Source organism: Cricetulus griseus (genome assembly GCF_003668045.3).
Source record: "Cricetulus griseus strain 17A/GY chromosome 1 unlocalized genomic scaffold, alternate assembly CriGri-PICRH-1.0 chr1_1, whole genome shotgun sequence".
Classification (NCBI taxonomy): Eukaryota; Metazoa; Chordata; class Mammalia; order Rodentia; family Cricetidae; genus Cricetulus; species Cricetulus griseus.
This window is the reverse complement of record NW_023276807.1, coordinates 58180953-58324413: the sequence shown is the minus strand read 5'-3', so window position 1 is coordinate 58324413 and position 143461 is coordinate 58180953. Positions and strand designations below refer to the sequence as shown.

At 45.6% G+C, this 143461-nt stretch overlaps 2 protein-coding genes and 1 non-coding gene across 18 annotated transcripts; 1 reads left to right on the top strand and 2 right to left on the bottom strand.

Annotated features, from left to right (window-relative positions):
- Positions 1 to 48014: 48014 nt before the first annotated feature.
- LOC113833469 lies at positions 48015 to 48121 on the bottom strand. Its single transcript, XR_003481160.1, has one exon. It is a non-coding gene; the product is annotated as a U6 spliceosomal RNA (small nuclear RNA).
- A 17888-nt stretch (positions 48122 to 66009) lies between these two features.
- Positions 66010 to 121286, top strand: Fgfr1 (fibroblast growth factor receptor 1). 7 transcript variants are annotated; one of them, XM_027395333.2, is made up of 18 exons: positions 66010 to 66330; positions 78351 to 78528; positions 103383 to 103649; positions 105236 to 105319; positions 105575 to 105747; positions 108052 to 108175; positions 109427 to 109617; positions 111663 to 111807; positions 114143 to 114345; positions 115136 to 115281; positions 115527 to 115648; positions 116027 to 116137; positions 116556 to 116746; positions 117725 to 117847; positions 118094 to 118164; positions 118495 to 118632; positions 118923 to 119028; positions 119133 to 119309. In XM_027395333.2, the coding sequence occupies exons 2-18, from the start codon at positions 78438 to 78440 to the stop codon at positions 119307 to 119309; spliced, it is 2463 nt and encodes an 820-aa protein (XP_027251134.1). In that variant the 5' UTR covers positions 66010 to 66330; positions 78351 to 78437. The 7 variants fall into 7 exon arrangements, with proteins under 7 accessions (XP_027251134.1, XP_027251131.1, XP_027251133.1 ...); XM_027395330.2 differs by having other exon boundaries at positions 66198 to 66330; positions 105236 to 105325; positions 119133 to 121286; XM_027395332.2 differs by having other exon boundaries at positions 66198 to 66330; positions 114143 to 114339.
- A 2814-nt stretch (positions 121287 to 124100) lies between these two features.
- On the bottom strand, positions 124101 to 143235 carry Letm2 (leucine zipper and EF-hand containing transmembrane protein 2). Of its 10 annotated transcripts, none has more exons than XM_027395342.2 (11): positions 143150 to 143235; positions 141986 to 142382; positions 138632 to 139079; positions 137404 to 137547; positions 133763 to 133900; positions 133071 to 133271; positions 131428 to 131547; positions 127092 to 127205; positions 125870 to 125962; positions 125268 to 125342; positions 124101 to 124428 (listed from the first exon to the last, which is right to left on the bottom strand). In XM_027395342.2, the coding sequence occupies exons 2-11, from the start codon at positions 142030 to 142032 to the stop codon at positions 124366 to 124368; spliced, it is 1443 nt and encodes a 480-aa protein (XP_027251143.1). In that variant the 5' UTR covers positions 142033 to 142382; positions 143150 to 143235; the 3' UTR covers positions 124101 to 124365. The 10 variants fall into 10 exon arrangements, 9 of the variants coding, with proteins under 9 accessions (XP_027251143.1, XP_027251144.1, XP_027251140.1 ...); XM_027395343.2 differs by having other exon boundaries at positions 143207 to 143228; XM_027395339.2 differs by lacking the exon at positions 143150 to 143235 and adding an exon at positions 142770 to 142911.
- Positions 143236 to 143461: the final 226 nt, after the last annotated feature.

The window sequence follows — 143461 nt, the reverse complement described above, 5'->3', positions numbered from 1 at the left end:
AACAAATTCACATTTGATAAAATGGTAATCATCTGTAAGGATAGAGGTTTTTTTTTTTCAAGTACAAAATGTTTTATCTAAGTATTATCTCTAGGGAAGCTACTGAAGGGTGTGACATACAAAAATCAGGAAGGCAATGAAGAAAGAGGAAGCCATGAGATACATAAACCTGAATGCTAACCCTGAAATGTGGAGATACTGAAACAATGGCTGCATTGGAGAAGAAGGCACTAGATCAGAACGCTCCAGGAAGGATGGCTTCCGGAAGAAAAAACAGGTGCTCCCCAAATCAAAAGCAAAGGGAAGGGAAAGCCCTGGTCTACCGAGTAAATCCCAGACCAGCCCAGGCTACAAACTGAGACCCTGTCTCAATAACAACAAAAATAAAATAATAAACTAAGCCAGGCGTGATGGCTCACACCTTTAATCCCAGCACTCAGGAGGCAGCGGCAAGCAAATCTCTGTGAGTTTGACAAGGAGAATGTCCACCAAAATATGTCAAGGTAACAGCTCCATGAGCATGGGATATAAGGAAGAACACCTGAAGAGCCAGTTGATAGAGCTGGAAAAGGTTGAAAAGTTGCTTCTGAAAAAAGAAGTGAGAATAGGCTATTGGTCTTGTTGTATTGGGAAAGTCTTGCACCATTTAATCATTTTAATTATCTATGTGTGAACTGGAAATAAAGATAAAATTTAAGCCAGGCAAGCATTGCTCTATACACTCATAATTCCAATACTCATGAGCTGGAGGCAGGAAGACCACAAGTTTGAAGATAGCCTGGGCTACACAACAAAAATCGGTATCAAAAAAAAAAAAAAAAAAACAAATGCTGGGTCATTGAGATAGCTTAGCGGGTAATCCCACAGAGCTGTATGACCTGAGTTCAATCTGCAGGACCTGCATGGTACAAGGACAGAACAGACTTTCAAAAGTTTGTAGCTTCACATGAATGTACGTGAACGAGGGTGTTTTGAGAATGCACTCATGTGTGCACTCGCTCGTGAGCACACACTACATAAAGAAATAGCGGGGTTTGATGGCATATGCCTTTATTCCCAGCAGTTAGGAGGCAGAACTAGGCAGATCTCTGTGAGCTTAAGGCTGATCTAGTCTACATACAGCAGAGGTTCTCAAGCTGTGGGTCATAACCCCTTTGGGGGTCACCTAAGGCCATCGGAAGACACAGACATTTACATTACAATTCATAACACTGACAAAGTTACAGCATTATGAAGTAGCAACGAGAATTATTTCTTGGCTGTGGGTCCCCACAACATGAGAAACTAACTGTGTTTAAGGGTGGCAGCATTAGGAAGATTAAGGGTTACATAATGAGACCTTGTCTCAAACATTCATAAATAAATAAATAAATAAATGCCAGAAGAATGCTGGTCCTTTCAAAGAGGAAATTAACAAATCAGACAAATGTTCAGCAAGACACTAACCAATAAAAAAAGAAAGAATTCAAACAACATTAGGGGGCAAATCTGCAGCCTGTATTCACCCTAAGAGCTTAAGACACTGCCTTCAGTTTGTGCATTCAAGAGTTCAACAAAAATAGATAGCAACAAATTACCAAAACTGACAAAAAAAAAAAAGTCAAACTAAACCAATCGCTATTAAAATTCTGCATTGCTAATGGAGGTATCCGTTCCAGGTGGTTTCAAGTAAACTTTTCCCTAAACTTTCAAAGTATAAATAAACACGGTCTTAAACCAATGTTTTCAGTTCCTGTGTTGGGTGTTCTCCTAAATCCCTTTTCTGGTAAGATTTTCTGTGGGACACAGGAAGGCCCAGCCACACCCTACATTTTCCAGCTAAAACTCCCCCTCACACCCCCTCCCCACAACCCCCAGTGAGGGAATCTGCCCTGTGGCTTTGAGTGTCCAGGCACTCTTCTAGCATAGTGCTAGAAATCCAGCCTCTGTGTGTGACATTTTGCTTTTCATTGTGAGCAGAAGCTGTGTTCTGTGTCTCCATCATTCACCCTTTCCCAGGGCATAAACAGCAGAAGTTTATTCTCACCTTTTTGGAGTCCAGATGAAGGTGGCACAGGACTGGTTCCTCCTTACAGCTGTAGGGGAGACCTGTTCCAACTGCCTGCCTTTGCCAATGCAGCTCCTTGAACTCTATGGCATCCACTGAAGATTTCCCTACCCTCTTTATCCTTTTTCCTGTGTGTGTGTGTGTGTGTGTGTGTGTGTGTGTGTGTGTGTGTGTGTGTGTACATGTGTGTGAGCCACATGAGCCTAAAACTCTCCCTCATCCGGTATCTGTGAGCATGCACATGTGTACACACAATTGCGCGCGCGCGCGCGCACACACACACACACACACACACACACACACACACAGGCACAGGGAGGCCTAAGGTTAATGTCAGGAATCCTCTATATTGCTCTTCACATTATTCAGAGTCAGGATCTCCCAACCAAACCCACAACTCCGTGTCCCTCCCACATGTTCTCAAACATGGTCTCTTCGCCATACTGGGGGACTCGTATTCATTTTTTAGTGACTTTTTTATTTTTATTTTATGTGCATTGATGTTTTGCCTGCACGTATGTCTGTGTGAGGGTGCTGGATCTTGGGAGTTATGGACAGTTGTAAGCTGCCATGTGGGTGCCGGGAATTGAACCCTGGTCTTCTGGAAGAACAGCCAGTGTTCTTAACCACTGAGCCATCTCTCCAGTCCTGACCTTTTTACATGAGATTTTGTCAGAAAGAAAGGCAGGAGAGAGAGTGGGGAGGGGAAGAAAAGAAAAGAAGCGATTCAACAACATAGTAACTCGTTTGTCAAAAGGGAAGTCTTATCCAGATACGATGATTCCTTTAATAGCACTCTGGAGACCACAGCAAGTGGATCTCTGTGAATTCCAGGCCAGCCAAGACTCTCTCTCCCCTTCTCCCTCCTCCTTCTCCCCACCCCCACCCCATACACATACATTTTGATTTTTGGTTTTTCAAGACAGGGTTTCTTTGTGTCATAGCCCTGGCTGTCCTGGAACTAGCTCTATAGACCAGGCTGGCCTCAAACTCACAGAGATCTACTTGCCTAAGCTTGCCAGGAGCTGAGATTAAAGGTGTGCACCACTACACCCTGCACATACAAGTTTTTAAAGGGTCTGGAGAGATGACTCAGTAGTTAAGAGTACTTCTTGCCTCTCGAAGAGGACCCAGATTCAGTTTCCAGCACCCACATGGTGGCTCATAGCCATCCATACTCCAGTTCCACAGAGTCAAATGCCTTCTGCTCAGGCACCAGACACTCCTGAGACACCCATGCATACATGCAGGCAAAGCATACATGTGTGCAAAACAAAAGTAAAACTTTTTAGTTATTTTAAAAAAGAGAAGTCTTGGGGAGCAGAAAGGGTATGGGATACCTAGGGTGTTAGTGGGGGGCAGGACAGGAGGGGAGAGGGAGCTGGGATTGACATGTAAAACAATCTTGTTTCTAATTTAAATTAAAAAATGGAAAAAAAAAAGTCTTGGAGCTGGAGGCATAACTCGGTGGTAGAATATGGTTTTGACACACTAGACCCTAGGTTCAATTCCCAGCACCCCAAATTAGGAAGTACCTGAAACTATTAAAATCACAACACATCAAAAATTTTAAGTTATAGCTAAACCATGACTTAGAGGGAGATATGCTGTGAAGTGCTTATGTTTTAAAAAGAAGAAAGGTATCAAGTGACTATTTTAAAACTGCTACTTCAAGAGGTTAGAAAAGGCAAGATAAACCCAAAACAGACAGACAGACAGACAGAAAGACAGAAAGAAAGAAAGAAAGAAAGAAAGAAAGAAAGAAAGAAAGAAAGAAAGAAAGAAGATAGGAAACCAGAAGATTAAAGCCAAGAACAGCAGTGATTAATGAGACTAACGGCTTTTTTAAATTACAATGAAACCGATAAACCTTGGCTAACAAAGCTGGGAATGAGGAAAGAGGCAGGACACAAATTACCAACATCTAACTAGAGTGAGATAAAGAACATCACTACAGACCCCACAGATAGTTAAAAGTGTCTGTGACAGCACCTTTAGTCTCAACTATTCAGCTGAGATCGGAAGATCACACACACTCAGAAGGAGCCAAAGAACAGGGAGGGAGAAGAGGGCGGGGGCATATTATACACATTTATAGAAGTAAATCTAGTAGTTTTTGGTGAAATGAATATATTCCTTGAAATATATGAAAGTCATGAAACTTTACAGACAATTCAAATAGCTCCATATTTATTCAAGAAATATATTCATGGTTTAGCCTCTTGGGGCAAAAGAATTACTCTTCATCCTAAATGCTATTGTGGTTACGCAGCCTACCTATGCTGAAACTCTGGTCTGTACCCAAAGAAGTCAATTTTATTTCCTTTCCCTTTCTTTATATTCCTCTGTTTTTTGTTTGTTTGTTTGTTTGTTTGTTTTAAGAGACAGCATCTTGCTCAATAACCAAATTGTTATCAAACATAGCATCCTCCAGCTTCAGCCTCCCAAGTGAGATTACAGGCAGATGCAGCTTCACCTGGCTCTTTGCCAGATTTTTCAATTAAGCCTTCTATCATAAGAGATAATCAGGGGTAGGAGGAGAAGTTCATAAGTGTTTGGTGCACAAACATGAGTACCAGGGTTCACTTCTCAACACCCACATTAAAGACAGGCACAACAGCACAGGCCACAATCCCAGACCACTGAAAGAGGAGATGGGGGACCCCCAGGATTTGCTGTCATCTAGCCGAACCAGTGATCTCCAAGTTTTGGAGACTCTCAGTCTTAAAAATTCTAAGGTGAAGAGCAATTGAGGAAGAGACCCGACATCCAAACAAAAGGCCAAGCAGTAAGTGGGTGCCACAGTTGATAACTGAGTGTCCCCTAGATGCCCACGTTAATGGCTTGATCTCTATCACCCTCCATCTACTCCTTTGAGACAGGATCTCTCCTAAACTGGGGCTCACAGCTAGAGGAGAAGCCAGGAAGCCCCAGCAATCTTCATGTCTCTGCCTGCCTCAGAGATGAGTTCATAGCCATGTGTGGCACCACCACTGTGTTGTGTGGGTCTGAGGACCCCAAGTCTGATCCGAATGTCGGCTCTGCCAGTTCTCTTAAATGGGGAGTCAGGCCTCCTGTTCCAATACTGTAACCCTTGCTTGCTTCTTCTGTTTACTCCTCCCTGTTTACTCTCGTGTACTTTGTCAGCCTCACTGTACTGTAACAAATCCCTAAGATAAACTTAGAAAGCAGAAAGGCTTATTTGGGCCACAGCCTTGGGAGTCTCAGTCCATGTTAGGTGATCCTGATGCTTTTAGGTCTGTGGTGAGGTGTGGAGCAAAGCTGCTTACCTCACCAGCAGGTTCAGGAGAGCTGCTCACTGTGGTGACTACTTTGAGAGCCTCCCACCAGGCTCCCCCTCTTAGAAGTCTCTTTCAACTTCCACAGTCAAGAACATACAGTCCATAACCATTGGAAAGACACAGCAGTGGGTAGCTAAGCCATAGCAGGAACATGCAACCGAGACCCCTCACTTCCAGAGGGAACAAGAAACAGACAGAAAATGCTGGCACTTCTCATTTCCTTCAGCACAGGATCCTAGCCCATGGGAAGATGCAACTCACGTTGAGGACAGTTAGTACACTCACAGACACACCCCAAAGTATAGCTCACTTTCTCTCCCCCTTCCTCTTCCTTCCTTCCTTCATTCCTCCCTACCCTCCCTCCCTGCCCTTCTTCCCTCCCTTCCTTTCCTTCCCTTCCTCTTTTTGGATTGGAGGGTTTTCTAGACAGAGTTTCTCTGAGTGTAGCCCTGAATGTTCTGGAACTCACTCTGTAAGCCAGCCTGACCCCAAAATCAGAGATCTGCCTGCCTCTCCCTCCCAAGTGCTGCAATTAAAGGTATTGGCCACCGCTGCCAAGCTATTAAGTGTTTCTTTTTTTTTCTTCAACATTTTATTTATTATGTATACAACATTCTGCTTCCATGTACAGCTGCACACCAGAAGAGAGCACCAGATCTTATAAGGATGGCTGTGAGCCACCATGTGGTTGCTGGGAATTGAACTCAGGACCTCTGGAAGAACAGCCAGTGCTCTTAACCTCTGAGCCATCTCTCCAGCCCTACTAAGTGTTTCTTAATCCAATCAATTTGATAGTGAAAATTAACTCATGCGCCTGGGGAGATGACTGGCAGTAAAGTGCAAACACGAAGACCTGCATTTGATCCTACCATCCACACAAAGAAGATGGGCAGAGTGATATGTGCCTGAAATCCCAGGGAGACAAGAACACAAAGGGAGCTTCCTGGGCTTGTTGTCTAGGTGAATCTGTGAGCCCCAGGTTCAGTGAGAGACCCTGTCTAAATATTAATGTGGAGATGAAAGCTATCCAACATCTGACTCTGGCCTCTATACACAGACATACCATACATATTAATATGAACATATATGAACTGTCACAAGTCCATCTCTTGTTAACTTGACAACCAAACATTACTTTGAACCATAATACTCCACTCTGGTTCCCATAGGCTCACGGCCATCCGGTAATATAGAACACATTCATTTCAATTTTGAAAGTCACCAGTCTTGGGGCTGGAAAGATGGCTCAATGGGTAAGAGCACTGGCTGCTCTTCCAAAAGACCCAGGTTTGATCTCCAGAACCCAAAGAGAGGCTGACAATCATCTGGAACTCCAGTTCCAGGGAATCCAATGCCCCTTTCTAGCCTCTTGCAGGCACCAGGCTGTGTGCATACAGGACACAGAATATATGCAGGCAAAACATTCACACACATACAAATTTTTTAAAGTGTCAGTCTTGATTATCAACACTATTCAAAAATCCAAAGTCTATTCTGAGACTAAAGACAACCTAACTGAACCCCTAAAATAATTAAAAACAAGTTTGATACTTCAGCATACAATGACACAGAATAAACATTCCCATTCAAAAGGAGAGGAAAAGGACACAACAAGGAAAAATGGTACTAAGACAATCAAACACCAAAGCTCCAGGCCCTCGTTGGTGGCTCTTGGTGGCATCATCTGTGTTGAAACAGGCTTGGATAGCTCCATTCCTCCAGTTTGGCCATCTGCAGCACACATAGCCTCTCCTTGGGTGACTCAACTCTGTGCCTACAACTTTCTTTGATGGATATCTCACCGTCTGGCATTGCCAACACCCTGGGCTATCCATTGCAGCTTAGGTTTTTCCCTTCACAGCTTCATGGCCAGCTGAGGAGCTCCATTTGGGGAATTTTACATTGCCTGATGTCTTAGTTGGGTTTACTATTGCTGTGATGAAACACCATGACCAAAGCAACTCCAGGAGGAAAGGGTTTGTTTGGCTTATGCTTCTACATCATGTTCATCATCAAAGAAAGTCAAGACAGGAACTCCAGCAGGGCAGGAACCTGGAGGCAGGAGCTGATGCAAAGGCCATGGAAGAGTGCTGCTTACTGGCTTGCTGGGTCTGCTTTCCTAGGACCACGAGCCCAGAAATAGCACAGCCCACAGAGGTCTGTGCCCTCCCTCATCAACTACTAATTAAGAAAATACCTTGCACCTGTATCTTATGGAGGCCTCTTTCAATTGAGGTTCTCTCCTTTCAGATGACTCTAGCTTATGTCAAATTGACATAAAACTAACCAGGACCTCTTATCAACTTGACACACAAACATATCACTGTTAAGTCATAACCTTTCCTCTTTGGTTCATTCCCAAAATTACACATTAACATCACAATATAAAACATTTTACAAACTTAAAAAGACCCACAGTCAGCTGGATATTGGTGGCGCATGCTTTTAATCCCAGAACTCCGGAGGCAGAGGCGGGTGGATCTCTGTGAGTTTGGGACAAGCCTGGTCTACAAGAGTTAATTCCAAGACAGCCTCCAAAGCCACGGAGAAACCCTGTCTGGACAAAACAAAAACAACAAAACAAAACAAAACAAAAAACAAAAACAAACAAGAAACCACCCACAGTCTTTACAAATTCAAACACTTTAAAATTCAGTAGCTTTTAAAACCTAAAATCTTTTAAAACTTCAGTCTTTCAGGCTAAATAAATGATGCAGTGGTTAAGAGCAATGGCTGCTCTTCCAGAGGACGCAGGTTCAATTTCCAGCACCCACATGGCAGCTCACAACTGTCTCTAACTCCAGTTCCAGGGGATTTGACATCCTCAAACATGCATGAGGAGAAAACACCAATGCATATAAAATAAAAAATAAGTAAATTTTAAAAATTCAGACTCAACTGTGGGCTGCTGTAAAACCTAAAGTAAATACTTTCTTACTTCAAGAAGGAAGAACCAGGGCACAGTCACAATCTGAACAAAACAAAACCAAATTCCAAAAGTGTAAGTAACTCAATATCCAATCTGGGATTCACTCACGATTTCCTGGACTCCTCCAAAAGGCTTGGGTCCTTTCTCTGTCTCTGCCCTCTGCAGCACACAGATGGTCTCCTAGGCTCAGGCCAGCTCCACTCCACACCTATTGCCATGGCTCTTCTGGAACTAAGCTGTATTTTCACCAATAGCCTCTCCTAGGCTCTCTGCAGGAAGTCCAGCCCGGCCACACAGTGCCATGCCTCAGCTTCTCTCCATGACTCCTTCATGCCTTAAAACCAGTAGCACCTGGGAGACTCTCATACTACCAAGTTCAGCTTCCAAAGGAGGTACAACCTTGGTTGCCTCTGGAACACAGCTTCTGTGTACTGACCCTGAGGAAACACTTCCCAGAAGATTTCACCTCAGTGATGCTGGTTTCTTCTTATTCACAGCCAATTCTTCAAAAGCCACAGCTGACCAGCATTCATTATCCCAGCAAAGTAAAAGATTTCATGTTAGTGGTTCTAGTATCTTGTTAATCACAGCTAATTCTTCAGTCCCTAACTAACCAGAACCACAACTTCTGAACTCAAATGGCCTGCCTGGGGAGTCTTAGCTTCCCTCTGAAACTTCACAAGCCAGACTTCCATCATCTGTGTTGCTCTCAACATTCTTCCAAGCTCCCACAGAACAGCTCACTGAACTTTCAACACTCAATGGGTTTTTTTTTTTTTTAAGCCCAAAGTTCCCAAGTCCTTCCACAACCTTCCTCAAAGCAACATGGTCCGGTCTGTCACAGCAACACCCCCAATTATGGTGCAAATTTGTTAGGGTTACTATTGTTGTGATGAAACACCACGACCATAGCAACTTGGAGAGGAAAGGGTTTATTTGGTTTATACTTCAACATCATGTTCCTCATCAAAGGAAGTCAGGACAGAAACTCCAGCAGGGCAGGAACCTGGAGGCAGGAGCTGATGCAGAGGCCATGAAGGGGCACTGCTTACTGACTTGTTCCTCATGGGTTGCTTAACCTGCCTTCTTATAGAACCTTGGACTACCAGGCCAGAGATGGCACCACCCACAATGGGCAAGCGCCTCCCCCATCAATCACTAATTAAGAAAATGTCCTCATCTGGATCTTATGGAAGCATTTTTTCAGTTGAAGTTCCCTCCTCTCAGACTATTCTAGCTTGTATTAAGTTGACGCAAGATGAGCCAGGACACCTGGCCTCAGAATCTCTGAAATGTTGGTGAAAGCCACCATGACACCTTCATTCTGGGATCTAACATATCTGCAAAAACAGAAACACTTTGATGATGCCAAGTTCTGTTGACAGCTTTAAATATAGCCTGCTTCCCCACCCTTCCACCTTGGACCAGAAGCTGTAGCATCTCCAGGTACCTTTGAGGCTGAACCTAGAAAAACACTTCTCTAGGTATAGATATGGAGTAGGATACAACATCTCTGGTAGCAGGCACAGTTCAGCTCCTCCTTTCTTTCTTTTTATTTATTTATTTATTTGTTTATTTATTTTGTGTACAGTGTTCTGCCTGCATGGATCCCTGCAGGTCAGAAGAAGGTACCAGACTTCATTACAGATGGTTGTGAGCCACCATATGGTTGCTGGGAATTGAACTCAGGTCCTCTGGAAGAACAGGCAGTGCTTTTAACCCCTGAGCCATCTCTCCAGCTTTCTCCTTTCAATAAATTTAAATTTTAATAAGCTGGTGCCTTCATTGGATGGGGTCCCCTCAAGAGACCTTTCATTGTCCCAGCATAAAGCAAAGAGTTCTTTTTGATGACACCAACATAACAACTGCAGCCACCTTCATGCTAGTTCTGCCTACCTTGTCCAAAATTGTAACTGCATTTACATACCTTTCCCTGCTAAACTGCACATTTATCATATCTTCCTTTTATTTTCATTATAAATTTGAGTAAACATGGTAAGCATTAACTATGCCACCATCTGAATGCTATCCTGTCTTTTAAATTACCACCAGACAAATTAACCAATCGTTTCTGAACTCAGCCTCTCTCAAGTTCTCAGGATATGGGCAGAAGGGAACCAGAGTGTCTTAGTTGGGGTTTCCATTGCTGGGAATAAAACACCAACAACAACAACAACGTGAAGAGGAAAGGGTTTAATTCCGCTTAACTCTCAGGCCACACTCCATCACTGAGCGGAGTTGGGCAGGAACTGAAGCAGAGACCATGGAGGAGTGCTGTTTACTGACTTGCTCAGTCGGTTTTCTTATACAACAAAGGACTGCCCACCCATGGCACCCATGGGTACTCCCACACACAGCCAGCTGGGCCCTCCTCTATCAGTCATTAGTCAAGAAAATGTTGTATAGAATTACCCACAGGACACTCTTAGATATTTACTTTCTTTCTCATCCTTTTTTTTTTTTCTCTCTCTTAGATTTCTTTTCTTTTCTTTGTGTGAGTGTTTCGACTGCATGCAAGTTCATGCCTGTTCTCAGAGGCCAGGTCCCTCGGAACCAGGGTTACAAGAAAGTTGTGAGCCACCATGTGAGTGCTGAGAATTGAGCCTGGGTCCTCTGCAAGAGTTAACTGTGAGAGCCAAAGTTAAATTTTAAACTTTAATTACTAGGCCATTGAGATCCATGAAAGAAATATGCCTCTGATCTACAAGCCCTTGCCCAAGGACAGATAGTTCCTGAAATGCTGAAGGCTGTTGTTTATGGGGGATAACAGGACACATGTTTCTCATTCCCCTAAACAAGCTTGTTTGACCCATCTGTACTGGATGTGCTTAATCACATGTGGGTGGGCAGCTCACAGGCAGGAATTATGTCAGGACCTAAGCTATGCTTGCCCCTGATTGGGTATAGGCTGGAGGTAAGTCAGGATGTATGTTTGCTCCTGATTGGGCCTGAAGGGAAATACTTAAATGGCTATAAACCATAACTTGGGCCATTTTCTGGAAACCCAGAGATGGACCTGGCCAATACTTAATTAATGCTTGCTTCAAATGTGGCTTTAAACTGTGGTAATGGTCTTATTCTCAACCGGTGGGATTAACAAAGCAAGTACTCTAAACCACTGAGCCATCTCTCTAGTTCCTGGAGGCATTTTCTCAATTATGTCAAGCTGACATAAAAATAACCAACATGACTGTAAGCCTCATAGCTTCTAGCTCATTTCCCAACCAAGTCTTTAGTGTCCTTTGACATCTCATGAGCAAAGTCATACTGTCTGCAACAGAGGTCTAGTCCCTTACTTGGCCTCTCCCTCATCCTGAGGCTTAACTACCGAGATCCAGCTGTCAAAGTATTGAAGTCCAGCAATCAAAATCTCTCTTTGGCTCATCTAATTAACATGTCCAATCAAAATTAACCAACTATCATAGCGAGAGACCGCCCCAGGCTTCCCTCCTTCGGGTTCCCTCTGCACCTGAAGCCACACCCAAAGGAGTGTGGCCACTAACACAAATACACTGGCAAGGATAGATGCCACTACATCCCCCCCCCCTTTTTTTTTTCTATTTCTAAGAAAAAACAAATCAGTGGGCGGATGAGTAAAGAGCTGCTTGACAACCACACGGGCCTGAGTTCTGATCCAAACACGCACATAAAAACCAAGCAGTTCTTAGCGTGTCTAAAACTGCAGCTCTGGGGAGCAGAGACTGGGGATCCTGGGAGCTCACCAGCCATTCAGTTAATAGCTGAGACAAGGAGCTCCAGATTAACCAGTGAGTGCTCATCTCAAAAGTAAAATGGAATGAGATTAAGGAGGATACCCTGACATCAGCCTCTGGCCTCTGTGCACTCACATGAACAAGTGTGTGTACCTGTACATATACACACACAATTTTTTTAAGATTTATTTTCATTAGTGTGTATGTGTTTGTGTCTGTGAGTGGATATGTGCATATATGAATGTAGGTGCCCTTGAAGGCCATGTCATTTTGTTCAGAGTTCTGCAGGTTTTGGTACAGGTTCCAGCGACCTCACTGGTTTGTGCCTATGGTAGCAGAAGGGGCATCACACCAGGAGCCCATCATGGAGGACTATATGGCAAAGCAAGCTGGTACATGGTGAGCCAGGAAGCAAAGACAAGCAGTGGGTGAGGGTTCTGCACTCCCTATCAGGATCACATCCCCAGTGACCCCTCGAGGCCTAACCATTCTATTTTCCAGTAGTACCACCAAGCTGGGGACCAAGCCTTTGAGACATGGCCTTCAGAATACCACCCAACACCCAAACCATAACAAAATTCCTTATGGTTATTTTATTTTATTTTTTTCCAAGCAGGGTTTCTCTGTGTGGTCTTGGCTATCCTGAAACTAGCTCTGTAGATCAAGTTGGCCTCAAACTCACAGAGATCCACCTGCCTCTGCCTCCAGATTGCTGGGATTAAAGGTGAGCATCATCACTGCCCTTATGGTTATTTTTTATGAGGATTATATGAGTCAAAGTGTAAGATGCTAGCTAGCCTAATATGGTAGTTTAAGCCTGTAGCCTTAGTATTCAGAAGAGTGGAACAGGAGGCTTGTGAGTTGGAGTCCAGCTTGTGATTCATAGCAAGACCCTGCCAAGACTACCACCACCCACCCCTCTACCCCCCCCCACACACACAATGTAGATGCTTCAATGCCAGGAATGAAGCAAATGTGACATGTGCATTAGTTTATTATTATTGTTCCTCATCCTCTAAAACTCCATTGTGGTCTCTGCACAGTCCTACCCAAACTGTTCCAAGTCTCATGCATCTACCAAGCCCACACAGGGAGAACGGGCATCTAGCCTGGCTTTCAACCCCACTGAACTGTGTAGCTGACCTGTTTGTTGGTCACTTTTTAAAAACTATCCTGTTTTCTTATTTACTCATGTATCCCAAATGGCTAACAACCACAGAATGTTGGAATCAGTATAGATAGAAGGTGATCAAACAAAAGAATGAAGAACAACCCTTTTTGTCCCAGTAAACCCACTGGTGGTGGTGTCTCTCATTCTGTCTCCCTCCCCTCGACCCTGAACCCAACAGACTGACCTATGTTCCTCTAATCACAGAAGAAACACATGACAGAGCCAAGATTCAGAACAGAGAGTCTTCTTTGGTAATAGAAGATGCTCATCTGTAGGAGACAAGTTTACATCAGGATCTCTAATGGTGGATTTCACACACACACACACACACACACACACACACACACACACACACACACAGTGAGCTCAGGGAGGCCCCATCTAGTGAGAAGGCTGAGGCAAGGCTAGAGCAGTGAGTATTCTCAGGAAAAGTTGCACTTGAGGCGGTATTTGAAGAACACAAATCATATTCTGAATGAGTAAAAGAATGTTTTTAATTTACTAGAGAAGCTAGCTTGTTTAAATCCTATTGTGTCTTGTTTCTTAAGACTAGAGTAAGGAATCCTTTTGTTAAGTAAATATTCAGGCCCTTCCTTGCCAACAGCTTTTGAAATCTCTGTAATTATGCTGATGTTGTCTATGTTTATATGTTAAATGCCTAGAGCTTAATTGTTAATGAGTAAATAAGAAGCCACTAAGGCCTTGCCAAAAGAGGCCCAATAGTGGAGTTCAGAGAACAATGGCTCTGCAGGACCCCAGAGAGGGTGTCAGGCAGTGAAGAGGAACCGCAGCCAGTGTGGGCTTTGCTTCCAGTGGCCATTGCCCCTGGAAGGGCCAAGGAAGAGGCCTACCTGGGGTGGGGACAAAGGCAACATGTTAGTAGAAGCTGAAGCCGAGGCAGAACAAAGGTGCCAAGCATTTCATGGCTCAGTAGCTAATGGGTGACCACTTCCCGCTACTCTAGGAGGATGGGGACTGACAACTGGAGAAAAAGGCTCTGTGGGTACTTACCAGTGGGCCCAGGACTGGGTACAGGTCAAGGCTAACCACCCATGGCATACAGATACTCTACACTCACCACTGCGGGCTGTATGTGTCACCTTTGGTGTGTCGTCTGACCTTATTCCTCAGTTAACAGTGGTAGTTCACACCTTTAATCCCAGCCGAGACAGAGACAGGCAGATCTGAGTTGGAGGCCAGCCTGTTATACAGAGTGAGTTTCCAAACAGCCAGAGCTATACAGAGAAACCCTACCTTAACACACACACACACACACACACACACACACACACACACACACACACACACACACGAGTGCCTACTTTATAGGGGTTTTATGAAAATTAAGTGAAGCAATATTGTAGAAAAGTGCTTAGACAGTAAGTTAGAACAGAATTAAATAAGCATCATGTTACATTTTCATACATCAAATTTATCTGGAACAGAGGTATAAGTCACATCTTACACAGATTAGGGACAGTACCTGGGGCTCCATTACCAGCACTGCAAGAGGCAAGAGCAGAAAAACCACCTTAGAGTTGTGGATCTTGGCCAACTCTATACCTGGTATGTTTGAGCTGTGCATTGGCCTTCCCTCACATCCATGCATATTTAAACAGAGTAGCTTTTCTCATTGCTACATCCTCTGTGCAAAAGAACGCGCAGCACTGAGAAACTCCCGCTTGCTTCCACTGACAGCGCAACACTATCCATCTAGACCAGCCTTGTCTTTCAGCATCCAGCAAACAAGGAGCTCTTCCACCTCGGGGACTGGGAGCCCCAGGGTCTTGATGGAAGCAGGGTGGGGTTCACTGAGTCTGCCAGGCAATGTCCATTCTAGGCAAAGCAGTCTTGAACCCAAGTCAGCCACAGATCAGCTGCAGGAACCCTTGACTGGAAATCCAGGGTGTTGACTGAGGACATGGAAACTGCTAAAGCAAGATGGCTCCTTCTTGATTCTAGCTCTGCAGTATGGCTCAAAGGTAATCAAAGATAACGTTCTCCAAACAAGCAGAAGGAAGAAAAAAAAAAAGGCGGTGACCAAGATCCACCAAGCTCAAAATTTGAGTTGAAAGGGGCATTTCAATCCTGAGATAAGCAACTAGCATAAGATGCCTGTGTTTCTGGGCATAAAGCATCATAGGGGAGATGTAAGAGAGCATAGTCTCCCATGGAGCATTTCCTGGCCAGGATTCCTGTGTGGATAGCCCACTCCTGCTCCTGGGATAGCACTCAGCCTAGTGCCATCTGGGCTAGGGGGGGAGGTCAGTAGGACTTTGCAACTTGTTGCTGTATTCAAGAGAGACCTATAGGAAGCCACTCCTGCCTTCCCAAGCATAGGTGGCACATGTCTTTAGCATCTTTCCCTAGGTTTTTTGTTTGTTTGTTTGTTTGTTTGTTTGTTTGTGTGTGTGTGACTTTGTGTCCCAAGCCCTGGTCACAACACTGGTCTTACTTGCATAAGAACATAAATACATCTTCAAGAAAGGACAGAAAGGGCTCTGTGGGCATTTGATAACCAAAGGTGCAAGCTCAAATGGGGCTACAGAGCTACTAAGTTGAGATGAGCTAAAAATGTGGCTCAGAAGTGCAGCACTTACCAGTATGCTGCTGCTGCACACTCTAGTACTGGGGGGTGGGGGTAGGAAAATACAGAGAAATAGACAAAGGCTCAAGCACCTGGCCACACGGTCTATTCCCTTGCTCTTCTTTGTGGCCATCTTTCTTTTGGAACATCCTGTGGAAGAGAAGAAAAACAGGTCCTCCATAGCGTCAGGACTCTCTCTCACCTCTGCCTGGAGCCCACTCAAAGGTAGGTCTATGCAGGAGCTGAGGCCTGGTCCATTATACACAGACAAGTAACACCTTCCCTGCTCTGACCTTCAGAAAAAGCTGGTCTTGCTCAGTCTGGACCTCTGGGAAGAGAGGAGACGCTCAGGGATCTGGTGATCATCCTCGGCCCAGGTACCTACGCTGGTACCATCTGTGTGACTCACCCTCAGTCTCCCTCCCCTTTCAAAGGTACCACTCAAATGACTGGAATACTGGAGACTTTCCCAGCATGGGCCTTGGGAAGCCACGAAGAGGTATCCAGGTCAGGGAGGGATGGGTCTCATTCCCTGTGGGGAAAGGATCCCTCACTCAGGGCTAGAACTTTCTTGGAAACAAAAGCCGTTTTGGCTGTGGGATTGCTTGCTAAATTCCCAAACCAACCAGGGAGGGGAACAAGGTAAGGAAAGGGTTGAACCATAAACACAAGACAAAGAACAGGCAGTTCCAAGGAGCCAAGAATGCAAATCATTTGCAGGCCTCGGTGATATGCTCAACCAAGGACCCCGCGTGGGAGGGGGGAGTGCCTGCCACCACTGCAGAGGCAGTGTGCACATCAGCTGCAGTGAGTATGAGCCTGCCTGTGAGGGTCCCTGCTGAGTCACCCTGTGTGTGTACTGATGGATCAGCGGTGAGTCACAGAACCTGTGTCAGAGTCTGCTGGTGTTATGTGTAGGCTCCGGTGCAAAAGTGTCTAAGGTTTGCCTGGGGGAGAGTGACAGTATGCTGTGAATGAGAGCCAGCGAGCCAGGAAGAGAGGAGCACAGGGGGAGGCTGTGTTTAAAGGGCACCACACTTCATTCACGCTGTGTATCACACACCACGTTTCTGAACACGGTCCAGCAGGAGCCATCTGTCCCTTCTTCCTGCTGAACGCTTCCCCTCCCCCCACTGTGGAGCAGCAGTGAGGAATTTTTCAGGCAGCAGGAGGAGAGGACTCCTGGAATCCTACAATCCAACCCCCGCGCTCTGCATAAGGGATCATAGCAAATGCTACCGCTGTGGCCTAGGAGAGCGAGGTGCAAGCTGAAGACAGGGACGTGATGACGTCCCTTCTAAAATGCACTCAGATCAGCCCCATGCACGAAGGTCCTGTCTTAAAAGCTGGAATGGATGAACAACCTAGAAGGCAAAGCCGCGCCAGGCAGCCCTAAACCGCGATGTCTTTCCCTAGATCCCTGTTTTTCTTGCTTCACCCAGCTCAGAAGTCTCTCGTCGCATCAGCCCGGCCCTTTGGCAGCCTTGACCTGAGTGATTCAGATGTTGCTTCTAAGACATCATAGACGTCTCATCTCTCTCATCTCACGGGATTGCTGATGCGTCCGTCTTGGTGGCCATTTCACAGCTCAATTTCCGTGGAAATGAAACCAATGAAACAGGGGTTGACTTTAGCAGTTCCGGAAAAAAAGGGGGTAAAACGCCTGAACCTATTAGCTCTTAGGATCAGGCTTGAGATTTGGGTATGGGTTACAGTTACCTGGTCCGTTAGTTCTCAGATGGCTCAGAGTTGACCCACACTTCAGAGAGAGGCTTCTGGCAGGGCATTGACTATTCTCATTTAATATTAGCTAAGTAGTTACTACACACACAGCACTGCTGAGCCATTCAATAGTCCCACACTCTTCCCAGCGTCGCCAGCTAGCAGAGATTTATTGTCTCACGGAGTTCAAAAGCACTCCACCCAATAACGTCTTATCACTGATGATGGAGGTTGCTGAGATGCTCAGGGCATCATAGAAGAGGAAAGAGAAGGGCAGAACAATGGCTGTCTGTCGGATCAGTTCTGGAGCTAAGCTCCATTCAGTAAATTCTGTGTTCAGTAGAACTCTGTTAAAAACATGCCTTAGAGCTGGGAGGTGGTGGTGCATGCCTTTAATCCCAGCAGAGGCAGAGGCAGGTGAGTTCCAGGTCAGCTTGGTCTACAAAGCAAGTTCCAAAACAGTTTATTGAGACCCTGTCTTGAAAAAACAAAACAAACAAACAAAAATGCCCTAGAAAGGGAGTCAGGAAGATGTCTTGTGCAACTGGCAGACTCACACAGGAGATATTGACATAGGAACAGTCTTTCCGGTATAATATATGAACCAAGAGAGTAGAACTACTTCGAGCATAAACAGACATTGTAAGCCCCCCAGAAAGCTCAGGCCTCCAGGATCTTAGCTCAGAACCGTGGCCACCCGAATCACCATACAGAGTTGAAAGCTTGATGCAAACTGCACCAGGCTTTATTGTTGTTTAAGGAGCTAACCCCATGTTAGCTCGGGTCTTTCATCCATCCACCATGGCGGATGGCTAGAAAGACAGCTCGAAGAGTCTGCATAGAGATTTTATAGGGCAGAGTAAGGGGAGTGTCTAAGGGTACGCACAGGCTCAGGATTGATGTGCCTCCAGGCTTGGAGGGCTTGCCCTGTGTTGATTGGTTAACTGGTTGTTATGGCCCATAGGCCCTCCCAGGGTGGTTGCTATGCTCTGCAAGTCATTGCTGTGCACTTGTCCGTAAAGCACTCCCAGAGCCATAAAGCATAGCACCACCAGCTAACTTCTGATTGGTTCCTTGACATGAGGCAGGCATCTGACTTTCTAGTGACTAGGACAAGGTCAGATAAGCACATGTTCGGCTGTTATGGCTGCCAAAATGGGGAGCTGGTCCCTTCAATATATTTACAAAGTTATTTATTTTAGTATTACATGTAATAAGTATCAAAAAAAGCTATAAACCACAAATAGAAGACAGTATCTATAAACAGTGACCCAAAAATGATTAACTATTAGCTTTAAAAAAAATGCAAGCACCAGGTCTGGTGCACACACCTTTATTCCCAGCACTCTGGAGGCAGCGGCAAACAGATCTCTGTGAGTTTCAGGTTGGCTAGGATAGCTCTCTCTTGAAAAATAAAAATAAAAAATGATAGTTTTTTTTTTTTTTTACTGAAAATTAGCATTAATCCCAGCACCAGGGAGGCAGAGGCAAACAGGTCTCTGTGAGGTCCAGGACAGCCACGGATAGACAGAGAAACCCTGTCTCAAAAAAAAAAAAAAATTAAAAGGGGTAGCCTATATTTTAAAATCAGGGAAAATGTGTGCATGGAAAAGTATAGAAAAATACATGGATTTAGTTACATGGCTTACTGGAAAAACCAGGGTTGAACTAGGAAAAAGCAATTTTTTATTCATCTATATTGACTGATAAGAATGATTTTCTACAAATCCAATAAAGTTAAAATATATTACAAAAAGAAAGAGGAGGAAGAAAACAAAAAACAAGCTCAAAAATGCTCCCTGGCCACCCTCAACACAGGCACTTGCTCCCATGTGAAATGCCTGTTATGACATTTGGAGAGTTGGCAGCTATCACCAGAAAGAACATGGCACATTTGGCCTCTGCTGCAGCATCCGGAACAAAACAAGGACTAGGGCTGTCAGCTCAAAGACAAATAGTGATTTGCATAAACATGTGACATAAAGTTATTCAGTAAGTGAGATATCTCACTCTAGCAGATGAAGTCAATTAAAACTAGTGCAAATTTCTGGCAACTGTGCCCTCACCCTGTTACTTATCCAGGATGCTGGAAATTCAAAATACCCACACTCTTAAGTCACGCAGAGTCAAAGAGGGGAGAAAAGATACGGGGACAAGCTACACAGGGTAAGTAAGTGCCTGCACTAATCCTACCTGAGTTTTACAGCTACCTTGTAACCTAAGACAAAGAACACACAGACACATGCTCATGCACACAGACACATATACAAGCATGCATACACACATATACACATGCACACACACACACACACACATACAAACAAGACAACAAGACAAAACTGAATGAAACTAGGCAAGCTTTGGTAGACTAGCTAAAGCTCAGAAGATAAACAGCCAGGGCTCTCAGAGTGGTAGCCATGTCATAGTCTCCTTACACACTTGGCCATGAAGCTGGCTGCTGTTGCCCTGCCTGGGTGAACTATCTACTCCTTGAGGGTCTGAAGCTCTGGGATGTAGGTTTAATTAGGATCCTTCACTGCAAATAACTGAACCCTGAATCAAACCAGCAAAAAGAAAAATGGCTTATTTAGCTCTTCCAACTAAAATGTCCAGGAGTAAGGGGCTCTGGCTTAGTAAGATCAAGACTAAACTAATGTCAACCAAGACTGCCTGTCCTCTGTCTAGACTTCCCTTCTTCTGCCAGGATCATTGAGCAGGGCAACAAAACTCCCAGAAATTACATGTTACATGGTTCCCTGCAACTAGTAAGTCCAGTGAAAAGAAAATAATTCATTTTTCATTTCTCTCCTATTTTTTCCTATTTTCACCTCTCCGGTGCTGAGGTGACAGGCACATGTACACCACACGTGGTTTTTTCAGAACTGGGGTTCAAACCCAGGTCTCTAAACAAGCTGGGCAAACAGTCTACCAACTGAGCTATACCTTAGCCCAGGAAAACACTTTTCCCGAAAGCTTCAACATTGTGTTGAGTCTCAGAAGCCCAGCTTAGGTCATGTGCCTATTTCAGCATTATCCTGGTGATCTCTGTGGTCAGATTGGGCCAGTCCCTTTCTGATCACATGCTACATTATTCGGTTTTCCATATCTCTACAAAATACCTGAGATCATTACCTAATAAGGAAGACAGATTGATTTTGGCCCCATTTTGGAGGTTCCATTCCAAGATTAGCATCTGGGAGTGGGTGCCAGAGGGCAACACGAAGCTGCCATGCTGGAACACAATGGCTCATAACCATCAGTTATTGAGCAGAGAGAACTGAATGGACTAGGGCCCCAAAATCCTTTTCAGTGGCATCCTCCCTACCCAAGTCACCTGAGGGCTCCTAGTGGGCCCACCTTTCAAAGGTCCCACCTGGGGACCAAACCTACACATGGACTTTGAAGGACATACAACATTCCAACTTTGAAATAGGGGGTGGACAGTTCTTCCAAACTTGGAGGCAAAGTACCAAACGAAGAAGGGAAGTTTGCTAAGTAGACGACAAACAGCTGCCACAACACCACAGACAGATGGAGAGACCTACCACCTAATGGTTCACTATGAAAAACAGATCATGTATCTATCACTGTGTAGCAACCATGAGTCCCTTGGAAACTGCCCAACGATAGAAGTTCTAAAGAATACTAGGAGCCTTTTCTCCCATTGCTCAAGGCAAGGGCCCAAAGGAGATGTGTTAGAGCTCTCTGAGAATTCTGTAATTGAACACTGGGCACCATCCATTCCTGATTCCTGCATAAACTATGGGGAATACCAGTTGCTTAAAGTACTGTGATGACAGCAGGGCCTTGATGGACAGTTGGAAAAGGGTTTTATGTTTATTTGTTTGTTTTTGTTTTTGTTGTTTGTTTTATTTGGTTTTGGTTTTTGGTTTGAGACAGGGTCTTTCTCCGTAGTCTTGACTATCATGGAACTCCCACTGTAGACCAGGCTGGCCTCAAACTCACAGAGACCTGCCTGCCTCTGCCTCCTGAGTGTAGGGATTAAAGGAGTGCACCACCATGTTCAGCTTGGAAAAGTCTTGGAAAGAGCTCTGAACCAAGAGTTTGTTACCTGAGTACCAGGAAAAAAATGTATTGGTTGAATAAACTCTTGCCCCAATATAAATGAACAGGTGAATAAAGAGCAGGCTAAATAGTAATGCCACATCTAGCAGCCAAATCTGTGATATTTTAAAAAGTAAAGAATAATAGTAATGGGCTTTTTAAAATATAATTTAATTTGTTATAGCACTTTATTTTTTCCTTTTTTTATTTGAATTAGAAACAAGATTGTTTTACATGTCAATCCCAGTTCCCTCTCCCTCCCCTTCTCTCCTACACCCCCCCCAGCTAAAGCCCTACCTATCATATATCCTTTCTGCTCTCCCTGGAGGGTGAGGCCTTCCATAGGGTGTCATCAGAGTCTATCATGTCCTTTGGGATATGGCCTAGGCCCAGCCCGGTGTGTCTTGGCTCAGGGAGTCTCCCTCTGTATGGAATGGGCTCCCAAAGTCTACACTTATGCTAGGGATAAGTATTGATCTACTACAGGAGGTCCTGTAGATTTCCTCACTGAAACCCATGTTCCTGGGCTCTGGATCAGTCCCACGGTGGTTTTCCCAGCTATCAGCCTGGGGACCAAGAGTTCCCCAATGTTCAGGTCAGCTGTTTCTGTGGGTTTCACCAGCCTGGTCTGGACCCCTTTGCTCATCACTGGTCCTTCTCTGCAACTGAATTCCAGTTCAGTTCAGTGATAAGTTGTGGGTGTCTACTTCTACTTCCACCAGCTGCTGGATGAAGGCTATCGAGTGACATATAAGACAGTCATCAATCTCTTTATCAGGGGAAGGCATTTAAGGTAGCCTCTCCTTTGTTGCTTAGATTGTTAGCTGGTGTCATCTTTGTAGATCTCCAGACATTTCCCTAATGCCCACTTTCTCTGTAAAGTAATGGGCTTTAACACAGAATAAAATATCAGTTTATTAATTCATACTGATATCCAGCACCCACACATGCACACATGAAAAAGCAATGGCTCAGCAGGATAAGGTGCCAGCTGCTCAAATCTGCTACTTGAGTTTGATCCCATGATCCCAGGTAAAAGTGACAGGAGAAATTCTAACTCACGAATGTTGTCCTCTGACCTCCACATATGAATAGTGGTATACAAATATATAGATACTATACATAGACGCTCTGATGGTTATTCTTGGTTGTCAATTTGACAACACATCCAATTAACTTACCCCCCCCCAAAAAAAAATCCCTGTGAGGAATTTTTGCTTAATTTGAAGTGGGACTATCAACTTCTAATCCAGATCTTTGAGGTATGAAGACACACCTTTAATCCAGATCTTTTAAACTAAGAAAACCCATCTCTCATCTGGGCCACACCTTCTGCTGGAATTCTAGCTAAGGAAATAGAAGAAGGAAGCTTTTGCTCTTTGTTTACTTACCCTGGCCTTATTAGTAAGTCTGTTCCTTCACTGGCATTAAAGCCTACCCCTTTGCTACTCCTTTGGGGTTCTAGCGTGTACAGAAGGCCAGGTGAGACATCCAGCTTCATGGACTGAACAGCTACTGGATTCTTGGACTTTTTATTCATAGCCAGACATTGTTGGATTAGCTGGACCACAGCCTGTAAGTCATTCTATTAAAGCCCTTTTCTATGTATATAAAGAGATCCATTTTCTAAGTTCTGAAAATCCTAGCTAATACAGACACATTAATGATAATAAAATGAAAAGTGTTAAAGTAAATGCCTTTGTTAATTTTCAATTGCTGTGGTGTGACAGCAATTATGACCAACACAACTTATTCAAATTTAGAGGAAAAGGAAGGGAGAAATGATATATTACAATATCAAAACATAAAAGAAATAATTTTTTAAGAAAAGAAATAAAGCAAGAGGCATAGACTCTGTGATGTCTTGAGGTCTACTGAGAGCATGATAAATATGGTTGATAACAATATGCTATATTGTAAAAGTTGTGAGAATACTTTAAGTGTTCTTAAAACAAAAATGATGAATATGTGTGATATAACATGTTAATTGGTTTAATTTAGCCATGCCATTGTGAACATACTGTATTATGTATCATAATTGTGCATGACTTTATTTATGAGCTAAGTAAATGAATGGGAAAAAAAGAAAAGATATAAAGCATTTATTTGGGGCTTATAATTCCATTAACAACCATACATTACATTACATTACATTACATTACATTACATTACATTACATTATATTACACACATTAGCATCTATGACCATAGTAGCTGGATGGATAGCAACAGGCAAACAAGTATAGCACTGGAGCATTAGTTAAGAGCACAGTGGGCATCTTGATATATAATCACAAGACAGATGGAGACAACTGGCAGTGGCATGGGCTTTTGAAGCCCCCAAGCCCATTCACAGTGACACACCTAATCCAACAAGAACACACCTCCTAATCCTTCATAAAAAGCTTCACAAACTGGGGATCAGGGATTCAAAAATCTGAGTGATGGGGGATGTCCTTATGTATATGTTTCTCTTATTGATTGATGAATAAAAGACTGTTCAGCCAGTGAGGCAGAAAGATAGGCCAGACTAGGAGATGAGGAGCATTCTGGGAAAGGTAGGCAGGAGCCAGCCAGAGTCTCGATGCTGCTGAAGGAGTAACATCATGCCGGGCATTACCGGGTAAGCCACAGCCTTGTGGCAATACATAGATTGATAGAAATGGGTTAATGATTAAGACAGAGCTAGCCAACAAGAAGCCCGAGTTATTGGCAAACAGTTTCATAATTAATATAGCATCTGTGTATTTATTTGGGGCTCAAGGGCTGTGGGACCTGCCGGGCCAGAAACATTTAAGTTACACCTGAGCTTATAGGGGCCATTCTCATTCAAACTACCACATTCCACTCCCTGACCCTCATGGGCTTCTGGCTAAATCATAATGCAAAATGCATTTAATCCAACTTCAAAAGTCCAAAGTCTCTTCTGAGATTCAAGGCAGTCTCTCTCTCTCTCTCTCTATTTTTTTTTTTTTTTGAGGCTTTTCCTGGAACTAGCTCTTGTAGACCAGACTGCTCTTGAACTCACAGAGATCCGCTGGCCTCTGCCTCCTGAGTGCTGGGATTAAAGGCGTGTGCCACCACTGCCCGACTCAAGGCAGTCTCTTAATGGAACCTGAAGGGACCAGCTCCCCATTTTGGCAGCCCAATATGTGTTTGCCTGACCTTGCCTTGGTCACTAGGAGGTCAGATGCCTGCCTCATGGCAAGGAACCAATCAGAAGTTAGCTGGTGGTGCTATGCTTTACGACCCTGGGTGTGCTTTACGGACAAGTGCACAGCAATGACGCACAAAGCATAGCAACCACCCTGGGAGGGCCTATGGGCCATAACAACCAGTTGGCCAATCAACACAGGGCAAGCCCTCCAAACTTGGAGGCACACCAATCCTGAGCCTGTGCATACCCCTAGATACTCCCTTTACACTGTCCTATTAGATCTCTATCCTGTGGCTTCTTGAAGTCTTTCCCCAGCCATCCGCCATGGTGGATGGATAAAAGGCCCGAGCTAACTTGGGGTTAGCTCGTTAAACAACTGCAATAAAACCTCTTGCTGTTTGTATCAAGTTTTCGCCTTCACCTGGTGATTGGGGTCACCACAGTCCTGGGCCGCAATCCTGGGGGCCTGAGCCACCAGGGTCTTTCAAACCTTCTGTAAGATCAAAAAGCAAATTATATACCTCTAACATACAATATCACAGGATATGCATTACTGTTCCAAAAGGAAGGAATGTTAGCATAATGAAGAAATATTGGACAAAAACAAGACCAAAACCCAACAGGGGAAACTCCAATTCTTGTTACTCCATGTCTGATGTCAAAAGGCTTAAATGGCTGTAGCCTTCCAGCTTTGTTGACTGCAACATATTTCTCTCTTGGGTAGGTTCCACTCCCTATATGCAGCTCCCTGGCAGACTCCAACATTCAAGCTCTGGCATCTCCAACATTCTGGGGTCTCCAATACAATCCAGGCTTCACTTTCACAGCTTCTCTAAATGGCCTCTCAAGGGCCTTCAAGCAGGAAGGACTCCCCTGCCACACATTGCCTGGCCTCATCAGCTCTCTTTAATCATTGAGAAAAACTCCACAGCCCTTTTACTCCTGTATCCTACGTGACTCCAAAACCTGAACCATGTGTCTGAAACTGCCTTTCCATCTTGGAATAGGACTTGGCCTCCTCTTTGAGTTATATTTGTCTAAGCTTTTCTTTGTTGAAATTTTAGGAGTAGAAAATTCCTTAGTCATTTCATTTGTTGCAAGTTAGAGGCTAAGCCACGCAGTGGTGGAGCAGCCTTTAATCCCAGCACATGGGAGACAGAGGCCTCTGTGAGTTCAAGGCCAGCATGGTCTACAGAGTGAGTTCCAGGGCAGCTAGGGCTATTACACAAAGAAACCCTGTCTCGAAAAAACCACCACCACCACCAACAACAACAACAAAAATCAAGTTAGATGCTAAGGTGGGTAGTGCCTCGAAGGTACCTCTACCTTTCAAATCACACCTCTCTTTACTTCTTTTAACAAAAGCCTTAGCACAAATATGTAATTTTATAGTGATCTATTTCTGCTTCAAATTGTACATTTTGTATTTCTTTTACCTATTTGTTCTTTTGCATTGTAGATCTGAGTGAGAGTTACTACTAATAACCATGTGACAGAGTCATTGTTAGGCTGTCTTGATTTTTTAAAATAATATTTTTATAACCATTTATTTTGTGTTTGAGACCAGGAATGAATATATGTGCCACAGAAGCACACAGCTGGAGTCAGAGAACAAATTTTTAAAAACACATTAATTATTGAAAATAATCTTTTTCTCCTGGATACTGTGATGCACACCTCTAATTTCAGCACTTGGGAGGCAGAGGCAGGCAGGTCTCTGAGTTCAAGGCCAGCCTGATCTACAGAATGAGTTCCATGACAGCCAGGGCTACACAGAGAACCCTTGTCCTGAAAATTAAAAATTAAAATAAAGAATTTTTCCCCTATTCTGACCAAAGTTTCTCCTCCACCAGTTCCTTCTAGTTCCTCCTCACCTCCCTATTTTCCCAACCCCATTCTCTCTCTCCCTCCCTCTCCCTCTCTCTCTCTCTCTTTCTCTCTCTCTCTCTCTCTCTCCCTCTCTCTAGAAAGCAAACAAACAAAAGAACCAGAATTTGAAAGGAAAAAAACAAATGAACCATACACACACAAAAAAACCATAAAAATAAAAAAATCTGAAACAATAATATACAAGCAAGAGACAAATAAAACAAAAAATGCCCAAAGTAATATGAGACAAAAGTCTATCAAAATACTATTGAGTTAATTTTATGTTGGCCATCTACAGCTGTACATGGGGCCTACTTCCCACTCTCAATGCTGTGGGAAGTGGACACCAGCTCCCATTCCTAACCAAAAAACTGTCTCCAATTTACATACAATTGAAAGAAAAAAAAAATAGTTTTCTCCAGTGCAGTCTCCCAGGGTATACAAACCACATTTAAGGGGAAATAAAAGCTGTGTGATAACCTTTCTATATGCAGTGAATATATGTTGCTCTCGTTGGTTGATAATAAAAGCTGTTTTGATCTGTAGCAAAGCAGAATAAAGCTAGGCAAGAAAGACAAGGGAGAAGAAAGGCAGAGTAGGGAGAGACTAGAGCCAGCCACCCAAGAAGCAAGATGCCAGCAGACAGGTAAAAGCCATGGCCATATGACAATATACAGATTAATAGAAATGGGCTAATTTAAATGTAACAGCCTGAGCTATAGGCCAAACATTCTATAATTAATATTAACCCTCTGAGTGATTACTTAAAAGTGGCTGTGGATGGGGCAGGATAGAAAAACCTCCATTTACTAGTAAACAATGATGTTGGAAAATTATTGGTAATAAAGTGAGTGTGTCTAAACCCCAGAATAGCAGGTATTTTATGACTATCTGGAAGTGAGGGGTTCGAGGTTTCCCTACCTAAAACCAGCATAGAGATGTCACAGGGTTTGTCCTGTTTTAATCAGTACACACTGGGCAAGTGGACCACCTTCCCCACTTTAAAAATATGTACAATGATTGCATGTTAATAAAAATTAAAGTAACAGGCAGGGTGTGGTGGTACATGCCTTTAATTCCAGCACTCATTGGGCAGAGGCCTCTTTGAGGCCAGCCTGGTCTACATAGTGAGGTCATCTCAAAAAAATTTTAATGAAAAAACATTTAAGGAGATAAAAATGAAAAATATGATTTCATCACTATATCCTATACATTATATATATTATATATGTATGTATTATACTCCACACATGCATATAATTAAATTATATATGCATAATATATACTTATTCTCACTATGCCCTGCCTCTGCCTGAGTGCTGATATTAAAAGCATGAACAACCAACCCCAGCAAGTAATCATTTTTAAATATCTATTTTGCAAAGCTTTGAAGAAAAATAGATATTTATAAATATAATCTGAACCTGATCATCATAAAACATCTTTAAAAGCCAAACTGAGGATACTTCTCTTAATAGTTGACCTAAACTGTTTTAAAATGCCAAGGTTTAATTTAAGCAACTTTATGAAACAAAATAGAATTAAGGGCGTTTGAAACACAAAGAAAAGCTAAGAAGCATTCAGTCTAAAACAGAGTAAAGAGGGCTGGAGCCTGGCTCAGCAGTGGAGGGCTTGTCAAGTATGCTCAAGGCCCCTGGGTCCTATCATCAACTCTACAAAAGTTAAAAATTATGACAGTAAAGAAACAATGATGATTATATGTAGTGTGTGGTCCTGCATTGCATTGCATTCTGAACAAAGAAAAAGAAAATTAGCTACCAAGGACATTGTTGGAAATAATGAGTAGAATCAAAATGAAGGTGACCTGTGCAATAACAGAAGCCTGGCAAGGCCTTAAGGTGTATGTGCCCCCAAGTTTCAGCTCAGAAGCAAACTCCACAGCCTAAGGCGATGGCATCCTGTCCTCCAAAGTCATGAAGCTCAAGACCTCCGTTTCCTGCGTCTCCACTTCTCTGATATCTGATGCCTCCATTGGAAAGGTTTTCTGGTCTGACCTGTCACAGCAGTGCCGCAGTCCTTTGTATCTACTTCTGTCTTAGCTTCTTTTCTATTGCTGTGAAAGAGACAGTATGACCAAGGCACTTTATAAAAGAAAACATTTAATTGGGAGCTTGCTACAATTTCATGGGATAAGCTCATGGCCATTGTGACAGAGAGCATGGCAACAGGCAGGCAGGCACTGAGTTGTAGTAGCTGAGTTCTTACATGTGATCCGTAAGCACTTGATGGGGGGGGGGGCTGGGGCTGACTTGGGCTTTGGATATTCCAAAAACCCCCAGTGACACGAGTCCTCTAACAAGGTCACACCACAGCAGTCCCTTACTTTTGAATTCATCTTTTTCAAATTAATAGCACATGGCAGAGCTTCTTAGGTTTTGTTCAATTTGAGTTTTTTTGTTGCGCTAGTTGTTTCCATTTTGTTGCCAGAATGTAAAACAAATGGCCTCCAGTGTAATTCGTACAAGAGTCCTTTTTACATTCTGAAACCTCATGAGTTACTTCCACATTTCTGTTGGCCTTTTGGCCTTCCATGTTCCCACCAGGATGGCCCATTAAGCTGTATTTACACCACTACTGGGGTTCTCTAGACAACAACTCCAAACTCCTCCATATCCACTTCCATAAACCCATTCTAAAAACAGCCTAAGAACCACAACAGCCATTCCTCAGTACCAATTTTTTATATTAATATTAATAGTTACATTTCGCATGGCTATAGCCAAATACCCTACAAAGACTAATTTAAGAAGGTACCAGTTCAAGCATTTTGGCCCACAGTTTGAGAGGGTCCAGTCTCTCATGGCAGAGAAGGCATGGTTCACAGTGGCAGGAGCATATGGCTGGGACTGCTTAAATGTTTAAAAGTATATATGGTGGCTGGAGAGATGGTTCAGTGGTTAAAAGCTCTGTCAGTTCTTCCAGAGGACCTAGATTGGATTCCCAGCACCAAGGCAGCTTGCAACCATCTGTAACTCAAGTTCCAAGGGATCTGATACCCTCTTATGGCCTCCATGGGCTCCAGGAACATGTATACACAGACATACACACAAGCTAAACATCCACACACATAAAAATAAATATTTTTTAAACTAAAAACATCACTTTTTAAAAAGTATGTATGGGACTAGAGACATAGCTCCCTGGTAGAGTACTTGCCTACTATGTGCAAAGCCCTGGGTTTGTTCTCTAATACTGAAAATAAAATAGTACTACATATAATATACTTCCACTTTATTAAAACATTTTTTGCAAAAGAAGCAACCCCTGTGTGTATGTGTGTATGTGTGTGTGTGTGTGTGTGTGTAAATTTTGTAATTTTCATAATTAGAAAAAAATTAAGGTTAGAGGTATATTTCAGTGGTAGAGCAAAGAGCTTTGCATATGTGAGGAACCAATGTGATCATGAGGACTATAGAAGGAAAGGGAAGAAAAGGGAAGGAGAGGAGGAAAAAGGTTTTAATGTTCTTTAAATTTGTTTATTTATTTTATTACATTATGTGTCTGGGTATTTTGTCTGCATGTATGTCTTTGCACCAGTGGGATGCTAGGTGCCCACTGACGCCAGGAGAGTAAGATCGTCTGAAACTGGAGTTACAGATGGTTGTGAGCCAACATGTAGTTGCTGGGAATTGAACCTGGGACCTTTGGAAGACAGCTAGTGCTCTTAACCATTGAACCATCTCTCCAGCCCCCTTTAGATGTTCTTTAAATTCAAGGAGCATTGTATGTAGTTTAGACCAGGCACTGTACAGGATCTGGTTGGAGACACTATTTACATTACAGATCTAGGGAAGTGAGTACGTCTCTAGAAGTCCCAGTTTAAGGTGTGATGCTATGTAATAGTTCTCATTGAAAGTTTCTGACTCCGCAATGGTGACACATGCCTTTAATCTCAGTACTAGAGAGGCAGAGGCAGGTGGATCTGTGAGTTCGAGACGAGCCTGGTCTACAAGAGCTAGTTCTAGGACAGCCTCCAAAGCCACAGAGAAACCCTGTCTCAGAAAAAAAAAAAAAAAAAAGAAAAGAAAAAGTTTCTACACTCGGATAAGCCTCTCTGCAGACTCAGCAATCCAAATCAGACCAAATCAAACTGAATTAGAAAAGGTCCAGGTTTAATGGTTGAAATGCTCACAGATGATTTTCTGGCCCCCCAGAGAGGAGACAGAGAAGAGAGACCAAAAAACTATGTTTCTGTGTTCAGGGGGAAGTTTAAACACCCTGTGGGAGTGGTCTTGAGCTCCTCTGGGGAGGAGCCGCCTTTCTGGAATGTGACAGGGTTTAGAGAGAGATGGGGGAGGGGCTTGAGGTGGAGCTTCCACCAGAACATTCCAGACTCTTTGGGTATATGGATGACAGGGCCTGGGGTGGAGCTTCCACCAGAACCCTCCTCTGCTAGAAGACATACCCATATACCAGATATGCACACACCCTCCAAAGCACAGGCATGCACACCACTGACAGACTCTCCAGGGTACCACTGCATCTGTCTCAGCTGCACACCACAAGCTCTCTAGGGTTAATGCTTTTGATACCCCACCCCCACCCCTCAGCTCTTAGAGACCAACTTCCTTCTCCTCCACACTTTGAGTATACACTGCCAGGGGCTTGTGTGTCCTGGCCACAGGGAGCCAGAGAAAGTGAGACTGTGAACACAGGTGTGTCCTCAGCCCTGGCCACTGCAGCTGGTGCTTAGGAAAGCTCTATGCTGGGCACAGCCAAGGCTACCATAACCAGCTCTTCAAGTTACATAGTGATGGAAGGGCTGAAAGATGGTTCCGTGGTTTGAGCATTTGTTGCTCTTACAGAGGGCCTGGGTTCGATTCCCAGCTCCCATGTGGTGGCTCATAACTATCCATACTCAAGTTCCAGGGAATCCAGTGCCCTCTTCTGACGTCCACAGACATACATGTGGTACACAGACAAGTATGCAGGCAAAACATTCACACGGATCAAAAAAAAAAAATCTTAAAAAAATTAAAGCAAAAGGTATACATTGCTATACTAAATAAAACACAATTTACTTGAGGAAGGGGGTGTCAGCTTCATGATGACATATAGAAACTCCAAAACCCTCCCCATTGTTTGACTTTGGAGACATAAATACAGCTGTAGATGTTTTCACCTGGTTGGAAAAGTTAGACCTGTAAGGTACCATGTTGAGCATTCTCTAGCCAGCAGAGGCTGGGGTCACCATCTGTCCTGCATCTTAAGGCCCTAAAGCCACAGGGACCTACTGTCTGAGGCTCCCTCAAAGACACCACAGCCCATACCAACTCTTTTCTTTTATTTCTATTTCATTAAGATCTGCATCAAGAATTTATTAAGCCCAGAATGGTGGTGGGTGCCTTTCATCCCAACACTCAGGAGGCAGAGGCAGACTGATCTCTGTGAGTTCAAGGCCAGCCTGGTCTACAGAACAAGTTCCAGGACAGACAGGGCTACACAGAGAAACCATGTCTTGAAAAACAACCCCCCCCAAAAAAAAACCAAAGAGAAAAGAAAAGAAAAAGAAAGAAAGATAGCCAGGACTACACAGAGAAAGCCTGCCTCAAAAACAAAAGCAAAAATATTTAAATCACAATCACCCCCAAGAATCTATTATTATTATTATTATTATTATTATTATTATTATTATTATTATTATTATAGAAATTCGGTATCTGGGATCCAGTTTGGGGGGGTAATTGTTGCACTCCTCTCAGCCCCTACCATCTGTTCAGCAGGCAGAATTTCCCAAAGGTTGGGGTCAGCCCTCCCCTGGGAACTCTACCTGGGCAAGAGAGGCACTCTGATGACCCAGCAGATCAAAGATAAAGCCCTAAGTGTTTACAGTATCAGCTTTCGCTCCCCAGGGGAAGACTGTATCTCTCCCTGGCTGTGTGGCTTTGTGAACAACTGGCCCTGTTGGCACCTTGAGGCCTAGGAACCCAGCTGCTGCCCCAGCCAGGCCTGAAAGGAACAAGGCTGTGGGACAGGAGGCCCATCCCGAGAACAAAACTATCTGCCTATCTTAGAAAGCCGGCGGCCTCGCCCTCACACCTGCCAGGTGGGGCCGTCTCTTTTCAGAGTTAGCATCTTAGTCCACCCAGTTCAGCTCCAGGCACACGTGAGGCCCTCATTTAACGATTCTGGTTATTAACAGCACAGCCTTGTGAGAAATCTGCAATGAGGAGATAGCACTGGGGACCTGAAATGGGGCTCAGTGGTAGATCTCCAGGCTCCAGATTTTATCTCCAGCACTGAAAATCAGAACAACAACAAAAAGCAGATGATAAAAAAAGTAGCAGTCAGTCCTGCAACCTCAGGGTTATTCCCCATGCCTGAGGTGGTGAGGAGGAGCAGAATGTGGGTGTGGTTGAAGCTTGGAGGTCAGCACCTAAATCCTACTTCTGTCACTCTGGACAAGTGTGACAACTGTGTGACTGCTCTGTTCCCCTTACCAGCATAATAAGGCTGGAACAGGTCCTATTCCAGGGTCTGGTAGGAAGAGTAAATGGATTAAGATTTTAAGATCACAGCCCGGAACTGGCGTGCCACGAATTTTAGCCAACTCCTCCTCCACAGAAGAAGCTGTGGTCAGAGACCAAGCAGAGATAAATAGGCAGGTGCAGTGGCTCCTAGAATCCCAGCGCTCCGGAAGCTGAGGCAAGAAGGTGGTGCATGCCTTTGATCCTAGAAATCCAGGAGGAAGAGGAAGGCAGACATCTGAATTTGAGGCCAGCCTGGTCAACCGAGGGAGTTCCAGGACAGCCAGGGCTACACTGAGAAACTCGGCCTCGGGGGGATAAAGGAGGAGAAAGAGAAGGAGAAGGAGAAAGAGAAGGAGAAGGAAGTTGTTTGAGATCAGCCTGGGTAGCATATCCAGACCCTGTCTGTCTGATGATGCATACTTTTAATCCCAGCACTCATGGTGGAGACAGGAGGATCCAGCCTGGTCTACAGGTAAACCAAGGCTCCATAATGAAACCCTCCTGGCCTAAACAACAAAAGAGCCTGAAAATGAATCCCATGAAATGAAATGACAATAGCAAAAGACTAATCTCACGCCCGACTTCAAACACACCTGTGAGTATATGTATATCCTCCCACCACTTCACATGCCCGTTGTCTCCCTTGTTCTTATGCTTTCCTGGAAACCCCCACCACCATAATATACTCTACCACTGAGCTACACTGTCAGGCTTCCTTTTATGGCTTCGAACCCTCCTAGTTGTTCCCGTCTTCCTCTTCTGGTTTCTGCTTAGGCAAGTGGGCCCCTTTCCAAGCACACCCTCAGCACTTGGTAAGAACTCACTAAAAATGCAAGTGATGTCAGGATCTGGTCTCCCTGGCAGAAGCTCCTGGACAGAGCTACCAGCCTAGGAACCTCCTCCACCCTTGCTTCTGTGGATGCCTCTTCCCTCAGGGAGGAATTCCTTCTCCGACCTCTCAAGAGAATCTCAATTTGTGGCAACCTATGTTCTCTTTCATTTGTTATTTAGTTTGGAATAAATTAGATGTACCTTTAAGAGGCTGATTGGAAACATCTATCCTATAGGAACAAGTTCTACATGAAGTCAGATCTAGGGCCCTGAAGCCATTTCGGAAACAGAAAACAGGAATGCCAGGGGCCTTGAGCAGGTCAACTGGCTGAAGTGGAGATAAGTCACTTGGGAGACATTTAGCACCTACTTGAAAAGCAGAAATGTTAAAAATGCCAGGATGCTTATGTGATAATCTCAATAAGAGTTAAGTAAAGATTTAAATATAAGCTTGATTATAAGCAAAATAGCCCCAGGAGGAAGGACAAAAGAAAATCTAGCAAGGTGTACCTGAGACAGTTGGGGGTTTGCTTTGCATCTGTGTTTCTGGTAGAATTGAGGCTAGGCAAGTACTCTATCTCCGATCTTTACTCCAGCCCTTTTGCTTTTTTTTGTCAAGTCTTGTTAAGTAGCCCAGGCAAGCTTTGAACCTTCGATCCTCTTGTCTCAGCCAGACATGTTCCCAGCTGGGAACTCCCTTTTAAACCATCTCTTTATGTTTTACAAAAATATCAAAGTTCTCCAACTGAACACTGTTGTTTAAATACTTGGCGAGCGCATAGATCATTGTAAACATATTCTTGACAGATCTGGAGTCTGCACCCCAGGGCAGACACCTTCACTCACTTTGACAAATAGTAACTTCCTTCCAGGAATGGGGAAAGATCTACAGGTGTGTTTCACCCAGGAGAAAGAGAACAAGGTCACAGACCAGAAGAGCCGCACTGGCTGGGTGGGCCCAAAGCAGGCTGGGTTCTCTACCTCCAGCCTGCTTCTAAAGGAATAATGCAATTGTGAAGAGCCAAGAAGCCATAAATAGAACAAAGGGAGGAAAAGAAAAATCAATGGCAATAAAGAGAAAGAGCTCTGTGGTGGTGATGTCAGAATCTTGTCCAGCAGAGGCAATGTGAGGCCAAAGTTGCTGCGCCCTTACTCCACAGCACAGGCCTCGCACCTAGCATGGATGGGGTTCAATGAAGTGTTCCCCAAAACACTTTAATGCAGGTGGGGAACTGAGGGTCAGGGAGATTATGTAACATATGGGTAAGCACATTATAAATAAAAACACGGAGATTTGAGCCCTGAGTCCCAATCGCTTCTTAAGTCTCCCCCCACCCCCACCAGCTGTGTGATCCAAAATGTGCTCCCAGAAAGTGAGCTCAAGTGAAGTTTGGAGCAGGGAGGACCACTCGATCTGTACTCCTGAAACTGGTTCCCCAAGGCTGACATAGCTGGGAAACAGCCCCGGGGAAACTTGACTCCCTTCTCTCCTGACCCAGTGCAGACTGATGCCTATCTCTGCCCGTTGCTGTGGCCGCCACAGAGCCTTGGAAAAGGCTCACCTCTCTCCTTGGGATTTTCACATAAGCACCTAGCAGGGACACTCCCACAAACCAGGAAATGACAGCCTTGGGGTTCCCAGTACTGCAATCTATACTTCTCCTGATGAGTTCTCCCCAGGGGAAATAGGGACTCCCCATATTGCTCCATACCCTGAGCCCCTGGGCCCTGGGATTGCCTCTTCCTCCCTCCCACTATGGAGCATTTTTACTGGAGACTATAAGAGAACTCGATGAATCAAAGTGGTTTCCCAGGCAACAGCAGGAGAAGCAGGTTTACTTATGCCAGGTAAATAATGCATGAGCCAAAGCTGAGAAATAGAGCAACCAAGTTCATGTTACTAACAGGTTCACTGAACTGCCCAGCTGTGCCTCTGAGCTGGAGTCCCAGGGGGTTAGGTTGCAACTCCCCACTGGCCCCACCTTTCCAAAGGAATCGTGTCAGTATTCAGGGGTTTTGTTTGGTTAGTTTTTGTTTTGGTTTTGAGCCTCTTCTTCCTCCTCTTTGCCCCTCCTCTTTTTCTTCCCCTTTCTCCTCTCCTCCTTTTCTTCCCCTTCCTCCTCTCCTCTTCCTTCCCTTCTCTTCCTCTCCTTCCTCCCCTCCCCCTCCTCCTCTCCCTCCCCTCCTCTTTCTCCCCTCTTCTTCCTCTTCTCTTCCTCCTTTCGTCTTCCTCCCCTCCTCTCCCTCCTCCACCTTTCCTGGTCTCGCTGCCCATATCTATCCCACAAATCCAGCCATCCCTACTGTGACACGAAGGGTCTAGGCACCCATCCATGCAGCCTCTCCCAGCCGTTACAGCCAGTGTGATGAAAAGCTGTTTTTGCAAAGTCAGAGAATGAAGCAGAGAGCCGCACTAGCTGGCTCCCTAGTCTGCCAGAAAATGGTTCACTTCCAAATCCATTAGGTATACCTGACAGGCCAGCCAGGTCTCTACGCTCCCTGGCAAGATGGGCCTTGCCAAAAAGAAATGTAAACTGAACCAAATTGTGAAAGAACAACTTGTGATAAAGCCTGCAAGCTCCTCCCTCACCCCTGGGAAAACTGATACAGAATCAACATCTCTCAGCCTCCCAGGAGGTGTTTCACGCTCTGATTTGCACTTAAAAGTACTAAGTCCTTTTCCTTTTGGTTTTGTAAATAGCAGATTATAGTATAATATAGGAAAACCTTTTCAAATGGCACGGCCCCAATTTGACACACTCTCCCTACCCACCCCAAGGGGAATCTCAGGAAAATCCAATGCAAAGAGAAACTGGAAGACAACAATTGTTAAAAAAAAAAAAAAAAAAAAAAACTGGAAGGTTGTACCAACCTCTCTTTCTCTCTCTCTCTCTCTCTCTCTCTCTTCTCTCTCTTCTCTCTCTCTCTCTCCCTCTCTCTCTCTCTCTCTCTCTCTCTCTCTCTCTCTCTCTCTCTCTCTGTGTGTGTGTGTGTGTGTGTGTGTGATTTAGCCCCTACTCTTAAAAGGTTTGCAACCTTATAGGTTGTCCCATGAGAGTCACAATTCCCCAACAGTCCCCTCTCTCTTCAAAGGAATCCTTTCTGGGTCTTCGAGGTTCCTTTGTTGTTGTTTGTTTTGTTTTGGAGCTAAGTCTCTAAAGTTGAGTGAGATGAACCTTCCAGTGTGCTACCCACCTGTCTCAGCAGGGGCAAAGAGAGTAGCTGGGCCTCTGTTTACCCTACACCTCTCACTGCCTCGCACCCAGTGGATACCATTGAGGTGAGTAAGATAGTAAAGAGGAAGGGAGAACAGCAAACACCATGGACAAAATTAAGAAGGGAAGCCGCACGATGGTGTGCACCTGTAATTCAACTCTCCAGAGGCTGAGGCAGGAGAATCAAGAATCAAGGTTAGCCTGTGAGCAACATAATAAGACTAAGTCTCAGGGAGAGAGGGAAGGGGAGAGAGGGGGATGGAGAGGAAAGTGGAGAAGAGAAGAGAGGGGAGGGGAGAGGGAAAGGGGGAAGGGGGAAGGGAATGGGACTGGGGAGGAGGAGAAAGGAGGGAAGGAGAAGGGAGAGGAGAAGAGAGGAGGGGAGGGGAGGAGAGGAGAGGAGAGAGGAGAGGAGAGGAGAGGAGAGGAGAGGAGAGGAGAGGAGAGGAGAGGAGAGAAATGTTGGGTAATTGCTGCCATTTGTCATGATTGTCCTAACACAGTAGACAATGTACAGAATGTCATCATGTTAATGAACAGTGATCTATGCCTCCCAGTTCCCCAGGTAGAAAGGCAGTAAGTCACAGTCACACTGACAACAGAGTGATGCATGACTGCCAAGTGCAGCAAGTCTAAGTGAATGAGTATCATAGCAATCTAGTTGGTCTGTGAAAATTATAGTGATCTTGCATTAAAACCTGAGAATTGAACAGCCAAAATCTATTAGAAAAACAATGGGGATGGGAGCCAATAGCAAAAGCAAACAGGCTGAATGTACCTTCTGGACCCTGGAGCCAGGGAGAGGGCTGGTGGACTGCAGAACTTTGCAATATGAGCCTGGAAACCTGAGTTCAAATCCTGGAACCTACACAAAGGTGGAGGGAGAGAACTGAAACTGACTACAGAGTTGTCCTCTGACCTCTGCAAGGGCACCATGGCATGTGGGCATCAAAACACACACACACCATATACACAATAATAATAATATAATAATATATATGTAAGGACATGAAGCAGCGCTTGGTCAAGACTGAACATTCATTTGGTTGCCACGGGATCATCAGCTCACTATTCCACATTCTGACTCATAAGAGATGAAAACCTGCACAAGAACAGGCAACTAACCACAGAACTGAAGGTGTAATCAGAGGTCAGGCCACCCTATCAGCAGAGGAGCATACAGACAGGTATACAATGATTATAAAGCGGTAGTTTGCCCTCAAATGCAGGCAGTCAATGCATTGGTGTAATCTGATAGAACAAACTGAAGAAGACTTTTGGAAATAGCCACTGCAGAATGTCCTGGGATCGAGCTATGACAGCACCTCAACCAGTCCTATCTAACCGAGCAGACAGTCTGTTGGGAAAGAAGAATTATTGTTGAGGTTATTGACAGAGCCACAAACATCAACCCGTCTGTTTAAAAATTGCAAAATAGTCGGGCATGGTAGAGCACCCCTATAATCCAGCACTCAGGAGGCTGAGGCAGAGGATTGCTGTGAGTTCAAGGCCAGCTGGGGCTATATAGCAAGACCTATAGGCACAAATCAACCTAGCTGGGTTGTGGCTCAACTGGTAGAGTGCTTGCCTAGCATGTAGCAGGGTTAGCTCCCAGCAGGAGGATCAGAAGCTCTAGGTCATCCTGGGTGGCAAGAGACCATCTCAAAATAGCAATAACAATGCCCATCCCTGGCAGGACGATGATAGACCAGTTGTGAAGCCCGAGGAAGACCTGGGTGAAAAGCCCCTACCCCACATGCTGGAGATTTTTTTTTTTTTTTTTTTTTTTTTTTTTTTTTTTTTTTTTTGGTTTTTTGAGACAAGGTTTCTCTGTGTAGCTTTGGAGCCTATCCTGGCACTCGCACTGGAGACCAGGCTGGCCTCGAACTCACAGAGATCCGCCTGCTTCTGCCTCCCGAGTGCTGGGATTAAAAGCTTGTGCCACCAACGCCTGGCGATGCTGGAGATTTTTAGCGCCTCAAGATACCTCTTCTGGGCTTTGGGACCTCGTATGCTTTGGTATCGATTCTCAAGGCTGGACATCTAGACATCAGTGTGACATCCTGACTCAGAGGCACGTTATTACCACACTGCAGAACAATTGCAGTGCAACAACATCTTAGACCTTCACAATCTGCTTAGGACTGCAAGACACTCCAGGAACTCAAGGTATACCTTCAATAGCAGACCAACCGCCCTGCTCAGTATGCACAAGACTCAGCCCCTAACACCTCCCCAAGAACAAAAAAAGACCGAAAGTTAAAACAAAAAAACAAAAAATGCATTTTCGCTGGGCATTGGTGGCGCACGCCTTTAATCCCAGCACTCAGGAGGCAGGTGGATCTCCGTGAGTTCGAGGCCAGCCTGGTCTCCAGAGCGAGTGCCAGGACAGCCTCCAAAGCTACACAGAGAAACCCTGTCTCGAAAAACCAAAATAAAATAAAATAAAATGCATTTTCACCTTTTTTGTTTGTTTTGAAACACAGTTTCTCCCTGTAACCTTGGCTGTCCTAGAACTCACTTTGTAGACCAGGTTGGCCTCAAACTCAGAGACCTGCTTGTTTCTGCCTCCTGAGTTTAAAAAGGATTAAAGGTATGTGCCACCATTGCCCATTTGCACCTTTATTGAACTTACATGCCTCCCATTTTGCCACCCCCCAAAAATGATGGGACTGGGAGAAATATGGGCAGTGGTGGCACACACCTTTAATCCCAGCAGTTGGGAGGTAGAAGCAGGTAGATCTCTGAGTTCAAGGCCAGCCTGGTCTACAGAGTTAGTTCCACAATAGCAAGGGCTAGATAGAGAAACCCAAAACAAAACAAACAAACAAACAAAAAAAATAACAAAGAAAATGGAAGTATAGCTGGACATTCTAGTACCTGAAGTTGTTTGGCAATGTCAGTTCTGTGACAGTGCCTGGGTCACCAATCCCTGTAGTCCTGCTGGGACATCCATCCTCTACAGATTAAGGTGTGTTACCAAATGATGTCCTCCACACCTGTACAAGCTTGCTCCACTGCCTCCCTCATCATTGAGAGGAAAACTGGAGAACATTTAGGGTCCTAATATGCTAGACAATTCATTTCCATTAATGTCATATAAAATGTGCAGTATGGAGCTGGGCATGCTGTCAAATGCCTGTAGTCCTAGCACTTGAGAGGCTGAGGCAGGAGGATTACTGAGAGTCTGAGGCCAGCCTGAGCTATGCAGCATCAGGCAGCTGTATAAATCTGAGAGATGAGAAACTAAACCCTCCCCCAAACCCTATCCTGCCACATCACCAAGGCCATGCCCATCCCACAAGGAGTTGGGCCTTGGGCTGACTCACCTGGCCACAGCCTCCAGCCTCTCCTCCTCAATGATGTCTGGGAGCACCAGTCGACCTGACCGCAGGAAGGATAGCCTCATAGAACCCTGACCTTTGTCTGAGGCCTTGAGTCAGAGCATGGGGAAAACAGAACACAAGAAAGAGGCCAGTGGCCAGAAGAACAGAGCCCAGTGGGGCCTGGGTGGTGCACACAAAGGGGTTTGATCCTGGAGCAGAGACATAAGCCCCCGCCCCCCAAGAACATCTTCAGCTAAGACCCAGGGAAAGACCCAGGCTGGGGGTGCAGCTCCGTCTAGACCGGCTACTTAGCATGTGCAAGGCCCTGGGTCCTATCTCCAGCACTGCAAAGCAGAAAAAACAAAAGAGCTGGGAATGACCTCGGGACAGTAAGGGTGTGGACTGTGGCCCAAGCATCTGGTCCCAGTCAGCCCCTCCTCCAGAGGGTTACATTCCACCTCCCCCCAGGCCTGGCTCATCTTCCAGTTTTTCCAGAATTCTTTTCTGCTCTTAAAATATCAAGAGCTCCAATTTAGCTGTACTGACCACTGCCCAGGCTCCTCCCCACCTAGACTTCTCTGTCCAGAAAGGAAACCAAAGGACACCCAGCTGAGGTCCCACTTGGCCAGCCCCAACTACTACTGCCACCAACTTGGCTGACTGCAGAGGAAGCCTGGGGCATGGAGAGAATAGACGAAGAACAAAAGATTGAATCCTGGGCTCCATCTTGTCTTCCCTCTCCCCACACATCTTTAACTTGGGTCCAGGGCCAGATCCACCTCAACTGTAGCATTGCCTATGGGGTTCAGGGACCCTCCTTAGTTTTGTAGCCCTGTGAGGTCTCCAGGGTACATCCACAAGCTCATTAATGCTCTGCAGAGCAGACAATTCCTTTCCAGGTCACAAAACTGAAGTGAAGAATGGTTAGGTGCAGAGGCTACACAGTGGCTGGTGTAGGGAAAGCCAAACTGGAATGACCTTGGTCACATGTCCCAACTCTCTGGGATAAGTGCTTTGCAACATGCCATACCTCCTAGCTACTGTGTATCACTGTCCCAGCCACTAGCCTTGCCAGGATAAGCCTTTCAGGTCCCATTTCCATCTCTGTAAACCGAGGCACACACTAGTCTCCTCCCTATTCTTGATCTACAACAAGACAATGGATGTTAATGACAGCAACCTTGGAAATCTGGGCTTGTCTATGACAAGCCTGGGGATGCTGAACATGCCCAAAACCACTAGGGTCAAGCCTGGGGCTACTGAGAGGACATGAAGGGACAGCCCTGTCCACTAACCTTGCCTCTGAGCCCAGTCACCTCCCCTCTCAGGGTTCCCTCTGTCAGAGGCTTGAGTTGTACTCTGGGGCCTCTGAGACCTCAGCTATTTAATGGGATGCAAATTGGGACCTGCTCCCATAAAGATGTATTATGCATGGACTTTCTATTCGATTCACTTGAAAGCTCCTCATCCATCACCTCGGCAGAGCCTGCACAACCTCCGGCCTGTGTCAGCAGTTTCTTACCTTTTGGTGTCTGCTGCCAAACTCATCTCCTTGGGCTGTGGGGTCTAGGAGACTCCAAATGTTTCAAGCATGGTTGGCCCTGTCCCTGGTAGTAGAGGACTGGACCAAGATGAAGAGGGCAGCAGTGAGTGACCTTCCTTGAACTGTCTCCAGAAGGAGCTGAAGTGACATGGCCTCTTGGTAATATGTCCAACTGCCCACTGAACTGTGGAGGACTCACTGGTGTTTAGAGGGGTAACTGTAGACAGGAGAGGGGAGTGAAAGCTCCCCCGACCCCAGGCTGTGATCTGAGAGGGCCAGGATCCAGTCCTGACTCCGCCCAGTTTTAGGCTAGAGAACTTTGTTTTGTTTTTCTTTTCTTTCTTTCTTTCTTTCTTTCTTTCTTTCTTTCTTTCTTTTTCTTCGTTTGTTTGTTTTTCAAGACAAGGTTTCTCTGTATTGCTTTGGAGGTTGTCCTGGAACTCGCTCTGTAGACCAGGCTGACCTCAAACTCATAAAGATCCTCCTGCCTCTGCCTCCCGAGTGCTGGGATTAAAGGCGTGCGCCACCGCTGCACAGCTATCTTTCTATCTCCTACATAGATACCAGCACACACTCATGCCCTGTCACACCCACACATACTAGCAGCCATGACACGATTCCTCTGCACAGACTCAGCTTTTACTCATGTATACATACATGACGCCTACACCTACACTCACACATGCATGCATACATGTAACACACACAAGACACACAGGTGTATATAGAACTCACATACACACCGACATCCATTATTATCTAAACACAATAGACATCCATTATTATCTAAACACAATATACAACTCTGTATCACACCCACACACATTCACAAAAATGCACGTCCCAATATTACCTCACAGCCACAGACAGGCTGGGGCTGTAAGCTTCCAGAGTCGCTAGGATACAGACTGTGTGGGCGTTTTGGATCTGTGATAGACAAGTTCCCAAGCTCCTTGGAAGCCGCAGCGATTGAGGAGGTAGGAGCTGTGTTCCCTTCTAAAGAGTTTTCCCATCAATGGAAAGGGAGTTGGGCAAGGACAGACAAGAAACCCAAGAGGAAGAATCAGTCAGGTGTTGGAGACATGTTGCCAGACAAAAACAAAAGGCTCCTCCTACCTTTGAAGACCAAGGAACCCATGGTGTCATGCCTGTTGACTGGGCATACATACACTACAGCTAGGACTAAGCTGGGGAGAAGGAGACCCGGGTGTGTTAGCCCTGAATAGCCCAAGCCAATTCACAAACTATAACTCACAATCCAGGTCAGACTATAGTCTGCCAGACAAGGCTTTCAAACTGACACACCAGCCTGGCAGTCAAAAGGGCAAAGCCACCAAAGAGGCTACAGTGACCAGGGTCCCAGGAAGAAGGAGCATGCAGGTGAATGGAGCTGAGATCAAACAGTAAGGTTACAGAAGGCAGGAAGTGGCCAGCTTTAAGACCTGGGTGTGGACCTGGTCGCTGAGCCTCACTGAATGAGGAGCCTGGATTGCAATTCATACTTGCCTCCTTCAAAGGGGAAAATAAAAGACCAGTGACACTTGGAGATTCATTTTTTTCCAGGAAGCCACCCATGACACCCTCTCCTTAGAGCTCAGCCTGTTTGTTTCCTAGTAAGGCCTTACTTTCTTTTGAAGATTTATCTGTTCATTTATATGGGCTTTTTGTCAGCATGTGTATCTACACACCAGAATAGGGAATCAAATCCTATGGGATTGTACTTATAGATGGTTGGGAGCTGCCGTGTAGGTGCCGGGAACTGGACTCAGGACCTCTGCAAGAGCAGCTAGTGCTCTTAACCTCTGAGCCCTCTCTCCAGCCCGAGACCTTAGTTGCTTGTGACCTCAGACTTAGAGAGCACAGAGTATGTTTTTCCTAAGAACTCACTGACAAAGAGCAGAGTCCCTGAATACCAGAGCAAGCCACATATGCTTAGGGTTATCATGCTATGTGGAGTGAATGCCATTCCGGAACACAGAGGGTTGAAAGGGTTTACAGGGGGAGAGCCAGACGCTGAGCAACGGCTTCAGGGATGAGGTGGAATGTGAATGGTGTTGGAAATAGGTGTCACTTCCCAGATGTCTTTATTCCTTGTTATGCCTAGTGTAGACCTAGGCCTTAGTTTCCAGTCCATTTAATATCTTGTCCATTCCTGCAGCCAGTTCACTTACTTTCTTCTGCGTTCATGGGTGGAGCTTTTCAAAGCGTTCCCCTGGGAAAAGAGGAGTCTATAGTGAACCCACTCCAGACCATGAGCACCTGTCATTTTTAGGGAAGGCCGGAAGGACACGGAGGTAGCTCTCTGGCTGCCACCCGACTGCTGCCAGAGTTCAGTAACAGAAAACATCTGAACCTTAGAACCAGGGCCTCCGAGTTGTGACTTGGTGTCCCCCTCTCACACCCAGGGGCTGGGGATATTAAACGGTGAGGCAAAGTCCTAAAGATGCCTCAGGGAGAATGCACTAGAAGTGTTCTTTCTGCTTGTCACGGCCCACGCAGGAGGCCCAGGTGGGAAAACCTTCAGTTCAAGGCCAGCTAGGGCTACACGGTACTGGGCCTCAGAACACTACCAGCAAAACTGAAGCAAAAGGCAAATTTTTGTTTGTTTGTTTGTTTGTTTCACATAGCCTGGCAGTGGGTAACCCTAACACACACTCTAATAATCCTTCAGCCATGTTGACCCAGGTGAACATCAATAAGACAAGTGATGCTGGGGCCTCACTTTCCTTTGCCTGCCGCCTTTTTAAAATATTTATTTATTTTATGTATATGAGTGACCTGTCTTCATGCACACTGGAAGAGGGCACCAGATCTCATTACAGATGGTTGTGAGTCACCATGTGGTTTTCTGGGAATTGAACTGGAGAACTCTTGGAGAGGAGCCAGTACTCTTAACCACTGAGCCATTTCTTCAGCCCCTCACCCCACTGTTTTTTTTTTTTTTTTTTTTTTAAGATAGGTGTCACTTTTACCCTCAGCTGGCATAGAACTCACTACGTAGCCCAGGCTAGTCTTGAACTTATGGCAATTTTTCCACCACAGCTTCCCAAGTGCTAGGATTACAGGTATGTGCCACCATGCCTGGCTAAGTCTAAACACATAATCAAATACTTGTGTGCTTGTGTGTACATGTGTGTGTGTCTGTGAGTGATTTTTTTTTCTTTTTTTTGAGACAGATGTAACTCAGGCTGGCTTCAAACCTGCTATGTAACCAAAGATAACGTGTACCATCACAGCTGTTTTATATGGTGCTAGGGATCAAACTCAGAGTTTCATGCAATCTAAGAACTCAGTTACCTTCCCAGCCCCATAAAACAAAATTTAGCATGTGTGTTCGTACACAAATATGCACATGGAAGCTAGAAGTGGATGCTGGGCCTTTTTCTCAATCATTTTCTTCACCTCAGTGTTTTCATTCTTGTCTTTGTGTTTTCAGTTTTATTTTTATATGCATGAATGTCTTGTCTGCATGCATATATGTGTGCCACATGTGTGCATAGTGCCTGTGGAGACCAGAAGAGAGTGACGAATCCCCTGGAGCTGGACTTACAGATGGTTGTGAAGCACCATGTGGGTGCTGAGACCAGAACACAGGTCCTCTGCAAGACCAGCCAGTGCTCCTTACTGCTGAGCCATCTCTCCAGTCCCTTTGTGTTTTTCCGACAGGGGTGCTCACTGAACTTGGGTCCACCGATTGTGTAGACTGGCCAGTGAGCCCCTGGATCTGCCTGTCTCCAGAATCTCACACCAGCATTGGATGGGGTTACAGACAGACAACCACATTTAGCTTTCTGTTGATGCTGTGTTTCCAAACTCAGGTTCACAAGCTTGCTCAGCAAACACTTTCCTGCCAAATGTTTCTCCAGGACCTGTGAAATAAAAATATTTGAGAAAAAGTGTTGTATGATGACCAGAGAGATGGCTCAATTGTAACAGGGTTTGTTGTACAACCATGAGGGCTGTGGTTCAGATGCCAGCACCTACTTAACAAGTCAGGTGTCCCCCAAACACCTGTAACTCCAGCACCCACAGATTCACCACCCCCTCTGGCTTCCCAGAGTTAGCTCCTTAGCTTGCTCTCTCTCTTTCTCTCCCTCCCCCCACCTCTGTCTCTGTCTCTGTCTCGGTCTCTGTCTCTGTCTCTCTCTCTCTCTCTCTCTCTCTCTCTCTCATACACACACACACACACAGAGAGAGAGAGACAGACAGACGGAGAGACAGACCTAAATACATTTTTTTTTTTTTAACTACATGGGTTTCAAAACAGAAAACCACTCTGGCAAAACTGCTTGTTATTGAAGTTGGCAGTAGATTCCCTGCCCAGTGGTCACCCTGTTTTGCACGTGGCTGCCCATATAAGATGTCTCCTTATGCTTTTCTTGGTTCTAACAGTTTAGCCAACATTTCTTCCTGTTGATGACTCCGACAGTTTGGGTTTGTTTTAGGTTTTGGCTTTTTGTTTTTTGAGCCTGGGTATCTTGTTCTATAGTCTGCCCTTGAACTCCTGACTCTCCTGCTTCCAGCTCCTGTTAGGATTTCAGGTGTGTACCATCAGCCCCCACTTTGCTGCTGTTTTGGTTTGTTTTAACAGGAGTTAGGGGCAGGTTTGACCCTCCTGTGGCATCCATGGGGGATTACTTCCAGGTTGGCAAAAGACCTGAAGATGTTGATTTTGCATATTTAGTTGTATTTCCATAGAAGCTGTCCACACCCTCATATAGTCTTTAAATTAGTTCTAGATGACTTATAATACCCAATATAATGTAAATGCCATATAAACAGTTGTTATGTTATATGGCTTAAGGAATGCTGAAAAGGAACAGCCCAAGGCTGGTTGAATTATGGTTGTGGAGTCCCAGATACAGAAAGCCAGCTGTGTCTTGTAGGACATCACACAACTGGTATTTGCTTCTTTACCTGATTTTGATTTCAAGCCCCCTTGAAGAAACCATGAATACCATAGAGCTGAGACTACTTCTGTCACTTGGGCTAGGGAGAATGTCATCACCTCCCCTTCCCTCCACCATAAAGTCCTGTGGCAGGAGCAGCAGAGGGGCCAGCGCAGGTGAAGCTGTGTCACCTGTTTGGAAAACAAGTCCTAGCATCCTGGCTCTACCTGGCTAGGATGATGTCACCCTCCAGGAAAGCAGAGCCCAAGAAGGGGAGCATATTGGCTGGAGGTCAGATATTGCAGATGCTTAGTCTCTGCTCACATCTTCCCAGAGCCAATCCAAGAACCGAGTCCTTCCCTTTCAGCCAAGTTCAGTGGCCTTTGGGGACCAATGAGACTGTGGATGGTAGGGCCTTTAAGAAGTTGCCTTGACAACCTATTCTCTCAGGTGTGGGAGGAAAGGGAGGGCACCCACATGAGGACAGGATTCAGGGGTACTGAGCTGCCTCTAGGCATGTTGGTATCTTTATGTTCCCTTGTACTGTCTTGTTACACAATTTCCTAGGCTGGATCCTCAGTGACCAATCTCTCGTTCCAGAACTCAGACCTGATGAGGGGGAGGCAGCACTGGAGAGTGAACTGCGTGGGCTTGACAGAGCTGGCAGGCAAACTCAGCATGCTAAATGCAGTGGACCATTCAAGATGTCTAGACAGGAAGCCAGGCTAGGAGAAAAGCAAAGACACTCCCCTCGCTTGAGCCCAAACAGCCTATGCCACTGCCCCAAGAGCCCAGAGGATGGATCCTTTGGGGTCTGAGTGCCAATTTACAGCATACTTTCATGAGATTAGAAGGTGTACCCTAACTGGTCTGAATGCAGGTGGGAGCATGCCCGGTGTGACAGACACACTACTGCCACTTGTAGGATTAGGTGAAAGTGTCCCAGAATGACCTTAAGGATAGGAGAATAAAACAAGCCTGGGTGGAAACAAGAAATAGACAAACCCTGTTGCTGGTGGTGCCTGACTTTAATGCCAGCACTTGGGAGGCAGAGGTTGGAAGGTCTCCTTGAATTCAGTGACAGACTGATCTACATATTGAGTTCCAGACCGTTGTGAGGGTTACATAGAGAGATCCCATCTTTTTTTTTTTTTTTTTTAAATATGGAACGCTTTACGAATTTGCGTGTCATCCTTGTGCAGGGGCCATGCTAATCTTCTCTGTATCGTTCCAATTTTAGTATATGTGCTGCCAAATCGAGCACGAGGGATCCCATCTTAAAGAAAGAAAGAAAGAAAGAAAGAAAGAAAGAAAGAAAGAAAGAAAGAAAGAAAGAAAGAAAGAAAGGAAAAGAAAAGAAAAATTAGCATCAGGGCTTCAGAACCCGAACCGGTACTGGGCATGCTCAGAGAGTCACTTAAATTCCACCTGAAGTGAGAGAGGAGAGCCCTTGAGTCTGCTTCTCAGTTTCCACCTTTGTCAGACAGTTTAATACACACCTGCCCTGCCTGCCTCATGGGTATGAGACACCGATGAAATGGTACATGAGAATGACCTTGCCAGGTGTGACTACAAATGATGTTTACACTGTGCAGCTCTGAGGCTGTTGGAGTCTATGGCCCAGAAGACTTGTTTCTTTTGGTTATCAATGACTGAACTACTTAGATTAGGAAGAGCTCCCCTGCCCTGCACCCCTGCACCCCCCCACCAGGCTCTCTCTCTCTCTCTCTCTCTCTCTCTCTCTCTCTCTCTCTCTCTCTCTCTCCTGCTATTCTGCTTCTGTTTCTGCCAGGACCACTTCATCAGGTGCCAGTCCTTTGGTCTCACCTGACACCAAGGATACTGAGTTCTTCATTTGCATTCTGGTGTCTGCTCACTTGCTGTCAGCTTATCATAGAAGCCACCCCCACCCCCAGCCCCGCACCATGCCCTGACAGATTCTGAGATCTTGGAGGTGACTGACATAAAAAAGACACAAAACCAAGAGCACCATCAGTCTGACAGTGGATTGTCATTTGCCCAAAACACTTGCCCATAGTCCAGTTAGCAGCCTGCATCTCTCCCTTATTCAAGTGGCTCTGAAAGCCGGCTCCTCCGGGAAGCCTTCCCAGATCAGCTAAGCCTGTGGCAGCTCCTCAGGCTGGCTGCCTGTGAACCACACCCTTTTCCTGGGTGCTGCTCATCTCCCCTCCACCTAAATGCCGGTGGTTTCAGCTGTGGAACCTCTCCTCAGCACACTTCCTTACCCTCTCTCACTGTACTCCACACTGTCCTGATTCCGTCATGCACTTGACATATACTTGATGTTAATACCTACTTGTCGCTTGATGTATTTGCTTCCTGCTCTCATTTGGTTTTGAGTGCGACCTCTTCTCCACAGCTTCACAGTTTGTCTGAGACACTTACAGCTCAGGTCAAGAAAGACTCGTCTGCCTCTGCCCTTCCGTTGACTTAGTGGGATGTGACTGGACTCCCACCCCTAGAGCATTGAATAGGTCCAAACCCTGTGTTCACCTTCTTCAGCTCTTTAATTGGATCCTACTTCTCTGAGGTTTTGGGGTTTTTTTTTTGTTTGTTTGTTTGTTTCTTTGTTTTCCCCATGAGAAATAGTCTTTGATTTAAAATCAAAGCAAAACAGGATATTGCTGTGTAACTCCAGCTGACCTTCCAGTTACTATATAGTCCAGTAGTCTAGGCTGGCCTTAAACCTGTGATCCTCATGCTTCCGCCTCCTGAGCGTTGGGATTATAGGCATGCCTTGTTATACTCTGCTTTAGGTTGTTTTTTGTTTTGTTTTGTTCTTCAAATCCGTTTTCTTTCTCAGATGTACTGTTGGCCTTGACCTGAGTTCTATCATCTGATGACAACATTGTTTAAAAACAGTCATTGGATGCCAGTGGTAATGGTGGCGCATGCCTTTAATCCCAGCACTCAGAAGGCAGAGGCAGGCAGATCTCTGAGTTCAAGGCCAGCTTGTCCACAGAGTGAGTTCCAGGACAGCTACTCAGAGAAACCCTGTCTCAAACAAACAAACAAACAAACAAACAAACGAACAAACAAACAAAAATCTTTGTGAGTTCAAGGACAGCCTGGGCTACCCTGTGTCAAAAAAAAAAGTCCACAGAAAAAGTAAAATGCATACAAATACATTTATCCTTGATGTCAAGAATAGTCCGTTTCTAAAGTTAGCAAGATAGTAAAGGTCCTTTCCACCACGCCTAATGACCTGAGGTCAGTCCCTGAGACTCACACGGTAGAAAGGAAAGATCATCTCCTGCAAGTTTGTCCTCTGACCTCTGCATATACACCTCAAGCATGCATGCCTGCACACACACACACACACACACACACACACACACACACACACACACACAGACACACACACACACACACACACACACATCAATGAGTGTATTTCAAAATACCACCCTACCTCTAACAGTTGTAGGTATAAATTGTTCTGTAATATCCACAATCTCTGAATTAACACACACAAAAATCTGAAAACGTCATTTACCTTGGGAGAACAATTTCCATTATATGTCTTTATACACCTTTCCAACATTTAAAACATTATTAGGGCTGAAGATGAAGTTCGGTTGGTAGAGTGCTTGCCTAGCTTGCAGGAAGCCTTGGGCTCAATCTGCATAGACCAAATATGGTGGATCATGCAAATATCACAAGCTGAAGACTATCCTCAGCTACACAGCAAGTTCCAAGCCAGCCTAGGATACAGAAGACTCTGTTTCAATAGCAAACAAATCATGGGACTGGAGAGAAGGCTCGGCTCTAAAGAGTACTTGTTGCTCTTTCAGAGAACTTGGGTTCAGTTCCCAGCATACACATGACGGCTCACAGCCATCCTTAACTATAGTTCCAGAGGCTCTGACCTCCAAAGGCACCAGGCGTGCATACATACAGGCAAAACACTTATACACATAAAAAAATGAAAATAAAAAAACCTAAAATGTTCTCAGCTGTTTAAAAAAAGAAAAAAGTCATGAAATTTGCAGGTAAACAGATGGAGCTAGAAGATAAAAAAAAAATCATCCTGAGTGAGGTAACCCAGACCCAGAGAGATAAATATGGTATGTATTTGCTTATACATAGATGTTAGCTGTTGAGTCTTCAATAAGCAGGCTGCATTCCGTATAATCACAGAAGTTAGTTATAGTGTAAGGGACTGGGGAAGGAAGGATCTCCCTAGGGAGGAAAATAGAATAGATAGTTAAGCATGGATGCAGAGGGTGGAGTTTGGAATAGGAGGGTCAAATGGGGGTAAGAGGAGGATAAGGAAGGTAATATGGGGATTAACAGTTAAAACTAAGGGCCATTTGGGGAGTCAGGATTCTCAAAATATATACACATCAGGCAGTTCACAACCACTTACAACTCAGCTCCCGGGGAATCCAACGCCATCCAACCTCAAAGAGCAATTCCATTCACATGCACACCCCCACACACAGACAGCCACACTCTCACACAAATTAAAAAATTTTTAAATGTATTTAAATAACCTGGCATAGTAGTATACATCTTTAAAATTCCAGTACCCAGGAGACAGAGGCAGGTGGTTCTCTCTGTGTTTCAAGACAGCATGATCTACATAGAGAGTTCCAGGCCAGTCAGATCTTCACAGGGAGACTGTCTCTCTCTCTCTCTCTCTCTCTCTCTCTCTCTCTATATATATATATATATATATATATATATATATATATATCTTCTTCCCAGACAGTGACAATGTTGACAGGGAGGAACATGGTCATTGCTTTTTCTTAGGGGCTGGAAGACTAGATGAAAATACCATATTACATATATATGGTATTTAATTAAAATAAGTGAATGAATGAAATTTCTGTTAATCTACACTACTGCCCATTAGTCCAAAATAAGTAAGTACTGAGGAAGATGATTTCTATGCCAGAAGGAGAGGCACTTACTTCTTTTCTACTCTTTGGTTCAGACAACAGCAGTGAGGTAAGACATGGCTTCTGAACAAATGATGGCCCTTGGCTAAGGCAGCTAAGGTTCCCTATGTGTGGCAAGTTCCGGACCTCTTCCTTCTCTGAATACTTTTATTCCAGCTGATATCAAAACCAGTCCAAGCCAAGGCCTCTTTCTGCAGCGGACAGTACTGCAGGCCACAGCACGAAGGCCCAAATGGGTCCCTTTGAAACTGAATGATCTATTCAGTCTTCATGCATGCTGGACTGAGAGCCTAGGAGCAGCCCAAGAACCCTGCCTCAGAGCAGGGAGAATCTCCTTTCTACAGGGGTGAGTGAGTGTGTGTGAGTGTGTTTGTGAGTATATACTTGTGTATGTGTGTGTGCATGTGTGTGAGTGTATATTTGTGCATGTGTGTGAGTGTGTGTATGGTGTGTGTGTACACTCGCATGTGCGTACACACAAGGCAAAGGGTAACCTCTGGTTTAGTCTGACCATACCTTCTTAGGCTGGAACAGTAAACGCCAAGCTGGTACTTTCTCCCAGACAGTGGGACTGCTAAGGGTGAGGAACATGGTCATTGCTTTTAGTTATGGACTGGAAGACTGGATGAATCTATTTTCCAAGTCAGTAACCCATCTGAGAGGAAGCTGTGAAGATTCCAGACGAGGAAGGAAATATAATCTCTCTCACCAGCTCTTCTTCACTTCAGGAGCTTCAAACACCTTCTCCCTTGTCCAGGCATGTTGGTGCCGAGGTCCTTCCCCACAGAGTCATGTCCTAGAACTGAGTTTGATGGTTTGTGAGGGCTGAGCTTCCCTCTGCCATCTCAAACACATCCTCAAGTGTCACCCATCCATCATCTATACTCCCATCCTCTGTGGCCATCTCCCAGGTTCAGCCAGCCAGCCACAGTTCAGTCTACCTGACCTTTTATGGAACAAGTAGACTCAACTATAGCAGAGTATAGTATGGGGATGACTAGGAACTTAAGTTGCTGTGGTCGCCCAGTACCACTCTGCCCATCACTAGTAAAATAATCAGAGGCCCAGTGGCACACATCTCTAATCCCAGTATTCTGGGGGGCAGAGGCAGGCAGATCTCTTTGAGTTCCAGGCCAGCCAAGGCTACATAGTGAGATCCTGCCTGAAAAAACAAAATTCAAAATTCAACATACAATTGCTACTTAACGCATCTGGCTTTCACACTGTTGCAGAGCTGAGAACTCACTAAGTCAAACCACCATGGGTCAGGGACCCTCTGTTTTACAGTTGAGGAAAAGTGACCCACAGTGGCTCACTGTTCAACTTGCCAAAGTGACAGGAGGAAGAAACAAAAACGACACTGTGTGTGCTAGGCCAAACAATGCTTTTCTAGTCTCCAGGGGAATACCGTAGAAGGCCAGTGAAACAAATGAGTCGTGGGTTATTCTATGTTTTGATTAAGGCCAGTGAAAGTCTCCTTTAGATTTTTCCAAGAGGCTTGAGAGTTAAACACAAATGTCTATCTGAAGCAGAAACTCCCAGGGCCTGGGGCAGTGGCAGTGCAGCTTGCTGCCTGGATGAGATTGTGAGTATTTTTTTACAGTGTGTTCCATCCCAGTTCTTTACCTGTCATCAATACTCTTCCTTGCTGCCACCAACACATGATAATCTGATCTGAAAGAAAAGAAAGAGCAAGGTATCTATAGAAACAAACATCATCAAATGTCCTGGCTCCCTTCCCGGGGCTTCAATAAAAAGCTGGAGGGAAGAAACCGCAGAACTAGCTGCCTCAGCAAGCCTTCCCAGAGCCTCCATCAAGTCTTGAAGACTGGATTTGCTTGCTGATCTCTAGCCTGCTGCTGGAGAGGAGGTGGCCCTCCTGGTGGAAACATGGGCTGGGCTCAGCAACAGAGAGGACCTGTTGGGCTCTTGTCTTCCTGGACTGTATGTATTCTTTCTTTACTTCCATATCTAATGTTCTATGCTAGCTAATTTACTTACTGCTTTAATAACATTTATTGCACTAAAGGGCCAGAGAGATGGCCCAGCGGTTAAAAGTGCACACTGCTTGCTTTTGTAGAGGACTCATTGGTACCCAGGTCCTACATCAGGTGACTCACAACCACCTGTAACTGCAGCTCCAGGGGTTGGAGTAACAGGGCATCTGCTCTCTCTCTCTCTCTCTCTCTCTTTCTCTCTCTCTCTCTCTCTAGGCCAACCAAGCTTATATAGTGAGATTCTGTGTCAAAAAAGAAAAACAAACAACAAACAGAACAACCTTGTTTTTGGTCATGGTGTTCAGTTCAACTCTAGTCTGGGCAACTAGTGACTCACATTTTGCTCTTAGGAAGGCAAGGGGGTACTACTGGACAAGGGGTTCCAATGAGTCCAGCTTCTTGATGTCTTATAGAAGAAGGAAAAATCAGAGTCAAATACAGCTTCTGATAAGGTGAAACTGACAATGAAATAAAAGACAAAAGTATTTGCCTGTTATTTATTGGGACAGGGTTTCCTTGTGTAGCTTGGCTGTCTGGAGCCTACTACATAGACCAAGCTGGCCTCAAACTTGTAGAGGACTGCCTGCCTCCTGAGTGCTGGTGCCTCCATGTCCTACAAAGTTTTTTCTTGAGCCTGAATACAGACCCTTACCCCTGAACCAAAAACTGGAAGACAAAGCAGATGGAATTAAATGCAGGTGAAGGGTGTGGGGAAAAGACGAAAATAAACTTGAAACACACATAGCATACTTGGTTTGGAAGAATTTTTCCATCTCAATTCTCCCTGGGCCTATTCATAACAGAGATATGGTTTCTTAAAATATATTTTCTGCACTGACTGGGTGAGTCTCCTTAAAAATGCCTGCCATACTTTCCCTGGCCCTGCCTCAAATGAACTCATAACCCTGACCGGCACCTCCAATGAGACCAGCTGAATTTGAGTAGCTGGGGTGACCCTAAAACCTGGCTAAGGGGCACAGATCCCAACCCATAGGTGTCAGATTCCAGTGGTGTTTTTTGCTTGTTTGTGTGTTTTGCATGTGTCTGTATGATGTGTATGCATGTATGAACTTATGTGTGGGTACATGTGTGTGAGTACATGTGTGTGGGAGTTCTTATACACAGTGTGTGTGTGTGTGTGAGTGTGTATGTCTGGGTGTGTGTTTGTGTGTATGTCTGTGTATCTATGTGTGAGTAGGCCTGAGGCAGGCTCAATGATTGATGTTGCCAGTATTTCTTAATTGCTCTCCACCTTATTCTGAGGCATTCTCTTAACTGATCCTAGAGCCCACTCTCCCATGGGGATTACAGGTGGGCCACCACACCTACTCTGTATATTTGGAGTCTAGGTATCTGAACTCTATCCACTGAGCCATCTTCTCAGACCCTCAACATTTTTTTCTATTACCCCACTGGTTCCCTCCTCCACACTCACATGCTCTGTTACACAAACTTGTGTAATCCTAGACAAACACACCTTGTCTCACTGGATCTGACAGGACAGAGCTTGTATGGATTCAAGTGGTTATTACCAAGTCCTCTTTAACATACTGCTCAAGACAGTCACAATTCCTTTTTGCCTAGTTGAATTTTTAAAAAGTAGTTGAAGTTTTAAAGAGAGCAGTTTTAAATCCTGCCCCCTCTCCCCCAGCCCTGTTAAGAGAACTTATGGGAGTCTTCCTGTTTGGATGTGGAGGTTGCTTCTGTGCCTTACCTTGTATTGTTTAGCTTCTGGGAGACTCAGTCTTCTAACCTGTGAAATAGGAGTAGCTTTGGAGCCTATCCTGGCACTCGCTCTGGAGACCAGGCTGGCCTCGAACTCACAGAGATCCACCTGCCTCTGCCTCCCGAGTGCTGGGATTAAAGGCCTGCGCCACCAACGCCCGGCATGGAAGGGCACTTTAGTGTGCTGCCAGCTAATAGTGCACACTGTTGAATATTAGCCTCAAAAACAAACAAACCACACACAGGCTCCAGCACAGGAAGAAGGTGCAGAAGCCAGGGCCTACCAGCCTCTTCACTGCCCTTTCTTTCTCCTCCCAGCCTCTGCACCATCATTGCAAAGCCTGAAACCAAGTCATTTAAAAGAAACTCCACTCCAACCACAGCAGGCAACCAGACCTGAGGGGGAAAAACAGTAAGCAGCCATTGAAGATACTGATAAAGCACAAAATGAAATAGATTTAAAGGAACAAGCCAACCAGGACAATTTTAAAGTAGAAGAGAAACAAAAGAAACCCCACAACCATATTTTCAAAACAGGTTAGAAATCGACCATTCAAATACCAAATTTTTCGCTAACAATATTTTTCTGCCATCCACAAGAATCTGTACTGTGTAGAGGGGAAGATAAAGAATGATTGGATTGCTTTACAGTAGCAAAGTCACAGCCTTTGAAGACGTAAATCACATACAGGGCTGGAAAAATGGCTCAGCAGTTAAGTGCTTGCTACTCTTGCAGAGGAAGCAACTGAGTTCTATCCCAGAAACTGCCAGTTAGTTGACAATCTCTTTCCCTTCAGGGAAGGGGCTACTTGGAAGAATTGTTGCTATCCAAATAGACATATCTAGCAGGCCATTTTTCATGATTTCTCTTCTTGCCTAAAGACCATACCATTTATCTTAGGGTTTATATTGCTGTGATGAAACACATAACCAAAAGCAAATTGGGAAGGAAAGGGTTTATTTGGCTTACACTTCCACACTGTAGTCCATCACTGAAGAATCAGGACAGGAACTCAAACAGGGAAGGAACCTGGAGGCAGGAGCTGATGCAGAGACTGTGGAGGGGTGCTGCTTACTGGATTGCTCATCATGGCTTGCTCAACTGTTTCCTTTTCTTTCTTTCTTCCTTTTTTTTGGGGGGGGGGAGGATGGGTTTTCAAGACAGGATTTCTCTGTGGCTTTGGAGGCTGTCCTGGAACTCACTCTGTGGACCAGGCTGGTCTCACAGAGATCTGCCTGCCTCTGACTACGAATACTGGTACTAAAAGCGTGTGCCACCACTGCCCAGCACTCAGCTGTTTTCTTATAGAACCCAGAACCACCAGCTCAGGGATGGCACCACCCACAATGGGGCTTGGACCTCCCCATCAACCACTAATTAAGAAAATGACTTATAGCTGGATCTTATGGAGGCATTTTCTCAATTGGATTTCCCTCCTTTCAGATGACTCTAGCTTATGTCAAGTTAACATAAAACTATCCAGGACCCCATTGAGTGTAGATTTAAGGGTTTTGTTTTGTTTGTTGTGTAAGTGTGTGTGTGTGTGTGTGTGTGTGTGTGTGTGTGTGTGTGTGTGTGTGTGTGTGCATTCAAAGGTCAGAGCTTGATGTCAAATATCCTCCTCAATAATTTACCCCCACATTTTTTGCCAAAAGGCTTCTCACTCAACCCCCAGTTCAAGGCCATTTAGTCCCAGGAAGCCTCCTGTTCTCTGCCTTCCCAGAATGAGGATTATAAGACAGCTTTCTCCTGGTCTCCAGAGTGAATGCCAGGATAGGCTCCAAAGCTACACAGAGAAACTCTGTTTCAAAAAACCAAAAAAAAAAAAAAAATTAATAAGACAGCTTTCTGAGCCTAGCTCACCCCACAATCTCACAGAGATCCACCTGTCTCTGTCTCCTGAGTACTGAAATTAAAGGAGTGCACCACCACTGTCCAGCTTGAGCCTGGCTTTTTTATGTTATTGTGAATTCCAGGTCAGCCAGGGCTTCACAGTGAGATTCTGCCTTTAAAAAAATTAAATAAAAATAAAATTTAAAATAATAAAGAGCTGGGCGGTGGTGGTGCACACCTTTAATCCCAGCACCCTGGCAGAGGCAGATGAATCTCTGAGTTTGAGGCTAGGCTGGTCTACAGAGTTCCAGGATGGCCAGGGATATGCAGAGAAACCCTGTCTTGAAAAAAAAATCCAAAATAAATAAATACAATAGATTAAAAAAATTGTCACATCCCCAAAGATAACTGTTATTAGTAGTTGCTGTGGAATATTACTTTAACTATGTAAAGGTGTGTTACATTTATTTATGTTACATTTGTTTTAACTTTTAACGATGTAAAGATGTGTTGCTTTGCCTACCTAAGGCACCTGATTGGTCTAATAAAAAGCTGAATGGCCAATAGCTAGGCAGTAGAGGGATAGGTGGGACTGGCTGGCAGAGAGAATAAGTAGGAGGAGGAATCTAGGCTTGAGAGAGGAGAGGAGGGGAGGAAAAGAGGAGGAGAGGAGAGACAAAGAGGGAGTTAGTAACTTCAGGGCCAGACAGCCAGGCAACTGCCAGCCAGACAGACACAGAGTAGAACATACAGAATGAAAGAAAGGTAAAAAGCCATGATACAAAATGTATATGAACAGAAATAGGTTAATTTAAGTTACAGGAACTAGTGGGAGACACATAAGATAAGACTGAGCATTCATAACTAATAAGTCTCTGTTTTGATTTGGGAGCTTGGTGGTGGTTCAAAAAAGCCTGCTACAAGTAGTTTAGTTAGTAGACCACCATCCTTTTGTTTTAATAGAATAGGAGAAAAAAATAACGGGTTAGGGAAAAATTACAGGCATATAGCAAAATTTTCTTTAGGTTGTTTAAAATTACATTTTGTTTCTTTTTAGGTTTATATTATTTTATGTGTGTGTTTTGCCTTCATGTATGTATGTTTTCCAGGTGTGTACCTGGTGACCTTGGAGGTCAGAAGAAAGTCACCTAGGTCCCCTGGATCTAGAGTTATGAATGGTTGTGAGCCATCATGTGAGTACCAGGAATTGAACCCAAATACCCTCCAAGAGCAACAAATGTGTTTAACCACTGAGTTATCTCTAGAGCTCTTAAAATTGTGTGTGTGTGTGTGTGTGTGTGTGTGTGTGTGTGTGTGTGTGTGTGTATTGTATATATGCCTATGTGGTGTATGGGCACATGTGTATCACAGTATTGTAGTTAGGGTTTCTATTGCTGTAATAAAAAACAAGCATGATCCTAAATAACTTGGGGAGAAAAGGGTTTATTTCAGCTTATACTTCTAAGTAACAGTCCATCAGTGAGGGAAGTCAGGGAAGGCTAGCTCCCCATGCTTGCTCAACCTGCTTTCTTTTCTTTCTTTTTTGGGGGGTTGGTGGTGGTTTGAGACAGGGTTTCTCTATGTGTAACCTCGGCTGACCTGGAACTCGCTCTGTAGACCAGGCTGGCCTCAAACTCACAGACATCCACCTGCCTCTGCCTCCAGAGTGTTGGGATTAAAGGTGCATGCCTTCACCACCTGGCTCAATCTGCTTTCTCATAGCATCCAAGACTGCTAGCCTAGGGACAACACTGTACTCAGTGAGCTGGGCCCTCCATCAGTCATCAATTAAGAAAACAAAATGAAGGCTTGCATATATAGGCTAATCTGGTGGGGGATTTTCTCAGTTGAAGCTCCCTCTTCCAAAGTGACTCTAGCTTGTATCAAGCTGACACAAAACTAGCCAGTGTGCACAGCATACTTATGGAGGCTAGAGGACAACATGTAGGAGTTAATTGCTTCTGTCCTGAGGGTCCTAGGGATTAGGCTTAAGCCATCAAGCATAGCAACTGATATCTTCACCTTCTAAGTCACTGGCTCCCATGGTAAGAATGTCAAGTTCTAAAGGATATATTCTATAAGTTTCTATGTTCCCATTCATCCATTCACCACTTAGTCCACCAATTGTGAGAGCTTCTTTCCAGATATCCGAGATGAACCAATGTGTTGGTTTTCCGTATCGAAGGGTTCAGCATCTATGGGTTCAGTCTAGAATGCAAAAAAAATATTTTTTTTTAAAAAAATTGTGTCTACTGAATATTCACAAAATTTTTCTGTCCATTATTCTCTAAGCAATATAGCATAACAATATTTACATAGCATTTATACCATATTAAGAAGTATCCTGTGAGTTTGAGGCCAGCCTGGTCTACAGAGCAAGTTCCAGGACAGCAGGGTTACACAGGGAAACCCAGTCTCAAAAGACAAAACAAAACAAACAAAAGAAGAATTATCAGTAATCTAGAGATGATTTGAAGTACATGGGAAGAGGTGTATGTGTTATATGTAAATAGTATCCATTTTATGTAAAGCACTCCAGCATCCTTGGATTTTGGGTGCCACAATTTGGTGTTCATGAGGTGAAACTGAATTCCCTTAGAAACCCATGACAATTTGTACTAACTGTCATAGCATTGTTTGTGAATGAAAGGCACTGAACACAGGGTACATGCACATTGTCTGACTGATCCACAGGGAACTTGATAAATCATATACTTCCACCATTTCAAAACTGGGCACCCACTTCCAGAGAATACAAGTTCTGTTTCCAGCATCTGTCAGGCAGCTCACAAACACCTGAAAGTCCAGATCCAAGGCCAAGGAATCCAACACCCTCTTCTGACCTTTATTGTTGTGTGATAATCTTATCAAAAAGAATTATTGGAGCCAGATGTTTTGTCCCCCCCCCCCCTTTAAAGACAGGGTTTCATGCTGGCCTCAAACTTACCCAGGCAGGAGGATGACCCCAACTACTGATCCTCTCTACTGTATGTCCTGAGTGTTAGATTACAAACATGTGCCAACATGCTCCATGTACTTGGTGTTGGGAATCCCCAGTTTATGCGGTGCTGGGGATCAAACCCAGGCTAGTGAATGCTAGGAAACCACTCTACTGTTATCTTCAGCTCCATCGATAATTTTTAAGTTCTTCTCTTTAGCTCTCCTGATATCCACCAAAAGTTCTTAACCACCTAGCAAAAATGGTTTGCAACTTGGATGGAATCCACTTCAAAGTTCAATCCCCAAGTGTCTCAGTCTAACCCCGAATCTTTGATCTTTGTCCCTAGGAAGAGCAGAAACCTTAGAAACACCCCCACCCCCACCCACCCCGGGGCTTCTCAGAAATGCAGAGTGTTTGCTCTGTCACCTCGCTAGTCTCCAGGCCTTGGATGAATTGGTGGCTTTAACTGGGAAAGGTCTGTAAGGTGGAGGAAGGGAAACTTTGGAGTGTCTTGAAGAAAAACAGAGGAAAAAAGGCCAACTTGCCTTCAGCTAGCATCCTCAAGGGACTTGAAGAGTTAGATCAGAGACCAAGGTTGTACAGATTTGCTTTTCCATACATGTTTGTGTTTTCTTCTTGTTTCCCAGCGGGACCTATAAACAGAAGGGGGCTGCTTATCTCGGGGTGCCAAAAGGGAGGGGACATAAGTGTGGAAAATATTCCTTTCTGCAGCTGGTGCTGGGAGAAAGAGATTTCAGGCAGGGGTAAAGGTGCAGAGTGGATAGTAAAGTCACACAGAACCTAGAAACTAGGCTGCAGAAGAGATGGTCTGGGCCAAAGCTTCTGGTCCAGTGTAATAACAATGGCAGGTATTTATGCTGCACCTACAGTGTGCTAGGCACCATGCCAGGTGCATTGTTGAAGTATCTCACTTAATCCTTTCAACAATCTTAAGAACCACTCTTGGAATCTTCCAGGTACCATCCTGGAAAGAAAGGACAGAAGGAAATTCGCCATGATCACATGGGGAGAAAGGAATGGCGGATTCGGAACCCACACTCAAAACTGACCCAATGTCAGCCTAGCCCATCCTTCCAGGTATCTCTGGGCCTGCTATCCTCAACCATTCCAGGCAAGTCTAGGCGTTTGCTTGGCTATTATCTTTCAAGGTTCAGGCATCTCCTTTTTTTTTTTTTTTTTTTTTTTTTGGTTTTGCAAGAGTTTCTCTGTGTAGCCTTGGAGTCTGTCCTGCACTCTGTAGACCAGGCTGGCTTCGAACTCCCAGAGAACCACCTGCTTCTGCTTCCCGAGTGCTGGAGTTAAAGGTGTGTGCCACCACCGCCCAGGGGGCACCTCCTTTCCTAATCTGTTCTCTTAGAGGCTGTGCCCAGCAGAGCTTAACACACCAGTGTCCCTCCTCAAGCAGACACTGGGCCTCAGAGAATGAATGTGGCAGCTCCTTTTCCCACTCCCAGGATATAAAACGAACCGAAAGTTATTTACAAAAACATCATGCCAACAAGACACCACCCCTCCCTTCATTCAATCACTGATGGCTGCGCGAGGAACAGTCAGGGGTCACCAAATGGCGGCCAGATGGTAACTGGCTGCTGTCCCTAGCTCCAGGAGCCTGGGGCAAAAGGCACAAGCGGCCCACCTGCTATCTAGGGCCTGTGAATTAGCCACAGGCCAGAGCAGTTCTCTGCTCTTGCACCCCCTCCTGCGACGGCTGTCCCAGCTAGCCTGGTCGGTTCTCAGCCTTCCGAGGACTCCAGTGGCTGGGCTGGGCTGTTGGGTGGTTGGAGGAGGCAGGACTCGGGACCTAAAGACTCTGCTGCATCTCTCCCAACCGGGACTCATTGATGGCAGTAGCAGAAAGAGGTGCTCGCCCTGATAGGCACGGTTGATTCCCTATATAACAGCTCAGAGAGAGCCCTGCTATAAATTCTTGCCTTCTTGCTGGAACCGCTGACGCAGAGGGAAGGCTCTGTAGCCGTATTCCGAAACAAAGAAGGCAGCGGGGCCTTTGGGGAGAGCTCCGTTTCCCCACTTGTAGTCAGCACCACTCCCCTCCTCCCCCAGATCCCAGAGGCAGCAGGCCCCCTGGTTATCTCTGGTCCTGGAGTACAAGGCCTTTGTCTCCCCCTCTGCTGACCCACCGGCCAGGCGAGGGGCCTCCAAACCCTTCATGACCCTCCCAGCTCTTTGTTATCTCAGAGGGAAGATTACGTTTCCCGGTAAAGAGACAACTGCCAGGCGCCCTCGCCCTCCATGTAGGCCAGGGCCCCGCCGCGGTTGCCCCACCCTGTGGCCTGCGGTGTCCCAGAGCTGTCCGGGAAGCGCGGCTCCATGAGGGTCTGTGGCTCTGCAAGAGCAGGGCGGGAGTGCCATGGGCTGTCATGGGAAAAACAGGCAGGATCTGGGGACACAATCGCCTCCTCTGGCCCGGTCACCTTCTCCAGTCTAGCCTCTCTAGCTGTTTCCAGGAGAGCAGGTGGACAGACGGACAGCTAGCAAGCTGACTACTCATTTTTATTTCCATACCCCTAAATCTGTAGAAGAATTGCCTTGAGGGTGTCAAACTTCGAGCCTCAACACCAAATAGGCCTGTGGATCTTTCTTTTTTTCTGGTTACAACATGGGAATATTTTCAAACTAGCTTCTACATGCTCCAGACGTTTCAAAAGAAATCAAAACTTAAAGGACTGGATTATAAAATTATTATAATATTTATTTAATAAATTTAATTGTAGGAAACATTATAAGAAATGAGAGAGAGAGAGAGAGAGAGAGAGAGAGAGAGAGAGAGAGAGAGAATGCCTGAATTCCCCCTAGGCAAGCATGTCACTTAATCAAATCCCCAGCCCAATGCTGTATTAAAACCCTCTTATTTTAGAAGGGCCTGGTGGTGCAACCCTGAATCCCTGCTTTGGGGGAGTTCAGTGTGGAAGTCATAGTAAGATCTTGTCTCTAAATAAGTAAAGATCTTTGTCAGAAGAACTACTGAGATGAAGTGCAATACACTGTCCTCAGGAAGAACGGGGAAGTGTGGTCTGCTCCCAGTCATCAGGTCTGCATTTTCCATGGCTCACCTTCCCTGTCATTACCTCAAGTAGTAGGTATCTTTCTCTGGCAACCCTGGTTTCTTACATCCAGCCAGGCCCCAAACAACAGGCGTATGTGTCTCAAGAATAGATGAGAGGCACTGACACTGACTGGACTGTTACCCTAGAACAGTTTAGAAGCTTGCTGGAGAGAAGCAACAAAGTAAAAAAACAACTAGCAAACCATGTTAAATATCAAATCAGTAGATATAGCAGGAGGCTGCAGCATCTCCAGGTGCCTGGAGGTGGCAGAGAAGGCTGTTTGGCAGCTTCTCTGAGAGGATAAATGGGCCCTGACCAGGAGCTTAGGGGTTGAAGAGTACAGGGATATGCTTATAGGGATAATAACCCTTCAAAGTTGGCTGTGGCTTCTGCTTTATATTTAGCTTTTGAGTATTCATTTGTTCAGAAAGTATTTGTTGAATACTTTTTAAGTACTCAATAAACATATTCATATTCTCTCTGCATCTCCTTCTTCCCCAAATCTTTGCATAAGCTAAGCATGGGGCCTGCCACTGAGCTTTATTAGACATGCTTGTGGCTTATCTCTGCACTCAAGAGGCGAAGGCTGGAAGATCACCTTGAGTTTGAGGCTACATAGTGAGTTACAGGGCCTCTTGGCTATAGCATAAGACTACCTCTCAAAACAAAAAACAAAACAAAACAAAACCCTGGTAGTCAATAAATCAATAAACTCTAGCCCTTCTTCTCCTCCACCCTTCACTGGAGATAAACATTTGTGTAACATCATGTAGCTTACTATTTTGTCACCTGGTGGCCACATAGAAAACTGTTCAATGCCAGATAGTTTTGGTATTCGAGCTGTCATAACTTGGTCTGTTGATGGGTTCCTGAGGGGACATTTCTTCTCACAGTGGCTTTTTACTTGTGTAACCCTTTTGGTGAACTGACACTTATTATTCAGCCTGAGTCTCAAGGGGGAGGCCCATAGGGACACCTGTGACTTGATTTTATCAGATGCATGATAAGTCCAAAGTCTTTGAGTGGTGGAAAGGTGGACGAATTCTTCACACCTAGTGTGGCAGACTTCCCACCCACCCAGCCTTCCCTCCACACACTAGACACCACGTCAGAGTCACCATGAACCCTTAGGAAAATTTACAGAGCCCCCTTCCCATTGCTATGTAACATGTCTGCAGGTTTCTACCACCCACTCAGGTTTAGAGCTTGCTGGAATCAAAGCTCTGTCTCCCAATTAAGCTGCATCCCCAGCCCATCTTTCCCTTTTGTTTGAGACAGGGTTTCCACCACAGGCTGTCTTCTCACTCACTATGCAGTCAATGATGACCCTGAGCCTCTGATCCCCCACCTTCCCAGTGCTAGGAATGCAGGTCCGCATCTTCACTTTTGGCACATTCCGTGCCGGATTCTGAGTTCCTGCCTGCTAGGCAAAGACCCTACCAACTGTCTTACAATTCTTAGCGTGCTTCATTAGGATGTCATGATTCCTCATGTCCAAGCAGGACCAAGTATTGTCTTTGTCAACATTCCCAACAGGTTTCATGCCCACTGGACTCATACCCATTGGATTAAAGAACTACAGATTAACCACTCTGTGGATCGATCTGGTAGGAAGGACATTTCAGCCATTTTCATTGAGTGCCCTAGTAGCATACTGTGGGGTCTCTAGGTTGGCTCTGGTTAATTCCTAAGTGTGTGTGTGGGGGTACTCCTCTCCTGCACTACCCACTTCTTCCTTGCTTCCTAAAACATTCATTGAAAGGTGATGATTTCTGAGGCTACCAAGAACGGCACTATAGAATTTGCAGGGTCCATTCCAGAGTGAACCACAAAACCTAAATTATGTGGCTGGGGAAAGTTGAGATCTAAGGAAAGGGTCTTGGGGGGTGGGGCAGAGATCGCCTCATCCATCAATAAAAACAGCTCGTATTTATTGTGAACCATGTGAGGGTCCTATTTATTCCTCCACTTTCTGTGTATTATTTCTTTCATTTTTTTTCCAGATGGAAAACTGAGATTTAAAGCTCCAAAACCATTCCCCAAGGCACACAAGATAACCAAAGATTAAGTTGCCAAGTATTATAGCGCTAGCCCCTACCCCCGCTCCCATTTCCAAATTTCTGATCTATTCATGGCCTGAAATTCGGAAGCCCTGCAGGCGATGCTCAAGCCAGACCAGACTGTAAAGCGGCTCTGCTACGCTTCAGGCTTGTCCCGGGCTGCAGCTAGGGAACTACAAGGCCCAGCAGGCATCTGCTGGGGGAGGAGGAGGAGGTGGGACTAGAGCCGGGTGGGAGTGAGAGAGCGAGCCCTCGCGCCTCGCCGGCGCACAGCGCTCGGAGCGCTCTGCGGGTACCGTTGTGGGGCCCTCGGTAGCGGGTGGCGCCGAAGGGGAGCCGGGGCGCCGGGGCACCGGGGCAGTCACTGTGTGCCGAGGACCCGGGCTGCACAGGGAGCTGGGCCGCAACGTTCAGACTGGTCGGACACTGCTTAGCGCATTGCGGCGACCTCGCCTTTCCCGGCCGCGAGCGCGCGCGCGGCATCTGGAAAAGCAGCGGAGCCAGAGGACTTTTCTTCGCTCCCAGGGGCGCACCACACCAGTGCTGCAGTCTGTGCACACCGTAGCCCCCAGAGGGGCGATGGAACCTGGGCTGCCAGAAGCGTGAGCAGCCACCGCCGCGTTCTGGAGAGCGGGGGGCGCACGATCTGGGGACCCCCGGCGGCGGACCCGAGCCCTCCCCCCCGCCCCGCCTCCGGGACACCAGCTTCGGCTCCATTGTTCCCGCCCGGGCTGGAGGCGCCGGGCTCCGAGTGTCGCCGGGAGTCGTGCCTCGGCCGCGGAGCTCTCGCGACCCCGCCAGGACCTGAACGGAACCCGAAGACGACCGGCCCGAGCGCAAGCCATAGACACCCGCCGCGCCACGGCGAGCTCTCCAGAGGCGGGACCGCAGCGCCAAGTGAGGTAAGAGTCACCGGTGTCCGCAGAGCCGGCTGGCTGGGCGTCCCGAGCGGCCCCCGCGCTTTGCTGGCCGCAGACCGTGCCTCCCTTCTCCGATCCCCCCCACCCCACCCCAGCTCCACTCCCTCCCTGGCGCCCCGGCGCCCCTGTTCCTCCTCCCTCGGCCAGAGTCGCCGCCCGCTCCCCCTCCCCGCGCGGGGCCCGCTGCTGTTGCCCGCTGCCCAACTTTTCCGCCAACTCGCGCTCCGGAGCTGGCGAGGCAGCTGCTGCGCTCCGAGTCTAGACCCCGGCCCTCTCGGACGAGGAGAAGGCAGCAGAGGCTGTGGGTTCCCGCGGGGAGGAGGGCGGGAGTGAGCTCTGAGGTGGAGAGAGAATGTGTGTGTATGTGTGTGTGTTACGTGTGTACACTCCATCTCTTTTGGTCCTCTTGTGAGAATTCACCCCGATTCATCCGGTAGCTCTGGGCACAACACCCCACATCTGGGACCTTTTCAAGTATTTTTTCACGGCCCAGAAAGTCTGGGGTCCGGGTTGGGGGCTTGAGGAGGAAAGGAAGTGGCGGGGAAGGCTAGCTTGTCTTGGAGTATGTTGGAAGGAGGTGTCGTCACCAAATGGCTGAATCTGCTTTAGTGAAGAGCGAGCAAAGATTCCCCCTTTCCGAGGGATGGTGGTGGTGATGTTCTAGTTAAGTCTTAGACCTAGAGGACTTCTGAAGGGGTCTGGGGAAGGGGAGGGGACTGCGGGGTCTGGATCGTTCTGGGAAGTGGGGGAAGGGATGAGGGCTGGTCCGGTGTGGAGCCCTCCGCTGCCCTCCCGCTTGTTGCTTCTCTGGCCCAGACCCTCTCTCCGCTCTTTCCGCGCCTCTTCTTGTGGTGTCGCCAGTGGGATGAGACAGGCGAGTACCCATATTTTTGGAGGAATTTACTGACTTTTTTTAGTAGTGGGGTTTGCATTTACCCCCCAGTGAAGCAGCTGGACACCTTGGGAGTGCAGGGGGGAGTTCTGTCTTTCTGGGCCTAAAAGCTATTAACTCATTTGCAAAGCATTTCGACGGCGTTTTTCTCCCCTACCCAACCCCCCATTTCCCAGATGTAGCTGCCGCATCTGGTTCCGTTTCACCCTACACGGGTACACCGCAGCCACATTATTAAACATCCCTCTTCCTCCCCTCCCCCTCCTAAATTAAAGCTGAGATTCTTCCACTAGTCCTTACAACCACCACCCCTTAAAATTTTTTGAGACGTGGGGAGGAGGCTTTGGGTTGGAAGAGAAAAGAAAGTTGTGGATCGCAAGTGATTTTGGATTCCTCCACACTAGTCCCTCCTGCTGGTGGCGAGCCATGGGTGGCCGGGGGTTGTGCCAAAGAATCATCTTGGGAGATGTGGCCATAGTTCCCTGGACCCACTTGGGAGCGGCTTGCTTACTAGAGGTGGCCCTTGTCGGTGGGTCTGGGCCAAAATAGGCCTTGACGTGTACTGGAACCAAAGCATCGCCTCGCCCTTTAATTATAGTTACAGCGTCTGTCCCGTGTGGATACCGGGAGCCCACCTATCGCCACGCGTCCGGGTTCCTGGTGGGGTTCCATATTCAATGCAGGAGCAAGCAGGGTGCAGCGGCCCGAGGCGCCTTAGGTTTTCAGTGAGTTCCTTCGGTTGCTGCCCTTGGAAACTTAAAATGGAGTGTTTGGCCATTTAAACAATGACTTCAGGGCTAGGGATGGAATGTCCACTTTTTTTGCAATACTCTTTCGGGGGCGGGGACAGCAAAGCATCCAAAGGGTCCAAAGTTGGCGTCAGGGTGGGGAGATTTGGTGCCTCTCTCGCCCTCTCTAGTCTTTTAAATTGAAAACACTTCTCTGGTTTCCTCCTTGGGGCGGTAGTTTTGGAGGCTGTAATGAAATCGCACTTTCTCTAGACATGGTAATTAAGGTGACTGTTTCCTTCGCAGATGTACCCTGGTCTTCACACCTCCGGACCGGTGCTTTTTTTGGAATAGTATCTAAATTGTTTGGAATTGGCCTGAGATGGTTGAGCAGAAAGTGGCTGTTTTCCTCCCTTGGCTAGGCTCCGGGTTTTTCTGAGGCTTGTTTTAAAGCTAAGTAGCAGGGCCCCTGGGACCTGCGGGCCATGATCCAGCCAATTACCCCCACGCTGGGGTGGTGTCCCTTCCTTTCAGTGACCTAAGGCCGGCAAGCTCAGCTAATACGCGCCAACTGTACTGATGTCTCGCCTCCTTCCCTAATGGCTTGTTTACATATTTCCCCAGCTGGGACACACTTCTGAGACCCTGCTGACCCCTTAGTACTGAGTGTTTGGGGACTGAGACGCTTTCTGGGGCTTGGCTTCAGTCGGGACATTTATATATTTCATCAGTGACAAGCTACTTGAAATATGTTGCATTTACTCTTAGTCATAGCTGAGTGTCCGATTTTCAGTGATGGGCCATGGATTGAGAACCATGCGTACTTCCAATGCCAGTTTCAGAGGTTTTTTCACAATGGGAGGTTGGACAAACATAGGCATCACTTCCCTTGGTTCCAAGGTATAGTCTTAAGTGTTGTTTTCCTTGACCTGAGGCCATGAAACATATTGGAAGGTACCCTTTGAATAGCAAGTGAAGCAAAGGGACAGAAGGAACAGAGGGATATCACAGATGTCATCACTGCCTCCTTACAAAAGAAGATTAGAATACATATAGGCATCCTAAACTGGAACTAGCTTTATTCAGCGTGGTCTCCAGATGAGAAAATGGAATGGAGGAGCATTGGGTAGTCAGACTTCAACCTTGGAGACCAAAGACAATCTGTAGGCTTTGCTGCTAGTGACCTCCTTTTTCCTTATTTGTGTTATTGACCTGATGCAAGATTTGTTCATGTGAAACTTGGGGTTTAGCAGTTAGTGTCTCCAAAGGCCCTTTCATTTCATGTTTTTTTTTTTTTTAATTCTTAAGATTACATTCATTTACTCATTTATTTATATGTGTGCACATGGGTGCCATAGTGCTCCAGTGAGATCAGATAATAGGTTGCAAGAAGTGGTTTTCAGGCTGGAGAGATGGCTCAGCAATTAAAAGCACTGGCTGTAGCTGGGCAGCGGTGGTGCACACCTTTAATCCCAGCACTCAGGAAGCAGAGGCAGGCAGATCGCCCTGAGTTCGATGTCAGCCTGGTCTACAGAGTGAGTTCTAGGATAGCCAAGGCTACACAGAGAAACCCTGTCTCTAAAAACAAAAGCCAAAAACCAAAACCAAAATACTGGCTTTCATTCCAGAGGAACTGGGTTCAGTTCCTGGCGGGTATATCAGACAGTTCACAGGAAATCTATGTCTCCATAGATACCAGCACTAGCACGCATATATACACATACTTATATATGTAATTGAAAATAAAATCTTAAAAAAAAGTTGTTTCTCTTCTCCCATGTGAGTTCAAGCCGACAACCCCCACCCCAGCATCTTTCTGGCCCCAATGGCCCCTTTCCTTGCCTCCAATTTTTGTAATCTCTTTCATCCAAATGGCTGTTGAAAATGCAGCATCACTTGTCATCACTGCACTCAGGAGGATGTTTAAAGGTCAGGAGTTCAAGGCCATCCTACATGCTGAGTCTGAAGCCAGTATGGGCTTCATGAGGATGCCACTGCTTCGTCCCTGTGCTACAGGAGGAAAAGGAGTGAGAATTGACTCACTTTCATCACTTAAGAGGAGTTTAATTTCCTCTTGGGAAATTTGTCTTGCATTTCTCTTTCCCAGAACTCTGGAAGAGGTCTAGCTAAATGCACCCAAGAGTCCAGATGTGGGTCTTTAGCGAAGATGCTCGTGTTTCCAGAGGGATCAAACACCTCATATGGGATAGGATATTTGTTTTCCCCCTCAAGTCTGCATTGCTCTTAAATAGGAATTCTTTATTTACTACCACTCCTCCAGGAAGATACTTTATTTGTGGGCATAGACATGCCCCACCCCCACCCCAAGCCTGGAAATAGTGTTTACCTGGGTAAGGGATTCCAAGAATATAGCAACACTCCCCTCCTATGTCCTGTCTACAACAGTTAAGCCTCCTACATTGTTTCACTTTGCTGGGTTTTTGTTACTTGTTTTGTTTGTTGTTAGATTTATTTATGTGTATGAGTGTTTTGTCTACATTGTATATTATGTGTACCACCTGCATTTCTGGTCACTGAGGAGTTCAGAAGAGGGTGTCTAGTCTCCCTGAAACTGGAGCCACTTTGTGGTTCTGGGAACTGGACCTAGATCTTCAAGAGCAACAAGTGCAGGAAATTCTTAAGCTGTCTATCTCTCCAGCCTGTTTGTTTTTTGAGTCTGGTTCTCATATAGGCCCAGGCTGGACTCAAACTTGAAATACTCCTATCTCAGCCTCTTGAGTGTGAGATGATGATGCACACACACACACACACACACACACACACACACACACACACACACACACAATGTCCCCATACAGCTATTACTAATTTTCCAATATAAAATGTTTTTAGATACTCTTCATATGTATGAAGGCACACTGGTACACAGTCACACACAGGAATTTACTTTGTTTCAGCAGTGTTGGGGAATTGAACCCAGGGCCTTGCACTTGATAGGCAAGTAGTTTTACTGCTGAGCTAAACCCCCAGACTTGGTGCCAGTCATTTGGATACTTTTTTAACAGAGATGCAACATAAGCTCAGCCACTTGGTCTTAGAGAAACCAACAGCCAGACTCTAGGGTGTGTGTCTTCCTTTCTGAAAGCCTTTTTCTTTCTCTTAATCCCCATGCTTAACATATTTTTAATAAACGAAACTTCTTCATAAAACACGCACAATCAATTAGCATTTCTTTCTTTTATTTTTATCTATGTGTAACTGTGTGTCTGTGTCTGAGTATGAACATGTGTCACAGAACTCAGAACCTACCTCACTAGAAGGAACGACAGACGGTCCTCATCTACAGCAGAAGCTGAGTCATCTCCAGCCCCACCTTTAGCATTTCTTTTGTACCAGTTACAATTTTGTAAGCAAAACTGCCCTAGCATTTAAAAATGTTTAATAAAGTGATTATGAGGGAAAAGTTACCTCTGTTGTTAAGTTGTATCCCAATCTAAAGGGATTCATACTTCTGTATCACTGTCCTCAACTCTGGGGCCTTAGTATGTTTAGAACATTTGTTTCTCCTGTGGTGTTGTTTAGATTAGAGTGTGGCTGGTTATCACAGGGAACTGGCCGTGGCTTTTTTTTGTTGTTGTTTTTTTCTCCCTCCCTGATAAGCTAATCTTTTTTCTTGAAGAATATATGCAGGTTGAGAAACCTGGACTCCCAAATGCTCATGTCATATTGGTATTCAAAAAGTTTCAGATTGTAAAACATTTGGGATTTTACGTGTGGATCTTTTCTGGCAACGCCGATCCAAATATTCTAGAATCTGAATAACATCTGAAGCATGCGTGGTTCCAGACATTTCACAAAGAGGATCCCAGGCCTGGGTTTATTTCTTTTCAGTCTCACTTGTCTTCTTTCATTTTATTTAATATAAATGCCCACATCTTCTAGGTACATGCTGAGGGCTGAGAGTATTGGAAAAGGGCTGGTAAATTATTGGGAAATCAGAGGATGTGGCTGGGTACTAGGCAGTGTGTGGAAGCAGAGCTTTGTGAGATGGGGTTCACTGATTAGGTTGGACCTGGCCTTATTGTGGAAGAGGGACACTTGTACAGACCTGTAAATACAATGGGAGCCTCCTTAAGCTTTAGGGTGATAGCATCCTCATTTGAAAGTATTTGCGAAGAAACAGGTGAAATCCACTTTAAACTTACTTGTTTGGGTTTTAAAAATACATTGTATTCATATTATGTTTTAGTATCCCTATTATATTATTGAAATTTCTAAAATACCATCCTTTGCATGTCATCAATATAAAAAATTTGGGAGTGCTGACAATTGAACCTAGTGCTTCAAGCATGCTAAAAGTATACATTGTACCTGGTCCCAAAATGAAACAATTGGTAAGATATTTTACATCCCCCTCCCACCCCAAATATTCACCACCAGTTTCTGTTTTTTACTTCTAGCACACCCCAGTTGGCAGGAGCCGTATTTCAATAGCTCAACAGCTGCATGTGGCCAGGAGTCACTAGATTTGCTGAGTCTAGAGGGCTAAGGATGTGAAGATGAAGTGGTCAAAATACCTGTGGGAAGTCTGTGTTCTATAGGAGAGTGTTGTCAAGGAATGACTCAAAAATACAAGGAGTTTGGGGGCTGGAGAGATGGCTCAGTGGTTAAGAGCTCTGAGTCTCTTTCAGAGAATCTAGGTTTGGTTCCCAGCACCCCCATAGGGTGGCTCACAATCTCTAACTCCAGTTTCAAGGGGATCTGATACTCTCTTCTGGCCTCTGCAGGCACACACATGGTACGCAGATATACAAGCATGAAAAACAAACACATAAAAATAAATAATTCTAAATGTGTTTTTTTATTATTTTTTTGAAATACAAGTTTACTATTATTTCTTCTGTTAGACTACTGCTGTGGAGAGCAGGCTCTTCACTGTGCTGCCCACTTACTGAGCTGTAACCACCTGTGATGTAGGAAGACAAACGTTGTGGTCTCCTTCAGGTGGGAAGCTGAAGCCCGGGGTAAGCAACTGTTCCAGGGTGGCAGTACCATCAGTAAAATTGTTCGTTGACTTCTGTTCTAGAGAACAGGGAGACGAAGACTTAGGGCCTGAAGAGATGGCTCAGCTGTTAAAAGCTCTTGCTGTTCTTCAGGACTGGAGTTCCATTCCCAGGACCAACCTCCTGTTCGATATAGTATAGTATAGGGGTTATGATATCCTCTCTTGTGGACTCCTCAGGCACCCATATACATGTGCACCTACAGATACACATACACACACACACACACACAGAGAGAGAGAGAGAGAGAGAGAGAGAGAGAGAGAGAGAGAGAGATCCAAGTGTGTGCACTTGCAAGTAAATTCCTTAAGAGGAAAATGAGGAGGAGGAGGAAGGCCAAATACTTGGCCCTCAATGCATCAGCTAGTTCTCTTGCATGATTTTTAGACAGAGAGACTTGGTGTTGATAGATTCTCTATACCTTTAGAATTTGAAGGACCAAGGCCAGGTGTCCCAGGTCCTGACTTCCCACTAGATACCCTGAAGCTTCTGTTGTGAAAGTACTTTAAAAGAGACACACTCGGTTTCTTTCAAGCTGTCCCTTATAACCACCCAGATGTATTCAAGACAAATATTTTAGCTTTCCCACAAGTATGAAAACTGAGGTCCTGTGGTCTCCTCATTGCCCTCCATTGAAGACCTCTTCGTCTAGACAAATTGGGCTTTGAATTCTGGGAACCTCAACTGATAGTGGAGAGACTGGTGGGGAAACAGATGTAGCAATATGAGGAAACTGTCATGTACACCTACAAGGCTACAGGTCCCACCTACCAATCAATGAAGGAAGGAGGAAATTCCTAAGGGCTAAAATGTCAGTCTCCAGGATTCCAAGTAACATTTGGATTTGTGGTTTGTGTCACAGAATGCCCTGCAGATGTGGAGAGTGGTACATATACACAGCAGCCTTTCATTCCTGGAGTTGGTACCAGGAGGCCAAGTGTTTTTGTTGTGCAATTTGAGACCCACAGGGTAGGAGAAGGAAAGGCAGGAGAAACTCTTGTACCTCTTTTGGAAATGAGTCAGAGAGAAGGTGCCAAAAGTCTGACGTGTCTGAAATGCACTCATCACCAGGGATGAAAGGGCATAGGCTAGATACCTAGGAGGAGGTAGGTAGGCAGACATCTCAGGGGACAGAGTGACAGGTGGAAGCCGCCGTCTGCTGCAATCTAATCAATCATATCACGATGGCACCACCTCCTCCCATCCACCCTTTGTTGATACTAAAGATTTAGTAGTCAGGGTTACAGTGGAACTCAGGTTCTTGTTATCAAGTGTGCCTTTCTGGGTAACAGCCACACACTGATTAGATGTATCTTTGGAATGTGTGAGATGTGGTTTTAGAGGCATCGGATGAGAGTTACTTATATACTTGGCTTGAGATTCTGCCTGACCCTGGGTCCTGAAGGGCCCTGAGTGATTGGTTTCTAAAGGTCTTTCTGTCCACCAAAGAAACAGAATCAGGAACTTGTAATTTCTAGTATTAACTTAGATTTGTCCTTATTATCCCCTTGGTTTCTCTAGTGTATGGGAATCCTCCTGTGTGTCTTCATCAAGTGGAGAGCTAGTTTTTGTGGTTTTTTTTTTTTTTTTTTTCTCTTCTGTGTTGGAGATGAACTCAGGATCTTCCTTATGCTAGGCAGTCATTCTTCTTCTGAGCTGTATCCCAGTTAGGTGTGGCCAAATTATTTGCCTTCTCTCATCTTGAATTAATATTCCCTAAACCTGGGGATCGAGTCCTAGTGTTGCTAACAGCTCCATTTCCTTGGGCAAAGTACTTAAGTTCTTTTTTGCCCCAAAGACAAGGTTTCTCTGTGTAGCCCTGGCTGTCCTGAAACTTGATTTATAGACCAATCTGGCCTTGAACTCACAGAGATCTGCCTTCCTCTGCCTCCTGAATGCTGGGATTAAAGGCATGCACCACTACTGCCCAGTTTAAACTAGTACTTAAGTTCTTGGACCTTCAGTTTCTTCATCTCTTAGCAGAACTACTACTATCCCTTAGAAACAGAGAGGGAGGAATAAAGTAAGTTTTATAGTTGTAAATGTGTTTTACTTATATAGAGTCCACAAAGTATTCAGTAAATATTCCTTCCATTTCTAGTCCTTTTCCTAAATTCAGAAAAGAAAGAAGAAAACCAGAAGAGAAATAATTATTTCACTTTTGGTTTGAAATTATTAATTTTTATTTATTTATTTATTTTGTTAAGTCTTTGGAGACAGCTAGTGGTAGTGCATACATAAACTGCTGACCAAGATTTCGGGGGTTTTCTGGCAGCCAGGACTGACTCACTAGAGAGGGGCCCTGCCTGGTTCAGGTGGAGGCAGGGCTGAAACACCACATTAGAGCATGTTCCACAGGCAGATTCTCTAAATAGTTTAGATGGTTTCTTGGAGCATTGGAGGACAGAAAACACCTGGAAGACAGAGATGGTCACCCCACACATAGTGCCCAGCAATGTGTCACTTGGTAGATGTTTTGCCATCAATCATCTATTCTTTAGAACCGTAGGAAGTTGTTTTAAATTTTACCACCACCAGTGGGATGGCTCATCAAGGACTGCCTATCTGAGGTCAGTCCCTATAACCCGTGTAAAGGTATGAGAGAACTGACTTCATGGCGTTGTCCTCCAACTTTTGCGTATGTGCTGTGACAGACACAGTTATGTCCTCACATACACACATGCAACAATAGTAAATAAAAGAAAACATTTAAGCTGGGCGGTAGTGGTGCACGCCTTTAATCCCAGCACTCAAGAGGCAGAGGCAGGTGGATGGATCTCTGAATTTGAGACCAGCCTGTTCTACAAGAGCTAGTTCCAGGACAGCTCCAAAGCTACAGAGAAATCCTGTCTCAAAAAAACAAAACAAAAAAACAACAAAAAAAGAAAACATTTAAAATATCAAAAAAAAAAAAAATGCCTTCATAAACCTGAGAAGGGTCAAGGGCTACAGAATCCATGGCTTTAGCTAGGGCTGTTTGAGTCAGCCTCTGCAAGTCCTTGACTGTGCCTGACTGTGTGCAGGGCCCCGGTCTCCCACCTCACCCCCACTTCTCCACACATAGCTGTCAGACATCAACTGTCACCATCAACAATGTCCAGCCTCAGAGTAACTGGATATGCGTCACAGTGTCCTGTTCTGTCTTCACCCTAAGTAGTGGTAAAGTATGTGTTCTCTGGGAGGGAGGCAGGTAGAACAGGAGGTGCCGGTGATTTAGAGGCACAAAAAAAAGTCCCTGGAGAGCTGGGGATGGATCTCTGGGGTAGAACAGTTGATTAGCCTGTGAACAGCCTTGGATTCCATCTCTAGTTGGGGAAAAATGTCTTCTGGCATCTTATTGCATATGTCTAGGGAGATGTATCAGGGTTTCTATATTTCTTGTGACCTTCTTGCCTCCTGTTTCTTTTTCTTTTGTTTCTTATACAGCCCTGGCTGTTCTGAGCTCACCATGTAGACCAGGCTGGCTTTGAACTCACAGAGATGTGCCTGCCTGCCTGCCTCCCAAGTGCCACCACCACCTTCTGTGCCTTCTGTTTCTTGACTTGTTCCCCCACTCTTTTTGTTTGTTTTGTTTTGTTTTTCAAGACAGGGTTTCTCTGTGTAGCTTTGGAGGCTGTCCTAGAACTTGCTCTGTAAATTAGGCTGGCCTCACAGAGATCCACCTGTCTTGGTGTTTCCCTAGTCTTTACCTCTCTGCTTCTCACCAGATTAATTGTCCCAAATGGAATGAAGTCTTGTGTCTGGGGAGTCATCAGATTCCTGTCTCTTGAAATTGTTGCACAATCTTTAAACTTGAGGCAGGATCTGCTATTTGTTTTTTAAATTTGCACCGGTCAGCAACCATCTACTGTGTGACTGGAATTGAGGTAGCTGGGGTGGGAGGTCACACTGATCTGCCTGCTTGCTTTCTATCCCTTTTTTTTTTTTTTTTTTTTTTTGTGGCAGGGTCTCTCTATGTAGCTTTAGCTGCCCTGGAACTCGCTCTGTAGACTGAACTGGCTTTGAACTCATAGAAATCCACCTGCCTCTGCTTACTGAATGCTGCAATTAAAGGCAGCCACCACTGATCAGCTGTTACAGTCTTCTGTCTGCTTTCATATTGAGAGATAAAGGCCTTTACTCTGGGGCTTTCACAGAGGCGTAGACACCTTTGGGATCCTGAGCTGGATCTGAAGCCTGGGCCTGGGCCTGAATTGCAGCTGCACCCTCAACCTTGGTTGGGCCTTAGCCTTTGGTTGGCACAGCCGGCAAACCTTGGCCGTGGAGCCACAAATCCGATTGGGGTGGACGATGAAAGCAAGTCTGCCTTTAATTGGGATTCTTTGGTATCTTCTGCTTATCCTCCTTAGGCTTCAGAAGGGCCTTATAGCCTCAGCCAGTGCTCTCGTTGCCCTTGTATTGCTTGCCTGCATCTTAAAAGATTCCTATCTTTGTGATTGGGTTTTTTTTTTTGCGGGGGGAGATGTCGAGACAGGGTTTCTCTTGGCTGTCCTGGAACTTTCTATGTAGACTGTCCTTGAACTCAGAGATCACCTGCCTCTGTCCCAAGTGCTGGGACTAAAGGAGTGCTTCACCACACCCAGCTTTGTGACTGGGGTTTCTTGATGCCATTTCTGTGTCATTTTGGGGACTGCTTGTATATGGTGTGGTTCTTGGACTTGGCTGTGTCTACAACAACCCACATCACTGGGACCTGAGACTGCACAACACTTTTTTTCAAGCCCTTGGCCACAATATGGCTCTTTGGGACTTTCCTGAGTTCCTTCACTTCCTCCCACAAATGAGCAACACTTTTATCTTGAAGGACTTAATGGCGACAGTTCCACCCAGCTTGGCAACTTAGTCTCTACTCAAAACACAGCTGTAGAATTGAATGGTGGAACCCAGCTTCTCATCACTGTAACAAAATGCCTGAGGTAATCAACTTAAAAAGAGAAAAGGTTTTGTAGGTTTCAGCCCCTGGTTGACTTGCTTTTGAGCACATAGTGGGATGAAGAAGATGTCTTCAGAGCTTGCTCGGGGCTGTTCATTCACTCATGGCCAGGAACACAAAGAGCAAGGAGGGATGGGAGACTGGATTTCTGTAACCCTCTTCAAGGGCATGTCCCCAAATGGCTTAAAACCTTCCGTGAGGGTCATCACCTCCTCAAAGGACTCCTTTGGGGGACAAGCTGTATTATGAGCATAAGCCTGTTACCTTTGATTCTGTGATGATCTAGGCTCAATTCCCTTTGCCCCCTAAAAAGAGCTTAGTTATTTCAAGCATCCTTCTGGGCAGGCCGGCAATGCACACGATGGCATTTCTTTTCCTTAACCCCCATGCCCAACTTGTATTATAGCTGTTGTTTCTTTCCCCAGAGTCAGCTTGAGAAGCCAGATCAAGCTCAAGTTGAGTATCCATGGAGGTGTGGAGCCTTGTCACCAACCTCTGAGTGCAGAACTGGGATGTGGAGCTGGAGGTGCCTCCTCTTCTGGGCTGTGCTGGTCACAGCCGCACTCTGCACAGCCAGGCCAGCCCCGACCTTGCCTGAACAAGGTAAGACAACAGGCTGTGAAGGTCAAGTGGACCCCTGAGTTGAGGAAACAAAGGTGGGGGGCTGCTAGAAAGACTTCCTCCTTGGAGGAGCAAAGGGCTCCTTTCCCAGTGGTAAAATGCCTAAAACATCTGGGCTGATTTGGCCTTGGATATACATACATACATACATACATACATACATACATACATACATACATACATATATCAGAGGTAGAGATCATGAAGCCTGGTGAAATCCACTTGCCAGAGGTGAGGTACTTGGGATAGTTTATGCTTTTTTTTCTGGAGAAACAATGTAATTAGGTCTTTAACTCAAGTGATCGTGAAAAGTGATGTGTTGCAGTGAGAAAGAGTGTCATGAATATAGATTTAGAGGAGACATTCTAGAATAAGAAGAGCTTGATAATTGACCTCGCCTTTCAGAAAGCTGTTCCAGAGACACATCTTCTATAGGGTGAGCAGTCACAAACACACACCCTTTTGGACTTTGTCTTCCAGTTCTTGTTTGGGGGCTTGATGGACACTTTGCTTTGGAGGTGGCCTGTTTGAGGGACTTGGAGGAGACTGAGAACCAGGAGGGATCATGGGACATTATGAGGCCCCCTGGCCTGTGATGTGTTGTTGTAAGTCCCCAGAGGTTGTTCCTGCTGCTCATAAGATACTTGATGGCTTCCGAGGGACTTGGAGGATAAACGTTGGGATATCTCTGCTGTCAAAAGGCAGTGAGTGTGGCTTGAGAGTTAGTGGCTAGTGACAGAGAAGGCTTGAAAATAGTGGGCCAAAGGCTTGTGACAGTGGTGGCTGTGTTTACAGGGCTGTCATTCTAAGCTGTCAGGGACCTGTTTGATGACCTGTGGGTACAGATGGTGGTGAGAGAGGGGCAGGGAAAAGTGTGGGACTTTCTAGATGGTGCAGTGGCTGAAATAGGAATGTTCTGTGTTGCAGTCAGTAGCACAACCAAAGATATACATGAGCTAGAACATGCTGGAGACTCGAGAGGACCTCTCTACCTATAAGGAGGTTGTCACCAAGCAGTGGGGAGGCAATACATATGAAGCAGACTTTATTTATTTATTTATTTATTTATTTATTGAAGATTTATTTATTTTTATCTTATGTAGTTGAGTGTTTTGCCTGCTCCTATGTATGTGTGCTGCATGTTATCTTTGTTACACACAGAAACCAAAAGTGGGTGCTAGGAACCCACTTCCCTCTGCAGGAACAGCAAGTGCTCTTAACTGCTGAGCCATCTCTCTAGCCCCTAGCAGACTAGTTAAGCGACACAGTGAAGTTGTAAGAGAATGCAATGGAAATGTCATGCAGAGAACTCAGGAGTGCCTAGAAAGTCGGGGTCTTTCTGCCCAGGGTGGCACATGCCTTGAATCCCAATACCTGGAGGCAGATTTCTGTGAGTCTGAGGTCAGTTTGGCCTGTATAGCCAGCTGGTACTACACAGATTCTGTCTCAAAAGAAAAAAAGAAAGCAGGGGTCTTTAATCTTTTTGTTTTTGACATAGGATCTTGCGGTATAGCCCTAGCTGATCTCCTGACCCTCTTGCCACAGCCTTGTGAGTGCTGGGATTACAGGTGTTTACTCTGTAATCTTACCTTAGGGTACCAAGGTACAGGTATCCAAGGGGGTTAATAAAGGCCATTCAGGGTGGAGAAGAATGAGCGAGCTATGAAGTCAGGAGGCTTAAGAAGTTATGGACTGCGGTATTGCTCAGTGAGTAAATAACTGTGGAAGGTAACACCTGGCAAAACTGGAAGGCTTGCATCTTGCAAAGGTACTTAGTATATTTAAGTGGTTCTTGCTGAGAAATTGGAAGTTTACTGACTTGATCCCGTTTTCAGAAAGTTGGCTTGCATTATGTGACAAATCATTAAAATGGAAACAATAATAAAGGATTAAATGTCACAATACAGATAAAACACTTCCACGTAAAGTGTGAGGAGCTATTATTGCATCTGCCACTGTTGTCACGAAGACAAGATAGAAGGTTGTGTTGAATGTCAGTCAGAGCGAATGAGACTGGGAACCAGGGATAGTAATGGCATTCTAGAAATAGAATCAATCCATGGGTTTACGTGGTTAAATGCCAACTCCTCTTCCTACCCCCTTCTCAGCCTCCATCTCTTTCTCTTCCTTTATCTAACAGACTCTTTGCAGCCCAAGAAAGGAAAGTGGCAGGCAGGCAGTTTGCTGGATAGTCCTCACGGGAGGAATTTAAGTGAGAGGAGGTGGCGAGAGTGTGTGTGTGTGTGTGTGGGGGGGGTGTCGTTGAAGCTGCTGAGTGTCGACCCAGCATAGGACAGGAAGCAGTGACAATGCAGTGATGGAGGTTGGAGCTAGGGGACAGAAGATCTTTGATTGTTTGATTGGTTGGTTTTTATTTTTTTATTTTTTCAAGATAGGGTTGGTTTCTCTATGTATCCCTGGCTGTTCTGGAACCCACTCTGTAGACCAGGTTGGCCTCTGCCTCCTGAGTGCTAGGATTAAAGAAAGCCGTGTGCCCCCAACTCCTGGTACAGAAATTGTTCTTGGAACAGACGGAGGGGTAGGAGAAGTGGGGGAAGGCTAGTAGGCTGTACAGGAGTCAAGACTGGTTAGCTCATTGATGTATAATTTATGTAGTATAAAATATGTCAATTTTAGACAGGTTTTCATAAGTGCTACACCCCATGTAACTATCACCTCAGGCAAGAGATCAGTTTGTCATTGCAAAAGCTTTTCCCAGGCTCCTTCCTTACAGTCTCTCACTTGCTTCCTGTTTGTTACATACATTAGTTTTTCTTGTTCATGTAATGAATGAAATTTTGTGAATCTATTAACCTATGATACCCACATGGGTCATTGTATTATTTCATATCTTTTCTAATTTTATTTGTGACAGAATGTCACTGTATAGCCCTGGATGTCCTGGAACTTACTACACAGAACATACTACTGCTACATAGGCTGACCTGGAACTCACAGAGATCTACCTGCCTCCGCCTCCATATGCTGGGATTAAAGGCTTATGCCACCACACCCTGCTCCTGGGGGACACTGGGGGTGGGGGGTGGCATTTTGACAGAACATGAGAACTACTGGAACTGTGATGTCACAGGAATAGTTTCTCTTCGTGTTGTGTAAACTCTTGGAACCTCACAGACATGCAGCATATTGTAGTCTTGGCCACGCTGATTATTAAGTAATGCTGCTATTGTCTTCAAAAACAATTGCAGTCTATGTGAAAAAGATTGGTTCACAAGTTGAAAACAAACCATCCCAAACCGTGCCTGCACTGAGAGCTTTGGAAAGGCTTCCAGGGAAGGGGGGAGAGAGATGGCAGCCCCTCCCCTGCCCGAACGCAATCCTGGCCGCCTCTGCAAACGCCCCTGGGGGACCTGCGAGGCCTGCAGTTTCTGGCTGTCCTTACAAAGTTGATTTAATAAGGGTTCCAGGAAAACCAGTCTCCCCCCTTCTCTCCCTCTCCTTCCTTCTCCCGTTTGCCATATTACCGAGTCTAAGTTTGTTTCAGATCAGGCTTTGAGGTTTGTTGGCAAAATGAATCTGGGACACAGGCCCAGGGGCCGAATACCCTCTTTCCAAAGATAAGAACCAGTTTAGGCCATCTGGGCTTGAGGAAGGCCATTTGCATGTGTTTTTCTCTGAGAACAGAACTGAGGGATCAGTGAGTGGCTCCATCCAAACTTTGCAAGGCCACCACTTGTGACCATTGGGGTGGTGGCCTTTCCTTCCCTTTTTTCTGAGCACCCTAGATGGACCAGAAAGTGTGAGACTTCTAGTCTTGAAACACTTTCCTTCATCCACAGAAACCTGCAACTCATAAGCAGTTTTAATGGCTGAGGTTTTTACAGCTCCTCCCACCCACTCAGATTTGAGGGAGTCTGGTGGCTGGTGGAAGGGAGGAGAGGTTACATTTAATGGAAAAGCTGCACGTCTCTGTTGCTGGCTGCAGGCCGCCTGAGTACCACAAAGCGGGGCTTTGTCCTTGTTCTGCAGAAACCTGTGCCTATGGGGACAGGCAGAGGCTGCCAGAATCTGGCCCTGGTAGCCCTCCCACCGCCCAGCTCACCAGGGGTCCTGAGGTACCTTTGGTCCTAGAGGGTGTGCATTTCAGCTGAGCTGCCTGGGATCCTAGCTTGGTATGACTAATAGGCATGCTGTAGTCCCACCACATTAGCCTGTTGGTGTGGCTTGAGGAACAGTGTCACATAGCTGACCTGGAACACGTGGGGGAATACACCCTCACCACACCCCACCCCCGGTAAAATTTCTTGTGAAAAGACCGTGTTGTTTCTAATTCACACTGGATGATAGAGGATCCCAGATGGCTAGGGGAATTATATGACCCCCTCACACACACCCCTGCTCAATTGAGGGTCTAGTTTAGGTCTGAGAAGTCTGAGGTGTGTCCTAAGCTGCCAGGATTCCCTGAAGGACATACCTTGTCACACGCGCACACCCTCTCTCCCCTGAGGTGGTACCGCTAGTGGATGCTGGCGGGTGGTGGAAGGCAGTACTCAGCCTGTGAGAGAATGTGAAGGCACTCACATGTCCTGCTCAACAGCAAGGCCCGGGCAGCAGAGCCGCTCAAGGCTGTGTTCTTGGCTCAGGCTTCTGCATTGCTGCGCCATTAGCCTCACTGATTTTCCACTCTGGCTTTGCCAGCCGCTCCCCAAAGTCAGGGAGGAGGAATTTCTCAGGGAAGAAAGAACAAATGGTTATCCAGAGGACTTGCTGTTGGTGGGGGCTGGGAGGGAGCCCATACAAAGAATCAAGCTGGAATTCTGTCACCTGGGACTACCTGTGGGGAAGGAAGAACTGGAGGGAGCTGAATTCTGCAAGAGTGGGTCAACAGGGCCCCAGCAAGGGGTCAACCCTGTCAACTGGGAGCAGGGTGACTCTGGGTTGTAATGTGTGGACTTGGAGAAGTGAGGAATCATTATCCAGGAGGTGAGGGCCAGGTCACAGAGCCTGACCAGCAGCCATGCCCTGTTTTTTCCAGGGCCTCGTTCCTCTAGGCTATTGGAAAGTCTGGCCCCCGTCCCCTGGACAACACCTTTACTTCCCTCTTCCAAGGAACCTGGAAATGAAACAACTTTTTGTCCCCTAACAGGGAGACACCCAGCTGCTCTCTCTCTTCTCAGTTTTTTTTTGTTTTTTGTTTTTTTGTTTTTTTTTTTGTTTTTTTTGTTTTTTGTTTTTTTTTTTTGTCGTTGTTCAGCTACCTGGGTTTTCTGCTTCTAGAAGATGGCCATACCTTCAAAGACCTTTATGTCTGCCTATCCTACTCCAGCCCTCTTCTCTGGGGTTAGCTGAAAGTTAACTGCTTTAGCTGGGCTCCTAAGGGCCTCTGGGGGCAAACTCTTAAGAAATTCCCTTAGGTTCTCAACCTGTGGGTTGTGACCCCCACAGGGTTTTAATATCAGATGTTTACATAATGTTAACAGTAGCAAAATTACAGTTATGAAGTAGCAATGAAATCATGTTATGGTTGGGGGTCACCACACCATGAGGATCTGTGTTAAAGGGTGGCAGCTTTAGGAAGGTCGAGAACCACTGCCTCTGACTTTCATTTTGCAGTCTACCTGTGATGTGACTAGTAGGGAAAAATGGTTTTCTGGGCCGTCTTCATGGCTATGCTGCCAGTAGAGCGCTGGCCTTGAGTATCTGCCCTCACATTGCCCCTGATCTGGTCTTTGACTAATACCAGTGTCCTTTCCCCCTTACCACATGGTCCCTGCCATCTTCATACTGAGCAAGGCTGGAGAGAGGGTTCTTATCCCTGAGTTGCTGTGCCTCCTGGGATGGCTTGTGTAAGAGAGGTGATTCAGGGGCAGTGGCCCTCTTGGTTAGCCTGAAAGCAGCGGCTTCCCAGACCCTGAACGTGTAGGCAAAGTAGGTGAGAGGGCCTGGCAGTTCAGCAAAATGTAGACTCGCTGCCCGTGAGCATGGGTAGAAAACACCAGTACTGAAATTTCAAATGGTTAATTAGCAAAGACAATTGTGTCCAGATCTAACCCCAGTGTTCTCTAACAGTGACTGCTAGACTCTGGCAATCACCGGCCCATTCCTTTACTGGTTCCCATCCATCTATCCAAATATGTCCCTGTTTTCCTTGAATGTAATGTAACATGCATCTTATACACGACCATTTGCTTCCATGTCATTTTATGTGTATGGGTGTTTACTATGTGCATGCAGTGCCTGTGGAGGCCAGAAAAGGGTGTCACCCCCTGAAACTGAAGTTACAGACTGTTGGAGCTAGGAAAAATGGAACCAGGGTCTTCTGCAAAAGCAACAAGTGCTTTTAACCATTGAGCATCACTCTGGCCCTATGTCTCCATATTATGAATGAATCCCAGGCCCTCTTTTTTTATTTTGTAGTCATCCAATGCTTACTTTATTCTGCAGTACAGTGTAATTTTTTTTTTTCTTTTTGGAATGTCATCCCTACCCCACCCCAGGCTTTGTATATACTAGGTAAATGATCCTATTTATTCCACTAGAACAAAGATCTGTGCCATTGAAAAGAATGTCTTTACTATTTGTTTTTGTAAGAGGGGGTTCTCATGTAACCCAGACTCATTTTGAACTCAGTATGTAGCAAAGGCTGATCCTGCAATTACATATGTGTGGGACCACACTCTTTAAGAACATTGTTTTGGGGGGCTGGAGAGATGGCTCAGAGGTTAAGAGCTCTTCCAGGGGTCCTGAATTCAATTCCCAGCAACCACACGGTGGCTCACAACCATCTGTAATGAGATCTGGTGCCCTCTTCTAGCCTGTAGGGATACATGCAGGCAGAACATTCTATACATAATAAATAAAAATAGAAAAAAAATCTCTCTCTCTCTCTTTTTTTTTTTTTTTTTTTTGTTTTTTTTTGAGACAGGGTTTCTCTGTGGCTTTGGAGGCTGTCCTGGAACTAGCTCTTGTAGACCAGGCTGGTCTTGAACTCACAGAGATCCACCTGCCTCTGCCTCCCGAGTGCTGGGATTAAAGGCGTGCACCACCAACGCCCGGCTGAAAAAAAAATCTTAAGAAAAAAAGAAGAACATTGTTTTGTTTGATTTGATTTGGTTTCTCAAGACAGTGTTTCTCTGTGTAGCAGCCCTGGCTGTCCTGGAACTCACTCTATAGACCAAGCTGGTCTGGAACTCACAGAGCATCCATTCACCTATGCCTCCTGAGTGCTGGGATTAAAGACTTGAGCTACCACGCCTGGCTAAAAACATTGTTTTGATGGGATGTAGTTCATACCTTTAATTCTAGTACTTGGAAAGACAGTGGCAGGTGTATTTCTGTGAGTTCAAGGCCACCTTTGTTTTTTGACAGAGGTCTTGTTACACTGTAGCCCAGGCTAGCCTTAGAACTCATTATGTAGTGTAAACTCACTGTAGTTCTCTGGCTTCAGCCTCCTGAGAGCTGAAATTATAGTGTGACTCACCACACCCAGCTAAACACTTTTTTTTTTTTTTTTTTTGTGTGTGTGTGTGTGTGTGTATACACATTGTTCCTACACCAGAAGAGAGCACCAGATCTTATTATAGATGGTTTCGAGCCACCCTGTGGTGGTGCTGGGACTTGAACTCAGAACCTCTGGAAGAGCAGCCAGTGCTCTAAACCTCTGAGCCATCTCTTCAGCCCCATAAACATATTTTCCTACAAATAAAATTTGCCTATGCAGCCAAGGGAGGTTACCTTAAAAAATGTTTTACTTCTTTTTTTTTTTTTTTTTTGACATGGTGTCACACACCTTTAATCCCAGCACCCTGGAAGGAGAGGCAGGTGGATCTCTGTGAGTTCGAGGCCAGCCTGGTCTACAGTGTAAGTTCCAGGACAGCCAGGGCTGCACGGGAGTGGGTGGGGCAGGGTGGTGGGGGTGGTGTGTGTTCTTGTCCTTCTGCATGCTTGCACAGGGGTGCAGCAGCCAGAAGTCCTCTCTGGGTGTCTTCCTCATTTGAGGCAGGGTCTCTCTATTGAACCTGAAGCTCACCACCAATTAGGCTACACTGGCTAGCCAGCAAGTCCCAGGGGTCCTCCTGTCCACCCTCCCAGTGTGGGGGGAGGCTGGCTCCCTGCTGTGTCCAGCTCTTTACATGTAAGTGTTGGCATCAGGGCTTATGTGGAAAGCACTTTTACTTGAGCACCTCCCCAACCTTTGTTTTTAATTTTTTTATATTTATTTTTATTTTCATTGGTGTTTTGCCTGCATGTATCTCTGTGTAAGGCTGTCAGATCTTGGAGTTCAGACAGTTGTGAGCTGCCTTGTAGGTGCTGGGAATCTAACCCAGGTCCTCTGGAAGCGCAATCAGTGCTCTTAATCATTGAGACATCTCTCCAGCTCCCATTTTAAAGTTTTTGATTACATTCCTATATCAAATTACTCTTTAGAAGTAGTACCAGTAAAATTCTTTTAGAATAATATTAAATGCTACTTTGTGGCATCTTTACACTTTCATACTTTCCATGTTTGCATCTTTATGATGATCCCATTGACAGTTTTTAGTCTCATAACTAAAGGGGTATATTGAGGTTTGGGAAGTCCGGTAACTTGCCTAAAGTTAGACATTTGGTGAATGTCTAACTTTACTACAATTTTGCTTTATTTATTTCAGTATGGTATTGTGCTTATCCTCATATCAAACTGAAATTCAGACAAAGAAACACGAATCCCTGGGGAGTCTGACTTCACCTTTCTTTGAGATCCCTGCCTTGTGCTGATTTTCTTGACATTCTGAGGCTATTCAGACTGACCTTAAACTAGGAATTCCACTGCCTGGGCCTCTCCAAATAGTAGGATACCCTCTATAGTCATTCCTTTCTGTAAGGTTTTTCATCAATCACAGGTCTGTGAAGTGCCATAAAAAACGTGGTTTCCAAGTCTACAGTCATCCGTAGGACAAAACTTGCCTTTTGCATACTAACATAGAGACTTCAAACTTGGGAAAGGTATAGTCAGGGGTCCCCAAAGTGTCAGCTAGCACAGTAGAGTTGGTTCATAGGTCAAGCTTTATTAAAGATTTGTAAAATGTGTAGTTTATGTGCATGAGTGTTTTTGCCTGTGTGCATGTTAAGTGTACCACATGCCTGGTGCCCTTGGAAGCCAGAAGTCAGTGGATCCCTGGAACTGGAGTTACAGACAGTTCCCTGGGTCCTCTGCAAGAGTGGCAAGTGCTCTTAACTGCTGAGCCATCTCTCTCCAGCCGCTAACCGGTGTAAAAACTGTGATTGGAGAGAGGGAGGCAGAGGACTACATATTAAGTTTCAGGCTGGCTAGGGATATATATCAAGACCTTTTCTCAAAAAGCAGTCAAGGCTGGGCATAGTGGGGCGTGCCTTTAATCCCAGCACTGAGGTGGAGCTGTGAGTTAGAGGCCAGTCAGTGAGACCGTGTCAAAAAGAAAAAAACAGGGGTGGATTAGAATCAAGGCCAGCCCTGGCATCACCTAATCTCAGCAGAGGCATACAGAGTTCTAGGCCAGCCTCGTCTATATTATGATCTCTGGGTCAGTCAAGTCTATATAGTGAGACTCTGTCTTTAAAAAACCCAAGGACCAGAGCTGGAGAGAGAGCCCAGAGATTAAAATGTACTGGCAGCTCTCATGGAGGACCTTGTTTCGATTTCTACACCCACATGATGGCGTGCCACCAACAGTAAGTAACTCCAGTTCTAGGGGACCTGATGCCTCTTCTTACATGTGGTGCACATACATACTCTCTGGCATACATGTATACACATAAAATTAAATAAAACAACAACAAAGCATGGACCAGTAAAATGGTTCGGTGGGTAAGTGTACTTGATTACCTGAATTCAGTCTCCAAGACTCATGTGGTGGAAGTAGAGACCCTCTGACATCTTACTTGTGTGCCTTGGTATGCCAGCCCCCACTCCACACAGCAGTGCCCTGGGAAGAGAATACAATGTATTGAAATTTAGTAACTGTCTTTCCCACTTTTGTCATTTGGATTTTAAAAGGAAAAGTGAATAGTCTGAGGGTCCCCCTCATGAATGCTTGAGTGGGTCCCTTCTGCCCTCACCATGGGTCAGGCTTAGTTTTGGCCAGCATTAACCTTTTGTTGTTGTTTTGCTTAGTTTTGGTTTTTTGAGACAAGGTCTCTTGATGCAGTCCTAGCTTTCCTGGAACTTGCTATGTAGGCCAGGCTGGCCTCAAACTCATAAAGATTCTTCTGCCTCTTATCTTGGGGGGTGCTGGCATTAAAAGAATGTACCACCACACCTGGAGAATTAACGTTTAATAGACTTGCAGATACAATGAAGAACTAATTTAGGGAGTGATGTTTGAAGCCCACATAAGATGGCCTTTTGCTCAAAGAAAAGGGGTACATTGCTTATCTGTAGCCTGTATCTATTAGTATATATTATGTTTGAATATATAGATATTTAAATTTATTTGCTGCCTTAATGATGTTCTGAGAAATGTATTATGAAGAGATTTGGTCATCATGCAAACAAGATAGACTGTTCTTACAAACTTTTGTAATTGTAGCCCACCACACACCTAGGTCAGCAGATAACCGGCTGGGTTTCCTTCTTCACCATGTGAGTTCCAGGGTCTGAATTCAGGTAGTCAAGCCTAAAATCAAGCCTATAATTGTTTTATATGTAGCAGGTTACATTCTAAAGTAATGATTAAAAAGTGTAGCATAGTCAGATCTGAGATGGCTCATCAGGGAAAATGCTTGCTGTGTGCAAGCCTGGGGAATCACTTGCTGGCTGAATTCAGTCCCCAGAACTCCAACTCCACAGAGTTGTCCTTTGGCTTCCACAGGCACAGGGGGGCACTGTGCACATACATAATGATAGATAGTAAGTAATTTTTAAAGATGCTTTCAGTACATCTAACCTACTCAATATCATTGGCCCACTTTAAATGTGTTCAGTGTGCTTACCCCAACCCTAAGATCGACAAAATCATCTAACATAAAAGCCTAAGTTTAGCCATGTTGGAACATATCTCTATAATTGCCTGTAATCCTAGCTGTTTGGGTGGTTGAGGCAGAGGGATTGCAAGTTTGAGGCCATTTAAGGTGTAGGATGTAACTTAGTGGCTGGGTTGCTTACCATGTATGAGGGCCCTGGGTTCAGTTTCCAAAAGTTACAAAAGTTTGTAAGAACAGTCTATCTTGTTTGCATGATGACCAAATCTCTTCATAATACATTTCTCAGAACATCATTAAGGCAGCAAATAAATTTCAAGCCTGTTTTATGAAAAGTCAGTTTCAGCCCTGGTGATCCTGAGCTGCTTGGGATCTGTAGCTAATGCCCAGTATGGCAACAAAGACTGTGGCATATGAGGGGCCTAGAATATGGTCAGCATTTGTTTCTACTTTCCTACCATGTTGTAGTTGCAAGTTTTCTGTTGTGGTGATTCTTACTGGGTGTTTGTGTGTTTGGGGTTTCTGAGACAGGGCTTCTCTTTGTAGCCCTGGCTGTCCTGGAACTCTCTCTGTAGACCAGGCTGGCCTCAAACTCACAGAGATCAACCCACCTCTGCCTCTGGCTCCTAAATTCTGGGATTAAAGGCGAATGCCACCACACCTGCCTTCAGCATTTCTAATCTTAAAACTGAAAAGCTGGCTAGGCGGGGTGAATCTGTAATGTCAGAATTTGGGTGAAATGTGGGCTAGAAGGGACCTAGTGCTGGAGGTTAGCCTTCATATTTCACAAGGAAACTGAGTCATAACAGGAGATAAACTGCCCAGAATCACTGTACAGTAGTAGGGTCTTCTCGCTCAGTCCCTCTCTGCTGTACTGAGCCGTTGGACCTGGGACTAAGTGAATCTTAGACGACCCTCTCTTTCCAGAGGACATTAGGATTGTTTTGCTGAGGGAAGGAGTCTGTACCCAAAGAGTCCCATAGAGTCCATGGCTCTGGATTACCATGTAGAAAGGTACAGAGAGACCCTGCCCTACGGAAAAGTCCCCCTCCCAAAACAGACCCCCCCCCACACACACACACCAAGCTTTTTTGAACACTGAAGGAGACTGCTAGTCCTTGATGCCGTGTGTGCAAGAAGTAGAGGCTGAAGGGAGAATGTTTTGTGGACAGGTAGGCTATAAATGAAGCTCCATTCTCCATTCTGGGCATCTGTGGCTTCCAGATCTTTAGGGTCTTAGAGCTGTTACCATTTCTGTTGTTGTTAGATCCAAATACATGTACCCTCAAGACGGGGTCTCTGTAGGCAGCTCTGACTGCTCTGGAACTTGCTAGGTAGCCTAGGTTGGCCCTTGAACTTTTGTTAGTGCTCTTGCTTGGTGTCAGGACATGAGCCATCACAGCCACATTCATACCGCTGCTCAGCAATTTCTAGAACTTTCACCTTCCCTAACTGACGCTCTGCCTGTTAACCAATTAACCACCTTTCTACATGTCATTTCATTTTAAGAAGTTGTAGTGTGTTTATTTCCATATTGTGAAAATAAGCATTATCACCATTACCATCATCATTATTATTTTAAAGGCAGGGTATTGTGCAGTCTGGCTGGCATGCCTCTTCCTCTGGATGCACATACCCATACACAGTGCTAGGATTTCAGATGTGTGTGCCACCAAAGATCACCCCTCCCCCTTTTTCTTTTCTTTCTTTCCTTTTTTTTTTGGATATGTATGTGTGAAGTGACAGTGGGGATTCGACTGGAGCCTCAAGAATGCCTAGTAAGTGCCCCAGCTGTGGGCATTTCTCTGTGGGAAAAGTGACATGAGTGAAAAGGCCATTTCCCCACCCTGGAGTGGGTGGTCTAAAGCTGGGACTCTCTGACCTCAACACCCCCAGACTCACTGGCACGGCGAAAACAGACAGCAGGCAACAGTGACAGCACATAGCAAATTGTTCACTTCAGCACCATCTGTGGGGTTTTTTTGGGGGGGGGGCGTAGGGGGGCAGAAGGCACATTCCGAAACAGCTGACTCTCCAACCGAATGGATCAGCAAGTTTGGGGGAATGAAACTTTTCCTGCCCAGCTGCTGGCCTTTTCCTTCTCCAAAATGGAGCTTCCGAGCCGGGGGGGAGGGGCAGGGCGGCCCTTGGAGGCGCGGGGCGCTTGGGGGTTGGGCAATGCATTCCTTTCTTTAAGGAACCTGACCAGACTTTAAGGTCAGGGCCTTGGGAAGAGTGGGGCTGCTGAGTTACCTCTACTCGGTAGAGTCCTCTTACTCCCTTCCCTCCCCCACGCTTAATGATCTTTCCCATTACAGAACCCAGACCAGGAAGTGCATGACAGGTCGCAGCTGCAGACACATGGCTGGGAGGCCTGGGCTCCCTGCCAGCTGTGGGAGGGTCCAAGCAAGCTCCCTAGCAACAGGACCACCACCCTGTAACACGTAGCACCCCTCCACCCGCAACCCCGGACCAACAACTCCGCAGAGATGTTCCTGGGCGTTCTATCAGTTGGTCATCAATTGCAGTTTCGATGTGAATTTAGGAAGTGACTTCTGGTGAAGGAGACGATTCACCTGCGAAGCACCCACAGCTTGAGGCGCTTCACATCGTCTTAACAGTCTCCAGCTATTTTTTTTTTTTTTGTTTTTAAACTCAAAATTGAAGCTACCTAGTATGACCACAACAGCTTCCTAATGGTCGTGTTTGAATGTGCACGGGTATCCAGCGGGGCGGTGTTGACAGGCAGTCTCCATGCTTCCACAAACTCTTTTCCTCCCCGATTTTGTCACGATTCAGGCCATGTTGTATGTCTGTGTATGTGGCGTGGGGGAGCACGGCCTCAAAAGCAGAGGCTTTGTAAGCACACAGGCGCGGGTTTGTGATCCCTCTGTAGCAGGACTGGCCCTTCCCATTTAAAATTGCTCAGGAAATGTTAGTGGACCCTAAACTACCCTAGGAGGCAGTTGTCACACAGGAGTTTGTCTCCACTGCCAGCTGTGTTGTTGGCTTTCTTCCCTGAATCTGCCATGGCCGCATTCCTCTGGTGCCAACTGAGACATAGTGACTCAAACTTCTGGGAGCCCTGAGCACAGCCCGCCCTTCCTGGAGCTGCAGGGTATCTCCACCTCCCCTCATCTAGGGTTCTTTCTGGCCAGTAAGCTAAGAGAGAGAGGAGCAAAGTGTATTAAGGAACCAGCTGGGGGAAAGGGTACAGGAAGAGATTTTTTTTCCTTCTTGGTCCAGGGTTTTATCAGCAGAGCCAGAACTTTTGCTGGGGGAAAGAGGAGACTTGATTCCTTTGTTAATCACTTAATTACAATCCTTCCAGCTGGACCAAGCTGGGTGGGGGTGGGGAACACCAGGGCCTGGGTACCATATTCCCACTGGGAAAAGTACAGGCTGATACTCAGGTAAAGTTTGAGCCCTGACGGAACACAGTTCTGATGCCCGCCTTTGTCTGTTTTAAGGTTGAAACAAAACTTTTGGTCTGGACTCCCAAGTAAGGTTCTGCCTGTTACCTCCTCCTGGCCAGCTCTTGAGTAGCTGATTTTGGGGGGTCATGTGGTGGCTGCAAAGACCCTAGCTGTGGCTTTGGCCATCATGAGCAGCTCTGCACTAAATTATAGTGATGAGGTGGGACACACACAAGGCTGAAATCTTTTTTTAATAAAAACAAAACAAAACTTCAGCCCCAAGCCCCTGGGCTCCTGAATGGCGATGGCTTCCTGTCAGGATTAGCTCGGCTGCCTGGGCATGTGTGTGCTGCCTTTCTCCTCAGGAAATACCTTTAGTAAGCCCCGGTGGAGTCCCCATGGCAACCAGAGAGGGGACCTGCTGACAGAGGCCATTCAGCCCTCGTTGTTCCTCGGCCCCTTTGTTGTTGGCTTTATTGCAGCCCCTATGGCAAGCCCTGTGGTTTGCACCATTTTGTCAGCTGAAAGTGGAGTTTTACATTTTAATGGGCTGTTCTGGCAGCGGCCCATTTGCATGCAAAATGTTCCTTCTTGCTCCTTTTCCTTTTCTTAAAAAAAAAAAAAAATCTGTCCAAACCCCCAGGTCAGGGCCTGGATGCTGCTGACAGGGAGATAGGCCCTGATAATTGATTGCCACCGGTTTCTCGTGCCACACACCTATGCTCCCCCATTTTTTCGGCATCCCTTCATCGAGCAGATTTCAGAGGTCACAGATCTCTTGAAGCTCCTTCTCTTTTCCCCGTCCCTCATACAGTGATAGTTCTCACCTGGGATTCCGCCGAGATTACTTGCTGTCTTGGTCTTATTAGACTAAAGTAAGTTTTCGGTTCTATTTCAAAGTCAAAATAATGTAATAAAAAACCTCTGCTGAGGGCCCCTGGAGCCCCGCAGTGCTCTTCTTAGTTCCTTTTAAGTTGCTTTCAAAGCCACCCCGAATTCCTCCCACATCCACAATTGCTCCCTCATTTATCTCTGGGAGCTTGTGCCAAGACTGTAAACATCCTAGGCCACCATCTCCCTCGTGTTGCCCCTGGTGCCTCTCTCCCTTCGTGTTCTTAACCCAAAAATCCCAACCAAAAGTGATTACCAGAGGTGACCCTGTCTGGATTTTGTGGAGGGAGTCCTTTGGTACCGAAGATGTCATTAAACCATTCCTGACCTTTGAGAAGGAATGAGACACGTGTGCAGACCATTCTAGCCATTAGGCAACGAGGCTGATGTATAAATAAAGCCATGAACACTTTGAAGTCTATGGAATGAAGGCCAGGCTGAGGCAGGAGGATCTTACTTCGGACCACCTCATGCCTCACGGGGAGGGGATGTTTCTAAAATGAACAATTTGGTGACACACACCTTGAATCCCAGCACTTGGGAGGCGGAGGCAGGTGGATAGACAGTAAGTTCCAGGCCAGCTAGGTATATATAGTGAGATTCTTTCTCAAAGACAAAAAAACAAAAACAAAACAAAACTGTGGCCGGCGATGTAGTCAATTGGTAGAATGCTTACCTAGATTGTGGGAAGCCCTGTGTTCAGTCCTGAACACCACATAAAGTGGGCATGTGGTAAACGCCTGTATTGCCAGCATTCCTCCTGAGTGGTCAGGGAAGGAGTGAGTATTGTAATCCAGGCAGACCTGGCCCCGCCTCTCATCCACCTGCGCATGTCAGGTGTATGTTCCCTGAATCTTTAAAAGAAAAGCTCCACCCACTTCTGCTCCGGCCCCTGCCCCCTTCCCTTCTCTTTTGTCCTGTCTCTGTGTCTCTTTACCTTACTTTCTTAACTCCCCCTCAATAAAACTTTAAATATGAGTCACATCTACAGGTCTCTGTTTCTCATCCACCGGGCCGTCCATCACCCACCCCCCCCAGCCCCCCACCCGCCCAGGGACCGTGATCCTCGAAGTCCCAGCGCAGGACTGGAGACCCGCCACCTGCGGTCCCAACCCAGTATTCTTTATTCCTAACAGCGAGGCATGGAGTTTCTTTAACTATAAATCTAGGAATAATTTGAGGCGATTTTTGTTGTTGTTGTTGTTGTTAGAGAAAGACATTTAAGGGAAGCAAGAATGGCAAAGTGCAAAATAAATATAAGATATAATGAGGGAGTGTGGAGACTGGGCCACTAAGGCAGGGGAGAGGAGATAATGAAAAAGATTTTGTTTTTGTTTTTGTTTTTTTTCCAAGACAGGGTTTCTCTGTGTAGCCCTGCCTATCCTGGAACGCTGTAGACCAGCTCTATAGCCCAGGCTGGCCTCAAATTCACAGATCTGCCTACCTCTGCTTCCCGAGTGCTGGGGCTAAAGTGTACGCCACCATGGCCAGCAACTCTGGATTCTTGAGGAGGAAATAACCTGGGGATCTCAAAGTGTGAGAGGCCAGGTGACAGTGTGTCTTATGAGCTTTTGAGCCAGGGCCTCTGACACCCCTGATCTGTGGAGCTGGGCCAAAGAGAGGATTGGCTGTTCCTTTGCCTAATGTTCTTCTTCTGCAGTGGGCTGCCGCAGAAGGTGTGGGGTGGGGGTCAGAGGTTATCAGCTGAAAACTGTCAATGAAGGGTGAGAAGACAGGTGTCTGCTCAGCTGACTGCCAGAAGCTGAGCCAGAGAGGACAGCATGAGGGCTTCGAGTGTCCCTGTGGCCAGGACTGATGGGGGATGTTCTTCATTGCTGTGCATGCCACCAGTGGGTCATCTCTCACTGTCTAGAACACACTTGGGATGAGAAGCATGGGGGAGGGGCCCAAGACACAGTTGACCAGACACCTAGAGCCTTTTTGTTTTGTGACTTTGCAAGAAGGCTCACAGTCTCCACTTCTTTTAAGTGGGGAGCAACACAAATAACACGGTTACGAATAAGCATGTTTTGTGAAGTGCCGTGCACAGTGCCAAAAAGGACATCATCATTGGGAGTGTGCCATGAGAGGGTTACACCCCATCCCCAAATCTGCTCAATTGAAGGGGCCCTTCAAGTTAGAAGCATTGTTTGTTTTGTTATTGCTTTGTTTGTTTTGAGATGGGGTCTCAGTGTGTAGCCCTGGCTGCCCTTAAACACACAGAGATCCCCCTGCCTCTGCCTCCCAAGTGCTGGGATCAAAGACATGCGCCACAACCCCCTGGCTTGTTGTGGGATATTTGTACACTGTGTGAAGATGTCTTGCTGTGATTGGTGTAATAAAGGCCTGAATGGCCAATAGCGTGGCAGAAGAAGATAGGCAGAATTCCCCAGGAGAGAGAGAAGGGAAGGAATCTAGGTGTGTAGATTTTGCTAGAGACTCTGAAGAAGTCGGACATACTGTACAGAACAGAGGTAATGAGCCATGTGGCAGAATGTAGATTAACAGAGACAGATTAAGTTATAAGAGCTAGTTGGGAAAAGGCCTAAGTTAAGGCCAAGCTTTCATAATTAATATTAAGTCTCTGTGTCATTTGGGGAGCTGGTAGTCCCACAAAAGAAAGCCCAACTACACACCATGAACTCCACAAGGCTGCTTTCAGATGAAATGACAGCCTGGAGAAAAGTGTGGCTCTATTGTTTTCGGGTATCTTGTTTGTACAGTAGTTTAAGTATCCTTACATAATGAATGGGAAGTGTCACACAGGGTGAATGGCAAAATGTTTTGCAAATTTGTTGTCTGACTGCATTGGTTTAAAATTGCATTTATTTTTAATGGTGTGTGTGTGTGTGTGCTCGCTCGTGATTGTACATGTAGGCCATGGTGCATGTGAGGTGGTCAAGAGAGAGCGTATAGAAGTCAGTTCTCTCCATTACTCAAGTCCTAGAGGTAGAACTCAAGTCAGGATTGAGCAAGCTTTCTTACCAAGTGAGCCATCCTGCCGGCCCAGGAAGTGATATTTTAACATGCTTTTCCAGCTCCGTTTATTCATGTGGCACGAGAGAACTGCATTTTCCGTCTCCGCAGACAGGTGTGTCCCCAGGGATTTCTTTAATGGCTGTCTTCTATTGACCGCTGTACAAGCTGAAGTGTAATAAGATTTATATGGATTCCAGCCTCAAGGCTCCATCTCCCACTGACATAGATAGGGTTCATGTCAGAAAACAGATTTAGAGTCAAGAGATCGATCAACATACTCAGGCCAGAATTACCCGCTAAAGACTGGGACATTTCTGGCCAGCTCTGACATAAGCAAAAATGTCATCTCTCTTGGCTTGTTGGGAAGTTACAACAAGTTATAGCCAAAATATTTGGGGTACAAGTAGGAAGGGGGGCAATAGGGTTTCATTCACATTAACCAACATAAAAGCACTAGGAGAAAGATCTCCTTCCTGTGCCCTCTGCAGCTGATATCTTTAAGATTTCTGAAGTGTGGTCCTCCCTTCTGCTCCTAGAGAAGCAGGATGGGGTCGGCACATCCTTTCCCTCCCTCTTAGGGAACACTGGTCCAGCCTGTTTTCATGATCTTTCATCTGCATCAAACCTGCCTCAAGCAGGTGTCAGCAGGCAACTATGAAAATCTCTCCTGTCTTTTCCTCCCAGCATCCCTCCTTCCTTCTTCTCTTCTCTCTATGTTGCTGGTGTAGCCCAACCTGGCATTCACTTCTGGATTCTCCTCTTCAGCTTCCCTGTTGCTGGGGCACCTGACCATTCTCTCCTATGTTTTAGACAGTTGTACACAGGTTTTAGGATCCAGGGCTGCAGCTTGAGCTGTCTTGAGGATGCTCAATGCAAGCTCTGTGGAACCTGCCCACTCCTGGTGGTGATACTAGGCACTCCATTCAGTAGGTCCTGAAGCACCCGATGTATGGCTTTTGTTTGTTTGATTTTTCTGTGGCTTATTTTTTTTTTAACACCCTGCAGACAAGCTTGTGAACATTATTTGTTGACTCACAGTCAAACATCAGCCTCATATCAGATAGATCACTGACAATCCAGACGTCATAGGCCTCCAGACACAGCACCCTGTCTTGTCTTTCAGCATGAGATACATAAAGCAGAGGTTTGACTGGCCATTTCGTCAGAGCACCCCGCCCATTGTACACACCAAGGAAGGACTGCCTTTGTATTTGATTCTTAAAAGATTTTTCTTAAAGTTTTACATAGTTTTATGTTTTCTGGGTATGTGTGTTTCTGTGCATCACATGTTTACCAGGTTTCTGAAGAGGTCAAAAAAGAGCATTGGATCTCCTGAAACTGGAACTTTTAGTGGTGACTGTGAGCTTCGGTGTGGATGCTGGGATTCAAACCTGGGTCCTCTGGAAGAGTAACCAGTGCTCTTCACCACTGAGCCACCACTCCAGCCCCTTTGAAATGTTTTTCATTCGGCCAGGAGGGACACACCTAATCTCTGTACTTAGAAGCAGAAACAGGCAGATCTCTTGTGAATTTGAAGCCAGCTTCCAAATGAGTTTCAAACCAGATAGGACCACATAGTGAGACCCTGTTTCAAAAAAAAAAAAAGTTTTAAAAAAATTATGTTTTTGTGTTTATTATGTATGTATATGTTATGTATATATGTTAAGATCAGTGGTCAGCTTTCAGGAGTTGATTCTCGTCTCCTACCACGTGGGCTCTGAGGGGCAAACGTGGAACATTGAGTTTGGCAGCAAGTGCCTTTACCCTGAACCATCTGGCTGGCTGGTTGGTCCCGTACTTTTTCTAACAGGTCACATTCTTCAAGAACTGGAATGCAGATTTCTAGTGACTGAGCCATCAAATGTCTTCCTTTTCTTCATCCTTAGCCAGTTTAATAACAGTAGCTGGTCTCTCATTGACCAATGAGCCTGCTGCATGTAGCTCTAGCCCATTGGTCTTAACTGAAAAAAGTCCAGTTCAGAGGAGGCAAAAGAATGCCAAGTATTACTTGTCAAAGGAGGACATTGAGGACAATTTTTTAAACTATTTATATTTTTTATTTAAATTAGAAACAATCTTGGTTTACATATCAATCCCAGTTCCCTCTCCTTCCCATTCTTCCATGTCCCCCACCAACCCCCCATCCCATCCCCCTTTATGCTTCCCCAGGGAGGTTGAGGCCTTCCATGGGGGATCACCAAAGTCTGTCACATCATTTGGAGCAGGGCCTAGGCCCTCCCCCATGTATCTAGGCTGAGAGAGTATCCCTCTATGGGGAATAGGCTCCCAAAGTCCATTCATACAATAGGGATAAATACTGTTGAGTAAGGACAATTTTTAACAGCCATGGGTTGTTATCGAGCAATTAGCCACTTACCTAGGAACAGGGTCAAGGTCAGGGCCCTTCTATAGGACAGTAACACAGGTCCAATTGGTCTCCTTTCTGTCACCTCCCACAATAAACAGGCTTTCTCTCTGCTTTGTGAATGGAGAGCCTAACACACCTAAGGGCTCTGCTGTCAACTAAAAAGGCCACTAATGCTTTATGGCCTCTCAGCTGATTCATGAGTTTCATATCTGTGTCCCTGCTGTGAAGAGTTACAAAAACATTGTAAGAGTCAGGTCTGCTTTCTGGTTCATAGGGGATGGTTTGGGCACTTGCTATCACTGAGAGACAAGACTTCCCAATGTCTTCCAGTTGTCAATGGGATTCGATAAACCATGCACCAAAATACTAGTCTGCCATTAGAAAGAAGGAAGTAGGCCGGAATGGTGGTAGCCCATGCCTTTAATCCCAGCACTGAGGAGACAGAGGCACCGCTGGTCTACAGTTCGAGTTCCAGGATAGCCAGGGCTACACAGAGAAACCCTGACCTAAAAAACAAGGAAGGAAAGAAGGAAGGAGGGAAGGAGGGAAGGAAGGAAGGAAGGAAGGAAGGAAGGAAGGAAGGAAGGAAGGAAGGAAGGAAAAAATACTGAGACAAAAGATAAGACACAGAAGAACCTTGCCCACATGACACATGATCTGTGTAAATTTGAGGTCCAGCTTGATCTCCATAGTGAATGGACTTTCAGGATAGCTAAGGCTATAAAAAGGCCAGGCAGGAGTCACTTCTATGATTATGGGTTTTCTTGAGGCAGGGAGATAAAATAGTCTAAAATTAGATTTTTGGAATTCTTTTCTAACTCTGAATATGCAGGCAGTCCTCCATGTCTATGGATTCTATTTGCTGATTCAATCAACTGGATGGAGAACCTTTCGTCATTTTTTTTTTTTTTTTGTCTGTACTGAATATGTATGAAAACATAACCAGTATCGTGGACTAAATGCTGCTGGTATGTCAGGAGAACACAAGAGGCTGTTTGCTGTCGACAGAAGTCCGATTTCTGTGCAGGGGAAGATGCAGCTGTACCAAGGCACAGCCAGGTTTGGGTGCAAGACAGAGACATGGTTGGGTAGAGTGGAAAGACAGTATTGGTAGGAGCCTCAGAGGCCAAGAGGGTTTGGGTCTTACTTTATATCCAGGGTAAGATTTGGGTGAGGACAGCTGTGTGAAACTATGTAAACCAGAGTGTAGGGATAGGGAGTGTGAATAACAGGTTATCCCAGGATGGCTCTAGGAGCAGGAGGAGGCGGCCTGGAAACAAGAAGGCTGGTTTTGTAGAGCACAAAGATGACTTTCTTTTCCACGCTGGTCAGCACTGGCTGGAAGTTATGGCCATGCAAAAGGGCAGATTCCCTGGCTTCTCCCCTTGGGATTGACTCCTCTTGTCTTTTTTTCCTTTTGCTGAGTTTCCTTTGGGAATGGCTTTTTGTCTCTGGAACCTTTGTGAACAGGCTGTTTGATGCCTGAGTCTGAGAATTTGAGTTCACTGTTGACCAATGGCTGGTGCAGTTCCTGAGCAGCAAAATATTTAATCAGTGAGATCACTTGAGGGAAATAAGATGGGATCAATAGGAGGAGCGCTGTTGTGCTCCTTCAGGGTCAACTTCCAAGCTGTTTTTCTTCTTTTGGCAAAACCGTGAACCATAAAAAAATGGAAGGAATAGTCCGCCGCAGCTATTTTTAATCAGCTGTGTGCTCTGCCCTCCTCCATGGTGCACTCGTTGACCAGACTCACAAAAATAAACATGTGTTAGCCTGCTGGTACCCAGACCCCTTTTAAAGGAGTTCTCTTCCTTTCTCTGTCTGTGGTCTAGTATTTAGGAGAGAGTCTTCAGGCTAGTAAATGACAATGTTTGAGCTCTTTGGAAGAAGAACCATGTTGAACCTCTACATATCTAAAGTTTGTACCTAAAGTACAAACCAATGGAGACTTGAGAAAGAGTCATTAAAGTGAGAAGCTGGAGCCATGGCTGCTGGCTAGGAGGATCCAAGTTCAGAGGATCCCATGTGGTTCCCATCACCCCTGTCAGGTGACTCACAACCTTCTGTGACCCACACTCATGTGCACACGCCCACAGACACAAACACATACACATAGTTAAAAATAAAACATCTAGAACAGAGAGACTATAGCAGTGCCGTATCTCAATAGCACAGCATTTGTGTAGTGTTTGCAAAGCACTGGGCTCCACCCTCAGCACTGCAAAAAAATAAAAATAAAAATAAAAATAAATGTGGGGATCAGGGAGTCAGATATGGCAGGGCCAGTCTGTGCTCCACATCGAGTTCAAGACACCCTGAAACTCTGTCTCAGAAAACACAAATCTGGGTGTAAGCCAGGTGTGGTGATTTACACCTGTAACCCCCAGCACTCAGGGTGAAGAAGCAGGTGGATCTCTGTGAGTTCTAGGCCAGCCAGGGCTACAAAGTAAGACCCTGCCTCCAAAAAAAAAAGCCTGAAAATGGCAACACATACTTATAATCCCTAAATGGCAGAGGCAGAAATGGCATAATCACAAGTTTGTAGTTAGTTTAGGATACATAGCAAGTCCTTGTCTCAGAAAACAAGTAAATAAATGGATGGAGTTTAAAAGGCAAAGGGAAATCAGGAAAAAAGACAATAGGGAGAATGTCCGTGTCATTGGATCCACAAGTATTTAGTTGGGAACTCTTGGTGGTGACCCATCCCATCCTCTCACTAGCTGGTAGTGAGAACTGGCTTCCAGGAGGAGGTAGGTACTTGCCAGTCTGAACACTGGTGAATATCTAGAGAGAGGCAAAGGATGGGGTCAGAGCAGGGCTGAGGGCCAGCATGCTAGTTCAAAGTCTTAGGCACCTGCACCCAATTCTACTTAAGCCTAGGTGGGTGGCAGGCATGAGGGGCACCTGGTACATTCTTTTGGAGGAAGAGGCTAGTCATACATTTGAACACCCAAGAAAGAACGGAAACTTCTTTGTTTCCTTCTTAGCAAAGGGATCAACCAGTGTGGTTGGTTACTTACTAGTAGTGCCAAGAATATAGGTCATCCTGATGACACAGCAAGTCAGTCAGCTCACCCACTAGAGCTCTCCATATCATCAGATCTTCGGGTAGTTCTAGCTCTTTCTGCCTGGAATGCCTAGGGTGTGTGTGTGTCTGTCTGTCTTAGCTACTTTTCTCTTACTGAGAAGAGACACCAGAACCAAGGCAATTTATAAAGAGAAAACTTTTAATTTGGGGCTTGCTTACAGTTCCAGGTGAGTCTAGATGGGGAGCATGGTGGTAGGCAGGCAGGCATGGCACCAGAGCAGTAGCTGAGACCTTACAAGTTGGAGGGAGGGATAGACAGACAGATGGACAGACAGACTGATTGGGAGAGACTAGACCTGGTTTGGGCTTTTGAAACCTCAAAGCCCACTAGCAGTGATATGCCTCTTCCAACAAGTTCATGCCTCCTAATCCTTCTCAGAACAATTTGGCCAGCTAGGGACCAAACATTCAAATATATGAGCTTTTGGGAGCCATTCTCATTCAAGCCACCAGTGTGACGCTGGGTCGCTCGAGGAGGAAGGTGGGGTGCAGAAGAGCATGCACCCGGGCAGTGGATGAGAAAGGGTTTATGTGTGCCGTGTCTGCTGCCAGAGCAAATGTGCTGCTGTGGCAGCTGCAGGCCTTGGGCCTAACACCTGTTCTCTGGAGGCTCCCCTGAGCTGACCTCTCCTTGGCTGTCCCTCCCACACGTGCATCTGTGTTGCTGGAGGGCCAGGCCCCCACCCTCGCTGAGTCATGTGTACCCAGAGTCCTGATCAGCCAAATGCCTGCTCTCATCTTGGGCGTGGGGGCTGCTGGGTTTGTGATGGGTTGGGTTTATTCACTAGGGAAAGAGGTGAAGCTGACAGGGCTAAAAAGGAATGGGGTGTTCCAGTGGGAAGTGGCTGTTCTTGGCACAGAACTGAGCAGCAAATGGGGCAGGGGGCATTCTAGATACAGGAAAACCTTTCCCCTTAGGATGGAGGAAATTGAAACCTGCTTAATGCTGCTGCAGCTGCTTCCTAACTTCGGCCTCTTTCTTCCTTGACTTACGGAAAAGTGGGGTGGAGGAGAAGATCTGGGGCCTCAGGTTGCCCATCATTTCCAACTGGTACATAGTCCAGTCCCCAGCTCTGTGGCCTCATTGAGGCCCGGACAGTGCAGTCAGTGGCCTGTGGCTCACCTAACTCCCTTTCTCTCTCCTCCTCCTTTCCCCACTTGGCTCTTTTTCCCGGCCCCTGTGGGTGGCTGCAGCTCAGCCCTGGGGAGTCCCTGTGGAAGTGGAGTCTCTCCTGGTCCACCCTGGTGACCTGCTACAGCTTCGCTGTCGGCTGCGGGATGATGTGCAGAGCATCAACTGGCTGCGGGACGGGGTGCAGCTTGTGGAGAGCAACCGCACCCGCATCACAGGGGAGGAGGTGGAGGTGCGGGATTCCATCCCCGCCGACTCTGGCCTCTACGCTTGTGTGACCAGCAGCCCCTCCGGCAGCGACACCACCTACTTCTCCGTCAATGTCTCAGGTTGGTAGCAAAGCCCTCTCCCCATCCACTCCTCCAACTTCGTTTGCTGGTTTTAAAGGGAGGCCAACTTCCTTCCGGTCTGTGGTCTTCCCCTACTCTGCTTCAGAACTGCTGCCCACTAACATTGCTCCCTGCCCGCTGCGCTGCGTGGCTTAGCTCTCAAGAGGTTGACCAGGTACAGCAGATCCCAGCCAGTGACCCGGGACTGTTAAGACCTGCGGTTTCCCCAACACAGCGTGTCCCAATCATGTTAAGTGGGGCTCAGCCAGCGTCATCTTGTCAAGGCCTGGGATTAGTGATTGGAGCGAGAGAGTATATGGTGAGGTTCCTGCCTGGCTTTGTGGAGGAAAAGAAAAAAACCTGTTGTCTAGCTCACGGAAGGGTATGAGCTCTTGTTATTGGGATAATGATTGCTTTAGAATGTGATTTTCACAAAACCAGAATCTGAGAAAGAAAAGCTGAAACTTTTCTGGTGCCAAGATGTGGCTTGGAACCTTCTCCCAGGCATCATTTAGAGCTTGTCCCCAGTTGAGGAACATGCTTCCCTAAACCCCAAGAGTGGCAGCGGGGAATAGAGAGACTTCTGGTAAATGGATAGCGAGCCCCTTTCTGCCCCCCCCCCTTTTTTTTTCTTTTTTGAGACAGGGTCTCTACTCAGCCCTGGCTATCCAGAGCTCACTATATAGACCAGGCCAGCCACAAAACTCACAAGAGAGATGCCTGCTTCTACCTCCCGAGTGTTGGAATTAAAAAGTGTGCTCCACCACACCCAGGGTGTTTTTAAATGGGTGCATCCCAGTTGTATCGGACATGGTGGTGCACACCTTTAATCCCAGCACTCTAGAGGATCTCTGTGAGTTTGAAGCCAACTTGGTCTATATCCCTACATTGTGAGGCCCTGTCTTAAAACAACAATAAAAAAGGCTCTCTGGGGCTGGAGAGATGATGGCTCAGCTGTTAAGAGCACTTGATACTCTTGCAGGGGATCCAGCACCTTCTTCTGGCCCCCTTGGGATCCTGCATGCACATGGTACATGCTCATACAGGCTCAATACATACACATAAAGTAAAAAGAAATTCTGGGAGGAGAGAAAGAAAAGCAGGCAGCCCCCAGCCATCAGCAGGTCTACACTAGAGGATCCCCATGGTAGGCTGTTCATCTTACGGTTTTAGAAGTAGCTTCAAGGCCCATAGTGTCTAGACCTGCTTGGGTTTCTCCATGTTGATGTCCAAAGAACACCAATTCCTCAGCTGCTGTTGTGGGTACCCAGGTGGTACTGTTAGTTGGTATATAAGATGGAATTAAATAACTTGGGGTGGGGGGAGTAACTGGTCCTGCTGGAGCCATCTGGACTTCAGGAGAAGGCAGCGGCAGTGCATTGGGTTGGGATGAGCACTGCAGCATGCCGTTCTTAAACACAGACGGTCACTGAGGTAGTTTGGGAGAAACAGAGTCCTTAGGGAATGGATGGGTGTGTTGTCTGTGACTGCACTGAGCGGTCCTGATGAGGTGACTTCTGTTTGGGTGACAATCTGGAAATGCTCAGAAGTGCCTCAGGGCGCCCCCATTTCCCTTCTTCTCACAGATGCCCTTCCCTCCTCGGAGGATGATGACGATGACGATGACTCCTCTTCAGAGGAGAAAGAGACGGACAACACCAAACCAAACCGTAGGCGTGAGACACTGTTTTCTACCTTCTTTACAGACTTTGAGCCTTGAGAGTTGAGACTTAGGGGTAGGGCTGCCTAAATGGGAGGAGAGAGGCTCAGAGGGCCTGTGGGCCATGGTGCCTGGCTGCTGCCCCGCTAGATGGCCTGAGGTATTGAGCAGATAGATGGGTATGTGTGGTCCTGCCTGGGCCCTTGCTTCTGAGCCGGAGCACTCCTACTGCCCTCATCTGTCTCCCTTGGCTTTTCCTGGGCAGCTGTAGCCCCATATTGGACATCCCCAGAAAAGATGGAAAAGAAACTGCATGCGGTACCTGCTGCCAAGACGGTGAAGTTCAAGTGCCCATCCAGTGGGACACCCAATCCCACTTTGCGCTGGTTGAAAAATGGCAAAGAATTCAAACCTGACCACCGAATTGGAGGCTATAAGGTATGTGTGTGTTCATATTTAAGAAAAGTTAGAAGAAGACATTGGAGGGAGGGCTAGGATAGGAAACCCATATTAAATGCCTTTATTATTTTGTTGTTTAGTTGCCCCCTTTGGGAGGCGGTGTCTAGATAGGGTTTCTCTGTGTAGCCCTGGCTGTCTTAGAAGTCACTCTGTAGACCAGGCTGGCCTCCAACTCAGAGATCTACCTGTCTCTGCCTCCTGAGTACTGGGATTAAAGAAATATGTGTGCCACTATGCCTGGCCATCTTAAAGGACCTTTCTCAGGACAGATTATTGGAAATGAAATTATCAGATAGAAGAGTGTAGGTATGTTTTAAGCTGTCAGTACATAGAACCCACCCCCCTTCCTTTCCCCTTTCCTTGTCCTTCTGCATACCAAGCCCACAATGAGTCATATCTTCAAGCCCCAAGCCTAAAAGAGAAAATCAGTCATCTCCCCATAAGAAAACATGAGAATGACAAACTCACTAGACCTCTGCCAAGAAATACAGCATATGAAAGCGTTTGTGTGGCTTATTGATACCATTATGTACTTCCTAGGCTGATAAGCTTCTTCCTTTCCCTACGGGTCAAGTCCTTCATATTTATAGGAAGAACAATTGGATGAGAATCTCTTCCTCAGATATCTGATGATCCCCAAGGTTCCCAAATAGACTTCTAGACTTCTCTTTTCATTCCTTCTTGGCTTTTTTGAGACTGTTTCTTCCCTATATACCCCTGACTGGCCTGGAACTCCCCTTCCTCCAGTCTTAGATCCAAAGTGCCACCACTCATGGCTTCTCATTGCTCTTGTATAAGGAAACAAAGCAGAGGGAGGGGATGGCTGGAGAGACTGCTTAGTGGTTAAGCATATACCACTCTTCAGAGGACCAAGTCTGGTTCCCAGCACCCATATCAGGCAACTCACAACACCTACAACTCCAGCTCCAGGGCTTCTGCGCACACCTACACTCACATGTGTGTGTGCACAAACACATTTATGCACTTAAAAGTAGCGGTAGATCTTTTTCTTTATTTTTATTTTTAATTATTTATTTGATTATTTGTTTATTTATTGGAGCCAGGGTTTCTCTGTGTAGCCCTGGCTGTCCTGGAACTTACTTTATAGATCAGGCTGGCCTAGAACTCAGATCAACCTGCTCTGCCTCCTGAGTGCTGGGATTAAAGGTGTGCACCACCACTTCTAGTTCCCTCTCTCCCTCCCTCCCTTCCTTTGTTTTTGTTTTGTTTTTCGAGACAGGGTTTCTCTGTGTAGCTTTGAAGCCTGTCCTAGAACTCACTCTGGAGACCAGGCTGACCTCAGACTCACAGAGATCCTCCTGCCTCTGCCTCCTGAGTGCTGAGATTAAAGATGTGTGCTGCCTTCACTACTGCCACCAGGCTTTTTCTTTTTTCTTTTTTTAAAAGAAGGAATATGGCATATATGTGAAATAAACCCTGTTGAATGGAAAAAAAAAAAAAAAAGACTGAGTTAACCTGATGAGAATCCTAGTCATTGGTCAAGCAGCATTGTACCTAAAAAAGAAAAGAAAAGAAGGAATATGGAAAAGCTTTACCTTAACTTACCACGTACTTACTGTATGCAAGTTACTGTGCTTCAGCTAGGACAAGACAGTATTCTGGCCTATGAAGATTTTGTAGCCTAATAAAAAGGCAAATGTCAAAGGGCAACTGTGGTCAACAGTTATTCAGTTAGTGCCTTGGAGGAAGAGCAGAAGGAAGGTTGAGCACAGATCTGACTAGAGAGTCAACAGGAAGAAGAGATAGGGTGTTTTGTTTTATTTTGTTTTAACTGCATTTTCATTTATTTTGTGGACAAGCAGTGGTGTGCATGTGGACATCACAAGACAGCTTGCAGGAACTGGTTGTCTCCTTCCACTATGTGGGTCTTGGGATCAAACTTGTCAGTGCCTTTGTCCACTGATCCGTCCTGCCAAGCCTGAGGAGATGGCGTTTGAGACTCCGTGTCCAGAGTAGTAGGAGAGCCACATCAGGCGTAGGAATGAGATTGATGGTCATGGAGAGGATTCCCAGTGAGTTTAGGAGAATTTGCCAAAGGCACATTTGTCCAGATCGTGGCTGCTCCTGGATGCTAGCATGAAGGTGTCCAGGGTCTTCACACCATCCTAGTTTAGATTGCACGGTATGTTCCGAGTATGAATAGGCCAAGAATTAGTCCCTCTATGCTTTGTTTTGGCCACTGCAGCACTGGCCACGTGCTACCTGTTCTCATCTGCACCTTCCCCCAGACATTCAACAAAGCCCTTTGGCTGTGTCCTACAGGTTCGTTATGCCACCTGGAGCATCATAATGGACTCCGTAGTGCCCTCTGACAAGGGCAACTACACCTGCATCGTGGAGAACGAGTATGGCAGCATCAACCATACCTACCAGCTTGATGTCGTAGGTAAGAAGACCAAGGCTAAGGTGGCAAGAGTCAGGTGGGGGAGAGGGCAAGGTGGGGAAAGGCAGCCATGGTGTCTGAGGCCCTGGGAACGGAATCTGGACATTTGGCACTGTACTTCCCACTATGAGCCCCACTTTTTCCTCCCTCCCTCCTTCCCTCTCTTCATCCTTTTCTCCCTCCCTTCCTTCCTTCCTTCCTTCCTTCCTTCCTTCCTTCCTTCCTTCCAATTTGATTGATATACAATCTCAGACTTTAAGCCCAGGCTGCTTTGGAACTCACTTCGTGTACAGCCTAACCTTGAACTCATGGTGTTCCTCCTGCTCCAACCTCTCAAGTGCTAGGATTACAGGCATGGGCCTGCCTTAAGCCTCACTTTTCTTCTTTCTTTTATTTTATTCATTTGTTCATTTGGGACAGGGTCTCTAAGTATCCCTGGCTATCCTGGAACCTGCCATGTAGACCAGGCTGACCTTGAACTCACCTGAACTCACTCTGCCTGCCATGCCTCTTGAGCTGGGATTAAAGGCAGGCACTACCATTCCTGGCTCACTTTTTTTTTTTTTTTTTTTTTTCATTCATTAGGCAACTGCTACTATTATGTGGCATGTCTTGAAAGACATAGCTAGATGCAGTGGTGAGAACTGTAGTATAATAGCAGCGGTTGCTTAATGAACGCCACTAACATACCAGGGTCTTTAAATTCATGCCCTGAGCTTTGTCCTTTGTGTCCTTAACAGTGTAGGCACAATTAGAGTAGCTATAGGCCAAGGGCACACACTGAGGTGTAGAGGCCAAGTGCCTTTGAATATAGAATCTTAAGCATCAAAAAAATATTAAAAATAAAAAAGAATTTCAAGCATGTCTACTTGGTGGCATTTCAAAAGACAGGAAGAACAGTGTGTTGTTTGTCTCGGGGCTGTGATTGTAGAGGTTGTGGGCCTTCTGTTCTGGAGGGTGTATGGTCCCGAGCCTCAGAATCAGCACCTGCCTTGGCATTGATGTAGTTCAGGAAGACGACTGTGGTCAGGAAGATCTGGGGACAGTCTAAGACACTGGAATCTGGGAGTGTGTCTCTATTTAGACAAGAGACTTGGTTGTGTCTGAAAATGCAGGTGCAGGACTGGAGGAAATGGCATCCCTTCTCTCACTGGGAAGGATACTGGAGAACCAAGGTAGAACCTACTTCTGCCAGCATTCCAACCAGGACCGGGCCATTGAAGAGACATGTCCATATTTTCCCTTCCTCCACAGAGCGATCCCCTCACCGGCCCATCCTGCAGGCAGGGTTACCTGCCAATAAGACCGTGGCCCTGGGCAGCAACGTGGAGTTCATGTGTAAGGTGTACAGTGACCCACAGCCTCACATCCAGTGGCTGAAGCATATCGAGGTGAACGGAAGTAAGATTGGCCCAGACAACTTGCCGTATGTCCAGATCCTGAAGGTAATCTTAGCCTCATTCTTGGCCAGTGTGCTGGGAAGGTGACCAGGTGTCCCCTGGGGCTCAGTGTCGGGGATTAGGGCTCAGCCTTACCCATAAGGCACATCATACTCCATCTTAGTAGGGATCTAGCCACAGGCTGGTGACAGCAGAAGGTGGGCATGAGCTGGGAAGAGAGGGTGGGTGTGGGTGATAATAGTGGCTGGTTTCTAACGACCTTTGAGAGTGATTCTGGATCTTGGATCAATTACTCAAGGAAGGCATTGAGACTCTTGCTTGCTTGTGGCCTAGCACCACAGCCTTCCAACACACATGTTTACCCGTGTCAGACCTGCTTTTGTCCCAAGTTACAATCTTTTGGTGAACAAAGTAAACGATAAGGGTGCTGCTTAAACAGTTGGAAAAGTAAATGCCACCTATAAATTCTCAGGCGTTTGAGGAGTAATGGCATTTTCTTCCTTTTTCCTCTCACTCCCAGACTTTCATTGTCCCTGAGTGCTCCATTAATCCAGGGAGGTAATTGCTTATGTCTCCAGTGGATTTTGCAGCAGGAATAACCAGAAGTTAGACCTCATCCTCCCCTGCCTTGGCTGTCCTAGAGATTTACTGGCTGTCCCTTCTCTTTGCCACTGGTGCTGAAAATATTCTGGAAGAAAGGGGGCCAGCTCTAGCATGGGTCTTGGAGCTCTGTCTCCAATTACAAGTCCCCACCCAGGTCTGGTAGAGGAAGTTTACCACGTACAGAATATTTGCTTTGGGACAGTGACCCTTCCCCTCCCCTTCCTTCCTCTGCTTCCTCCCTTTCTCCCCCCTTTCTGTTTCCCTTTTTCTTCTTTGTTTTCCCTTCTCCCTTCCCCTTCTGTTTTTCCATTTTGCCCTTCCCTTTCCATCCACTCTTATAAGAGGTTTTGTTTTGCCCCACCCAGAAGTGAAGGTGGTAGGTCTCAGTGTCTCCCTTACCTTGGCTCCTTGGGCCTGACTGAAAGTTACCCCAGGAGTACAGTGTGGCCACATCTCAGTGTTTGCCCAACTGACTGGTGTGTCGTTGGTTTATTCCAGCATTCGGGGATTAATAGCTCGGATGCGGAGGTGCTGACCCTGTTCAATGTGACAGAGGCCCAGAGCGGGGAATATGTGTGTAAGGTTTCCAATTATATTGGTGAAGCTAACCAGTCTGCGTGGCTCACTGTCACCAGACCTGTGGCAAAAGGTAATGGGGAGATGGGGCCCTATACTGGGTACTTGATTTAAGCCCCACACTACTGGGGCAGATTGGGAAGCCAGCACCAACTCTACCTTTCTTCTACTTTGTTCTTAATGCCCAGAGCCATGGAAAAATCCCTGGCTTGGGAGGTTAGTTTGGTTTGGTACTGTGTTGGTTATCTGTGGCTTCTTTTATGCCTCTCTCTCTGTCTCTCTCTGTCTCTGTCTCTCTCTTTCTCTCTCTCTCTCTCTCTCTCTCTGTCTCTGTCTCGTGTGTGTGTGTGTGTGTGCGCGCGCGCGCGCGCACGCACGTGTAACTATGTATGCCCATCCATGCACTTGTGAAATAGTCTTTTGTGTTAGGAATGGTACTTTAGACTGAAGTCTCAAATGGTGTCGAAGAGAAGGGACCGGGTATTCTCTTTCTTACTTGTATCTGCAGGCTGTGTGTGTGTGTGGAGACTGCCTTTCTTTCCCTGCCATCTGTCCATCTGTACCCACTGACTTCTCTTTACCTAAAACCAAACAGCCCCCTACCTGCCAGGCTCCATTTCTCCATGCTGCCCGTCGCCCGCATGCTTGGCTGGGCCAGTGGCTGCCAGCGTCTGGTGAAGGGTTGTAACCAGCCATCGTCTTCTCAGGTCTGCAGGAGAGCCTCCCTCAGGGCCTCACTCTTTTCCTCTAACAGGTCTCGCTGCCTGGTGGTTTTTGCCTTGTTGCAAAGGAGATGCTGGGGAGCATTTCTTCCTCTGGTTTTGGTCCCCTTTGCTGTCCCCTCTCTTTCTCTGTCCCTCTGAGGTCTCATGTCCTGTGCTTGTCCATTTTGCTTCCGTTGTCTCTTCTAGACTGCTGGAGTTAATACCACCGACAAGGAGATGGAGGTGCTTCATTTACGAAATGTCTCCTTTGAGGATGCGGGGGAGTATACGTGCTTGGCGGGTAACTCTATCGGACTCTCCCATCACTCTGCATGGTTGACCGTTCTGGAAGGTATACACTGCACTGATCCTTTCCTTGTCCTACCTTTGCCATGGGAGCAGCGCATCCATTACAGGGCTGGGGAGAGGCCTAAAGAATGGCTCCCATCTGCTGTGTGCCTTTTCTGCTCCTGCTTTGAGGCACACGCAGGGGGTTCCTGGATTCTCAGGAAGTCACGGGTAGCCTCCCCCTGCACAACTATATCTGGCTCTCTCCCTGGTCAGTGTAATGCATGCATGAGCTCTGGGTTTACCTTGCGGCAGGGTTTTCCAGCACAGGCTCCTTCTATCCTTGGGTATAGCATCTTCCCTCATTCACTTGGTACTGGAGGGTTTGAATTACTGGGACCTCTTAGCCAGTCCCAAGAGTGTCCGCAAGAAAAGCCCTGGACCTCTTCTCTGTGAATACAGGTTCTTGGCCAGTGGGAGCTTACAGCTTCCATTGGATGCTGCTGGCCCTGTCTTCATTCTGCTGCTCTTTGACTGGCATGCTTGGATAACAGCAAACTTGAGCTACCTTGGGAAAGGCCTGTCTTAGCCTGATGATGCCCATTCAGCCTCTCTGGCTTATCCCTCTCAAGTGGGGAGATCTGTCCCATGTACCAGCCAGGAAGGAAGGAGCCTGCAGCCATGCCAGGTGGTGGGCTGGTTACACAAGACCAGTATGGTCTTGGCTGCATGTGGCCTGGGTGCTACTGTTCTGAAGCTGCTGCCTTGCATTCCTTCTCTACTCTTCCCTTCTGCCTTGCTTGCCCAGCGGCCCCACACACTGATGCTTGCAGAGAAGCATCTTGTTTTTATCCTCATCCCTGTCTGTTTAGTCAGTGCTTCCTATGAGTCTTCATTTTCTGACACTGGGGGAAAGGACAAATAGCACTTTCCCTGTCTTCAGCTCCTAAGTTCCTTGTTGGGCTGGGAGGACTCCCAAGTGTCACTTCCTCTTCCTTCCGCTGGCTGAGGTTTTAAAGGGGAGGACTGTAGGAAGAGATCTGTCTGTATACATGCAGGGGAAGGAGGTTCCAGCAGGCAGACACTGTTTCTTGTGCTGAAGGGAAAGGTGTACTAACCGGCAAATGGGAATGAGTATGTGTCTTAGTCAGGGTCACTTGCTGTGTTGAAAACATCATGACCAAAAGCAACTTGGGAAGGAAAGGGTTTATTCAGCTTACATTTCCATATCGCAGTTTATCATCAAAGGCAGTTGGGGCAGAAACTTGAACAGGGCAGAAACCTGGAGGCAGGAGCTGATGCAGACACCAAGGATGGGTGCTGCTTACTGGCTTGCTCCTCATAGCTTGCTCTGCCTGCTTTCTAGAAAACTTTCTTAGAATGGCACTGCCCACAGTGGAATGGGCCCTCTACATTAATCACTAATAAGAAAGTGCATGTATGTTTGTGCACAGCCCACTTTTATGGAGGCATTTTCTCAGTTAAGGTTTCCTTCTTTCAGATGACTGTAGCTTGTGTCAAATTGACATAAAATTAGCCAAGACAGTATGAATTCTATTCTTTTGATTTTTTTCGACACAGGGTTTCTTTGTCCTGGCTGTCCTGGAACTCTGTGGACAAGGCTGGCCTTGAACTCATAGAGATCCGCCTACCTCTGCCTCCCAAGTGTTGGGATTAAAGGTGTGCTCCACCCTGCCTGGCATTATGAATTCTAAATAGAAGTGGAAGAACACAGCAAAATGATGCCCCCCTCCTAATCTCCCACTTCCTTGCATTTCAGGAATCCTGTGGGGGTCATGAGTAGATTTCCTAAGAACTGCCAAATGCATGTTTTTTTAATCTAGAGACACATTTAGATGTTAAATTTATTTTGACTGTGTTTTAGCCATTAGCGGGTCTGATCTAACAGGTGACTGGTGATTAGGAAGACACAGGGTGGCTCCCATGAGCATTCATTAGCCCTCATCTGAGTGCCACTATATGTCTTGTTCTTTGAGGTCCTCCTGGTCCCTTGGACATAGCAGCCTGTCTCTATATGATCTATGTGCACAGCATTGCGCTTCCACAGGGTCTGTGGTGCCCATCTAGCCTGGTAGGGAGCTGCAAGATGGCTCTGGAGTTAATGAGTATTGGACTTGTGTAGCAGGATAGTCTAGGCTTTATCCTCTATGAGGATAAAGGGTGTTTTGAGGTTAAGGATGTTAAACAATGCCTCACATGTCCCAAGATGTCTGGTTCTTTTGATACCAGAATCCCGGTCTTCGATAGGATTTGGCTGGATTCTCCCCTTCTCTACAAGTTCCCAGGGGGAAAGGAGCAGGGGCTGGGTTTCTCATGGGGCATACTTCTCATGGGCAAAGCACCAGTAACCTGCTGACATCCTGTCCACACTGACTCAGCCCTGGAAGAGAGACCAGCTGTGATGACGTCGCCACTCTATCTGGAGATCATCATCTATTGCACTGGGGCCTTCCTCATCTCCTGTATGGTGGGCTCTGTCATCATCTACAAGATGAAGAGCGGCACCAAGAAGAGTGACTTCCATAGCCAGATGGCTGTGCACAAGCTGGCCAAGAGCATCCCTCTGCGCAGACAGGTAACAGAAAGTAGATGGGGGATTTGCACGATCACCACTGCCTTGTCACCTCTTCCTGGGCCTCCAGGGCCTACTCCCTTTCCCACCCCCCTGGCTGTTCCTCATCTACCATGTTAGACTTTACTCCACCTTCTGGATAGAGAAGGAGCATTATAAACCAACTCCAGCGCCATGCCTGTCTACCCGGTACCCCAACCACAAGGCCCCGTTCTGTCACCCAAGACATGGTGGGAAGGAAATGGGTTAGAAAATGTGAACAATTAACTGTCCCTCAGAACATTGCTGACCCAGAAAGGTGCCTTGGGGATTAGGTCTCCATAGTCTGAGAAAGAGTTTTTGCAAAGAGTTGGGAAAAGAAAAGGCTGTTAATGATAACATAAAACACTAAACTCTTGAAAGAGATATATTTGGTATGCTCATTGAATAAGTAAGTCAAATGGAACCCAGAAAGACTTTTTTTTTTTAAATTTGGCTTTTCAGGACAACGTTTCCCTTGTAGCCCTGGCTATCCTGTAGACTAAAATGGCCTTGTACTCAGAGATTCACCTGCCTCTGCCTCCCCGGTGCTGGGATTAAAGGCATGAGCCACCACCGCCCGAGTGCCGGGATTGGGAAAGACTTTTTGATGGTAGAAATTACTCAGTCATATAGCTGCTGACCTCATGTGTTTTTTTTACCACACCATGCTATGGAAAGGAGCCAATCTGTGCTGTGGAGAAAAGTTGGGGATTTGGGAGGAGTCTGCTGTCCTTTCCTGCTCGCCTTGCTAGAAGGGTGACCCCACTCTTTCTTATAGGTGTCTGCTGACTCCAGTGCATCTATGAACTCTGGGGTCCTCCTGGTTCGGCCTTCACGACTCTCCTCCAGTGGGACCCCCATGCTAGCTGGAGTCTCTGAGTATGAGCTTCCTGAAGACCCCCGCTGGGAGCTGCCGAGAGACAGGTAATACTCTGTGACTTCCCACAGAGGCACCACACTTGTTTTAGCTATAGGAATTGTATGTTGAGGACTTTTAGGTAGTGAAAGTACACGAGACGCCTCTGGAAATAGCTGCTCCCCACTCTTGACTGGGTGAAACACCAGGAGAAATGGGGATGAGCTGCCCTATAAAGTTTGACCTTTAGCAGCCCCGACTGTCACTTACTGTTTGTCTAGCCCTGACTCTCACTCTCTGTTTCTGCCTCAAGACTGGTCTTAGGCAAACCTCTTGGAGAGGGCTGCTTTGGGCAGGTGGTATTGGCCGAGGCCATCGGGCTGGATAAGGACAAACCCAACCGTGTGACCAAAGTGGCTGTGAAGATGTTGAAGTGTGAGTGATGCTCCTGTTTGCTACCATGGTAGTCTCTTTCCTTTCTAAGCAAACTAGGTCTGGACCAAATAAAATACATTCTATAATGCTACACTGCTACACTGCCTGATGACAGGAGGGGAAATCTTAACTTTGCTTCTTAATATCAACCTGGGTTCAGGTGCTCATCTTAGTCCCATAACTAGCTGGGCTTTTTTTTTCCTCATGGTCTCTCCAGCCACATTCAGTACCACATGGTAGTGGCAACTCCCGGATGGGAAGTGAAGGGAGAGAAGCAAGTCCTGGGGAAAGGGGGTCCCTTTGGGATCAGCTTCCCCCAGCCCTTAGCTGTGCTTGCCACCTCCCTCCCTCACACCACTCTCTGGTTTGTATGTGAAGCCGACGCAACAGAGAAGGACTTATCAGATCTGATCTCGGAGATGGAGATGATGAAGATGATTGGCAAGCACAAGAATATCATCAACCTGCTGGGGGCATGCACACAGGATGGTAGGTGCTCCCAGGGGAGGTCTGGGCTCCGGGCATCGGCTAGGGAACTGGCTTAGCAGGGAGTTCAATGTGTTTCTCAGGGGCTGGGCTGGCCTGACTGGCATTCTTCCAAGATTACTTCCTGACACCTAGATTCAGTGTGTGAATCGGAACAAGGATGTTACTGGATTCTACAATAGGGCTCCTACTCTCAGCGCTGCTTGGGTACTTTCTGGACTCTACTGGGAAGAATTCTTTTTCTGACTTTCTATGGGAAGAATGACTTCCCCTGTTCTCATCCGGAGGAGTCAGGAAAGGGAGTTTACACTAGGCATGGGACACGTGTGGGCTGTGACATTTGGAGGAGGGGCTTCCATTTGGTGTAGCTACACCTGCTGACCTTTTGCCTGACCTGTGGTCTCTATCTTTGTGCTTGTAGGTCCTCTTTATGTCATCGTGGAGTATGCCTCCAAAGGCAACCTTCGGGAATATCTGCAGGCCCGGAGGCCTCCTGGGCTGGAATATTGCTACAACCCCAGCCACAACCCCGAGGAACAGCTGTCCTCTAAAGATCTGGTATCCTGTGCCTATCAGGTGGCCCGGGGCATGGAGTATCTTGCCTCTAAGAAGGTATGAGGCCTGATTGCACCCTTCCCCTCAAAAGACAGGGTGGGACTGAAGCCACCTAGCGCTCCAATTTATGACTACATAGTCCATGCTGGCCTTGAGCTCATCTTGTGCCCCCATCTCTGTGGTGCCAGGATGCTGCATGCATTAATGTGCCTGGCTCCAGCTTACAACTGTTAATTCTTTAGAGCTTGGGGTGCACAAAACCAGACCCCTTGTATTTAACTAGGTTCTCCGAGAAACTGAGTTAGGAAAGCCCTTGTCACCTTGGGGCCCGATTGAATTGTTTGAAATCTACACAGCCACTTTCTGCATAGACTTAGGCAACTATTTTTAAATTTACATCTAAGGTCCCATTTGGTAAGAGAGTCTGGCCTCAAATTCATTGTACAGCACAGGCTGGCCTTAAATTTGTGATTCTCCTGCCTCAGCCTCTCAAGTGCTGGTGTTATAGGCATGTGCCACTGAACCTAGCTTTGTATTTCTTCAGATAAAAAATAGGAATACTAATTTCTATGTCCTGGAATTACTGTGAGGATAAGATGACTTGTGTCTGTGAAAGTGACTGTCACAGGTTTCAGTGTTCACTATATCTTTGCTCGAATTCCCTACCCAGTGCAGACATGCTCTGCCAGGGAGAACACGGCTCAGTACACACACTCCACAGCCTAAGTGCACGCCTAAACATTCTGTTTTGGGGTTATAATTCCAAAAGCTAGAGGTTGGGATCAAGAAGGAAGGCATACATAAAGGAGGGCTTGCTAAAGTGACTGAGAAGACTACGGCTGAAGGTGTTGGGAATTAAAGAATATCCTGGGGGGTTGTCCAGAGAGTATGGTGGGAGTGTGGGCAGAAGGCCTACGAGGTAAAGTGGTCCACCACCTACTACACAATAAGTGCTGGAGTAGAGGGGGCTAGATGGGTGTGTGTCGGAGGATGGTTCAAGGTTGTCACCGCCCCTCCCATCTTCCCTGTCTGCAGTGCATACACCGAGACCTGGCTGCTAGGAATGTCCTGGTGACAGAAGACAATGTAATGAAGATCGCAGACTTTGGCCTAGCTCGAGACATTCACCATATCGACTACTATAAAAAAACCACCAATGTAAGTAACTTGCTTGGCATCTCCCAGGTCCCACACCCCCACTAGGCTTTTGCTATACTCTCTGCTATACTCACGTGGGGTTGTGTGATCTAAGAAAAGGTGCTGTAGGATGGGCTGAAAATGTACGTGCTGTGCCCTGGGTCCCACCTATCCCTGCCCTGCTTGTCCCCTCACTGCCCTGAGCCATCATCTTTAATTCTCCCATGAGCTGTCTATGTCATTTCTCCCCCACACTGCTGCTTGCAGGGCCGGCTGCCTGTGAAGTGGATGGCACCCGAGGCCTTGTTTGACCGGATCTACACCCACCAGAGTGACGTGTGAGTTTGAAATACACAATTACCCGGGATATGCTGGGGAAAGAATACTAGCAGTCTTGCATCTCTAGACTGCTGAGAATTTCTTTCCATCATTGGGTGGGGAAGGGCAATGTCTTGTCCCGTGAACATGTTTCAGCCTTTTTTTTGCATTGCCCCTTGCTGCCCCCTTGTCTCCTGTGCCCTGTCTCCTGAACTTAAGGGCTGTGCTGGGGGTGGAGAGGTTCAAGATGAGCACCTGCCCTGCTGACTTCTCAAGAGGACATAGAAAAGAAACCCTAGGGCAGCCTGGCCCTGTGCCGTAAGTCACAGTGGCACCATGTTCTCCTGTAGGTGGTCTTTTGGGGTGCTCTTGTGGGAGATCTTCACTCTGGGTGGCTCCCCATACCCTGGTGTGCCTGTGGAAGAGCTCTTCAAGCTGCTGAAGGAGGGTCATCGGATGGACAAGCCCACTAACTGTACCAATGAGCTGTAAGCATGAATTGGGGGAAAGACTGTGGGGGAAGGCCTGCTGGTAGTTGGCACCATTGAATCCACCGCTGGCAAGCTGGGTCATATGTTGAGGAAATCAGGAAGGGCTCCTTAGGTGGCGGCTCATGGGAGGTTCTTGAAGTCCTCGGGCTCTGAAGGAAGTGGGAGCATGGAGGGCAGATAATGAAACTGTGTGTTTGGAGGGAGCAGCCTCCCGAGTCATGCCGCCCCTGCCCTCTGGCCCAGCTCTGCTGTTGCCTTCCATCTTTGACCTCACTGTCCTGCTTCAGGTACATGATGATGCGGGACTGCTGGCACGCAGTACCCTCTCAGAGGCCCACTTTCAAGCAGCTGGTGGAAGACCTGGACCGCATTGTGGCCTTGACCTCCAACCAGGTAGAGCTACTCTGGGCTGAAACTTGAGCGGTCATCACATAGGCACTAAGGGGACCCTGCCATAAGAAGGTTTGTGTGCCATCTATCCTTTCCTTCTGTCACAGGAATATCTGGACCTGTCGATGCCTCTGGACCAGTACTCTCCCAGCTTTCCCGACACACGGAGCTCTACCTGCTCTTCAGGGGAGGACTCTGTCTTCTCTCATGAGCCGTTGCCTGAGGAACCCTGTCTGCCCCGACACCCGACCCAGCTTGCCAATGGTGGACTCAAAAGACGCTGACTTCCCCGGCCTTTCCCCAATTTCGTCGTCACCTGTGCCCCTCACCCGTAATTCCCTGCGGGACACACTGCCTTTCCCCTTCTCCTTTGCTGCTGGCAAGAGCCAGTGTGTACCTGAGGCCTTCCTGTGAGGCCTACCCCATCGTCACTCCCCACCCCGCCCCAGATCCCTCTTCCTCTTCTCAACCGGCCATGTGAGAAGGGAGTCAAGAGGCAGGTACTTGCTGGTAGCCACTTCCTCCTTCCCAGGTGTTGGACCAAGACCCATCCTGCTGCCTGGTACTCCTTGGAGGCCTGGGGAGTAGAAGCAAGTGGAACAGGTGTGCAAGCAAGAGCTCTCTGGAGTGTTCTGGTTGACTCATTGGCCTCCTGTGTTCTGGTGGCAGCAGCCTTGTGGCTACTGAAGCAATGGGGTTTGTTTCTGTTCGGGCCTTAACTGAAGGCAGTCTCTGCTTCAGATGGGGGGTATCAGTGGCTTCTTAATTCCAATACTAATTTGCTTTGCTGACCAAATACCTGGTACCAGAAGAGAGTGAGGCAGAGATCGGGGGCAGCGATGTGGCCCTGGGGCTGAGCCCTAGACTCGGGGCTCTGTACATAGCTATGAAGAAAACACAAAGTGTATAAATCTGAGTATATATTTACATGTCTTTTTAAAAGGGCCGTTACTAGAGATTTACCCGTTGGGTGAGATGCTCCTGGTGGCTGGGAGGCATCCATTGCTATATATTAAAAACAAAAACAAAAACAAAAAAAAAAAAAGGAAAATGTTTTTTAAAAGGTCATATATTTTTTGCTACTTTTGCTGTTTTATTTTTTTAAATTATGTTTTAGACCTATTTTCAGTTTAGGTCCCTCAATAAAAATTGCTGCTGCTTCATTTTTATCCTGGGCGTGTGAAAAGGGAGCAGATGTCCCCTGCAAAAGAGGGAGACAGGGACTAAGGGGCCATGAGCTGTTGGCACTGTGTGATTTCTATATTTCCCTGACCTCCCAGACCCTTCTATCTCTGATGATTTGGGAAAGACAGGGAAAGAAGACCAAAGTAACGGAGGGCAGAGAACCAAGACTAAGAGCTTGTTCCCTCTGATCATAGATTGTTTCCTCAGAGGAGATGAGACTAGCCAACGGTAGAACAAACCATACAGAGACTCAAAGCCCAAACCCTGTGTGGGTGCGCCTTTGCATCTATGAGAGATGCAAAGCTAGTCTTGTCTTAACCAACCTACTCTCCATTTCCTTTCCCATTCCTATCCTGCCCTTCCTGAGTCCTGTTACCAGGTTGCATTTGTTGTGACTATCCCTGATCTTGGTTTGTAGTTTTTCCTGTACAAACTCCACCCACCCCTCAGGAAAGGAAAAACAATCTTCTTTGGTTTGGGTCTGCTTGGAGACTTACTCCTGCCACCTGCTGGTGGTTATTGTCCTCTTCAGGAGGCACCTTATCATCTTACTCAGACCAGCGCCGCTCTATTCTTAGTGCTTACTGCTGGGTCACTGGGGAATACAAGACAATTCAATATGGCCTCATCCTGCAGGGGTTAGGGCTGCCTCTTTAAATACATTCTGAACGGGGTGTTTTTGGTGGCTGTGGTTTTGGTCATCATCATAGAGTTGTTATCATTGTTTCCCTCTGTAAACCTGTAACTATCAAAGTATTACAAGTGTTTTCTTGTGCTGAAAGGTATAATTCGGCGAAGAGGACCAGGGAATGAATTTTAGCTCAGAATCATCTGCTTAGAGACCATATCATAGTGTCGTTTTCCTTGTTAAAACAGTGACCATAATTTCTGCCTCAGCGCTGCTTGACTCAATGCTGTGTGGATGGATGGGAGGAGAATCTACGGAGTGCTTTGTATGACTCAAGGAAAGGTGCTAGGGTATATAAGGCACTGAAGTCCTTGCTGTTGCTATTCAAATTGCCCACAAATATCCCCTGAGGCAGGGATGGCTATCAAATAAAACATAGTGAAATTGACCTGAAAGAAAATGAAATGGCTATTTTACTTAGGTGACCAGATTGAGTCTCTTGGGAAAGGGAATCCAGCTTATATAATGAAGATGTGCTGTCAAAGTACTGCATCTGTCTGGTTTCCTGGGGGTTAAAATATGGCCAAGGCATCAATCAATACTGCCTTTCAATCCTTTCTAATTGCCAGAGGCTAGAGATCATCAGTCCCTTGGCTCTGTTAATGTAATATATTGATTTCAGGTAAGTAAGATTGAGCATAGATGAAGTAAGAAATGTGCCTTAATGGTAATGAAGTCTGTCTATCAGCTGCCACCGGGTGGAGCCAGCAACCTAAAATCCCCCCACCATATTAGGTAGTGGGCCACTTTGCTCTGAAGTAACAGACCTACCTTCCATTTGGAATCCTTGGCCTGGATTTAGTATTCTAAAACTCTGGACGTGACCAATATGGCTTGTGCAGAATTAGACCTGTTACAAGTGCTGGGTGATACTATTAAATAAAATGCCACCAACAACTATTATGGCAGACTCCTGTGTAAGGTGTGAGCTGTGTCTAGTGTCACTCCAGGTGCATGTTAGAGGTGGCCTAAATTGTACCCTGTGAGATTATTAGTAGCTGGTGGAGCCAAGACACCTACATCTGCAGGGAAGAAGAGAACGGGGGGGGGGGGGACGGACGGACGGACGGACTTGGAAGCAACATGGCTCGGCCTTCCAGCCCCTTAACTGGTAGAAACCAAGAAGGGAGAAGACCAGCAAGAACCCTGAGGTTGGCTGGACCTGGTCATACATGCCTTTAATCCCAGCACTCAGAAAGCAGAGGCAAGCAAATCTGAGTTCAAGGCCAGCCTAGTCTACATTGTGAGTTCAAGGCCTGCTAAAGATGCACAGGGAGACCCTGTCTAAAAGAAAATTAAACAAGAACACTGAAGTTATGAAGGGTTCCAGAACCAGTTCCCTCACTGGACAATGTCCAGAATCATCTTTGCTGTACTGCCTCCCAGATGCGTGCAGTACATGCATCTAGTAAAAGTAGTGCGTTTAGTGGCCAAGCTGCCAGTCATAGGTTCCAGTGGTGTGCTGCAGCTGGTATGTGCTTCTTTGCAGTGAAGTCATCCTTTTTAGGGTACATTTCCATCCTTGGGATCTGCAGCTGTGGTTACTGATCATTGGCTAATGCACTACTAGTGAGGTTGCAGTCTGGGGTTATGGCCAAGTATCCTAAATGTTGAAAATGGAAGCATTGATATCATCTATAAAGATGGGTAGAGAAAGGTATCAAGTATCTCTCTAGCCTAGAAGTTAGCAAAAACAAGTAAAGCTACTACTAGTTCAAGGCCAGTTTGGACTAATGAAACACACAAATTCCCAGCCATGGTGGCACATGCTTTTAATCCTATCACTTGGGAGGCAGAGGCAGATTAATCTCTGCTATCAAGGCTGGCCTGGGCTACAGAGAGAGTTCCAGGACAGCTAGGGCTATGCAGAGAAACCTTGTCTTGAAAAACCAGAACAACCCACAAATGAAACAAATTAACAAGAGAGCAGACCTGGTGACACATGCCTTTAATACCAGAACTCAAGAGGGCAGCTGATGATGATCTCTGTAAATTCAAGGCCAGCCTGGTCTACAGAGCAAGTGCCAGGATAGGCTCCAAAGCTGGTATGTGCTTCTTTGCAGTGAAGTCATCCTTTTTAGGGTGCATTTCCATCCATCAGGAGATCCGCCTGCCTCTGCCTCCTGAGTGCTGGGATTAAAGGTGTGTGCCAACAACACCCAGCCTTTTTTTGTTTTTGTTTTTTGTTTTTTCAAGATAGGATCTTAGTAGATCTGGCTGTCCTAGAACTCACTCTGTTGATCAAGAGATCACAGAGATCCACCTGCCTCTGCTTCCTGAGTGCTGGGATTAAAAGTGTGTGCCACTACTGCCTGGCTAGCTAATCTCATTTTAAGATTTTTATGAGTCTTAATTGCATGTATGTATGTGCATCACATGCATGACTGGTACCTGTGGAATTCAGAAGAGAGTGTTGTGTCCTATGGAACTGGAGTTAGAAATGGTTGTGAGTCACCATGAAGGTGCTGGGAATGGAGCCCTGATCCTTTGTAAGATCAAATGGTCTTAACCACTGAACAATGGCTCCAGCATCACTAATCTGTTTTGACTTCTTTCCTTCAAGATGCTTTGCCTTCCTGGGAAGTATATCCAACCTGGTCCCCAGGTACTTATGGCACTGTTCCACTGAGGAATCACTCTGCAAAGGTGGGTCAGGTACTCTTTTTTTTTTTTAATTTATTCATTTATTATGTATACAACATTCTGCTTCCATGTATATCTGGACACCAGAAGAGGGCACCAGATCTCATAACGGATGGTTGTGAGCCACCATGTGGTTGCTGGGAATTGAACTCAGGACCTCTGGAAGAGCAGTCAGTGCTCTTAACCTCTGAGCCATCTCTCCAGCCATAAGTCAGGTACTCTTAAAAGTGGTTTTGGCAACCTCCATGTTCTGACTAGCGATTCCACACCACAGGAGGCAGAGGTAACCAAGGTGCCAAGAGGAAATACATTTCCTCTTAAAAGATCTGAACCACCTGGTCTGTAATCGTCCCAGGTACTTGGGAGATGGCAGGGTCGGGGGAGGGAGGCCAAAAATTCAAGGCTAGCCTGGGCGATTTGACCTTACCTCAAAATTTACAAAAGGAGAAGGGCAAAGGATATATAGCCCACTGATGGAGTAGTTGCCTAGAAACCACAGGGCCCTCTGAATTCACTCCCCGGTGCTATCCCCCTCCAAATGCACACAAACAGAAAACCATTCAAAAACAACATGGGAGTGGACTTTACTCAAAGTTTAGTAGGATGACACATTATACAGTAGAAATAGACCACACAATTAAGCTTCTCTACATGGCCTGAACTTGGTGTCAGTGCTTACACATCTGGAATGGTCACGAGGCCTCCAACGACTTAATGGCTGATCCTTTATCTCAAGCCAGACAGTGTTAGCTAGAATTCCTTCATGGATGCCACTGCTGAGGGGACAATGACTGCAGAGAGTGAGCTCCATCTTCAAGGGGTCCTTAGGCTCCTTTTGAATTAGCCTTGCTGTTCTGTAAGGTCTTCTGGGATTCGGCCTGGATAATCTAGGTACAAAACAGGACTTTAACCAGTTTAAGTTCTTCAGGCATCCCCTTTTACCTTCTTGTCCAAATTAATGGCCACAAGCCAGGCTCAATATGTGTGTCATGCCTGTAATCCCTGCCTGACTGTAAGCCTAGCCCCCAGGCAGGCACCTTTGGAGAACTGGCCCGAATTCCAGGAAAGCCTCAACTAGAGTGAGCTTCCTCCACCCATCCCCTTCCCCAAAGAAGAGCAGCTAGACGGTGGCCATGAAGTCACATATGCCAATTGCTTTGGTGATAAAGGTGAAGACACAGCAAGCATGAGCCTTGGGATTGTCTTCTGAATGCCTATCCAGCTACAGGTTCACAGACTACCCTACAGTGGACCTGCCATACACATAGTTCATCTTCCTCCCCACTGCCCCTCCACTGAGTGACCTTCCTACTGTTCACTTGTGTCAGGCTTTGCCCTCCCCCAGATTCTGTCACCCAAATGGCACAGAAATTTCTTATTTGCATGCATTTTTCTAAAATTTTAATTGCTTTCCTGCTAGTATTTCCTGACATTAGAAGCTTGTGGAAACTATTTGCATTCAGCACATAAAAAAATAAGGATCTGCCTATACTATAATTAACTTCTAGACTTTACATGCTTAGGTTTGCTCTGCCATTGCATTGGTGGAGGTTGTTTGTTTGTTTTTCTCTACTTTTGGATAGCAGGTAAAAAGAGAGCAATTATGAGATGACTAGAGTCCAGCCTACTGCTTCCTGTTTGGCTGACAGGAAGAACTGTGGTGTTTTGTGGTGCCCTTATAGATAACTGGGAAGGGGGGAGAGAGTTGTCTCTGTGGACTACTTACTGCTTCTTTGGAGATGATTGCTGGTGGTGTTATGACTGAGGATGGTACTGGGGGTAGTTTTGTAAGTTCTTCATCCTTAAATATCACAACTGAGAGATTAGTGATTTAATACAGCACACACGAGGATCTACCATGAATACCAGGAACCCTTAAATACTTTTTATTATGTAGCGTTTGAAAGGCAAAAAGTCTGAAAATTGCATGTCATTAAAATGTTGATTTTAAAAAAATTATTTTTGGCAGTGCTAGGGATGGAAGAAGTGATTTCCCATGATCCCCACAAGCCCTTTACCAGTGAGCTACACACCTAGTCCCGTATGTTGAATTTTTTTAGAAACATATTAAACACCATAATAGATGTTTTTTTTATTAGCAAGTAGTACTGTATCAAATACGATGACTTATGTTTCATTAGGAGGATTGAAAATGCAGACACTTGGTTGCCTGTGAATGCTTGTCGTCTCAGCACTTGGAAGGCTGAAGCAAAGGGTCCAGAGTTTGACTCCAGCCTGAGCTATAGTCAGACCTTGTCTAGAGGATAAGAAAATTAACACTGGAAAAAAAAATTAATCAGCTTGATCATGTAGAAAGAGAGAGCTAACCTTAGTTCCCTTTAGTTGAGGTGCAGGATCTACAACATTCTCTTGTGACTCAGGGGGCATAGATGACGCAGAGACAAGGTTTGTCTTTGGAACCTGGAGAAACGTGACATCATTGTAAACATCCTCTGACTCTGTGCATGTGAGCATGCGTGTGTGTGTGTGTGTGTGTGTGTGTGTGTGTGTGTGTGTGTGTGTGTGTGTCAAAGACAGACAAGATCTCACCGTGTAGATCTAGCTGACCTAGAACTCACCTCTGCTGGGATTAAACTCACAGAGATTCCTCTGCCTTTGTCTCCCAGTGCTGGGATTAAAGGTGTGCACTACCATGCCTGGTAGACTAAGCCTTACTTCTTTTTTTTCAGTTCAAACTCATTTCCCTTTATTAGACTAAGCCTTCCTTGAGTTACACTGAATATGCTCCCTCAATAGCAAGTTATTATTTGAATTTTGAGCACCCTATATACAAAAGTTGCATACTATTTAGATTTTAGGACTTAAAATACTTAGTTCTAGGCTAGCCAGGTGTACATAGTAAGACCTTGTTTTAAAAAAATGAAAAAGTAGTGGTGGCGCATGCCTTTAATCCCAGTACTCAGGAGGCAGAGGCAGGCAGATCTCTGTGAGTTCGAGGACAGCCTGGTCTACAAAGTGAGCTCCAGGATAATTACGGCTTCACAGTGACATGCAAACCAAAATAAACAAAACCCCCAAACCACAAAACAAGTTGGCAATTATGGCATTGCTCCCAGTCATTTAATTAATTAACTGGTTAATTAATTAATAAAGTTACCAGGTTAGTGGTGGTGCATACCTCTAATCCTAGCACTCTGGGGGCAGAGGTAGGCAGATCTGAGTTAGAGGTCAGCCTGGTCTACAGAGCAAGTTCAAAGACAGACAGGGCTACACAGAGAAACCCTGTCTTCAAAAAACAAAAAAACTACAAGTAAAAAGAGGTTAATGAGTTGAATGGAGACAAAAAGTTAACGTTCTAAATTAGCCCTTATTGACTTGAAAATTTATAGAAAACTGAACAAATGAAATAGGAAAGCAAAGGAACCATTAGTGTCAAAGGAGAAGAGTATAGGGGTTGCTAATGAAGAATACTAGATGTTAAAGCCAGTCAACCTAAATTCCCAAAGTAGTGTCTGCTCTGACTTGAAGACATCGGTCTTGGGAGAGGTCTGTAATGATGACAATCTGGGTTCGGCATTAGTTCACTTACCTCTATACTTGGTGGTAGTTCGATGGGCTTTGGCTTCACATCTATTAGGTAGAAGGTTCGTGACAGGAGCAAAAGAGAAGGAGGGACATTCTCCTTCAGGTGGAGGTCCAGCCACTAGAGAATGGAAGATAACAAGACATGGAGTCAGAGACTGTTGTGGCTGGGGAAGACCTATGGTCTACATAGTGAGCTCCCTCCTGTGGACCTCTTCCCAAGCACACTGATAACCTGTGGCACAAGGATGAAAACACCAGCTTCCTGGCTTCTGCCCCTGGGCCAGTACCTAGCAAACACTCAACACCAGTCACTTAACCTCCTCAGCCAATTCCAGATCCAAATAGCTATGAATCTTCTCTAAGCAAAAAGTAGACAGTGTGAAAGAAAATGCTAGAAACCAGGGAATCCTGTAATCTAGACTGGGAAGGCTGAGGCAGGAAGCTGAGTTCAAGGCCAGCCTGAGCTACATGGTAACAGCCTGTCTCAAAATAATTAACAACCTATTAACCAATAAGATCAACTTTAGAATGAAGGTTTTTTTTTGTTTGTTTGGTTTGGTTTGGTTTTTTGTTTGTTTTTTTGAGACAGAGTTTCTCTGTAGCTTTGGAGGCTGTCCTGGAACTAGCTCTTGTAGACCAGGCTGGTCTGGAACTTACAGAGATCTGCCTGCCGCTGCCTCCCAAGTGCTGGGACTAAAGGCGTGCACCACCAACGCCCGGCCTAGAATGAAGGGTTTTTTGTTTGTTTGTTTTTTAAGATTTTATTTATTTATTATGTATACAACATTCTGCTTCCATGTATATCTGCTCACTAGACGAGGGCACCAGATCTCATAATGGATGGTTGTGAGCCACCCAAGTGGTTGCTGGGAATTGAACTTAGAATCTCTGGAAGAGCAGCCAGTGCTCTTAAACTCTGAGCCATCTCTCCAGCCCTAGAATGAAGGTTTTAAGGCAGCAAACTGGCCAAGCTTTTTTTTTTTTAACCTTATTTATTTTTATTTTTAATTTCTTTTTAGCCGGGCAGTGGTGGTGCCCACCTTTAGTCCCAGCACTCGGGAGGCAGAGGCAGGCGGATCTCTGTGAGTTCGAGACCAGCCTGGTCTACAAGAAATAGTTCCAGGATAGGCTCTAAAGCCACAGAGAAACCCTGTCTTGAAAAACCAAAAGGAAAAATGTTCTTAAATTTTTTTTATGTGCATTGGTATTTTGCCATGGAACTGGAGTTACCAGATGGTTGTGGGCTGCCATGTGGGTGCTGGGAATCAAACCCAGGTCCTCTGGAAGAGCATTCAATGCTCTTAACTGCTGAGCCATCTCTCCAGCCCCCTTGTTGTTTATTTTTGCTATGTAGCTCAGGCTTCTCACTTGTGATCCTCTTGTCACAAGACTCCTAAGTGCTGGGATGACAGGCATGAGCTACTATGTCACAACTGTTTTGTGAAATCTCTACATAATGAGCGACATACACCATTTTGTACTTTGCTTTTTATGGTGTGTGTGTGTGTGTGTGTGTGTGTGTGTGTGTGTGTGTGTAATGCACAAGTGTGGGTCCAAGTGTGAAGGTCAGAGGACAATTTTTGGAAGGGATTCTGTCCTTTAGCCATTGGTTCTGGAATCTGAACTCAGGTGTCAGGTTTTTGCCAGATGAACCATCTTGCCAGCTTTATTTGTGCTTTTCTTTTTATCCCCACTGAAATAGCTTGAAATTAATTCATGTCAGTTGATGCAGTACTACCCCCTTAAATATTTGGACAGTTTCCATTATATGAAAAATGTCATATTTTATTTGATAATCCTATTAATGACCTTTGGGATAATTCTAATAATTAAAAATGGTGCTGCAAGGATGAACATGGTGGTAAACACCATCTTTTTTAAAGATTTATTATGTATACAGTGGTTTGCCTGGCATGTGTCCCTGCAGACCAGAAGAGGGCACCAGATCTCATTACAGATGGTTGTGAGCCACCGTGTGGTTGCTAGGAATTGAACTCTCTCTCTCCAGCCAGGAAGTAAACACCTTAAATCCCAGCACTCAGGAAGCAGAGGTAGGTAGACCTGGTCTATATTAGCTAGCCTACAGAACAAAATATAGGACAGGGGCAGGAGAGGTGACTCAGTGGTTAAGAGTGTGTTCTGCTCTTGCAGAGGACCTGGGTTCAGTTTCCAGCACCCACACCAGGTAGCCCACAGCTGGCTCTAACTGAAGCTCCAGGTGATCATCAGATACTATCGGCTTCCACATTTTCTGTTGTTTTTCAGGATAGGGTCTCATGTCTTCTACAACCCAGGCTGGCCTTGAACTCTTGGTGATCCTCATACTTCAGCTTCCTGAATGCTAGGATTACAGGTTATCAGCTACCAAGCCAGACAGTGTATGTGTTTTTAAATTGGAAAGATGATGCATTTTATCTTCATAGGGTTTTTACTTTCCAACTAGCAATGTGGAAGTATCCTTCTAGCCAAGCTGTAACAAAGTCTGAACTTAGCTGATCTGTGAATGTGACCATGTCTTTGCTATAAGATGGCTCACATTTATCATTTTTAATATCTTTTATTTTCTTGAGACAAGGTCTCACTCTGAAACCTATGCTGTCCTAAAACCTATTATATAGCCCAAGCTCATCTCAACTAATGGCACTCTTCCTGCCTCAGCCTGCAGTACACTGGGATTACCCTCTATAAATGTTCACCTTCCAGTTATATAGCTAGTGTAATGTGTAAGAGGAGAACTGCTACCTAACATGTTACAGTAATTTTTACACTAGTATCACTGAGGGCCCAACACAAGCTGCTCTTGGTTTTCGAGTGCACTGCTGCTGTTAGAACCTAAGTGTGCTTTCTGATGGGCAGCACAGACATCTACCAAAGCCAACACTGTATATTGGTTTGGAGCTCAAGAAGAAAAGCAGCCAAAGTGGGTTGTGTCCCTGCACAGGCTGGCAACAACGAAAGCCCTTTGTATGAGAATTTTTGCCAAGAACCTTACTTTGGTGTAGGCAAATTCCAAGTTGGCCCCAATATCTACCATATATACACACCTCCCAGTTATTCAAATGTTAGTCTAGATCCATGGTTCTCAACCCCTTTGGGGGTTGAATAACTCTTTCACAGGGGTCACCTAAGACCATGGGAAGACAAAAATATTCACATTATGATTCATAACAGTAGCAAAATTAGTTATGAAGTAACAACAAAACAATGTAATGGGGGGGTAATTTAATGGTTGGTGGGAACTGCAGTAAAGGACCACAGCATTAGGAAGGTTGAGAGCCTATGGTCTCACTGAAGGGCTTTTACAGATGGGATTGAGGTCCCAAGTCAGTCTACTCTGAGGTAAGATCCAGGGAGCTTACCTAATCACTAGACTTAGAGGCCAAAAATGGCAAGTGCAAGATTTGAAGCACATGGCAGATTTCGCCAATGGAAGAGAGGGCCAAGAGGTAAACAATACAGTTGGCTTCTTGGAGCTGAGAGTAGGCTGGCAGCCAGTGAGGAAGCAAGATGGTCTTCCTCCCTACAGCTGCAGCAAATACGGTTCAGTCGACAGAGTGAAAGAGTCTGGGAGTGGGCTATCCCCAAGACTCAGCCCACAGACTGAAGGAGTCAGAGTGGGTTACCCCAGAAACCCCAGAAAAGGATAGTCTGCACTCGTGACCTCTGGGCTGCTGTTGTGATCATTTACAATTGTGGCGGTTTGTAATAGCATAGAAGACTGTGGTTCCCTGTCACTATCTAAGGGGAAAACAAGTGAACCTCTTTAGGGTATGTTTAACTGCCCGTGGAGTAAAGCCAATTAGGTATGGCGGCTTAGCTGTTTGGACCTTAAATGTTCCTCCAAGTACCATGTTTTGAAAGCTTGCTCACCAGACTATGGTACTTCTAGAGAGTTGGAATTTTTAGGAGGTGAGACCTCATGGGAAGAAGTTAGAGCACTGAAGGGAAGGGTGGGGTCTCATTTCATAACCCAGGCTGTCCTGGATCTATGTAGGCCAGGCTGGCCTCTAACTCACAGAGGTCTGCCTGCTGCTGTCTCCCAGATGCTGGGATTAAAGGCGTGCTTGTCTTTCTTTGCTTCTTGACCACAGTAAAATGAACAAGACTTCTCTGCTATGCAATTTTGTAAGATAAACTGTGCTGTCATAGAGCCAGAGAAATGGGACAAAGCAACCACTGGCTGAAAGCTTGGAAGCTGAGAGCCAAAATAAATCTCTGCCTTCAGATGCAAGTTGTCAAGGCAATGGAAAGCTAACACAACTAGCAAAGTACACAGCACCACAGGAGGCTCCTGGGTCCAGGGAGGAAGCCTCAGTGAAGAGGTCTGGAGTGCCACTTGCCTCTGAGAGTTGCTGCGACAGTTGTTCCTCAGTGAGGCCCAATGATCTCATCCCTCGTGCCCGGCAGGCAGCCTGTAGCTCTGGCACACTCATAGCCTTCACCCCTTCTTTGGCAATTATCTGCAAGAAGTGGAAGGAACAGTATTAGATCTTTGGTTTTCAATTTTACTTAATGCCTATATTCCAGCATAATCGATAGAAACCCCAAATCTAGGGCTGGAGAAATGGCTCAGCGGTTAAGAGCACTGACTGCTCTTCCAGAGGTACTGAGTTCAATTCCCGGCAACCACATGGTGGCTCATAACCACCTTGAATGAGATCTGATACCCTCTATTGGCATGCAGGCAGAAGACTGTATACATAATAAATAAATAAAATCTTTTTAAAAAAAAAAAAAAGAAATGAAAAGAAATCCCAAATCTGATGCTTTGCCCTCTGTCCCCTACACAGATTGCTGCAAACCAGCAACTTAGGTAACAAGGATACTGCTAATGGGCAGCAATAAAAGATAATTATATTACCGCCCCCAACACTATCAGTAAAGTATTTCCTGTCTTGGTTTGGATTTTGCCTGGTTGTAACATCTACTTTTCATTTTCATTTTTAGGGCTTGTTAGAAAACAAATATCCATCCCGAAAAGCTTTCTGCTGCCATCTGTTGTGTCTCAGTGCTGTTTTCCCATCACTACCCCAGAATGGCCTGAGTTCTCTGGTCCACAAGACTCCTGATAAATAACAATTTCCGAATGTAATCCAAAACTACAGTTCTTCTGGGGCCAGTATTGTTTATACCCAAGTTCTGAAAGCAACATCCAAAATCTAAATAGGGCAATGTGCTCATGGCTTCTCTGTTTTGGGAAATCTGCTCCCCCAAGTAGAGTATTACAGAAGCTGGTTTTGATTCAGGAAACATTCTTTCCATGGTTTTAAGGAGCCTAATTAGTAGTTATACTCCAAATGGTACCGTCTACAAGATGGCTAGACCTTGGTTTTCCTTCTACCATTGTGCTCTGCCACTCTCTTTTTTACTAACTTACCCAGAAGGATATTAACTTTGGTACTAGTTCCTCTGTAGGAGAACGGAGGTGTGTGTGTGTGTGTGTGTGTGTGTGTGTGTGTGTGTGTGTGTGTGTGTGATGCAGGAGTGCTGCCAAAAAACCACTGAGCTAATATTTCCTTCCCAGCGGGTCCTAACTACTTTAGATTAGTCCCAGCTAATACATCCAGATTACTGGCTGCTTACAATGGCCTTCTCAAGAAAATAGATCCTGATATAACAAACAAATATTGAAATGAGTAGTGAAAGTTGAAGTAGTCACAGTAATGGTTTTTTTTTTCAAGATTTTATTTATTATGTATACAACATTCTGCTTCCATATATATCTGCACATCAGAAGAGGGCACCAGATCTCATAACGAATGGTTCTGAGCCACCATGTGGTTGCTGGGAATTGAACTCAGGACCTCTGGAAGAGCAGCTGGTGCTCTTAACCTCTGAGCCATCTCTCCAGCCCAGTAATGGTTTTTTAAACCATTCATTTTGCCAGAATGACTCTATAACAGACCCAACAGAGAGTAACGCATTTCACAAAGGTAGCCGAAGATGCCTCCCAGACCCCCTATTGCTGTGCTTAGGCTCTTACTTCGTCATCTGCTTTTATAGACTTCAGTGTCATCAGGAGCTGGAAGCGGAGCAAATTGTTTGTTCCGAAGGTCTGCAATTCCAGCAGCTTGCACAGGGCAACCAGTTGGGGCCGATCTAAGTGTTCCAGGGCTAACTGATCCTCGAAGAGTTTGGAGAAGCCAACTATCTCCTTAGTGCTGGGCCTGTGGCCTGTTTGGACCTAGGCAATGGGACAAAGACAATTACAAGGTGTTTCCTACTTACCATAAACCTCCTAATAGACTCCTTGTGAGAGATATCAAAGCAGTTAGAGACTACGCGCTGCATGGGAATGGATCCTGTGGTTCACTGGAAATAAAAAGTCTAGTGTGGAACTGTAGCTCAGTAGGAGACTGGTTCAATGCCTAATCCAACACCCTCTACCCCACCTCCCCTAAAAAAAAAAAAAAAAAAAAAAAATCTTTCTAGGATCAAATGTAGTCACTAGAAAAACCAGGAGTATTTCTAAAGTTTGTACTGATCTTTCTTTCCAAGACAATCACGTTAAGGTAGCTTTTGTTGTTGTTTTTGCAAACTACTCTAAATGTTTAAAGTGTTGTAAATTTATAATTTAGATATGTGGCATTTCTAAGATTATGAGCAATCTGGATGATCCATGATGGCATGCTTCTTCTGGAACTCCAGCCCACTGGCCTAGTGTACGCCCGACACCTGTTTCACATAGGAGGAGAGCTGTGAGGAGGCGTCTCCCAGCTTGGCTAGGTTTCTCCTCGCCATTTCTGTCATTGTCTCTTGAAGGAATTTTGCTATTTCCAATTTAGCAGCCATCTTCTTTTTCTGTTTTTCTTCCTTAATAGAAGAGGAAAAAGTTAATCACAACTGCAGGCTGGTAATGACGAGAGATACACTTTGCCTCTGCGCATCCCCACCACGCGTAATACACTAGCACTATCGGCAGGCCTGGTTAAATATGTTTGTAAGGACCAGACAGCTGTAAAGGGGCGTCTACTTAACTTGTCTCCTTAATCTTGCATTTGTTTCTCATTAACGCAATGATGATAAACCTCAGTGAAAGCCTTCGTTATTAGATGAGTCTCTACCTCCTAACCTCATCTAGGCTGCTACTTAAGCAAAACTCTGGTAGATAGCCCCAGATTTTGCTCTATAAAGAAACTAACTCTAAGCTAATCAACTTTACAGTTTAAATAGAAAATATATAATTATAGTGCGTTATGTGCTGTAAAAGATTTGAAAAAAAACACTATACAGAAGAGAATTAAATATACATTCTTTTTGTTGTTGTAGTTTGAGACAGGGTCTCTCTCTTTATATGCCTGGCTGTCCTGGAACTTACTATGTAGACCAGGCTGGCCTCAGACTTATAAAGATCCACCTGCCTCTGCCACCTGAGTGCTGAAATTAAAGGTGTGAGCCACCATGCCTGACTTACTGTACATTCTTAAGACAGCTGACTAGTAGTTGTAAATCTATGTTCATCATCAGAAATGCAATGGTAGAATTTTTGAAATAACTGTGCTCAAAATGCTGGGCACAGGGCACGCAGAAGTGGATATAGTTAAGTCACTTATTCAAGAACATTTTCAGCTGGGCAATGGTGGCATGTACCTTTAGTCCCAGCACTTGGGAGGCAGAGACAGGTGGATCTCTGTAAGTTTGAGGCTAGTCTGGTCTACATAGTGAGTTCCAGGACAGGCTCCAAAGCTACAGAGAAACCCTGTCTTGAAAAACCACCACCACCAACAACAAAAAAGAACACTTTCATTAGAATTTTGTGGGTTGTTTCTAGATCCTGATTATTTTAAATGCAAGTAAATTAAGGCCTGCAATTCTAGCAGCTTGCAAAGGGCATCCAGCTAGAGTTTAAGTAAATTAAACCATCTTTAGGCAGTTAAATATTATAGTTTGATTTTCCACTTTAATCTCAAACTAAGATCTAAGGGTATAGCTCGGTGGTAGAGGGCTTGCCAAGCATGCACAAAGGGCCCTGGATTCTATTCCTAACATCACTAAAAGGAAAAAAAAAAAAAAAAAAAAAAAAGAAGGAGCCAAATGTGGTGGCTCACACCTTAATTCTGGTACTCATGAGGCAGAGGCAGGTGGATCTCTGTGAATTACAGGACAGCCTGGTCTACATAGTGAGCTACAGGACAGTCAGCATTACATACCAAAATCAAACAAAAAATAAAAAAAATTTAGTAGAGATATAACATTCAATAAATAGTAGTAGAAAAGCTAGATATTTACATATAAAAATCCTGATATTGATCTTACAAACTTTCATAAAGACAAACTGGGTTGTATCCACAATATACAAAATACAAAACTATAAAAATCCTAGAAAAATTTAACTTGGGGCTGATGAATTGGCTCAGAAGTTAAAAGCACTGACTTCCAGAGGACCCTGGTTCAGTTCCTAGCACCTACTTTACCCTCTGTAACTCCCGTTTCAGGAGGTCCAATGCCCTCTTCTGGCCTCCTCAGGTACTAGGCATGCATGTGATACACATGCAGATCAAACACCCATATACATAAAATCTAAGTGACCTTGAGTTTGTTAGCCAGCTTTCAGCTGTAACTCAGAAGGCATGGTCATTTCAAGTGTTTGTGCTATGAAAAGATGAACCACAAGTATGGGGTGTAGCTTAATGAATCCTTTGTCTATCACTGGCAAAGACTGGGAGAAAATATTTACAAAGTATATATTTGATAAAGGATTTGTATACAAATACCCAGAGAACTCAAAACAACAATAAGAAACAAAACACCCAATTACAAAGTGGACCAAAAGGGGCTTTGGAGATGGCTCAGAGGGTACAGTGCTTGCTTACACAGGCATGGGGACCAGACTTGCACCTGCCTGTAGTCCTACTCTGTGCAATACAGGACCAAACTGGCTAGCTACACTAGCCAAATCAATGAGCTGTGGGCTGAAGTGAAAGACTGTCTCAATACACAAAGTGGAGAGCTGTTATCTATATCTGTCTGTCTATATCAGAACTCTATATGAGGTATACACGCTTGCATACACATGCCTGGCCATCCACATGCATGTACACTATACACATATTTACACACACCACACACACACACACACACACACACACACACACACACACACACACACACACACACACGGTGGGCAAAATAAACATATATCCCTTCAAAGAAGTCACAGAAATGCCAAAGAAGCTAAACCACTACACACCTATTAGAATGGTTAAAATCCAAAGTACAATATCAGATGCTGGGGAAGACAGAGAACAGCATTCTTGGATGGAATGCAGAATACATGGCTGCTCTGGAAAACAGTTTTAGCAATTTTTACAATGCTAGCTACAGCCTTACTATGTGCAATCACAATTGCTCAAGTTAAAAACCCTGATCACAAATATTCATAACATTTTTATTTATTATGCCTGCCCAAATTAGAAGCAATCAATTTCCAAAAAGGTGTACAGATTTTAAAAACACTAGTATATTCATAAATAGAATTATTAAAATCGTATCTTTTCATGGAAGAGCTTCAGGTTTTTGTTTTTGTTTGTTTCTTGAGACAGGGTTTCTCTGTGTAACAGTCTGGCTATCCTGGAACTCAATTTGTAGACCAGGTTGGCCTTAAACTCACCTAGATCCACCTGCCTCTGCCTCCCAAGAGCTGGGATTAAAGGTGTGATCCACCATTGCCCAGCAGTATTCATGTTTTTATGTACTGGATCTCTGGAAATGGAGTTACAGGTGGTTGTGGGCCACCACATGGGTGCTGGGAACTGAAACAGGTTTCTCTGCCAAGAGCAGAAAGTGCTCTTAACCACTGAGCCATCTCTCTAGTTCCTCGTGGAAGAACTGTAAATGCTTATTGCTAAGTGGAAGAATCCAGTCTGAAAAGGCTGCACAGTGTGTGATTCAAATTACATGGCATTCTGGAAAAGGCAAAACTACAGAATGAAAATGTCTATAGTTGCCAGACTGAAAGAGAAACAGTATGTACAAACAGGTAGATGGCATGTGAGTTCCAGAAAAGTGAAACTCTTCCATGTGACACTGTGATGGTGGACAGGACAGTGCTACACAGCTGACAGAATGGTACACCACAAGGAGTGAGCCCCAATGTCAAGCACGGCTTTTCATTACTAACAGTGTATAACATATTAACATTGGTTATTCAGTTGTTACAGGCACCACACCGATGCAAATTCCTACTGATGGGAAATGGGTGGGGTATGAGTGGTATATGGCAAGTCTATACTTTCTGCCCAATTTTCCTGTAAACCTACAAAACTAAAACTAGTCTATTAATTTTTGTAAAAAAAAAGTTTTAAAGACCTATATACCTTTTTGGATTCACTTTCAAAAGTTGATGGCAACATTTCTGGGAAGAGCTTCAGAAACAATGGTATCAAGAATTCCATAAAAGGTACAATTAGGAACACCATAAATGGAACCAATCGGAAGACATCAACACAAGTTCTCAACAGCTAAGGAGATAAATGCATAAGCAATATTATACATTCAGGACGTGCCCCAAACAAATAAGAACCACCACCCGAACACAGCCTGCCTTGGTACTCAAACTGTCTCAAAAACTCAGGTTTTCTACAGCTGAAACGCAAGGTCTTCTCTTCAATGTAGCCCTGAAGTAGCATTTATGGGCTATCCTCAAGGAAATCTATGATAATCGATACACATTAGTGGCACCTCTTAAGGGTCCACATTTTAATAACACAGTATTAGTTAAAATTAATTTTTCCTTTTTGAGAGGAGGGGTTTATTATGTTGCCCAGGCTGATCTTGGACTCCCTCAGTACCTATGATTAACACTATGTTGCACTGCACTTGGTTTTAGAAATGCACATATGTATTTAATATACTAACAACATTATATATTGGGTTAGGGTTAGGTTTTGAGACATGGTTTCTCTATGTAGCCTGGAACTCACTCCATAGACCAGGCTGGCCTTGAACTCAAAAGATCCACCTGCCTCTGCCTCCAAAGTGCTGGGATTACAGGTGTGTGCTACCACTGACTGGCTTCTATTTCTAATATATAAAAATATGAAGTTTCTCAAGTCCTTGAAGAGATTAGAAATACAATTGTAGGGCTGGAGAGATGGCTCAGCAGTTAAAGAACACTTGCTGTTCTTCCAGAGGACAAGAGTTCGATTCCCAGCTTACAAGTGTCTGAAACTTCAGCTCCAGGGGATCAGATGCCTATGGCTTCTGCAGACACCTGCACTTGCATGTACACTCCCACAAGCAGACACATACTTATACATAATTTACAATAGTAAAAATAAATCTGAAGACCCTCATAGTTCTGTGGGCAGACATTCCAGCCAGTTGAAGACAAGTGCAGACTGAAACAAGTTCTCTAGTCTAGGGCTGGGAGTCCTTGCACCTTGGTTTCTCACCAGTAGTTATAATTTCCAACTTAGGGGGGAAGCACTCTGCATCAAACCCAGGGCCTCGAGAATGATAAGGAAGTTACCTAAGGATTTTTAAGGTGAAGTTTTACTTCATTTTAATTTTACATTCTCCATTTCAAATATGATTCTTGCCTACCCTTCGCCTCTCTCGTCTCGTTAGCACCTGTCCATGCAGTAGCCTCCAAACTATTCTGGCGGCAACTTTGGTGTCACTCCAAAGTAAATAGAATCCATTGTAATAATACTTGAGTTCATTCATGATTTTTTGTCCAAAAGATCGCTTTTCTTCTGTAATCTCCGTCTCAGCTCCTTTGGGAGGCAGAGGGCTCGTTGGCTTAGGCTTTTCTGGGATTTGCTCTGGCTGAGGTTTACTGGGGTGATTTTGTAGCCAACAAGTTGTGTGTAGTTTTTGTGTGAGTCTAGTTCGTAAAGGATGGACTTTATTGCCTGGTAGACTGGGATAGGAGTACTTCCTGCTTCCATAGCTTTTCATATAGGTCGTTCGTAAATGAGAATCTGGCAAGTGGAGAAATGCAAGTGATGGGGAGTGAGAGCAGGAAGGATAGACAAAATGGCTAGGCAATCTGGAAAACAAGAATAACATTCTTTCAGTGAGATGTATTATTACAAACAAAAAAGATATTTTATCTGGTTAAAACAATAAGCCTGTGCCAGGCAGTGGTGGCACACACCATTAATCCCAGCCTGGTCTACAAGAGCAAGTTCCAGGACAGCCTCCAAAGCTACAGAGAAACCCTGTCTTGAACCTCCGCCCCCCCCCAAAAAAAAACAGTAAGCCTGTAACCAACTGATGTTTATTAATGAATGAAATATAATTGTGTGTATGTGTGTACTTGTGTGCTGCTGGGTATTAACCCAGGTCCTTACACATCCTAAGAATGTGCTCTACCATTGAGCTACAACATCCCCTCCCAGACAGAAATACAACTTTGTTTCTTTTTTAAGCTGACATTTAAAATATACATATACATATACATACATATATATTTGAGGCAGGGTACTCTGTGTAGTTCTGGCTGTCCTGGAACTTCCTCTGTAGACCAAGCTGGTCTGGAATTCAGAGATCCACCTGCCTCTGCCTTCCAAGTGCCAGGATTAAAGATGAGTGCCAATAAAGACAGTTCTGGGAACTGAAGCCAAAAGTAGTTCACACATGCTACGCAACTGTTCAGCCATTGAGCTATACCTCTACCCACAAAAATATAACTTCTTAAACAGCTGAATTGTGTTCAATCATTATATTAATAAGCTAATTTTGAATGGTAATTTGCTATAACAAGTTAGGAATTCTGCAACTATTAATTTAAACATCTAGGGGCCAGTGAGACAGTTCAAGGGCATAAAGGTTAAATAAATCCTTGGGACCCAGACGATGGAAGGACAGAACTGACTTCTACAAGTTGTCCTGTGATTTCCAAAAAGGTACCAGGGGCCAGGTGGTGTTGTTGCATACTTCTAATCCCAGCACTCAGGAGGGAAAGGCAGATGGATCTATGTGTGTTTGAAGACAGCCTGGTCTACAGAACGAGTTCCAGGACAGCCAGGGCACAGAGAAACCCCGTCTTGAAAAAATAAAACAAAAGGGTACCAGGAACAGGGGTATGATCTCTCTAGTAATTAAATAACAAAAAACTTAAAACATTTTATTAGAAAAAAATCTATTCAAAAACATATTTCTGCCAACAACAGGGATGATACTTGATAGTACTGTCTCTATCTACTCTCATAAAATAGATGATTTGACTTGTGCCATTAGCTACTTTAGTGGTAACAAAGAATGTCTTAATGAAACAACTTCATAGTCCCTGTGAGGACCAACTAATTATGTAATACTGCTTTATCCATGTGTCTATGGACTCTCTCTAGGTGATGAAATACAATTCACCGAAAATTCCTCAAGGGCGTTTAAAAATAAGAATTAGAACTGAGCACCAGGCAGTGGTGGAGTATGCCTTTTATCCAAGCACTCGGGAGGCAGAGGCAGGTGGATCTCTGTGAATTCCAGGCCAGCTTGGTCTACAAAGCAAGTTCCAGGACAGCCTCCAAAGCTACACAAGGAAAGCTTATCTCAAAAAAAAAAAAAAAAAAAAGAAAGAAAAAGAAAAAGGAAACAAAGAAAAAAAAGAAAAAGGAAGAAAGAAAGAGAAAAAAATAGAATTGAGCACCCCAACCAATGATTTTTATATCCTAATACTGTAGTTAAACTAGAACATAAGATCTTAAAAATAAAATACATTAGGGGCTGGAGAGATGGCTCAGTGATTAAGAACACTAGTTGGTCTTCCTGAGTTCAATTCCCAGCAACCACATGATGGCTCACAACCTTCTGACCTGCAGGAATACATGTAGACAGAACATAATAAATAAATCTTAAAAAAATAAAAGCCGGGCGTTGGTGGAGCACGCCTTAAATCCCAGCACTCGGGAGGCAGAGGCAGGCGGATCTCTGTGAGTTCGAGACCATCCTGGTCTACAAGAGCTAGTTCCAGGATAGCCTCCAAAAGCCACAGAGAAACCCTGTCTCGAAAAACCAAAATAAATAAACAAATAAAATAAAACACATCCAAGTAAAGAAAGCTACAGGCAGCCAGCCAGTCACAGAGTAGTATACACCTTTCAACCCAGCACTCAAGAGGCAGAGGCAGGTGGATGTCTGTGAGTTCGAGGCCACCCTGGTCTACACAGTGAGTTCCAGGACAGCCAGAGTTACAAAGTGTGACCCTGTCTTGCAAAACAATATAACAAAAACAAAACAAAACAAACAAACAAAAAAGGAATAAAGAAAAGAAAGCCATTGACAAAGAGAGTTGGTTGGTTTTTGTTTTGGGCTAGAAAATGCCTTTTTCACATTCTTTAGTCAAATTTTTGAAACATATCTGTATCTACTCTTTAAATGACCAAAAGGGAAAATACACAATGAATGTGACACATGATGAGTTTTCAGTAATATTCTGAATACATAATAACTGACGAGAGCCCTTAAGACAGGGACAAGCCCTGGGCCAAGGTTGTTCATGAGTCATTTTACTGCTTTTTACATCTGAGGTCCTCATGTAATTTTCAGTAACAGAAATGCCACTCTAAAACTAGTTCATCCATCCATTTTTTTCCTCTATCACACATCTACAAAATTCCTCAGCCTTCATTCTAAAGTAGTTTCAATTTTAGTATGTTCTTACTTACTAAGGCTGTATTTAAAATTTGGCAAGGTTTTATGTACTATGCCAATCCTTTTGCTTTGTTGGTTTCCTTTTTTTTTTTTTTTTTGAGAAAGGGTCTTGGTATACAGCCCTAGCTGTCTTGGAACTCACAGAAATAAGCCTGCCTCTGCCTCCTGAGTGCTCGGACTAAAAGCATGTGTTACCATATACAGCCAGAAGCCAATCCTTTTACACACCTATTTCCCGTATAGAAATTCATATACATATTTGAATTCATATACATATCTGTGGGAAATTCCAAACCTTACCTTGTCCACAAAATAGCTAAGAATGAATTATAACTGTAGAAGGTCATATTTATTTTTTTGTTTCAACTAGCCAACAGAGACCTAGGCAAAAGAAGTAAACAATTTAGTATTTTAAAAAGGCATCAATTAAATATCAGAATTTGGTTGTTTTTTTTTAAACTAATGCAAGGGCAAAAATTTGCATATTCAAGGTTTAAAATTTCCTTCAGGCTCATTTCCAATAGTCATAGTATTTTCTTTGCTCTGGATGTGAAAACGGTACTTTTGCGATCTCAAAACACAGAAATGGGTTCTAAGAAGGTGCTCTCGAAGACGATATGGCCTCCAAAGGCTTTTTTATTTCTGGTCAATAATGTCTAATCTGCTGCGACGGTTAAAAGGAGAACGACATCTGTATCTGTAACCAGAAAATACAAGTAGAAAGTAAACATCCTGGATTCATTTTCAGTCTGTTTCCCATACTGTTTGGCCAAAGCTACAGCCAACCCCAAAGTCCAAAAGTATTCGCTCATTTCATGTGTGTCACAGCGAAGACACAACGGTACCTCCAATGGTTCAAATGCAGACGGCAACGGATACCATCTTAGTGTTACTGCACATCTCCGGAGCCCGAACTAAGCTCTGTACCTTTAACTAAAACCGTTCTCCACCCCCAGCCGCTTTCCAGCTACTGGCAGCAACTCTGCCAACTCGCAATCGCGCTGATAGGAGTTCCCCCGCTAGGTCTCCCCCATCCCATGGAAACTTCAACCACAAGGCTACCATCGCGAACCGGGTTCAGCACCTCGGAAACCAGCCCCACCGCGGTTGGCGCTCCTCCGGAGGGGGTTCCGGGCCTGCTGCAGAGGCTTCCCAGGCCCAGGCGGCGGGCAACGGGCCACTCCTAGGCAGTCGGCCCGGCGTTTCGGGGAGCCCCACGCCCAGCGATGCGGGGTTACCTCTGCACCTCGCACCGGTGCAAAAGGCGCCCTCGGCTCAAGGCCGGCGGCCTCGGAGGATGTGGGGAGGGCTGTTGTGGGTTTGGGGATTGCTGGAGTGGGGTTAGGTTCACCGAAGGGGCGAGTGTCGGCTGGGCGACAAAGTTCGGGGCCAGGTCTGAGGGTGAGGGGAGACGCGGGAGGGAGCGCGCGCCGCCTGCGGGACGATGGGACCCCCAAACCCTACCTTCCCAATTCCTCCCCGCCCCCAAGCTAGAGGGGCCGGAAGTCTCCATGCTCCCACCTCCTGCGCCTCGCCCTGTGACGTCACTCTGAGTGACGAGACTACCATCCAATGAGCTCTCAAATTCTGGGCATCGCTCGCGTCCTTCACGGTGGCGGCGCGGAAGACAGCGTAGTCCTCGTTATTGATACCGCGAAGTGACTTCTAGGTTAGAGTTAGTTTAGGGGACGTCTTGTACTCTAGGGACCAAAGCTGCGGTTTTTTAACCCCCTGCCTGCCCACATTCTGTAGTGTCTACTAATGTCTGATAGTCGC

Coding starts and splice junctions, on each gene's coding strand:
- Fgfr1 (XM_027395330.2), top strand. CDS start 78,438: ATGTGGAGCTGGAGGTGCCTCCTCTTCTGGGCTGTGCTGGTCACAGCC. Junction 103,650..105,235: donor CTTCTCCGTCAATGTCTCAG/GTTGGTAGCAAA, acceptor TTCTTCTCACAG/ATGCCCTTCCCTCCTCGGAG. Junction 118,165..118,494: donor TACACCCACCAGAGTGACGT/GTGAGTTTGAAA, acceptor GTTCTCCTGTAG/GTGGTCTTTTGGGGTGCTCT.
- Letm2 (XM_027395342.2), bottom strand. CDS start 142,032: ATGACCTTCTACAGTTATAATTCATTCTTAGCTATTTTGTGGACAAG. Junction 125,963..127,091: donor AACTACCACCAAGTATAGAG/GTAAGTGAACTA, acceptor ACGTTTCTCCAG/GTTCCAAAGACAAACCTTGT. Junction 124,429..125,267: donor CAATCATCTCCAAAGAAGCA/GTAAGTAGTCCA, acceptor TTTTGTACCTAG/ATTATCCAGGCCGAATCCCA.